General features: G+C 47.9%; 2 protein-coding genes and 1 long non-coding RNA gene across 3 annotated transcripts; all 3 read right to left on the bottom strand.

The window, feature by feature from the left end:
* Nucleotides 1–25,737: 25,737 nt before the first annotated feature.
* LOC130022214 (zinc finger protein OZF-like) lies at nucleotides 25,738–27,333 on the bottom strand. Its single transcript, XM_056112967.1, has one exon. The coding sequence runs from the start codon at nucleotides 27,208–27,210 to the stop codon at nucleotides 25,738–25,740; it is 1,473 nt and encodes a 490-aa protein (XP_055968942.1). The 5' UTR covers nucleotides 27,211–27,333.
* A 37,484-nt stretch (nucleotides 27,334–64,817) lies between these two features.
* LOC130022212 (zinc finger protein 93-like) lies at nucleotides 64,818–107,578 on the bottom strand. Its single transcript, XM_056112966.1, has 2 exons — nucleotides 106,283–107,578; nucleotides 64,818–64,891 (listed from the first exon to the last, which is right to left on the bottom strand). The coding sequence occupies exons 1-2, from the start codon at nucleotides 107,457–107,459 to the stop codon at nucleotides 64,818–64,820; spliced, it is 1,251 nt and encodes a 416-aa protein (XP_055968941.1). The 5' UTR covers nucleotides 107,460–107,578.
* Nucleotides 107,579–107,632: 54 nt separating this feature from the next.
* Nucleotides 107,633–119,490, bottom strand: LOC130022137 (uncharacterized). Its single transcript, XR_008792262.1, has 4 exons — nucleotides 119,394–119,490; nucleotides 112,060–112,143; nucleotides 110,673–110,799; nucleotides 107,633–107,945 (listed from the first exon to the last, which is right to left on the bottom strand). It is a non-coding gene; the product is annotated as an uncharacterized LOC130022137 (long non-coding RNA).
* Nucleotides 119,491–144,179: the final 24,689 nt, after the last annotated feature.

The raw sequence follows: 144,179 nt of genomic DNA, 5'->3' as shown, positions 1-144,179 counted from the left end.
AGTCCCAGGACTCTGAATGTCTCTGCAATGGAAGCTAACACTGTGGTGGCTGGATATACCCCATCAGTTATGTGGGAAAACTGAGTCTTCCTCCTGACTCTGACACTCTCAGATTGGGCAGAGCTATAAGTCAGCGGGGAGGGTGCTGGCCTCATGTCCCAACACCCCATGGGGTCCCCTGATCCCACAGGAGGGACCCCTGAGCGCAGTGCCAGGAGTCAGCCCTTAGCACCAATGAGTGTGAGCTTAAAACACAATTAAAATATAAATTTCAAAAGAAAAGACATTCTTGGGGCTGGAGCAATAGCACAGCGGGTAGGGCGTATGCCTTGCACGCGGCCAACCCAGGTTCGATTCCCAGCATCCCATATGGTCCCCTGAGCACCGCCAGGAGTAACTCCTGAGTGCAGAACCAGGAGTAACCCCTGTGCATCACTGGGAGTGACCCAAAAAGAAAAAAAAGACATTCTTCTCTGTTTAGTTATTTTCATTGTTTCTAAAACTTTCAAAAGGAACTTTTTTCTTCAAGTTCAATTTCTTCCTGGACTTAGTGCTTCCTCTACCCATCCTGTCCTTTTTTCTTTCTTTTTTTTTATTTTGGGGTGATGCTCAGGAGTTACTCCTGGCTCTGTACTCAGAAATCACTACCGGTGGTTCTTGGGGACAGAGGGGATGCAAGGGATTGAACCCGTGTCCACTGTTTGCAAGACAATCACCTTCGTCGCTGTACTGTCTCTCTAGGCCCAACACCACATGGGAGTTTTCTGAGCCCCTCTCAAAGCTATTACTGAGTGCAGTAAACCCAAGTGCTTAGTAAATCCAAAAACGGCCAAAGATGGCAAGACCCCCCCCCCCCCCATTTTTTGAAATTAAAAAAAAAAAGTGTCCCAACAGACAGCACAGCAGGTGGGGCACTTACCTGTGCTGGTCAATCCAGGTTTGATCCCTAACATTCTGGAGGTCCCTAAAGCCAGCCAGGAGTGATCCCTGAGTGCAGATCCCAGGAGCAAACCCCGAATCCTGCTGAAGTCTCCCAAGAAACACTGGAAGTGACCCCGAGCAATGAAATAGAGCAGTGTTTGACGGGGTGAGAGGCCTGAAGAAATTAAGGCCCTTGTGGGAGAGACACTACAGCGGGTATGGCACGTGTGCTTCTCACACTTTTTTTTTCTTTTTGGGTCACACCCAGTGATGCACAGGGGTTACTCCTGGCTCTGCACTCAGGAATGACTCCTGGCAGTGCTTGGAGGACCATATGGGATGCTGGGAATCGAACCCAGGTTGGCTGCATACAAGGCAAATGCCCTACCCGCTGTGCTATCGCTCCAGCCCCACACATATGTTTTTTTTTCTTTTTTGGGGGTCACACCCGGCGATGCTCAGGGGTTACTCCTGGCTCATGCACTCAGGAATCACTCCTGGCGGTGCTCAGGGGACCATATGGGATGCTGGGAATCAAACCTGTGTCGGCCACGTTGGCTGCATGCAAGGCAAATGCCCTACCCGCTGTGCTATCGCTCCAGCCCAACACACATATGGTTTTGATCCCCAGCAGCTAATATGGCCCCAGAGCACAGCTAGGAGTAATTCCTGGAGACAGCCAGGAATAATTCCTGAGCATTGCCAGGTGTAAAACAAACAAACAAACAAACAAACAAACAACAAACAAAATTGAACTTGAGAGCCTGGTATAATAGTATTGGGGGTGAAGCACCAACCAGGTTTAACCCTTGGCACACCTATGGCCCCTGAATACTCCCAGAGTGATCCTTTGGCACAGAGTGTGATTGCAGAGTGTGCCCCCAAAAGAAACACAGCGAACTTATGTGTAGGACAAAATATAAATTGATTTAGCAAAGGAAGGAACTATTTAGAGAGTCCTGAGCAGTAGCAAGATCTGGCAAAATATCAGGACACTCATCAGGACACTCGCTGGTCCAGTGAGCACTGCAGCGTAACAGCAGAGCACAGACCCAGCGGGATCCAGAAGAGTCAACCTGGGTTTGGTCCTCAACACTGAATGAATACGCAAACACGCAGACACACACACACACACACACACACACACACACACACTCCCTGCACCCCACAGTCCATACCGGGGATGAAAAGGAAACACTCAATGTCTAGTGAGCAACTCAAAATCTGTGCGTGGACGTATGTTTCTATAGGACTCTGAACTCATGGTCCAGGGCCACCCCAAATCCCTCTCGAGGCAGGTAAAAGTGACAACCCCCAACCTCTTCCAGCCCCAGAGATCCTTTGTTCTGTCTCCATGGTCTGTCTCCATGGAACTGCACTTAACTTTGTTCTGTCTCCATGGAACTGCACCCATAGTAGCGAGTGAATTAGAATGTGTGACTGAGCTGGTGAGGCTCTGCAGAGCTGGAAGGACAAAATAGGGTGAACACAGGTCCTGTGGCTCAAGTCATTGTAGCTGCCAGGGCTACAAATGGGACCTTCACAGGGGCCCTGATACCTGTCAGGTGTGAATCCAGAGCAGTGAGCAAGAGGAAGACCGAGCACCTCCAGTTACTATTACCCACCCCCTATTACTCCAGGATAGAGTAATAGGACAGTGGGTCAGGTAGGGCTGGTGATCCCCAACCACTACTTATGGTCTCCCAAGTATTGCCAGGTGCAATGCCAGAATGCAGAGCCACAGGTGATCCCAAGAATCGCTGGGTATGGCCCCCCAAAACAAAAAACCCAAGACACCAGCCTTGGACCCCCAGTACCTAACATGGTTACCGAGACTAGCCAGGAGTGATCTTGGAGCACTGAGCTGCGAGTTCTCCTTAAGCACCAATGGGTGTGGCCCCAAAGCCAAATAGAACAAAACAAACAGACACAAAAGTGGTCTCAAACTGCTGAGAGCTGGGCGCTCTGACCAGAAGTCACAGCCCAGAGCTACTTCCTGAAACAACTTGAGACAGTCGGTTCTGGAAGCCTGTGCACTTTTGTCACTTCACTGTGTCATCCGGTCACTCTCCTCATACCTGGCAAGACTGTGTCCGATGGTGAATCACCATCTACTCCTGCTTCTGTTCTTCCTGAGGAGCAGCAGGAGGCTCCATGCAAACCCCTGGAGGAGAAAGCAGAGCCTTGAGCACCAGAGACAACGCAACCCCCAGGGCCCTGACTGGATACACATTCAGACTTACAGACCCACCAGTGTCTGCCAGATATTCCTGTCTCCCCTGGGGATGCAGAAGCGGGTTGGCACCTTTTGGGACAGTAGCACTGGGTTTGGACTAAGGGGAGGAAAGAGCAGCCTTCACTGATCCCCAGATTACTCCCTGGACCCCACAGGAAAGTCCCTACAGGCCCAGTCAGAGGATGACTTCGAGGCCAGGAGCTTCCGCGCATAGATGCCGCCTGAAGGCTGGCAGCTGGGCGCCCCCCCCCACCCCCAACAAGCAACCATAGACCGGAATGTGGCTCTATCATGGGGGCAGCCTTATGTGGATAAACCTTCAGTCACCTTCTTACAGGGTGGATGAGGACATGCACCTGGGTATGTTGTCCCAGGGACTAGGGAAATCTCAGGGATCAGGTGAGCTCAAGGCACATTCCCAGCTCTGTCTCGCTGGACTTGGGTTCCTCTGGGTCCTGATTTACTTTATTTTTATTTTATTTTATTTATTTTTTTTGCTTTTTGGGGTCACACCTGGCGATACTCAGGGGTTACTCCTGGTTCATGCCCTCAGGAACTACTCCTGGCTGTGCTCAGGGGACCATATGGGATGCTGGGGATCGAACCTGGGTCGGCTGCGTGCAAAGCAATCGCCCTACCTGCTGTGCTATCACTCCAGCCCCCTGATTTACTTTAATCCCGAATCAGCATATCTGCATGAGCCTTATCCATTACTCACTCCTGTTGTGCAGGAATGTATTTGAAAACCATGAAAATAATCTGTTGAATAGCGAAATAATCCGAATAACCAGGGCGTTTACTAAGGACAATAATATGAACTGTGTCTGACAGTTGGAACTTCTGGAGTGAGTCTATTTTCTATTCTAAACATTATTATTTTTTTTCTTTTTGGGTCACACCCGGCAATGCACAGGGGTTCCTCCTGGATCTGCACTCAGGAATTACTCCTGGCAGTGCTCAGGGGACCATATGGGATGCTGGGAATCAAAGCCGGGTTGGCTGCATGCAAGGCAAACGCCCTACCTGCTGTGCTATTGCTCCAGCCCTATGTTCTAAACATTCTATCTTGGGGGCCGGGGTGACCTTGCACTCAGCTGATGCAAGTATGATCCTCGGGCATCCTGGCCCTGGCTGCAGTGATTCCTGAGCTCCATGCAAAGACCTGGAGGAGAAGTCAGAGTCGTGAGCACCAGATGGGAGTACAACCCCCAGGGCCCTGACTGGAAGTCCCTGCTTTGGAGCAAAAAAAATGCCCTAACTGGCTGCACCTTCAGATACAGGCAGACACACAAGGGGAGACACTGTCTGATGCTCCTTCCTCTCTGAGGATGCAGAAGTGGTTGGGATCTGGGCTACCCATTGCCCTCAGGGAAGGGAAGGCAAGGCAAGCAGCTGACCTGCTGTCCTCTCTTTCAGACCCCTTGGGTCCACTCTAATAGAAAATATTATAATATTAAACAGAATATGTAAATAATATTAAAGAATATTAAAGAATATTAAACAGCACTGTAGCACTGTCCTCCCGCTATTCATCAATTTGCTTGAGCACGCACCATTGTGAGTAACGTCTCCATTGTGAGACTTGTTACTGTTTTTGGCATATCGAATATGCCACGGGGAGCTTGACAGGCTCTGCCGTGTGGTTGGGATACTCTTGGTAGCTTGTTGGGCTCTCTGAGAGGAACAGAGAAATTGAACCCAGGTCGGCCGCATGCAAAGCAAACGCCCTACCAGCTGTGCTATCACTAGTAGAACAAGTGAAAATTAGGTCCTGGGTGAGAGCAATAGAACACATGGGAGGGAACTTGCCTTGCACGCAGCTGACCCTGGTTTGATCCCTGGCATCCCACAGGGTCCCCCAAGCCCACAAGAAGTGATTCCTGAGCTCAGAGTAGAGTAAGCTGGGAGCACTTGCTTGGTGTGAGCCCAAAATAAAAGCAAAATGAAAAACTGAGTTGAGTACTTAAAAGGAAAAAAAGAATATCTAATTTCACAACTTTGTGGACTTTACCCAGTGTAAAAGTATTTTATCCAGATGTAGCAAGGACCATGGGGTGTTTGCCTGCCAACCAGGTGCAATCCCCATCAGCCCACAAGAACCCCAAGCCTTGAGGGGGGGTGATCAATGAGCAGAGAGAGGAATAACCCAACCATCACTGGGTGTGGCCTCCAACCAAAATTAAATATATTTAGGGGCCAGAGCTATAGTCTGGCAGAATACTGGCCTTGAACACCAGGTTGGAGAGGATGCGGCCAGCTGGAAACCCAGGGGCCTTCCCTGATACCCACTACCTACTGGTCCCCTGAGCACAGAGCAGGGAGCAGCCCTCAAGCATGACCAGGTGTGGCCCCAAATCCCACCCCATCTGCTCCCCGAGCAGTGAGATGGACCAAGGGAAAGGAGCTCAGAGGACTGAGCACCTGCTTTACTAATCCGGGATGCAGCACATTCCCCTGCATCCAGAGACACATGGACAGAGGGGCAGAGTCCCTATAGCAAAGTCTGTAGCAAAAGGGGGAAAAGAAGGCAGAAAAGATACCCCGGGAGCTGGAGAGATAGCACAGCGGGTAGGGCGTTTGCCTTGCACGCAGCCGACCCGGGTTCGATTCCCAGCATCCCATATGGTCCCCTGAGCACCACCAGGAGTAACTCCTGAGTGCAGAGCCAGGAGTAACCCCTGTGCATCGCCAGGTGTGACCCAAAAAGCAAAAAAAAAAAAAAAAAAGAAAAGAAAAGATACCCTATTTCCCCCCCAAACGAAGTTCAAAGGATGCTCATGTGTCAAAACAAATTCTGGAGTGAGACTTCTTTTTTTGGGGTTCGCAGTGGTGGTTGGGGCCACAACAGCATTCAGGGATCCTATGAAATGTTGGGGATTGATGCTGAGTGCTGGGCAAGCACCATACTGTCCTCTTATTCCCTCCCTCCCTCCCTCCCTCCATCCATCCTTCCTTTCTTTCTTTCTTGCTGGGGACTGAACCTGGGTCAGCCTCAAGCAAGACAAACATCCTCCTGGCTATACTACTGCCTCAGCCCCTAGAATTTAAAAACTGTTGCAGCTGGCGTGGGGACCCCAACACTCCACGTGTTTTAGTTTACATCAATGAATTGCCCCTTTTTCCTCCCTCAGAGAAGCTTACAGTGCTCTTACAAGCACCTCTAATCCCCAGAGTTTATCTTTTTTTTTTTTTTTTTTTGCTTTTTGGGTCACGCCCGGCAATGCACAGGGGTTACTCCTGGCTCTGCACTCAGCGGTGCTCAGGGGACCATATGGGATGCTGGGAATCGAACCCAGGTCGGCCGCATGCAAGGCAAACGCCCTACCCACTGTGCTATCACTCCAGCCCCCAGAGTTTATCTTCTATTTTATTTTATTTTTTTGCTTTTTTGGGTCACACCCGGCGATGCACAGGGGTTACTCCTGGCTCTGCACTCAGGAGTTACTCCTGGCGGTGCTCAGGGGACCATATGGGATGCTGGGAATCGAACCCAGGTCGGCCACATGCAAGGCAGACGCCCTACCTGCTGTGCTATCGCTCCAGCCCCAGAGTTTATCTTGTAAACTTTCCTTCTGCATTACCTCTAATTCCATCAGCTACTAAATTTCCCAAGTCAGGCTCACTTACTCATAAAGTCAAAACTTCTGATGACTCTGGACTTTATATCTGTAGTGAATTATTTACTTTTCTCTTTCCTCTATAAGGTTTTCTTATTTTATTTTACTATAGAATAGAACAATATTTTACTATAGAACAATACAGCATTAACAGTCTCCCTGTGTGGGGGCTGGAGCAATAGCAGAGTGAGTAGGGCGTTTGCCTTGCACGCGGTTGACCCGGGTTCAATTCCCAGCATCCCATATGGTCCCCTGAGCACCGCCAGGGGTAATTCTTGAGCGCAGAGCCAGGAGTAACCCCTGTGCATCGCCGGGTGTGACCCAAAAAGAAAAAAAAAACAGTCTTCCAGTGTTTAAGTAAAGGACATTGCTCTATATAGGTAAGGTAAAGGCCCTCCCGTTGATCGTCGATTTGCTCGAGCGGGCCCAGTAACATCTCCATTGGAGACTTTGTTGTTACTGTGTCTGGCATATCGAATACGTCACGGGTGGCTTGCCAGGCTCTCCGAGAGGGGCAGAGGAATCGAACTCGGGTCGGCCATGTTGGCCGCTTGTAAGGCGAACGCCCTACCGCTGTGCTATCGCTCCAGCCCATTGCTCTATATAAAATATGAAAAGGTTATAGTGGAAAGAGAAAAGCAAATGATTCACTACAGATACAAAGTCCAGAGTCCTCCAGAAGGTTTAACTTTATGAGTCAACAAGCCTGACTTGGGGAATTCTATATCTAACAGAAGAGAGGTAAAACACAAAGGAAAGGTTAAAGGTACACTCAGGGGGGGGGGGTTAAAAGTGCTCTTAAGCTTCTTTGGGGGAAGGAAAAGGAGTAATTTGCTGACAAAAGCTTAAAACACTTGGGGTTAATATCCAACATCCCATGCCGCTGGGATGGCTGCAAAGGTCCTTTGTTTTTTGTTTTTGTTTATTTTTTATTTATTTATTTATTTATTTTTTGCTTTTTGGGTCACACCCGGCAGTGCACAGGGGTTCCTCCTGGCTCTGCACTCAGGAATTACCCCTGGCGGTGCTCAGGGGACCATATGGGATGCTGGGAATCGAACCCGGGTTGGCCACGTGCAAGGCAAACGCCCTACCCGCTGTGCTATTGCTCCAGCTCCTGCAAAGGTCCTTTGAACAAGACTGTGCATTCCCCCTCATCATCTCCTTAGCTTCCAATGGAATGGTCCAATAGCTGGAGCAGGGGGACATTTGGGGGAGAATCATAAGCCTCCTAACTCAAACGGCTGTGGCACAAAGGATATGGCACTTGAATTAGCCTTGTGTCACTTGTTGTCCCATTGTTTATTGATTTGCTCGAGCGGGCGCCAGTAACATCTCCATTCGTCCCAGTATCGTGCTAGTGTAGCCCAATGGCAAACTGGAGGCTCTTTCAGGGTCAGGGGAATGAGACCCATTATTGATACTGTTTTGGGCATATTGAATACGTCACAGGTAGCTTGCTAGGCTTAAAGGACCTTTATGCCTGTCTCGGCGATGATGGTCCAGATGGTGGTGGGGGGGTGGAGGGATTATTTCTGCTATACTTTGGCTGTGAAACCGTGGGTCCTGGATAACTGGAGGTAGTAGAAATCACATCATTCTCCCGGACAGAGCTAAAGAAATGTGTGCTGTCGGTCAGGGCAATATAACCCTATGATCCTTACTATAAAACAAAGCTTCAGGGGCTGGAAGGATAGCACAGCAGGTAGGGCGTTTGCCTTGCACGCGGCCAACCCGGGTTCGATTCCCAGCATCCCATATGGTCCTCTGAGCACCGCCAGGGGTAATTCCTGAGCGCAGAGCCAGGAGGAACCCCTGTGCATTGCCGGGTATGACCCAAAAAAGCATAAATAAATAAATAAATAAAACAAAGCTTCAAGGCCAGAGTGATAGTACAGTGGGGGCGGCTGCTTGCCTTGTATGCAGCCTACTAGGGTTTGATCAACAGCATCCCATATGGTTCCCTAAGCACTGCCAGGAATAATTCCTTAATGTAGAGCTAGGAGTAGCCAGCCCCCTAGCACAGTCGGGTGTTGCCCAAACAATTCCCCTCAAATAAATAACATTTAAAAAAAATTTTAAAAGGGGGTCGATAAGACTCTATAGAAGATAGGGTTCTTCCTTGCATGTGGCCAATCCAGGTTCGATCCCCCCCCCCCCCAATGCCATATGGTCTCCAAAGCACTGCTAGGAGTGACTCCTGAGTGCAGAACCAGGAGTCAGTCCTAAGCATCACCTGATGTGGCCTCAGGACAAAACAAAACAGCATCAAAAACAAAACAAAACAGCATCAAAAACAAAACAAAAAATACATGAAATTGAGGCTTGGTGTGATAGTACAGTGGCAAGGCACGCGCTTTGCAAGCTGCTGACCGGGGTGCAATGCTCGGCACCCCCATGGTCCCCTGAGCACTCCCAGGAGTGATCCTTCGGCATTGACCCAGAGGGAATACTGAGTATGACCCCAAATAAAACTCAAAGCAAAACTGAAACACTGAAATAACAGAGTAGTGTAGTAATAGAAGTAAAGTAGTTTTGTTTATTTGGGGGTCACAACCAGCAGTGACAAGGGCTTATTCCTGGCTCTGGGCTGAGGAAATACTCATGGTGGAGCTCAGGAACATGATGGATGATGGGATCGAACCTGGGCCAGCTCTGCGCAAGGCCAAAACCATACAACCATTTGCACTGGCCCAAAGCAAGTTTATTTAGTAAATGGAGGAACTACTTAGAGGAACATGATTGGTAGTACAGTCGGTAGGGTTCTTGTCATGCATGTGGCTGACCCGAGTTTTGATACTGGGCATCCAAAATGGTCACCCAAATCATCAACAGTGTTTGTTCTGAGGTGTCTGTATGCAACGCCGGCACCTCCAGGAACTTTCCAGTATAGTATCCTCATTTCACTGTTGCAGATCTGGCTTCCTCCAAGTGATTACTAGGGCCCATTGGCCCAGAGTGTGAGTGAAGGCTGGTTCCAAAAAAAAAAAAAAGAGGGAACTAGAGAAAAGACTTTTCTCATGGCTGTCAAACTTCCTGACCCATCAGAATTATGCCCCCTGTTGAATACAAGCCGGACTCAGCCCCTGAAAGCCCATACAGGTCATTCTGGGAACAGGCAGCAGCCCTGGCGGCTCTCACTGATGGCCAACAGGTGCTGGTAGGTCTCCAGCATCACATCCCTGTAGAGCTTCACGGCTGCATTGAGAGAGGTCACCACATCCTGAGTCAGGACACACAGGGGAGCAGGAGTGAGGCCATCCCTCCTCGGTCCATGGACCATGAAATGAAACACCCCAATGCCCTAGAGGAGCTCAGGGCCTTCCCCTCTCCCCACTCTTGTCGGGAGGAACCAGCCTCCACCCACACTCCCACACTCTGGGCTGACCGTCCTCAGTGATTACTCGAAGGATGTCAGATTTACTACAATGAAATGAGGACACTATACTAGAAGTTAGTATAATACATACAAGGGCTGGAACGATAGCACAGTGGTAGGGCATTCGCCTTACAAGCGGCCAACATGGTCGACCCGAGTTCGATTCCTCCGCCCCTCTCGGAGAGCCCGGCAAGCTACCGAGAGTATTCGATATGCCAGACACAGTAACAACAAAGTCTCCAATGGAGACGTTACTGGGCCCGCTCGAGCAAATCGACGATCAACGGGAGGGCCTTTACCTTTACCTTATAGTATATACAAACCGCCCTTGCATGCAGTCACCTCAAGGACAAACCCCATGAACACTCCCCCTCTGAACACTGCAGAGCATAACACCTGAGCACAGACCCAGTAGATTCCAAGAAAAGTGACACTGAGCCAGATTGAAATACTAGACACCCTCTTGCCCCATGCCACATCCCCACATCCTCTGTTCAAGGGATGATAAGGGGACACTCAATGCCCAGAGAGCTACTCAAAGATGTGTGTGGACTGTAGGACTCTGAACTCACTACATAGTCCCAAGTCCCTGTTGCAGAGGTAAAAGTGTTTTGACCTCAAATGCCTCTGTGAGCCCCAGAGATCCTTTGCTGTATCTCCCAGGGACTGGTACATGTCCAGAACTGTGGCCACAGCAGTATGAGAACATGAGACTGTGTGACTGAGCAGGTGAGGCTCTCCAGAGCTGGAAGGACAAAATAGAGGAAATGCATGTCCTGGGGCCTGAGTCACTGTAGCTGCCAGGGTGCATATGGGGCCAGTTTAGCCCAGGGGCCCTGATGTCTGTCAGGTGTGAATCTGTAGTACAAAGCCAAGAGGAAGCCCTGAATACCCACCCCCCGCCCCCCCGTGGCACAATTATAAATACAAAAGAAAACAAAGCAGAAGGATGGAGTAGCAGGACAGTGGGTCTCATCTGGAGACAGTGAGTAAGGCTGGTGAACCCAACTGTCCCATATGGTCCACCAAGCACTGACAGGTGCAATGCAAGAGTGCAGAGACAGGAGGAATCCTGAGACTTGCTGGGTGTGGATCCCCCAACACCTCCCAAAACAAAACAAAACAGATCCAAGAAGTCAGCCTTGGACCCCTGATACTTCATAAGATCCCCTAGATCTGACAGGAGTGATCTTTGAGCATTTTTTCTTTCTTTTTTTTTTTTTTTTGCTTTTTGGGTCACACCTGGCGATGCACAGGGGTTACTCCTGGCTCTGCACTCAGAAGTTATTCCTGGCGATGCTCAGGGTACCATATGGGACGCTGGGTATCGAACCCGAGTCGGCCGTGTGCAAGGCAAACGCCCTACCCGCTGTGCTATGACTCTAGCCCCATGATCTTTGAGCATTGAGCTGGGAGTATACATTGAGCACCTCTGGGTATAGCCCCAAAGACAAATACAACAAAACAGACAGACACAAACGGGACCTCCAACAGGAGAGAGTTGGGCACCCCTGCCAGTAGTCTCATTCAGGGCTCCCTCCTGAAACAGTTCAGAGTTGTCCCTGAAAGCCTGTGCACTCCTGTCACTGAATTATGTCATCCTGTCACTCTCCCACCTTCATACAATGTGTTAGATGGTGCGCCATCATTGTCTCCAGCATCTGTTATTCCCAAGGATCATCAGGAGGCTCAGTGCAAAGACCTGGGGGGAAAAGTCAGAACTGTGAGCACCAGAGAGGCGCAGAACCCCCAGGGTCCTGACCGGAAGTCCTACTCTAGAGCCAGAAACAAACTGACCAGCCGTACCCTCATGACGGAGCTCACAGACCCATCTGGGGAAAACACTGCCAGATGCTCCTTCCTCTCCTACTTATGCAAAAGCAGGTTGGGATCGGAACCGCCTGCAGAGACAGGAGCCCTGGGCTCAGTCTACACCTCAGCCCCAGGCCTCAGCCCTGGGATGCCTCGCTAGGCCCCCCAGGAAGGTTCCCATAGCCTCAGCCAGGAGTTGACACTGAGCCCAGTTGCTCAGGGTATCAGCGCCCCCTGCAGGCCAGCATTAAAGTTTTAGGAAAACTTTATTTTCCTCCCTCACGGCGGACAGGGACATTCGATTGGGTGCTCTCTCCTGAGGACCAAGGCCACTTCTGGGCTTAACTGAACAAAAAACACAGCCTCAGCTCCATCCCGCTGGACCCGGGTTGGTCTGGGTGCTGAATCACAACAACCCTGAATCAGCACATCTCCATGAGACTCATCCAGCACTCACTCTTATTGTGCAGGAATATATTTGAAAACCGCACACACACAGTGTGTTATACAGCAAAAATTATCCTACTATCCAGGCCACTGACTAAGGACCATGATGTGTGTCTACCTTTTAAATATAAATATTGGGGCTGGAGAGATAGCACAGCGGGTAGGGCGTTTGCCTTGCATGTGGCCAACCCGGGTTCGATTCCCAGAATCCCATATGCTCTCCTGAGCACCGCCAGGAGTAACTCCTGAGTGCAGAGCCAGGAGTAACCGCTGTGCATCGCCAGGTGTGACCCAAAAAGCAAAAATAAATAAATAAATAAATAAAAATAAATTAAATATAAATATTTTATCTTGGGGGTCAGGGTGATAATACAGCATGTATTATCAGCTTGCAGTTGGCTGACCCAGTTCCTCTAGCCGGGCACCCTACTGTCGCCTGACCTCAGCAGCAGTGATCCCTGAGCTCAGAGTCAGGAGTAAGGCCTGAGCACTGTAGGGTGCTCCCAAAACATACAGCAAAACAAAACAAAAAACAGGAAACTCTATCCAAGCAGAGAAAAAAATCCATGTACAAACACAAATTTTAGTGTCTTAAGAGTCAAACAGTGGGTCTTTAAAACCCCATTTCCCAGCTTTTTTGTTTTGTTTTGTTTTTTTGGGTCACACCCGGCAATGAACAGGGGTCACTCCTGGCTCTGTGCTCAGGAATTACCCCTGGCTGTGCTCAGGGGACCATATGGGATGCTGGGAATCGAACCCGGGTTGGCCGTGTGCAAGGCAAACGCCCTACCTGCTGTGCTATCGCTCCAACCCCATTTCCAGCTTTTTTATGCTGTAGGAGCACATGGTTTCTCCTGAATACCTGTTCTTCTTTCTCTGCTGTCAGATATTTCTTGTGTGTGTGTGTGTGTGTGTGTGTGTGTGTGTGTCTGTCTGTCTGGGCCAAAACCACAAAACCAACAGTGTCAGGAGTATTCCTATCTCTGCAATCAGGGATTAGTCCTAGAACATTTGACCTTTACTGGGATGCAGTGGATCAAACCTGGGTTGGCTGCATGCAGGGCAAGTACCCTACTCGCTGTGCTATGGCTCTCGCCCTTTCGAAATAAATTTCTTCCCAGCAAACCAGGAGTGACCCCTGAGCAACGCTCCCTCTCTGCACAATAAAAACATCTTCCTTCAAGAAAAAGAAAAAAAATAAATCCTTTACCTGCTGTACTCACCCCAAGAGCCAGTATCCAGGGATGGTCCAGTCAGGGAGAGATGAAGAGTAGAGAATTTTTTACAACTGAACATGAAAGAGTAGAAATTCCTAATCTGGAAAAAACACCAATGTTGGGGTCAGACAGACAATAAAGCAGGTAGGATGCTTACCATGCTGACCCCGATCAAGACTCAGCATCCCAGATCCCAGAGCACCGATAGAAATAATTCCTGAGCGCAGAGCCAGGAGTAACCTCTGAGCATCTCGGGGTGTTCTCCCACCCTCCCCCAAAAAACCCCGAAAACAACTAAAAATAACCCCCAAATTAAAACTTCATTGACCAAGACTTCCCACCTGCGCAGACCATGCCTCCGAAAAGGCCCCGCCCCATCACAGCCGCCAATAAAAACGACAGGACGGCAATAGGGTCTCTTGCCTTTAGGGGCATGGACTGTCTATCCTCATGCAAAGTAGTCTTTCTCACTGCACTATCACTAGGGCCCTCAAACTAGTTTCTTTTCTTTTCTTTTCTTTTTTTTTTTTTTTTGGCCCCCGGGTCCGCAGCACATTTCACACTCACTCGAGGGCACCCTCCCACTGTCCAGGGCCAGAGTCAGGGAGGGTCCTTAGACACTCACCTGCACCCATGCCTCTCCTCCCCGGCCTCAGAGCTCCTCCTTCCAGTCTGAGATCACTGAAGGATTCACCCCAGAATACCGTGCCCCCACAGATAGAATCATAGGTCAGTGACAAAGCTTCCGTTGCCATAGTTCCTAACACCCAACAAAGGGGGGTCGCAAGGTGGACCTTGGATGGACCTGGGGCAAGCAGCAAAGCCACTGCAGGATTAAAAAGGGACAGTCCAGGAAGCACAAAAGCACAGTCTTGATGAAAGTCTTATGACTTAAGGAACAGGACTATCAAGAGGAAGAAAAAGCTGAACCTGTCTGAAGACTTAGTCTGGGATTTACGGTAAAAGTCTTGCTTGCCCTCAGGGCCCAGTTTATACTTAATCCAAATAACTGCAAGTATTAATAAGAAGTAAACTTAATTGTTGACTATGTACAACTACAGGGAAAAAAGAAAAGCCATGGAGATGTCCGACAGAATGTTTTCTTGAGTTAAATACCCCAAGAGAATTGCCTCCACTGAAATGCTTTATGACCCTCACGCCCAAATGCCCAAATGTATCTCAACCCCCCTCAGATGTTTTGTAAGTATGCTTTCAGCTCTGCATTAAATGGGCCATTTTGATCATCAATCTGAGGTCCCCTGTCTTTTTGTTCCTCTACTGGGACCCCCACCTGTAGAATCACAGGGACCCCATGGGATGCCGGGAATTGAGCCCATGTTCACTGCTTACAAGAAAATCACCTTCCCTGTTGTCCTATCACGCTATATTAGGACAGTATATTAGGACATTCCCCCCCATTTTTTTAGCCTTTTCTTTTTTTTAAAATTTTTATTAGTGAAACACCATGATGTACAGTTGTAGACTTACAAATTTTTGTGCTTGGGTTTCAATTATACGACTTGCCGGCTTTGCAAAACACACTCACCCCATGGCCAATCTTAGCACCACTGGTCCAGCAAGCACTTCAGAGAGTAACACCTGAGCACAGACTAAGTGGGACACAAAAGAGTGATGGTGGGTGCAGCACAAAACACTAAACACTTCCCACTAACCACTGGACCCCACAACCCATGGCACTAGGGACAAGAAGGGACACTCAATGTCCAGCGAGCGACCCAAAGCTTGGGTGTGTGGACATATGTGCATGTAGGACTCTGAACTCACAGTTTGGCAGAAGCCCCCACATCCAAGCTTCTGCCCCCAAAATAAAGACAAAGTTATCTGCCAAGAGCACAGGTGTGAAATTCAGTAGTATATTCTCCAGGTTTTTGGTTTGTTTTTGTTTTTGGGCCACACCTAGAAGTACTCAGAATTACAGGCCAAGTTTTCAGTGATTATATATGATATGATTCTTCTGGAACGATAGCACAGCGGTAGGGCATTTGCCTTGCACACAGTCAGCCCGGCTGAGCTGGGTTCAATTCCTCTGCCCCTCTCGGAGAGCCTGGCAAGCTACCGAGAGTATCTCACCCACACGGCAAAGCCTGGCAAGCTACCCGTGATGTATTCGCTATGCCAAACACAGCAACAAGTCTCACAATGGAGACGTTACTGGGCCCACTTGAACAAATCGATGAACAACGGGAGGACATACATACATACATACATACATACATACATATATGACTTCTGGGTATGTGATTTTATAAAAGAAAAAGGAAAGGAAAAATTATACATATCTTAAAACAAATCTCAATGGTGAAAGTCCATAATTTTACTCAGAGCCTACAAGTCCTTTTCTACTCCTGACAGCCTCTTGTTGAAAGTATTCCAAAGGCACATATACTGCCTGAGCCCTTATGCTGCTTGAGCCCATGTGGCCGAGCACACATGTGCCCGCATCTCCCCTCTTGAGATGTGTACTTTCATGTTTTCATGTCTAAAGCTGGAGTGTGTGTAGTGGAGAAACTCTCCGCCCTTGGAGAAACCTGGGCTCTCTCTTGAGTGCGTTACTTTTCACTCGCTCTCACTCTCTCCCTCCTTCCCTTCAAAAACCTTCAAATAGGGATTTGAAAAGCTATGAAGAGGGGCTGGAGAGATAGCACAGTGGGTAGGGCATTTGCCTTGCACGCGTCTGACCTGGGTTCAATCCCAGGCATCCCATATAGTCCCCCAAGCACCGCCAGGAGTAATTTCTGAGTGCAGAGCCAGGAATAACCCCTGAGCATCGCTGGGTGTGACCCCCCCCCCCCAAAAAAAAAACCCTTCAAATAAATTCTGTTTTATTTCAGGAAAAAAAAAGTATTCCAGAATGTTCACATCTAAGAACTTCCAATGAAGGTAGGAACAGAGATGCAGGAGAGAGCACACCAGGCTGAAGCAGATGCTGGCCAGATGGAAGCCCTGGTACACATGTCTACTGGTTCCCTGAGCACAGAGCAGGGAGCAGCCCTCAGGCACTGCCAAATGTGGCCTCAAATTCAATTCCTTCTGTTCCCCGAGTAGTGAGATAGACCCAGGGAGAGGAGATGAGAGGGCTGAGTACCTGCTTTACCGGTAGAGGACGCGGCATGGCTCCCCTGCATCCAGAGACACATGGACAGAGGGGCACATCCCTGACTAGCTCCAAATTTGTAGCAAAAAGGGGGGAAAAAGGCAGGAGAGATTCTTCAACTCCCCAAAATTTCAAATAATGTTCATGTGTCAAGAAAAATTCTTGAGGGGCTGGAGAGATAGCACAGCGGGTAGGGCGTTTGCCTTGCATGCGGCCGACCCGGGTTCGATTCCCAGCATCCCATATGGTCCCCTGAGCACCGCCAGGAGTAACTCCTGAGTGCAGAGCCAGGAGGAACCCCTGTGCATCGCCAGGTGTGACCCAAAAAGCAAAAAAAAAAAATTCTAGAGAGACATTTTTGGGGTGATGGAGGTGGAGCCATACCTGATGATGCTGAGGGCATCCGCTATGGCGTGCCAGTGCACAAGACAAACACCCTCCTGGAAGTCCTACTGTACCACTACGGCCCCTATGAGACATTTAAAACCTGTTGCAGCTGATCCCTGGAAACCCCCTTTCTGCAAGTACTCACCCCAATAGCAGGGGGCACCCTTGGTCTTGGAGAGAGTAGTCTTTCAGTAGTTTATTTATTTTTTGCTTTTTGGGTCACACCCGGTGATGCTCAGGGGTTACTCCTGGCTCATGCACTCAGGAATTACTCCTGGTGGTGCTCTGGGGATCATATGGGATGCTGGGAATCGAACCCGGGTCGCCCATGTTGGCTGCGTGCAAGGCAAACGCCCTACCCACTGTGCTATCGCTCCAGCCCCTCTTTCAGTAGTTTAATACTATCTAGACTATACAGCAAGAATGAAATTTTTCAAAATTTGAATCAGTGGGCAAGAACAACTGTACTGCAGGTGTGTGAGAGAAAGTCTCTTCTTCACTGTTGATTTATTGTTCAGCTATGATGATTTGATGTGCGTTATAGTAAGAACATGAAGGTTAGTTAGTTTAGAAGTTTTTATTTATTTAGTTTTGCTTTTTGGGTCATACCTGGTGATGCACAGGGGTTACTCCTGGCTCTACACTCAGGAGTTACTCCTGGCGGTGCTCAAGGGACCATATGGGATACTGGGAATTGAACCCGGGTTGGCCACGTGCAAAGCAAACGCCCTACCCGCTGTGCTATCTCTCCAGCCCCATTTAGAAGTTTATTTTTTAGTTAGCAGAATTATTCCAAAAATATTCTTCCGGGAGCTTTGTTTTATAGTCTCCGAATCTTGGCCATTGATGGGATTACATGGTGCTGGAGGCAGTTTGTGGGTGTGACTGCCAAGCTACTGGAAAATGGGGGGACTGGGTGGAGGAGGCCCAGTCCTGATCTACAGGCTTGGAGATCTCAGCTCTGTGTCCCACATAACTGGGTTCCTTTGCCGGTTCCTTCATGCGTGAGACTGGTCCAAGCGTGTGGAGAGTGGCCTTGATCATGGCTGTGGGTGGGTCCTGGAGGTTTTCAACTGCCGGGATTCTGCTTGGGGAGGGGAGGAAAACTCAACCCACCCCCCCCTCCGAGGGGCCCCAGTGAAAACAGCCTGGCGTGGGGGCAGGGGACCTCTTACAGTCTAGCCCGTTGATGTACCTAACGCAGCACATGTGTTTGGTTTTAACATACTTGCTTGTATTCTCTTATATATATTCTCTGTCCTTCTTGGAGAGCCTGCCAAACTACTAAGAGTATCCCGCCCACACAGCAGAGCCTGGCAAGCTCCCCATGTCGTATTCTATATGCCAACAACAGTAACAATAACAGGTCCCATTCCCTGACCTTGAAAGAGCCTCCAATATGGCAACTTTGGGAAGGACGAGTAAGGAGAGGCTGCTAAAATCTCAGGGCTGGGACGAATGGAGCCCTTACTGGCGCCTGTTTGAGCAAATCGATGAACAACGGGATGACAGTGATACAGTGATACTGAATTTATTGTGTCCGCTCCACTAAGGCCTCAGCTCATCACAGAGTGCAAATAGGAACCATGGGGTAGGGTCCCCCAAAGTGAGGTGATTAAAGATCAATGGTTGATTGCTTTGTGTAATCATTTTTTTTCTGTCTGTAACAATGCTTGCTTTACTGTGCTTTTATAAACTTACTGGGTGCCAGGATATGGGTCTGGCCAGTAAATTTGTAGGTGCTTACAAAAATGAAAGGCATGCCTGGATGCCGGTTTTCCCTGATCAAAAGCCTGTACTTCTGCTGGGAGGCTTTTGCCTAGCAGGACAGCCCGCCAGCTGGTGTGAATACACTCCAAATTTAATTCTCTTTATGTCTTGTTGGTTTCAAATTGTGACCCCACAACATGAGAATCTGACAGTTATGGGAGCCCTGACATCCCAGGTGACAGGATTTCTTTGATATGAAAAATAATCGATTTTCTTTGGGTGTCAGCACCCAGTGAAGCTAAGGGCCCTCTACTCCCAGCATTAGGCTCTGGATTTCCTCCCTGCAGTGCTGAGAGACCATAGATGTGGTGGCAGAATTGGTGCATGGTCCCCAGCTTTCAAGTCACAGTCTTGCTCCCCAACGGCATAACATATTTTGAATGTGTGAATCTTAGCAGCTCACTCGTATCCGGTGACCACGCACAGCAACGCAATTTGAACTGCAGTAAATCCTGAAGCTGCGGTTTGAGTTCTGAAACCAATCACAAAAGCAAAATAAGAATTAGTGCAATGGCACCTGGTTTAATATGTTGAGCAGGTGAAATACATCTCTATGGTTCTCACAGTCCCCACAGGCCCACAGAAAGGGAAGATAGTTTGAGAGGATCATTGAGGAGCTTGGCATTCCCCAAAGTAGCGTTTTGTATTTGACGAGACCCAGCGATATTTGAGGGATCATATGGGATGCTGTGGATCAAACCCTGATCGGTCACGTGTACGGCAAGTGCCCACCCACTGTACTATCACTTCGGCCCCAAATAGCTTAGTTATGGGCTCACTCACTCACTTTTTTTTAATTTTAATTTTTTTTATTTTTTAATTTTTATTAGTGAGACACCATGAGGTACAGTTGTAGACTTACAAATTTTTGTGCTTGGGTTTCAATTATACAATGATCAAATACCCATCCCTCCACCAGTGCCCATTTCCCACCACCTCGGATCCCAGTATCCCTCCCACCCCCCATTCCCCCCAGCCCACCCTGCCTCTGTGGCAGGGCATTCCCTTTTGTTCTCTCTCTCCTTTTGGGTGTTGTGGTTTGCAAAAGAGGCACTGAGTGGCAATCATGCTTGGTTTATAGTCTACTTTCAGCATGCTTCTCCCATCCTGGGAGGATCCTCCCAACACCCTTTATTTGGTGCTCTCTTCTCTATCTGAGCTCCCTTTTCCCCTAGCATGTGTGGCTGGCCTCCAAGTCATGGAGCAAAATTCCTGGTACTAATCTCGGCTATTCTTGGGTGTTAGTCTCCTATTTTGTTACTTTATGTTCCCCAGATGAATGCAATCTATGTCTATCCCTCTCTTTCTGACTCATTTCGCTTAACATGATACTTTCCATGTAGGGCCACTTGTATGTAAATTTCATGACTTCCTCTTTTCTACATACTACTCCATTCTGTAGATGTATCAAAGTTTCTTTAACCAGTCATCTGTTCTTGGGCACTCAGTTTTTTTCCAGATTCTGGCTATTGTAGAGTGCTGCAATGAACAAACAAGTGCAGAAGTCATTTCGACTATACTTTTTTGCCTCTCCAGGATATATTCCCAGGAGTGGTATTGCTGGGTCAAATGGGAGCTCAATTTCTAATTTTTTGAGAATTGTCCATACTATTTTCCAAAAAGGCTGAACCAGTCGGCATTCCCACCAGCAGTGAAGGAGGGTCCCTTTCTCGCCACATTCGCGCCAGCACCGGTTGCTTTTGTTCTTGTGGATGTGGGCCAGTCTCTGTGGTGTGAAATGATATCTCATTGTGGTTTTGATCTGCATCTCCCTGATGATTAATGATGTGGAGCATTTTCTCATGTGCCTTTTAGCCATTCGGATTTCTTCTTTGAGAAAGTTTCTATTCATTTCACTGACCCATTTTTTGATGGGGTACTCACTCACTTAACATAAAGGTGAAAGAATATTCTTTAGTGGGTCAGAGAGACAACAGCAGTTAGCGCATCTTCCTTGCATAAGGGTGACAGGGGCTGATCCATGAGAAGTGCCCAAAGAAATCCCTGAGGATGACCAGAAATAGCCCCAAAACAACACCAGGCTGCCTGGCAAGCTACCGAGAGTATCTCGCCTGCACGGCAGAGCCTGGCAAGCTACCTGTGACGTACTCGATATGCCAAACACAGTAACAACAAGTCTCATGATGGAGACGTTACTGGGCCCGCTCGAGCAAATCAATGAACAATGGGAGGACCGTGATTAGTATACTCAAAGACCATGCTCATGATGTGAGGGCAGAGACAAACCTGGTGACAGAGAGGGTGGGTGGGGTTCAGCTGCTCCTGAAAAGGGTGCCCTGACACTAGTAAGGGAAAGACTGAGAAAGAAGGGTCCCGAATCTCATGGATGAGTAACAGATGAAGAATGAATCAAAATGAAGAAAGCAAAGCACAGGGGAACTAAGGGCAGCTTGAGTGGGGTGCAAAAATCTGGATAAGGGAGCCCCAGGGACTTGGGGTCAGCAGCGCATGAGGGACACACACACTGTCCAGGGCTGGAGACAGGGAAGGACCTCAGCCACTCACCTGCCAAAGTGTTTCCTCCCTGGCCTCAGGGTTCCTCCTGTCAGCCAGGTAATCACAGGTCTGTGTGTGTCGTCACTTCCTTTTTTCCAAGGCCCCTCCAAGGGCCAGGCTTTAGGTGCTGAGAGAATTTTTTTTTTTTTTTGCTTTTTGGGTCACACCCGGCAATGCACAGGGGTGACTCTTGGCTCTGCGCTCAGGAATTACCCCTGGCGGTGCTCAGGGGACCATATGGGATGCTGGGAACCGAACCTAGGTCGGCCGCGTGCAAGTGCCCTACCCGTTGTGCTATTACTCCAGCCCCAAGAGAGAATGTTTTTGACCAACCAGGTGAATCTGTGATGCAACTAGAATCGGTTCAGATAAAGGAGTATCGAGGCTGCTGCTGGAGTGGTTGGTCACACAGTGGGGGCCGTGCGAAGAAGAAGTCCTGATGTGAAACTGCTCACTTAAACCAATGCTTTCACACAGGCGTCCAAAGGAAAAACACCTGCTGGCTGATTCAAGGTAAAACAGACAGGGAGGAAAGCAGGAACAGTTAAAACAGCACGGTACTGGAACAAAGGCAGAGCTGCAGACCAATGGAACAGGGTGGGATATCCCTACACACAACCCCAAATGTATGAACATCTAATCTTTGATAAGGGAGCAAGAAATATGAAGTGGAACAAGGAAAGCCTCTTTAACAAAGGGTGCTGGCATAACTGGACAACCACATGCCAAAAAAAAAAAATGGGCTTAGACCTCGACTTAACACCATGCACAAAAGTCAGATCAAAGTGGATTAAAGAGGGCTGGAGTGATAGCACAGTGGGTAGGGCGTTTGCCTTGCACGCAGCCGACTCGGGTTCGACTCCCAGCATCCCATATGGTCCCCTGGGCACCGCCAGGGGTAATTCCTGAGTGCATGAGCCAGGAGTAACCCCTGTGTATTGCCAGGTGTGACCCAAAAAGAAAAAAAAATTAAAGACCTCAACATCAGACCAGAATCCATAAGGTACATTGAAGACAAGGTCAGCAAAACCCTCCACGATATTGAGGCTAATGGTATCTTCAAAAATGACATGTCACTGACCAACCAAGTGGAAACAGATTAACAAATGGGACAATATTAAACTAAGAAGCTTCCACACTGCAAAAGATACAGTGACCAAAATACAAAGACATCTACAGAATGGGAAAGGATATTCACCCAATACCCATCCGATAAGGGGTTGATATCAAGGATATACAAAGCACTGGTTGAACTCCACAAGAAGAAAACATCCAACCCCATCAAAAAATGGGGTGATGAAATGAACAGAAACTCTGTCAAAGAAGAAATCCAAATGGCTAAAAGGCATATGAGAAAATGTTCATCACTAATTATCAGGGAGATGCAGATAAAAACAATAATGAGATATCATCTCACACCACAGAGACTAGCCCACATCCAAAAGAACAAAAGCAACCGGTGTTGGCACAGATGTGGGGATAAAGGAACTCTCCTTCACTGCTGGTGAGAATGCCGACTGGCTAAGCCCTTTTGGGAAACAGTATGGACGATTCTCAAAAAATTAGAAATTGAGATCCCATTTGACCCAGCAATACCACTCCTGGGAATATATCCTGGAGAGGCAAAAAAGTATAGTCGAAATGACATCTGCACTTGTATATTCATTGTTGCACTGTTCACAATAGCCAAAATCTGGAAAAAACCTGAGTGCCCGAGAACAGATGACTGATTAAAGAAACTTTTGTATATCTGCACAATGGAATATTATGTAGCTGTTAGAAAAGATGAAGTAATGGAATTTGCATACAAGTGGTTCTACATGGAAAGTATCATGCTAAGCGAAATGAGTCCGAAAGAGAGGGACAGACATAGAAAGACTGCATTCATCTGGGGAATATAAAATAACAGAATGGGAGACGAACACCCAAGAATAGCTGAGATAAGTACCAGGAGGTCTGCTCCACGGCTTGGAAGCCGGCAGCAGATGCTGGGGGAAAAGGCAGCTTAGATAGAGAAGGGAACACCAAGTAGAGGGTGTTTGGAGGATTTGCTCGGGATGCGAGATGCATGCTAAAAGCAGACTATAGACCGAACATGGTGGCCACTCAATACTTCTATTGCAAACCACAACACCCTAAAGGAAGAGAGAGCAAAAGGGAATGCCCTGCCACAGACAAGGGGTGGAGAGGGAGGGGATGGGGTAAGGGGGTAGGAGGGCTACTGGGTTCATTGGTAGTGGAGAATGAGCACTGGTGAAGGGATGGGTACTTGATCATTGTATAACTGAAACCCAAGCACGAAAGTTTGTAAGTCTACAACTGTACCTCGTGGTGTTTCACTAGGAAAAAAAGGCAGGTAGGTAGCGGGTAGGGCAGGGAACAATGAGTTTCTTGTGATAGTAATCAATCAAAATGGATGAAAGCAGTGACTCCGAAGCCAGCCCTGGAGATGCAGAGAGGAACTGGCCTAGCAGCAGCCCAGAGAGCTGGACAGACACTGGAACAGGAGCAAAGGCTGGTAAGAACATCAGAGAGCACTGTTCGGTTAACGTGCTATCCCTTGACAACATTCAATCAATCAACTCTCACCTACAAGGAAAATCCCAAGTGGCAGTTTCAGAAACTGGATTTAAATCCCAGAGTATGGGGGATGGAGCGATAGGAGAGCTGGTAGGGCGTTAGCCTTGCATGCGGCAGACCTGGGTCCGATCCCTGGCATCCTGTATGGTCCCCCAAGCACCGCCAGGAGTAACCCCTAAGCATCGCCGGGTGTGTCCCCAAAAGTCCAAAAAAAAAAAATCCCAGAGTATGAAGCAGGAGGATAGTCCAGAAACATGACACTTGCACTGATCTTGGTCGCCTGGAGTTCATCCCTGGTATGTGAAATGGTGGCACAAGCAGCACCAGGAGTAACACCTAATCACTGACAGGTATGCTCCTTCCCCCAAATAATTTCTAGGGTATCACCCAATTCTAAGTTTGTATGCATACATTTAGGAAAGAACATCAAAACATACTGGTCACTTTGTAGCCTTATGTGGACCTTTGGACAATCTAAATCATTTTTATCATTCTGGTGACTTGATGATTGGGATTTAGCTGCTTCCAAATTTAAGTTTTGTTTTCTCCTAATACGACTGAAGTGAGAAGGGTGGGATGCAGGAATATGACCACCCTTTATTGTTCGTCATCACAGCTGAATGGAATTGCCTGCTCGGATGGGGGAGCTTAGGGGCTGTCCCATGATCCCATCATCTAGAAAACATTTGATTCAAGGGACCCCTTCCATAGTTTCAAAGAAGCAGTAAATGTCCTTCTGTGCACAGTAAAGATCATTTCAACTGTCTCCAATCCACCCTACTAAAGGGAATTGCCGGGGGCCATTTTCATTAAATACTTATTGTGAATATTAATCTTCAGTGCACATGCAAATTAATAAAAATATGAATACAGGAGTGTAGAAATGATACAAAAGACAAAGTGCTTGCTTGCACATGGCTTACCTGGATTCCAAGTCCCCTTAAGGATACCTGTGACCACTCAGGTTGGATTCCTGAACCCAGGGCCAACAGTTAAGGCCTGAGCCTGTGGGATGTGGCTCCCCTCCCCAAAGCCAAATACAGGAAGCCTGAAAAATGAAGGTGTGTCCTTTTTTTTCCACTTTCAAAGAATTCACTTCAGCATCGTGGTCGATCTCTGCCATAATTCCCACAAACCAGTGCATTTGGGCCAAACCAGCGAGAAAGTAAATGACAATGACAGTGGTGAGCCTTAACAACTCCGAGCAAGGGGCATTTTTGTATCTGTTTATTTAATCACCTACTTCCAATGCCAAGACCTATTATTTACAAGTAAACATACACGGAAGTCCAAGCACAAGGCAAATGGTGTAGCTGCCCCCCGGTAGATAATTAGCATGTTACTTTCCCTTATAGAACTGACATATCCTGCTGTCATAGGAAGATTGTCCACAGAGGCAGTATTATGTCCTTTTTTTTTTTTTTTTGCTTTTTGGGTCACACCTGGCAATGCACAGGGGTTACTCCTGGCTCTGCACTCAGGAGTTACTCCTGGTGGTGCTCAGGGGACCATATGGGATGCTGGGAATCGAACCTGGGTCGGCCGCGTGCAAGGCAAACACCCTACCCGCTGTGCTATCACTCCAGCCCCAGTATTATGTCCTTCTTGGCTCCACTTTTGTAGTACCCCTGATCCCATTCTCCAAAGAAAAATCGCTGAACTCAGGGGGCCTGTTTTAAACTTAGGGATTGTTATTAGAGATCAAATCATCCAGTATAAATTTTTCTGTTTACTAAGGCTTAATGGGAACATGAAACCTTCCCACATTCCTTACATATATAAGGGTCCTCTACCGTGTGCGTTTTCATGTGCCCTGTAAGGCCTGAGAGCTCAGTGAAGGCCTTCCCACATTCCTTACATATATAAAAAGGCTTTTCTTCAGCATGAATTTTCATATGCATAATAAGGTCTGAATGCAGATTGAAGGCCTTCCCACATTTCTGACACTTATGAGGTTTCTCTTTACTGTGAATTTTCCTGTGCTTACCAAGAGGCCCAGATCGAGAAAAAGCCTTCCCACATTCCTTACAAACATAAGGTTTCTCTCCAGTGTGAATTCTTATATGAATAGTAAGATCTGAGGAATAAATAAAGGACTTCCCACATTCCTTACATATATATGGTTTTTTTCCAGTGTGAATTCTCCTATGTTTAGCAAGTTTTGAGGATGTAGTAAAGGCCTTCCCACACTCCTGACATATATATGGTTTCTCTCCCGTATGAACTCTCATATGCATAGTAAGGTAAGAGCGCAGAATGAAGGCCTTCCCACATGTCTGACACTGATGAGGTTTCTCTCCACCGTGAATTTTCATATGTGCAGTAAGGGAAGCGCGAACAGAGAAGGCCTTCCCACATGTCTGACAACGATGAGGTTTCTCTCCACTGTGAATTTTCATATGTGTTGTAAGGCTTGAGGGTAGAGTAAAGGCCTTTCCACATGTATGACACTGATAAGGCCTCTCTCCACTATGACTTTTAATATGTCTAGTAAGGAGTGAGGGTACGATGAAGGCCTTCCCACATTTCTGACATTTATGAGGCTTCTCTTTACTATGAATTTTCCTGTGCTTGCTAAGTTGCCCGGGTTGAGAAAAGGCCTTCCCACATTCCTTACAAACGTAAGGTTTCTCTCCAGTGTGAATTCTTAAATGACGGGTAAGGTCTGAGGAGTAAACAAAGGCCTTCCCACATTCCTTACAGATACAAGGCTTCTCTCCAGTATGAATTTTCATATGCATGGTAAGGCATGAACGCAGAGTGAAGGCCTTCCAACATGTCTGACACTGATAAGGTTTCTGTCCACTATGACATTTCCTATGCAAAGTAAGGTACCTTGATTGAGAGAAGGCCTTCCCACATTCCTTACAAACATAAGGTTTCTCTCCAGTGTGAATTCTCCTATGTATAATAAGGTATGAGGATCGGTAGAAGGTCTTCCCACATTCTTCACATGCATGTGGTTTGTCTCCTGCAGTTACATGAATATGGTTCCAATGGGGTAACCCTTGACTCAACTTTTGTCCTTGCTGCTGACATTCCAGGAATTTCTGTCCACGGTGGGTTTCTAAAGAAATATCAGGGTGCCGAGAACACGGGAAGGCTCCCCCACAATTCTGACACTTGGATGGGTTCAGTCCATAGTGAATTTGCTTGTGGGCCTGTCGGTCTGAAGGACTCACTATAAACAGTGCTCCTCTCCCACAGTCCATGGGCTGCACCACTGCGGGGGTTTGGGCTTGAGGTCTGTGCAGAATAGACTGCGAGGAGCTTCTTGCAGGGGCGGGCTTCTTTGGAACATGGTCACTCTCTTCCTTCCCATCACCCTCAGAGGACATCCCTCCTGTCTCATCATCTCCACGGGGATGAAGGCAGGATTGCTCATTCCAGACTTTCTCAGTGTGTGCCGGTTCAGAGACATTCCACTGGGGCTGGCTGCTTCCCTGCAGAACAGGAGAGAAGGATTCCAATTATTGTTCTACTGCATCGAGTCTCCGTGTCTAAAACAATTGTGCCGGGCAGTCTCATGTTCTGATTCACTGTCCTGTGGTGTCCTGTGGCCCCTGGTCCATTCGGAACCGGTGAGTGCCCGTCACTCCCATTAGATGAAAAAATGGAGCCATGGTTGATTGGGAATCAGAGGCTGTTTATTCCTATCAGAGAATTAATTATAGAGAAATCATGAAGGCTTAGGAGACAGCAATTACACATAGGGGTGGTGGAATATTAACATAAACAATGCACAGATGTAAAGAAACTTCAGGGGAATTTCCTCTAGGACATGCATCCAAAGACAGAATATCATCTGGGGGCGCCAGCACTGTAGAATCCACTCGATTCCTCCTAAGAGATCTGCCCAAGGGTGGGCTTCATCTAACAGTGTAGTGCTTTCTCCTTTTCTTTGCTGGTAATCCACTTAAACAGTCATATGAAATCTACTTCTTTATGACATTTTTAATCATTTTATATGAACACAGTAAGAGATACAGGCTTTTATCCATACCCTAGGTCAAGCTGACAGGGTGGATTTTCCTGAGAATATCTTGTTATATTTCGCAGACTACACTTTTCAAGCCAGGTTAGTTTTACCTCACTCCAACAGGGTCTCCTTATTGAGTTCCTTTTTTTTTGGGTCAGAGTTTGTTCCATGACTGTGCTCTTAATTTATCACATTTCTTTGGGTGCTTAGGCTGTTCTTTTCTCGAAACTAGGACAGCTTTCAGCTTGCCTCGATCTGTCTAAGCCCTTTGCTGTGACCCGCCTTTTGGGGTGTTAGGAACTAAGGGTAACTGAGGCTTAAGTCAAGTACATATGATAGATGTCCAAGAGGAAACATTTTTCGAAGTCAATTAATTCCCATGTGACAAAAGCATGATGGAATTGGGAGTGCTGGGGAAGCACTGTGTGTGTGTGTGTGTGTGTGTGTGTGTGTGTGTGTGTGTGTGTGTGTGTGTGTGTGTGTGACTCAACTAACCTAAGTTCCCTGTGGGGAAGAAAGGATAAACCAATATGAAACCTCAGAAGCTTAGAACTATACTCCAACACAGGCAGCTGTGCTTTCTGACATTCCCACCACATGAATCCAACACATGCAGGGATTTTCCATGGAAAGACAAAATGTTTCTACAGGGCCGATTTGCAAAACTGACTGATGTGGGGTCATTAAGTTCGATAAATTTTTTTTTTTTTTTTTGCTTTTTGGGTCACACCTGGCGAAGCACAGGGGTCATTCCTGGTTCTGCACTCAGGAATTACCCCTGGCGGTGCTCAGGGGACCATATGGGATACTGGGAATCGAACCTGGGTCGGCCGCGTGCAAGGCAAACGCCCTACCTGCTGTGCTATTACTCCAGCCAGCCCTGAGTTCGGTAAATTTTTTTCATCTCAATGAAGACATATTAAATGAAAGCGACTCCCTCTGCAGAAAACTGAAGCACCAGTTTCCAGAGAAAAGAAGAGACTGAAGTCTGGGTTCAGTTCTAGATGAGAGTAGACTCCTGGATGCATGTGGAAAGGCAACACTGCATCCCACACAGCCGAGATGTACTACAGGGGCCACAAGAGGATTCCTTTTTTGCATCAATGACATTTTTGTTCTTTTTGTTTTCTTGTTTGTATTTATTATGGGGTGGGACACACCAAGGAGATCTGAGGGGCCAATGCTGCTGGAGCTCTGGGGACCATATGCGCTGGAAACCCAGATTCCTATGCTCGGGCAAAGCAAGCGTCCTTTCCAATGCATGATTAGGAGGATCTACAAATCACGACGACCACGACCATCCTGTTGTTCATCGATTGCCTCGAGCAGGCCCCAGTAACGTCTCCTTTGTCCTAGCCCTGAGATTTTTTTTTTAACAGTGCCATATTCAAGGCCCTTTCAGGGTCAGGAGAATGAGACCCATCATTGTTACTGGTATTTGGCATATTGGGTATACCACGGGGAGTTTGCCAGACTCTGCCGTGTGGGCAGGTTACATTCGGTAGCCTGCCAGTTTGTCCAAAGTAGGAATGAGATGATAAGATGTTGCACGCTTCCGGGAGCTGAGTGTGATAATCTCTGGATCCTGGCCGTCATTGGGGTTACACGGCAGTTGGTGGGTGTAACTGTCTAGCTACTGGCAGGTCCAGTCCCAAACCGTGCAGGCTTGGAGATCTCAGCCCCGGGTCCCACACTACAAATCAGTTCCTTGAAATAATCTAATGTTTGTGCTTACTTTCTATCAAGTAACAAACCACAGTATTTCATCAGTGTGAAAAATAGAAATTTCTTAATACATGAGAACACAGTAGGACTAAGGGTTAGAGAGGATTTAATAGCACAGACCTATGTTGGAAAGGAATCACCTTGAATAAATGTGTAGAATGGAAGATCAAACAAATGAAAAAAACAAAAACACCAATCAGGACATGGTTGTCATAGCAATACAGTAAAACAATGTAATTAGAATGTAATTAGGTTCTGGAAAATTAACATCTTAGTTGTGATCTTTCGCATTTTCTACATTTATTTCATTTACGTTTCTTTGAAAAATAAAATATTTTTGTTCTCAGATAAAAAAAGAAAAGAAAAAGAAAAAGAATAGAAATTTCTTTAGTTTTTGAACTTAACTGAATTTATCCCCATTGAGGCTACGGGCCCTTTGCTGCCAGAATTAAGCTCCAACTTCTTCCCAGTCATATCCAGAAACTGAAAAGGTGGTGGCAGGATGGGGCCTGAACCCCCACCTTTCTAATCCTATTCTTGGTCCATGAGCTCTCCAGATGGCATAAAAACACTTATTTTGCATGTGCGAATCTTACCAGTTCACGCTTAGTCGATGTGCCCTTTCCCAAATCAAACTGTGGCAGTGCTACCTCCGGAAGCTGCGGCTGGAGTTCTGAAATCAAACACAATCCACAAGCTAAGAATTAGTCGAATGCAACGTATTCCTGGATAGGCAGAGCAAGTGGAGGACATCTCTATGGTTCTCACATCCCAAACAGGTCCAGAGCAAAGAGATCCATTTAGGGGCTGGAGAGATAGCACAGTGGGTAGGGCGTTTGCCTTGCACGCAGCCAACATGGCCAACACAGGTTCGATTCCCAGCATCCCATATGGTCCCCCGAGCACCGCCAGGAGTGATTCCTGAGTGCATGAACCAGGAGTGACCCCTGAGCATCGCCGGGTGTGACCCAAAATGCAAAAAAAAAAAAAAAAAAAAGAGATCCATTTAGAGGATTGCTCTGAGGAGCTTGGCAATCACACACTAACCTTTGGGGCTTTGTTTTCAGACTGGACCAAGGAACATGAGGGGAATCATATGGGATGCTCGTTATTGAAACCAGGTGAGCTGAGCACGAGGCAAGAGCCCTCCTCACTCTCCTACAGTGCCAGCCCAATCTAGCTTTCTTATGGGCTCAACGATTCACAATTTAATTTTTTCTTTTGCTTTTTGGATCACACACAGCGATGCTCAGGCTCCTGGCCCTGCACCCATGAATTACTCCTGGCAGTGCGTAGGGGAACAGATGGGATGCCAGGGATTGAACCCGGGCGGCTGAGTGCAAGGCAAATGCCCTACCCGCTGTACTATTGCTTCGGCCCCACAAGTCACAATTTGAACAGAAAAGAAAAAAACTTTTTCTTAGTGGGTTGGAGAAAGAACAGTAGTTATTTCATTTGCCTTCTGTGATGCTGATCCCTAAGCACTGACACAAGTAACCCGAGAACCGCCAGGAAAAGCCCTGAGTATTGCTGAGTTCAAAAAACAAAACAAGGGGCTGGAGAGATAGCACGGCGGGTAGGGCATTCGCCTTGCACGCGGCCAACCCGGGTTCGATTCCCAGCATCCCATATGGTCCCCTGAGCACTGCCAGGAGTAACTCCTGAGTGCAGAGCCAGGAGTAACCCCTGTGCATCGCCGAGTGTGACCCAGAAAGAAAAAAAAAACACAAGATTTTTTTATTATGTTTGACAACCACTGATGATCCGAGGGCAAATTTAGCCAGACTGAGAGGACAGAGGGTCACCCGGTGCTCCTGGAAAGGGCACCCGAGGCTGGTAAGGCACAGACCAGGGGTCAAAAGGGCCGTAAATCCCCTGGGCCATTCTACACACCTAATAGATGAAGAAGAACAACAAAGCCAGAAAGCAAAGCACATGGTCATTCTGTGACTGAAAGTCCAAGGGAGTGAATGGCAGAGTGAGCGTTGCACAGATACTTGGTACCAAGAGCCCGAATTCCCGGAAACAGCTGCATGTTTCACACCCACTCAGGACTCCCCAACAATGCCCAACCCCTGAGCCATTGAGAGTCCGGAGACACTTACCTACACACATGCCTCTCCTCCCTGACCTCAGAGCTCCTTCCAGCCAGGAGATCTCCACAGGCTTCACCGGGGAATGTCCTGCCCCTACAGTGAAAGAGGCATGGATTAGTGACAAGAAAAAGGCAACAGGTTAATGGCGTGTTTCCCTACAAAATCTGGCAAATTCCTCAAAAGGCATGAAACAGAATCTCCACTTTTGATATACTGCAGATTGCTGGTTATCAGATACGTAGGACCCAGGTTTCCATTTAAGAGTGAAATAGGAAGGCCTGCAAAATATAGTGACATGCATTTGATCCAAGCACTGTATGTAACTTTGTCAGGACCACACCCAGCGATGCTCAGGGGTTACTCTTGATTTGTACTCAGGAATCCTCCGGGTGGTGTTCAGTGAACATATGGGAAGCCAGTGATTGAACCTGCCTCAACTTCCTGCAAGACAAATGCCCAACACCTCTGTAGTTTTCTCTCTCTCCTGGCACCAAATGGAGTTTCCTTAGCCCCTCTAAGTGATCATCAAGTGCAGTAAACCCATGGGCAGAATCAGCTGATAGGGGACATCCAAGAGGTATCCCAAATCATTTGGACTGTTCAAGAGCAATTGAATTCTATTGCCCAAGTTATATTGCAGAATTGACGAGGTCTGGACCTCCTTACTGTCAAACAGGGCGGCCTTTGTATATTTTTGCAAGAAGAATGCTGCTTCTTCGGCAACCAGAGCAGTGTGGTCGAATAATGAGATCGAATAAGACAGCCCCAAGAAGACCTCGAGGGGCGGAGACGACCCACTGGCTCCTCCCAAGGGTGGTGGGGGATGGGAGAAATATTACCTTATGTGCTTCCCCTGCTTGGTTCCCTTCTTGGTATCCTGATTGTAATATCCCTGGCTCTGTTTTTGTTTTGTTTAATAGAATTATGGCTTTTATAAAAAGGCAGATTGACTCCCTGGCATCAAAACCCATCCAAATTCATTACCATCGATTGGATATTGCTGATCAAGGGCTAGAGGTGCCTGCATGGACCTGTACACTGCTCCTTGTGCAGCTCCTCGCACCCGATCTAGGGCAGCTGCATCTCAGGGCAGTTGTGATGATACTATGGGCACCTCTGGGGGGGCGGAACCCGGCGGTATTTGCCGACGAGGAGCCTTCAAAGGCTGTCCTGAGCTCGTAGAAGCACGCCTATCTTCATAGAGATTGGATCTGAACAACATTCCTCTTCCCACTAAAAGGATCCTTAAGGGGGCTGGAGCAATAGGACAGCGGGTAGGGCGTTTGCCTTGCATGTGGCCGACCCGGGTTTGATTCCCAGCATCCCATATGGTCCCCTGACCCCTGCCAGGGGTGATTCCTGAGTGCAGAGCCAGGAGTAACCCCTATGCATCGCCAGGTGTGACCCAAAAAGCAAAATAAATAAATAAATAAAATGATCCTTAATAGTGACCGGGGGATAGGCCCCTACATCCCCCTCTGGTTAATGCCCTTCTTTCCATGAAGGAGAGTTTGCCTTCTGTGATATGGGTTGAGCTATCTCTGGAGCTGCAAGAACAGGCCTGCTATACTGCCAATACTTAATTGCCTATTAAAAAAAAAATTAAGACTCTCTATAAGATACTTAATTGCCTATTTTATTTCATTCTATTATTTTGCTTTTTGGGTCACACCTGGCGATGCACAGGGGTTACTCCTGGCTCTGCACTCAGGAGTTACTTCTGGCGGTGCTCAGGGGACCATATGGGATGCTGGGAATTGAACCCGGGTCGGCCGTGTGCAAGGCAAACGCCCTACCCGCTGTGCTATCTCTCCAGCCCCTAACTGCCTATTTTAAAAATAAAAAAGGAGGAGATGTCGGGAGCCAAAAGGTCAGTACAGCCTGACCTGCAATTTAGGAACTAATTTCTTCTTGGAAAAATGTTAAAATATTTAAAATACGTTGTGTAAGTTTCTGAGCTACGCCCGAGATAACTGCCCTGAGCCTGCTGTTAGGGCTCACACCCTGATTCACTGAAAATCTGCATGCTTTGTCAATTCCCCATTTTGCCCATTTCCTCATGTAATCAATTATAAAGAGCTAGCTTGGGAGAAATAAATTTGGAGCTTGATCAGAGTGTTGTCTTGCTCCCATTCTTCTGTCTCTCTTTTTCCCACTTGCGCACTCTCTCCTGGTTATCCACGTTGACTAGTCCCGTGGGTCGGGGCACAGAAAGACCTTTGCCTTGGTCACGGTCAATCTAAGTTTGATCCCCACCATCCCATAAAGTTCCCTGATCCAGCCAGGCGTGATCCTTGAGTGCAGAGCCCAGGAGCAAATCCTGATTTGTGCTAAAGTCTCCCAAAAAATATTCAAAGTGATTACAAACACTGAAATAGAACAGAACCTCATGGGTGAGACCCTAAGAAATAAACTTGTATTGAGGAAGATATTACAGTGGGTAGGACACCTGTGCTATGCACAAATATGGGGTTTGATCCCCCGTAGCCCATCTGCTTCCAGAGCACAGCCAGGAGTAATCCTTGAGCATTCCTGGATGAAACCCCAAAGCCAAATCAAAATGAAACAAAGTTCTTGAACTTGACGGCATGGTGAAATTGTACTGAGGGTAACACTCCGACCATTGAAGCTGGCAACTGGGTCCAATCCTCAGCAGCCCCAGGGTCCCTGGGGCACTCTGAGAAATTATCATTTAACACAGAGTCAGGTGGAATGCGGACTTGGCCCCAAAGTAAAACCAAAACAAACACAGTGAACTTGTGTGTAATACAAGAAGCAAACTGATTTAGTGCTGGAGAGATCTACTTAGATGGGCTGGAGCGATAGCACAGCGGGTAGGGCGTTCGCCTTACACGCGGCCAACATGGCCGACTCGAGTTCGATTCCGCCGCCCCTCTAGGAGAGCCCGGCAAGCTACCGAGAGTATTGGATATGCCAGACACAGTAACAACAAAGTCTCCAATGGAGACGTTACTGGGCCCGCTCGAGCAAATCGATGATCAACGGGAGGGCCTTTACCTTTACCTTTACCTTTACCACGGCCCCTGTTGAACACATAGACCCAGCCACACCCCAGGAGTGCAAGGAGGTCTGTGCTGGCAGAGTCTGCCCCATGTGGCTCTCACCTACAACCCGCAGGTGCTGGTAGGTCTCCAGCATCACGTCCCTGTAGAGGTTTCGTTGAGAGGTGTCCAGGGATGTCCACTCTTCCGGGGTGAAGTTCACGGCCACATCGGAGAAGGTCACTTCGTCCTGAGCAGACAGACACAGGGGATGGGAGACAGTGCCAGTCACCACTCTGTTTCCTCAGACATGAGGATGGCACTAGAGGGGCTCAGGACATCTCCCCTCTCCCCTCAGGCAGAACCAGCCTCTATGCACATTCCTGGCTGATGGGCCCAATAAACCAGTCTAAGGCAGTCAGGTCTGCAGCAATGTGAGGGTGCTACACTAGAAGGTTCCTGGAGACTCCAGCCTTACACAGACACCCCATGGCCAAGCCCAGCACCACTGGTCCTGTGAGCACTGCAGAGAGTAAGACCTGAGTACATGACCAGCAGGACCGAAAAGAAGCAACACTAGGTTGGACCAAAACACTAGACATGCCCTCCCCTATGATACATCTCACATTCCTGCTCTAGGGAAGAGAAGGGGAAACTCAACGTCCAGTCAGAAAGTCAAAGTTGGGGTTGGAGAGATAGCACAGCGGGTAGGGCGTTTGCCTTGCACGCGGCCGACCCGGGTTTGATTCCCAGCATCCCATATGGTCCCCTGAGCACTGCCAGGAGTGACTCCTGAGTGCAAAGCCAGGAGTAACCCCTGTGCATCGCCAGGTGTGACCCAAAAAGCAAAAAAAAAAAAAAAAAAAAAAAGTCAAAGCTGTGGGTGGACTTATGTGCCGGTAGGACTCTGAAACCACGGTTCAGGCCTGCCCAAAATCCCTTTAGGAGGAGGTAAAAGTTACTTGATGCCCAGTAACTGTGTCAGCCCCAGAGATCGTCTGATCAGTCTCCCTGGGAATCGCGCAATACTGGAACGACGGCAGCGTTTGAACCTGAGACCGTGGTGGGGCAGGCGAGGCTCTCCAGAGTGGGAAGGATAAAATAGGGGAACCGCAAGTTAAAGGGTCTGCAGTCATTACAGAGTCAGCACACCCTGGGGCCCGTGATGCCCATCAGGTGTGAATCCCAAGCTCTTTCTCTCAGAAGCCTTGAGCACCTCCACTGTGGCAAGAAAAATATGAAAGGAAACAATGCAGAAGGCTGGAGTAACACTACAGTGGGTACGGGAACAGCGGGTAGATCTGTTGATAACCGTGTCCCATATGGTTCCTCAAGCACTGCCAGAGTGGGTAACTCCAAGAATCACAAGGTGTGGCCCCGCCTTCTAACTTCTCCCTCCCCCCCAACAAAAAAAGCAAAAACCCCAAGAAGTCAGCCTTGGATTCCTGTCGTCTGTAAGGTCCTGGAGACCTCTCACTGTCACTGTCCTCCCATTGTTCATCGATTTGCTTGAGCGGGCCCAGTAACATTGTGAGACTTGTCACTGTGTTTGGCATATCGAATACGTCACGGGGAGCTTGCCAGGCTTTGCCGTGTGGGCGAGATACTCTCGGTAGCTTACCGGGTTCCCTGAGAGGGGCAGAGGAACGAACTCGGGTTGGCCATGTTGGCTGCGTGCAAGGCAAACTCCCTACCCGCTGTGCTATCAATCCAGCCCCAGGATTGACAATTGATCACTAACCTGGGAACCCTCCTTGAGAACCAGTAGGTGTTGCCCCAAAGACAAACACAAAAAAACAAATGAACATGGACAAAAGTGGCCTCAGACAGCAGAATCGGGCACTCCAACCAGAGACACACCCCACATCTCCGTCCTGAAAGGACTCCAGACAGTCCACCCTGGAGGCCTGTGCGCTCCTGTCACTATAGCGCTTCATCGAGTCACTCTCCTCCTACCTGGGGACAGCGTGTCAGACGGCGCAACACCATCTTCTCCAGCATATTACTCTTGAGGATCCCCAGCGAGGCTCTGACAAAGACCTGGAGAAGTCAGAGTCGTGAGCACCAGAGAGGAGCAAAACCCATATGATCCTGACCCGGAAGTACCTGCATCAGATCTAGAAACGGTCCGACCAGCCGCACCCGTGCAGAACCAGCTCACAGAAACACCCAGGGGAGACACTGCCAGATGCTCCTTCCTCCTTAGGGGATGGAGAAGCGCTTGAATCTGGTCTGACCATTGCTCTCAGGGAAGGCAAGGCAAGCACTGACCTGTTGTGCTGCCTCTCAGGCCCCTTGGGTCTACTCCAACAGAAAATGTTATAACATCTAAACAGAAATTTCGCAGAACAGATAAAAATTAGTTTCTGGGGCCTGAGTGAAAGCACATCAGGGATGGCACTTGCTTTGCACACAGCTGACTCTGGTTTGATCCCCGCATCCCACAGGGTCCTCCAAGTCCACCAGGAGTGATTCCTGAGCACATAGTCAGAAGTAAGCTAGGAGTACTGCTGGCTGAGACTCAAAAACAAAAACAAACCAATTAAAAAAGTTACTGTTACTCTATACTAACAAAATAAAGCAAAATAAATTGAAAAAAGTTGTGCACTTAGGAAAACCAAGAACATGTAAGTTCACAACTTTCTGGACATTAACCAGTGTAGCGTTGTAGCACTGTCCTCCCATTGTTCATCGATTTGCTCGAGCGGGCCCATAACGTCTCCATTGTGAGACTTGTTGTTACTGTGTTTGGCATATCGAATATGTCACGGGGGGCTTGCCAGGCTTTGACATGCAGGTGAGATACTCTTGGTAGCTTGCTGGGCTCTCCGAGAGGGGCACAGGAATCAAACCAGGTCGGTGGGGTCGGCCGCATGCAAGGCAAACGCCCTATTGCTGGGCTATCGCTCCAGCCCAGTGTAAATTTTTTTTTTTTTTTTGCTTTTTGGGTCACACCCGGCGATGCACAGGGGTTATTCTTGGCTCATGCACTCAGGAATTACTCCTGGCGGTGCTCGGGGGACCATATGGGATGCTGGGAATCGAACCCGGGTCGGCTGCGTGCAAGGCAAACACCCTACCTGCTATGCTATCACTCCAGCCCCGCAGTGTAAAATTTTTTAATGAAAACCACAGCCACGGGCTGGAGCGATAGCACAGCGGCTAGGGCGTTTGCCTTGCACGCGGCTGACCCGGGTTGAATTCCTCCATCCCTCTCGGAGAGCCCGGCAAGCTATATGATATGCCAAACACAGTAACAACAAGTCTCACAATGGAGACGTTACTGGGCCCGCTCGAGCAAATCAATGAACAATGGGAGGACAGTGCTACAGTGCTACCCAGACACAGCACAGAGCAGGGGGCGCTTGCTTGGCACACGCCCGACCCAGTTTCAATCACCATCACCCCACAGGGTCCTCAAGCAGTGCATACAGGGATCAATGAGAACAGAGCTTGGAGTAACCCCTGAGCATTGCCAGGCATGGCCTCCAACAAAAAAAAAAAGTCACCTAATTTAAAGGCTGGACCTTTAGTCTACTAGAGTATTTGCCTTGCAACAGCTGACCTGGGTTCTGTCCCTGGACCCCACTAGGTGAAACAGCAACTACAAGGTATGACCCAAAATTCAACAGAAAAAAAAAGGATAATTTATGCATCAACTCCTCCCAGTCAGTTTTATAGGATACAGGTTTGGGTTTTGGCGACACAAGTGGCAAAACTTTGAGTCTATTCCTGGCGGTATTTGAGGACACTGCGTTGTGCTGGAGATTGTACCATGGCAGGCTGCTTGCAAGGCCAGGGCCTACATTCCTGCACTATCTCTGACCCCAGGAATTAAAATTCTATATAAATCCTGTGAACCTTGTGAAGACACAGACGGGCATAAAGGGGGACAGGGATGAGGTTCAGCTGGTAGAGGCCATGGCAGGGCTGCTGACACCTAGAAGCTCCTGATGTGACCCTGAGCTGGAAGCACAGGCTGCAAATTCAAAGGTCTGAATTTCCACCGGGGGCCTGAGAGACCAGTGGGCAGGGCGCTTCCTATGCATGCAACAGACTCAACTATACACCCTGAACCCCCAAGGAGTGATCCCTGAGCACTGCTGGTTTGGCAGACCTTCCTCTCCACTCCCAACCACACCATTAGAGCAAATAGGATGTTATCTGCCAACAGCAGAGGTGTGAAATTCAGGGATATATTCTCAAGGTTCAGTTCAGATGTTTTTGGTTTCATTTTTAATTTTTTTTTTTGGGTCACACCCGGTGATGCTCAGGGGTTACTCCTGGCTCTTCACTCAGAATCACTCCTGGCAGTGATCAGGGGACCATATGAGGATGCTGGGAATCGAACTCGGGTTGGTCATATGCAAGACAAACATCCTACCTGCTGTGCTATCGCTCCAGCCCCCTTTGGTTTTATTTTTTTAAATAGTGTAGGAGTACTGCTATTCGTTCCAGTTCAGAGGTTTGATTTTGTTTTGCGGCCACACCTAGGCGAGCTCAGAGCTTACAGGCCAGGTTTTCACAGACCATATCATTTTACTCAGTTTTTGGTATGTGACTTTGCATAAGAAAAAGGAGAGGAAAGTCACACTTGGTCTAAAAGCTTCATGGTGATAGTACAGAATTTTGCTCAGAGCACCCAACTCCTTTTTTACCTCCTGACAGACTCTTGTTGAGTATATTCCATCTACATAGACATCTACAAACTTCCAAGGAAGGCAGGAATGAAGAGTACTCCAGGCTGGATTGGATGCCGGCCAGCTGGAAGCCCTGTGGCCTTTCCTGTATCCATTGTTCACTGGTAGCCTGAGCACAGAGCAGCGGGCGGCCCTCAAGCACTGTCAGGTGTGGCCCCAAATCAGCTCCCCGAGTAGTGAGATAGAATCAGGGAGAGGAGCTCAGAGCGCTGAGCAACTGCTTTACCACTGGGGATACGACATGGCTCCCTGCATCCAGAGACCCATGGACAGAGGGGCAGAGTCCCTGACCATCTCAAGTGTGTAGCAAAAAAGAGCAAAACCAACCACAACAACATACAACGACAAAAACAGTCGTAATAACTCCAACCCCACAAAAAGAAGTTCAAGAATGCTCAGGTGTGGACAAATTCTGTAATCCTGGACTGAGACTTCTTCATTGGGTGGGTGGGAGCTGTGTGCTTTGGGCCACCTGTGGTTAGAGCAACCTATAAAATGCAGAGCAACAAAATGCAAGGCAAGTGCATCGCATCACTTTAATTTAACATTCTATCACTCTAATTTCTGTGCCACTTCTGGCAATGTTCAAAGAACCCCATGGGGTGTAGGGATCAAACCCAGTTTTCCCAAATGGAAAGCAAATGCTGTACCAGCTGTCCTATCATTCCAGCCCTTTATTTATTTTCAATTTTTTTTAATTTGAAGGACACAAATGGAGATGACGGCTCAGGGAACTCTATGGGCTAGAGGGGATCAAACCCAGGTCAGCCAAGAGCAAGACAAACGCCCTCCTGGCTGTATCACTGCACAGAACCCTAAAGTGAGACATTTAAAACCTATGGCAGCTGTTCCCTGGAAACCCCCTTTCTGCAAGTACTCACCTGAACAGCAGGGGGCGCCCCTGGTCTGGGAGAGATGGACAGTGGGGTTGGGATGGTTCTCAAAAATTTGGCGGGTGAAGCAGAAATTGTTTTTTTTTTTCTGGGGCAAAATAAAATCATAGAGGGTTAGCAGCGATAGGGCAGTTGATAGGGTGCTTTTCAAAAGGCAGCTAAGTCGGGTTGAATTTTCTAAAGCCCATAGATCCCCCCCAGCACTTCCAAGAATGATGCCTGAGTTCAGATCCAAGAGTAAGCTCTGAGCACTCTGTGCTGTGGCCCAAAAATTACAATTAAAAAATAATAATAATGAGGGGCCGGAGCTATAGCACAGCGGGTAGGGCGTTTGCCTTGCACGCGGCCGACCCGGGTTCGATCCCCGGCATCCCATATGGTCCCTCAAGCACCACCAGGAGTAGTTCCTGAGTGCAAAGCCAGGAGTAACCTCTGAGCATTGCTGGGTGTGACCCAAAAAGCAAAATAATAATAATAATAAATTCAAAATTTGCTGTACAAAGGCACTGGAGATATAGTACAGGTACTCGTCTTGCAAGCGTTAGACTTAGGTTTCATTACCGGCATCTCAAAAGGTTCCTGAGCACTGCAAGGAGTGATGCCTGAGTGCAGAGGCAGGAGAGCAAACCCACCCTGGTGCATCCCCCCCCCCCCCCGCACACACACACCTCCACTGTGTTCTCTAAAAGCTCTGCATCTCCCCAGACCCCCAAGAATCTACTGAATGTGTTAGAACATGTAAAAATAAAAATGCTCCGCCAAATGCTTTTGATCCCAAGCACGTGGAAAATGGGCCTCCGTCCCCCACCATCCGAGGGCAGGAGGCTCGTACACTGGGATGGTGTTTGCCTTGCATGCACCTGACCCAGACTGCATCCCAGTATCCCATAGGATCCCCTGACTATGAACAGGAGAGATCCCTGTCAGAGTCAGGAGTGACCCCAGAAGAGTGCTGGCCCTGTTTCAAAAGATAAGAGTTCTTCTTTTTTTGCTTTTTGGGTCACACCTAGCGATGCACAGGGGTTACTCCTGGCTCTGTACTCAGGAGTTACCCCTGGCGGTGCTCCGGGGACCATATGGGATGCTGGGAATCGAACCCGGGTCGGCCGCGTGCAAGGCAAACGCCCTCCCCGCTGTGCTATCTCTCCAGCCCCAAGAGTTCTTTTTTAAGAAAAGAAAGTGTTTTCCCAAGTCTCTTTGATGAGAAAAATTGAAACTTTAGCCCTATTCTGTAATCAGCGCAAGAAATGAAACGCGGCCAGCAAAGGGTCTGCCGGCTAGACTAGCGGTCCCCCCCCCCCCCCCCCCGCTTACGCAACTTTCTTTCTTTCTTCCTTTTTTTTTCTTTTTGGGTCACACCCGGCAATGCACAGGGGTTACTCCTGGCCCTGCACTCAGGAATGACCGCTGGCGGTGCCCGGGGGACCATCTAGGATGCTGGGAATCGAACCCGGATCACCGCGTGCCAGGCAAACGCTCTCCCCGCTGTGCTATTGCTCCAGCCCCCGCAAGTTTTCTTCAGCAAAAACTACTGTGTTCCCCCAGAAACCAAGTAATAATTAAAGTCTTTCCGCAGGAGCACTTGGTGCGCCCCTGGGTGAGGGACCGAAACCTTCACGGAGCGACTCCGCCCCCCACAAGGCGGAGACCGCGGCCGACGTGGAAAACACCCTGATGCCCCTGGCACCCTCTTCCCCGCGGCTCTCCTGCTCCTCACCCTTGGTAGCAAAGTCGGTGGACATGCACTGCATCCCCGGGGAGGACTAGAAAAAAGAGCCTGGATTCCGTGACGTCACTGCACTTCCGGCCAGGGCGTTAAAGGGCTAGGCTCCCAGTATTCCAGGTCAAGAATGTTAATGTTAAAAAAAAAAAAGTTAATGTTTTGGGGATGGAGCCAGGTAGGGCGTTAGCCAGCATCCCATATGGTCCCTTGAGCAGCGCTGGGAGTAATTCCTGAGTGCAGAGCCAGGAGTAACCCCTGTGCATCGTTGCAGGGTGTGACCCCAGAAGAAAAAAAAAAATTAATGTCCATGTTTTTCCCCTTGATAGGGCTGGATCAGGTGACCCGGACATCTGCGAGTCTCCAGGTCCGGAACAGATGGGAGTGAGGGGCTGGAGAGATGGCATATGGAAGAGAAAGTTTTGATTTTTTCACTAAGGGGAATAAAATTCACAAAGATTCCTTTGTAAACAACTGCCAGGACCATGCCTCAGCTCTGCCCCACCAACTCCCACCACAAAGATTGCACTGAAACCACAGGGCAATAATATTTAGATATTTATAATGTTTTGTGTATATTAATTGATTTTTGGGGGCCATGTCCAATAATGCTGAAGATTTATTCCTGACTCTGCTCAGGGATCACTCAAGACTGGGCACAGCAGGGGCTGGAGCGATAGCACAGCGGGTAGGACGTTTGCTTTGCATGCAGCCAACATGGCCAACACAGGTTCGATTCCCAGCATCCCATATGGTCCCCCGAGCACCGCCAGGAGTGATTCCTGAGTGCATGAGCCAGGAGTAACCCCTGAGCATCACCGGGTGTGACTCAAAAAGAAAAAAAAAAAAGACTGGGCACACTGGGCACAGAGAACTTTCCAGGGTGCTAAGGATGGAGCCTGGGTCAGCTATACTTTCCCGATGGACTATCTCTCTGAGACCCGTGATTGTTTGCATCACCAAACTTCCAGTTCCTGGTGTAGCTTCAACTATTCATGTTCTTATAGTTATAGGAGTGGACTAGAAACTAAGTGAAACATGTGGCCCAGAAAGGGGGTCAGGGATTGGTGATGAGTAGGAAAGTATTATATGTGTAAGCAAGATTCCTCTGTGTGTGTGTGTGTGTGTGTGTGTGTGTGTTCATAGCCACTGGTGTTCTCAAGCTACTCCTATCTCTGTGTTCAACAACTCTTCAGTGCTTGAATCGACAGTGCAGTGAATTTGACTGGGATCTAAAATGGATCAGACACATAAACAGAAGTCCCTTTACCACTGTGCAGCTGAGTAGGCTCATAGTAGTTTGGTCGTAGGCAGAGTATCCAGCGAAAATTAAATTATTCAATATTTGAACCGTGGTCAAGAACAATTGTACAGCAGGTGTGTGAGAGCAAGTCTTTTTTTCAGAAATGTTGATTATTATTTGGCTATGATGATTTGATGTTTGTTATAGTAAGAACATAAAGGTTCGTTAGTTTAGAGTTCACTTTTTTTTTCCCTTTAATTTTTTTTTTTATAGAGTTTACTTTTTAATTCACTGAGTTAGTCCATGAGTATACTGAATTTCTTGTAACTGTCCGACCAGGGCACTAGTTCGTTAGAGAGTGCAAATAGGAACAATGGGTTAGGGTCCCCAAAAGTGAGGTGGTTAAAGATCAATAGTAGATTGCTTTGTGTAATCACTTTTTTTCACTTCTAAAACAATGCTTGGGGCCTGAGCACAGTGGGTAGGGCGTTTGCCTTGCGTGCGGCCGACCCGGGTTCGATCCCCGGCATCCCATATGGTTCCCCAAGCACCGCCAGGAGTAATTCCTGAGTGCAGAGCCAGGAGTAACCCCTGAGCACTGCTGGGTGTGACCCAAAAAGCAAAAAAAAAAAAAAAAAAAAAAAAAAAAAAAAAAAAAAAAAGCTTGCTTCCCTATGCTTACATAAATTTACTGGGTGTCAGGATATGGGCCTGCTGAGTTAAAACTAATTTTGTGGGTGCTTATAAAAATGACAGGTATGCTAGGACATGGTTTTTCCTAATCCAAAGTCTGTGCTAGTGCTGTGAAGTTGCTGCTCTTGCCTGACAGGACAGCCTGCCAGCTGGGGTGAATACACTCCTCTAAATTTTATTTTCATGATGGTTCTGGGGTTCTTTGATCGTGAATGCCCAAAATTCACAAATATTTCCTTGCACACACCAACCAGTACGCCTGAAGAATGGAGGCTTGCCTGTTTTTCTAATTTCAAAGGATTTGCTGCAACATCATGGTTAATCTCTGTCATAAACCCCCGCAAACCAAACCAGGGTCTGTGAACCAAGCCAGAGTTGGAGAAAAGAGACAGTGGTGAGCCTTGACAGCCTGAAGGGAGGAAAGGATTTCGTACCTATTTATTTAGGTCTCATTTAATCACCTTCCTCCTGGCTTCTATCACCAAGACCCATTATTTACAAGTTAACAGACATGTCAAGTCCAAATGCTGGGACAGTGACATGGCTGCACTCGGGTGATAACAAGGAAGTACCTTTCCCTTATGTGCTGACGTCATGGGAATGATTATTATACCAGGATTATTTCCTTCTAACCTCCACATTGGGGCACCCCCCACCTCTTTATACAAACAAACCACGTATTACTGAAGGGGCCTATTCTTACTTGGGGTTTGGGATAAGGACATCAGTCATCCAGTATGAATTAAACATTGTCTCCGAAGTGGAACACAAAGGCCTTCCCACATTCTGAACATTCAAAAGATTTCACACTGGGGGCTGGAGTGATAGCACAGCGGGTAGGGCGTTTGCCTTGCACGTGGCCCGACCGGGTTCAATTCCCAGCATCCCATATGGTCCCCTGAGCATAGCTAGGAGTAATTCCTGAGTGCATGGACCAGGAGTAACCCCTGGGCATTGCTGGGTGTGACCCAAAAAGAAAAAAAAAAAAGATTTCACACTGGCATGCATTTTCATGACTAGTAAGGCATGAGGATTCAATAAAGGCCTTGTCACAGTCCTTACATAGATAAGGCTTCTCTCCAGTGTAAATTCTCAGATGCACAGTAAAGCCTGAATACAGAGGGAAGGCCTTCCCACATGTCTGACATGGATAAGGCTTCTTTCCACTACGAATTTTCATATGCTGAGTAAGTTATGAGGGCAGACTGAAGATCTTCCCACATGTCGGCCATGGATGAGGATTCTCTCCACTATGAATTTACCTGTGCTTTGTAACCTATAGAGTCTGAGAACAGGCCTTCCCACATTCCTTATAAACAAAACGTTTCTCTCCAGTCTGCATTCTCATACGACTAGTAAAGTTTAAGGAATGAATGACGGCCTTCCCACAGTCCTCACTGGCCTTTCTCTGGTATGACTTTTGATATGCACAGTAAGGCATGAGGATTGACTGAATGCCTTTCCACATCCCTTTTATTGATGAGGTTTTTCTCCAGTATGAATTTTCCTGTGTCTAAAAAGGTGTGAGGGGGGCTGGAGAGATAGCACAGCGGGTAGGGCGTTTGCCTTGCACGCGGCTGACCCGGGTTCGATTCCCAGCATCCCATATGGTCCCCTGAGCACCGCCAGGAGTAACTCCTGAGTGCAGAGCCAGGAGGAACCCCTGTGCATCGCCAGGTGTGACCCAAAAAGCAAAAAATAAATAAATAAAAATAAAAAGGTGTGAGGAGAAAGCAAAGGCATTCTCACATTCTTCACACATATATGTTTTATTTTTTCCAGTGTGAATTCCCCTATATTTACAAAGGCTTGAGGACTGAGTGAAGGCCTTTACATGTATCTGGTTTCTCTCTTGTGTGGATATTCATGTGGTCACATTGGGGTGGCACTGACTCAAACTCTGTACTAGGTGCTAACAAAGCTGGGAATTCTGTCCACTGTGGGTTGCTAAGGAAACATCATGGTGCTGAGAACACAGGGAAGCTCCCCCACGTTCCTTACACTTAATGGGTTATGCTCATGGTGACTTTGCTTGTGGGGCTGTCAGTGTGAAGGACTTTCTACAAACAGTGCTCCTCTCCCGCAGTCTATGGGCTGCCCCACTGCGGGGGTTCATGTCCGTGGACTGAGAACAGACTATGAGGAGCTTTTCTCAGGGGAGGGCTTCTTCACAGTGATGTAGCTCTCTCTATTCTGATCACCCTCGGAAGACATCCGGCCTATCTCAGCATCCCCATGGGGCTAAGGTCCCCTGTGCCTACTCGAGACTTTGTTACAGTGCTCCACCTTAAATATCAAATGCCTGGTCCACTGAGTTATCCCGCTTGCATTAATAACATTGATTCCAAATTTATGAATCTTACCAGCTCACTTGGTCTTGGTGACGGAGTTTCTAAATCAAACTGCTGCAATGCCAAATCCTAAAGTTATGATTTGAGTTCTGAAACCAGATACAATATGAAATTTAAGAATTTGTCAAATGAAGCAGTGCGGACTGAGGACATCGCTATAGTTCTCACTCCAAACAGTTCCACAGCAAAGGGACGATCTGATTAGAGGAGCACTATGAGGAGCTTGGCAACCCCACACTAGCTTTAAGGGTTTTTTTCTTTTATTTTTTTTTTTAAACACTAAAGGATGGTAGCAAGAATTCCCTAACTTATACCTTAGTTGATTTATTTATTTATTTATTTTATTTATTCATTTTTGCTTTTTGGGTCACATCCGGCGATGCACAGGGTTCACTCCTGGCTCTGTACTCAGGAGTTACTCCTGGCAATGCTCAGGAGGCCATATGGGATGCTGGGAATCGAACCCGGGTCGGCCGCGTGCAAGGCAAATGCCCTACCCACTGTGCTATCTCTCCAGCCCCGGGTTTTTTTCTTTTACAAGACCCGTGATGTTCTGGGGACAATTTGGGATGTTGGTTATTGAATCGGGTGTACCGCATGCATGGAGAGCAAACACGCCTCTGGACTATCGCTCAGGCCCAAACTAAATGTGTTATGGGCTCACTTATTCACTATTTTTTTGAAAAAAGGCAAAAAATATGTTGCAGGTATATCAACATTGTAGGCTGTGCAGACAAGCTGGTAAGACACAGATGTGGGGACCAAAGATCGTTAATCTTCTGAACTGACAGATGAGGAAAAATAACGACAAAGTCAAGAAAGCAAAGAGCAGGGTCAGTCTGTCACACAGTCCAGGGGAGTGAAGGGCAGCATGAGCGTAGCACAGACTGGGGCACAAGGCCCCGGGTGTCGGTGTCAGCAACGCATTTCACCTGTGCTCAGGGCACCCCCACACTGCGCAGGGCCCGGGCCATACACTCGCCTACACACTCGCCTCTCCTCCCTGGCCTCAGGGCTCCTCCTTCCTGATCACCACAGGCTTCACCCCCCAGAATGCCCTGCCCCCATAGGAACTAATGCCCATCTTAGTGACAAGGAAAAGGCGACAGGTCAACTTCCCTAATAAAACCCTGGAAAATACAGAAGAGGAATGAACAAAATCCATTTTCCATATGTCCAGATTGGTGTTTATCCAAGATATAAGACCCAGGGTTAAGGGGGCTGGAGTGATAGCACAGCGGGTAGGGCGTTTGCCTTGCACGCGGCCAACCCAGGTTCGATTCCCAGCATCCCATATGGTCCCCCGAGCACCGCCAGGAGTAATTCCTGAGTGAAGAGCCAGGAGTAACACCTGTGCATTGCCGGGTGTGACCCAAAAAGAAAAAAAAAAAAGACCCAGGGTTAAGAGATCTATTGACGGATGCTGAGGACTCTCAAGAATCATTAGAAGTGAACCCACAAAGTGAAATAGAGCAGCGTCTGATGGGGTGAGGCCAAAGTAATGAACTTTTTTGGCCCAAGGCGATAGTACAGCAAAAGGGTGTTTGCTTTGCACGTGGCTGAGCTGGATTCAATCCCAGGTATTCCATATGGTCTCCTGAGCACCGCCAGAGGTAATTCCTAAGTACAGAACCAGGAACAATCACTGAGCATAGCCAGGTATGACCCAAAAGGCCAGAAAAAGAAAAAGAAAATGAAACTTTGACCATAGTGACAGTACATACAGTACAACATGCCTGACACACAAATATGGATTTCATCCCTGGAATCCATATGTTTCTGGAGCACTACAGGGAGAAATTCCTAAATATATCACAATCACAAATCACAAATCATCCTGTTATTTGTCGATTGCCTTGAGCAGGCCCCAGTAACATCTCCTTCATCCTAGCCCTGAGATTATATTCAAGGCTCTTTAGGAGAATGAGACCCATCATTGTTACTGGTATTTGGCATATTGGGTACGATACGGGGAGTTTGCCAGACTCTGCCGTGTGGGCAGGCTACATTCGGTAGCCTGCCAGTTTGTCCAAAGTAGGAATGAGATAATAAGATGTCATAATAAGATTCCGGGAGCTGTTTTTATAGTCTCTGAGTCTTGGCCATTGATGGGATTACACGGCGCCAGGGGGCCAGGTGGTGGGTGTGACCCCCGCCTACTGGAATTTGGAGGATCTGGGTGGAGGATGCTCGGCTCCAATCCGAGTAGGCTTGGAGATCTCGGCCCCGGAACCCGCGTGACTTTGTCCCTCTGCCAGTACCTTCACGTGTGCGGAGAGTGGTCTCAGCATGGTGGTGGCTGGTCCTGGAGGTCTTCGGCTGCCGGAGCAGTCTCCTGCCCCCGCACCTGGCTGTCCTCGCCAGGTTGAGCTTTCCTCCCCGCCCCGACCAGGGCTCCTAAATATATATTCAGGAGTAAACTGAGTATTGCCAGGTGTAGTCTTCAAACCAAATAAAAACAAAACAACAAAATAATAAATGATGTTGCAGGCCTCGTGCAGTGGTACAGTGGCTAAGGCACTGGCCTAATATGTTGCTGACCAGGTTTAATCCACAGCAATCCCATGGGCCCCTGAGCACTGCCAGGAGTGATCCTTCAGCACAGAGCCAGGAGGAATGTGGACCATGGCCCCGAATCAAAACCCAAAGCAAGGGACTGGAGCGACAGCACAGAGGGTAGGGCGTTTGCCTTGCACGTGGCCAACCTGAGTTCGATTCCCAGCATCCCATATGGTCCCCTGAGCGCTGCTAGGAGTCATTCCTTGAGTGCAGAGCCAGGAATAACCCCTGTGCATTGCCGGGTGTGACCCAAAAAGCAAAAATTAAAAAAAAAGTCAACAAAACCCAAAGCAAAACCAAAATGAGCACTCTCAAGTGATGTGTTCTGTGTAAACTCAAAACAGGCACAGCAGCAGCAGTGGTCTATCTGTCCCGCCGCCAGCGTTCGGTAGTCTCACCGTGCTTCCCCCGCCCAGGGTAGGTCGATGGCGATGGGCAGGCGAAGGAAGGAAACGAGGGCCAGGCTGGTTGGTCTTAGTTGCAGTTTATTCCAATCCTCTCTCCATCCACACCAGTCTCCCTTCTCTGCCTCTGCCTCTGCTTCTTCCTCCCCTATGCTACTTCATTCTCCTTCTCCATCCCCCTTCATCCTCCTTCTCTGGAGTCTGGATTCTGATTCCTCATCTCCCAGCCCACTCTTACAGTCTAGTTAAATCCCGAAGCATGAGGGGTCGGGGCTTACACATCAAAGAAAATGAACCTTTGACCACAGTGACCGTACGTACAGTACAACATGCCTGACACACAAATATGGATTGTGGGTCACAATCAATAGGGGTAGAATTCTTTCCCTCGGGGCATCCTCTCCTAGGACAGATCCTCATTATTAGATCAATCCACCCTAGAGTGGATTCCCCTGGGTGTGTTTCTCCTCTCCTTGTCCAACAAACATATAAGCATACATAATATAAATCATTTTGTATGGATGCAGTAAGAAATACCTTAAACTTATAGAATTGCCCTCCTAGGGCCATCTCGATCTCAGACTACAGTGCTCAGGCCAGATAGTCTTTCCTACCCCTAGCAGGGTCCTAGTCTCGTCGTTACTTTTGGATCATGACAGCATTTGTCTATGATCAAGGTCTTAACTTATAGTCAAGAATCGTGGCACTTTGGGCTGGCCCATTTTGATGCCAGGGTAGCTCACCGCTTGCCCTGGGTCCATTCAGTCCCTTGTCGGGACCCTGCTTTTGAGGTGTTAGGAACCAAGGGCAATGGAGGCTTAAGTCAAGAAAGCAGATGCCTGGGAGTGAATAATATTCAAAGCCAATTAAATCCTAAGTTACAAAAGCATAATATTAACTGTCTTCCTGTATCTATACAAAACGGACATTGCTTTAGAGTAAACTATTCAAAGACATAAGGAGAGGAGAAAGGCAATATTTCACTCATACATATAAAATCATAGATTTCTGAGGAATCTAACCTTACAAGTTAACAGAGTCTGATTAGGGGGAAAGCTGATTAACTGGTTGGGGAGGAGAGCACAGGGAAGAATTTACAGATAAACACAATGGAATGGAAGTGCCTCAGGAGCACTGTGATGGGTGTAACCAGATAAATCTAAGCTCCTTGTGGAGAAAAGGAGAAAGACAAAGCAATGTCATCCTACAGTGTTCCATGAGAACTACAGAAATTCAGCAGTAGAAGGGAACTATTCAGAGGAATCTGAGCAACAGTCTGGGGACTTTGGCGCTTGCTTAGCGTGTGGCCGACTCGATTCTATCCCCCTGCATCCCATTTGGACCCCAGAGTCCACCAAAGTGTTTCCCTGAGTACAGAGCCAGGAGAAACCCCTGAGTATCTCCAGGTGTGGCTCAGTAACAAAAAAAAAAAAAAAAAGACCAGAAAAAAAGAGGACCAAGAGAAACAGCAGTCCCCACAGCTGTCAAACATCCTGGCCATCAGAATCCCGGTCCTGTCTGAACTCACAGGAGCCCCCGTGGATCTGTCCTGGCATGGTCGGCCCCACAATGCTCTCAGCAACAGCTCGCAGGTGCTGGCAGGTCTCCAGCATCACGTCCCTGTAGAGCTTCCTCTGAGAGGTGTCGGTGCAGGCAGGTCCAATCTTTGGGGGGGTGAAGCTTATGGCCACATCGGGCAACATTCTGAATCAGGTACACGGGGGGGGGGGGGCGGGCAGTATTAAGATTCCGTTGTTACCTCACTCTAGGTAGTGAGGATGGGACCCTCCCCCCCAGGTCCACAGAGGGGCTCAGGGCCAACAGCCTTGGAAGAAACCACATTCCATGTGCAACTCCGGTGGATGGGCCTAGAGATCTTTCTAAGGTAGTTGGATCAGGTAAAATAAATGTGTGGATGCTAAACTAGAAGGTTCTTGGGAGTGCGAGTCTTGTACATAAACACTCCAAGGTCAGTCCTAGCAACATTGTTCCAGTGAGCACTGCAGAGAAGAGCACCTGAGCACAGACTCCACAGAACCCAAAAAGTGATGCTGGGTTGTAGGATAACGCTGTTTTGTCTTTCCTCAGGCAGCTTAGGTTTATCTGGTCACACCCATCAAAGTGCTCCTGAGTCACTCCCATTCTTTTGTTTATTTGTAACCACTTCTCTATGCTCTCTTCCCCAAACAGTTAAACAGCTTTCCCCCAATCAGACTCTGTTAACTTGTAAGGTTAGATTCCTCAGAAATCTATGATTTTATATGTATGAGTGAAATATTGCCTTTCTCCTCTCCTTATGTCTTTTGAATAGTTTACTTTATGCAATGTCTTTTTTGTATAGATACAGAAGGACAGTTAATATTATGCTTTTGTAACTTAGGATTTAATTGGCTTTGAATATTATTCGCTACCGCCACAATTCTTAACTATAAGTTAAGAGCTTGATCATGACAAATGCTGTCATGATCCAAAATAACGACGAGACTAGGACCCTGCTAAGGATAGGAAAGACTAATCTGGCCTGAGCATTGTAGTCTGAGATTGAGATGACCCCAGGAGAGCACTTCTATAAGCTTAATGCATCTCTTACTGTGTCCATACAAAATGATTAATATTATGGGGCTGGAGCGACAGCACAGCAGGTAGGGCATTTGCCTTGCATGCAGCCAACCTGGGTTGATTCCCAGCATCCCATATGGTCCCCTGAGCACCGCCAGGAGTAACTCCTGAGTGCAGAACCAGGAGTAACCCCTGTGCATCGCCGGGTGTGACCCCAAAAGGCAAAAAAAAAAAGATTATTAATATTATGAATGCTTATATGTTTGTTAGACAAGGAGAGCACCCCCTGAGGGGACCCCCTGTGTGGTCTATTGATTGTGACCACACCTATGTGTGATTGTTACCCCAACCCCTCATTCTGGGAGATATAACTAGACTGGGAGAGTGGACTGGGGAGCCTAGGAGAGACAGGAATGAGGAGAAGATTGGAATAAACTGCAACTAAGACCAACCAGCCTGGCTCTTGTTCCTTCCTTCATCTGCCCTTGGCCAACAGCCATCCCGATCCAGGCCACACACAGCGGCTCTAGGGCACTGAATGAGGGCGGTGAGATAGAGCCGCTCAGAGAGCCCGTGAACACACAACCTTCTGCGTGCGTAGTTTTTTACACTGGGTGAGGCCAAAAATACTAAACACACATGCCCTGCACGCCTCAGCCCATGATCACTAGGGACAAGAGCGAGACACTCAACATCCAGTGTGTGACTCAAAGCTGTGCAAGGACACGTGTGCCATAGGACTCTGAACTATGGGTTCAGGGCCGCTCAAAATCCCTCTCAAAGCAGGTAAGTGTCTTGATCCGGAAGACCTCTGCCAGCTCCCTTTGGTCCCCGGGGGTGGCACATGCCTAGAACAGCGCACACAGCAGTGAATGAACATGAGACTGTGACTGAGTAGGCGAGGCTCTCCAGAGCGGAAAGGACAAAACAGGGAAATACATGTCCTAGGGCCCGAGTCACTGTAGCTGCCAGGGTGCACGTATGAGGCCAGCACATCCCAGAGGCCCCTATACCTGTCAGGGTGATCCAGAGCACAGAGCCAAGAGGAAGTTGTGAGCACCTCCCCTGTGGTACAAAAACAAATAAGAAAAGAACCATAGCAGCAGGATGAAGTAACAGGGCAGCGGGTCCAGGGACAGTGGGTAGGACAGGCGATCCCCACTGTCCCCTCTGGTCGCCCAGCATTGCCAGGTGCAATGTTGAGTACAGAGCAAGAAGTGACCCCTGAGAATCACTGGGTGTAATCCTCTCATCAACTCACAAAACAAAACAAAAAAAACATAGCAAACCTAAACAAATCAGTCTCTCTCTCTCCCTCTCTCTCTTTTTTTTTTTTTGGCTTTTTTTTGGGTCACATCCGGCAATGCACAGGGTTTACTCCTGGCTTTGCACTCAGGAATTACTCCTGGCAGTGCTCAGGGGACCATATGGGATGCTGGGAATCAAACCCGGGCAGGCGCATGCAAGGCAAATGCCCTTACCTGCTGTACTATCACTCCAGCCCTGACAAATCAGTCTCTTATTCTAGCACATCAAAGGTGTCCCAAGACCTGACAGGAGAGATCCTTGATCACTGAGCTGCGAGTACTCCTCAAGCATCCTTGGATATGGCTCCCAAACCCCAACACAACAAAACAGATAGACTACTGCATCCTGCACAGCCAACTTGAACTTCGGCCGGAGAGAGGGAATGAGAGTTGAAGACGAGTATGGAGGACTGTATGAAACATACAGCAACTTTATTCCAAAGCTCATTTTTTTTTTTAGCTTTCTGGGTCACACCTGGCAATGCACAGGGGTTCCTCCTGGCTCTGCGCTCAGGAATTACCCCTGGCGGTGCTCAGGGGACCATATGGGATGCTGGGATTCGAACCCGGGTTGGCCACGTGCAAGGCAAACGCCCTCCCTGCTGTGCTATTGCTCCAGCCCCAAAGCTCATTTTCTTTTATAGTGTGTAGTGAACACTCCGTGGGAAAGTCATGGGTTACAAGTTGCGTTAGCTACGTTACCTGTTATTCTGTCTTGCAGCTACGTATGTGGGCAGTTCCTTGAACTCTCTCAGGAATGAGAATATGGCTCCTGGCCTGGCCAAGGCGGATCAGGTGCAACCTTCTCTTCAGTCCCCCTTTACTGGGGTAGCTGCCAGGACATGGCGTTCCCACATGCCCAGTTTCCCCCCTGCTCATTCCCTTCTCAGGGAAAACAAGCAGGGGCTACCAAGGCCAGTGGCCCACAAGGGACAAAAGTGTCCTCAAAGAGCAGAGCATTGGCCACTCTGACCAGTAGCCACATCCCAGGGCTCCTTCTAGAATCAACTGAGACAGATGGCCCTGGAAGTCTGTGCACTCCTGGCACTGCATTCTGTCATCTTGTCACTCTCCTCCTACCTGGGGATGGACTGCAAGATCGTATGCTACCATTTCTCCATCTTCCAACCCTAGGATCAGCAGGAAGCTCTGTCCAAAGACCTGGAGGACAAATACAAGCGGTGAACATCAGAGAGGAGGACAGCCACAGGGCCCTAACTGGACGTCCCTGCTCTGGCGCCAGAAATGTCCTGACTGGCCTCACCCTTTGGCACATGCTCACAGACCCACCCAGGGCAAACACTGCGAGAAGCTCCTTCCTCTCCAGGGGATACAGAAGTGGGTTGGCATCCAGGCTACCACAGCTGAGCTGCTGTCCTATCTCTCAGGCGACTTGGGTCCCCTCTAACTGAAAATACTATACTATCTAAACAGGAATCTAGTGCTCCAGATGAAAATGAGCTCTGGGAGTCAAGAGTGACACATCGGAGAGGACACTTGTGCACGTGGCTGACTCTGGTGTGATCCCCTGCATCTCATAGGGTCTCCTCAATCACCAGGAGTGATTTCTGGGCGAGGATTCAGGAGGAAGCCCGTAGCACTGCTGACTGGTCCCAAAACCAAAACACCAAAATGAAACAGTCAGTTGTGTTCTAATGAGGAAAAAGAACGTCTAATTTCACGACTTTCTTGACTTTACCCAGAGTAAAAGCATATTTGTGATGTCAACAGAGATAGCACAGGGCACAGTCGCCGACCCAACTTCATTCCCCATCACCCCACAGGTTCCCAAGCCATGCACGAAGAGTTCAATGAGCACAAAGCAAGGAGTAATTGTGAGCAATGCCCGGCGTGGCTTCCAACCAACACTACATGAATTTATGGGCTGGAACTACATGCTGGTATGGTCTTGGCCTTGCATGCACCTGACCTGTGACCTGAGTTCAGTCCCAGGCGCTCCACTGGGTACCATAAGCAGCAATCACAAAAACCAAATGAAAAAAAAAAAAAAAGAGAGAGAATTTGTTTTTATGTCAACGCCCTACCTCCAGCCAGTTTTGTAGGACACAGGTTTGGGTTTTGGGGTCACAAGTGGCAGAACTTTGGGATTATTTATGAAGGTGCTTGGGGGACCCTGCACTGTGTCAGAGATTGCCCCATGGCAGGCTGCCCGCAAGGCTAGGGCCTATGATCCAGTCTATCTTTGACCCCAGGCATTCAAATTCTATATAAATTCTGTGAACCTTGTGAGAAGGACACGGACTGGCATGACCATGGGTGTATGTGTGTGTGTGTGTGTGTGTGTGTGTGTGTGAGTGTGAGGGGTGGCCAGAGGTGAGGTCCAGCTAGTAGAGGCCATGGCACGGCTGCTGGTGATTGGCAGCTCCCAGTATGATGCCAGTAGGCAGCACAGGCTGCAATTTCAAAGATCTTCAGGGGCCAGAAACAAAAACCAGTGGGCAGGGCACTTGCCGTGTATGCGGCAGACTCAACTTCACATCCTGAATCCCCAAGGAGTGATTTCTGAGACCTGCTGGGTCTGGCAGAAATTCCCACCTCCCCCCCCACACCCCCCTAACACACAACCAAATAAAAGCAAAGAGGAAGTAGTCTGCCAAAGGCAGAGCTGTGAAATCCAGCAGTATATTCTCAAGAGTTGGTTCTTTAGTTTGTCTTTGTTTTGGGGCTACACTCAGCAGGACTCAGAGCTGACAGGCCAGGCTTTTATACACTGTACAGTTTGACTACTTCGGGAACGTAATTTTGTGTAAGACAGAGGAGGAGAAAAATTACACTTAGTCCCCAAAGAAATCTTCATGGTGAAAGTCTGTAATTTTTCTCTGAGCCTCCAACTCCTTCTTTTCCTCCTGACAGCGTTTCGGTTGAAAGTTTTCCAGAAAGTTCACATCTAAGAACTTACAATTATCTGAGGGGCAGGAGAAAGGACACCAGGCTAGAGCAGATGCCAGCCAGCTGCAAGCCCTGAGGTCCTTCTCTGGTACCCATTGTCCACTGGTACAATGACCAGAGAGCAGGGAGCAGCCCTCAAGCACTGGCAGGTGTGCCCCAAATCCCACCTCATCTGCTCCCCTCGTAGTGAGATAGACCCAGGAGAGGAGCTCAAAGGGCTGAGCACGTGCTTTAAGGTGCGGGACGTGGAATCTCAGAGACACATGGACAGAGGGGCAGAGTCCCTGACCACCTCCAAGTTTGTGGCAAAAAGAGAAAACCAGAAAATAAAAGGCAGGAGAGATATTCACAAAGCTCAAAAAAGAAGTTCAAAGATTCTCACTGTTGGGGCTGGAGCAATAGCACTGTGGGTAGGGCGTTTGCCTTGCACGCAGCCGACCTAGGTTCGATTCCCAGCATCCCGTATGGTCCCCTGAGCACCGCCAGGAGTAATTCCTGAGTGCATGAACCAGGAGTAACTCCTGTGCACCGCCGGGTGTGACCCCCCCAAAAAAAAGCAAAAAAAAAAAAAAAGATTCTCACTGTCAAGACAAATTCGGAGTGAGACTTTTTTTCTGGGGGAGTTTTGTGAACCCAGGTAAGCTGCATGCAAGGCTAGCACCCTACCAACTGTACAATCACTCTAGCTCTTTATATATTTATTTTTAATTTGGGGCGGTGTTTGGCCCGCACTGGAGATGCTCAGGGGACCCATGGAGTGCAGGGGATCAAACCCTGGTTTGCAGCAATATAAACGTCCTCCTCGCTGTAGGACTGCACCAGCCTCTAGAGTGAGACATCATTAACCTAGAGCAGCTGGTCCCTGGAAACCCCCTTTCCGAATGAAGTCATTCCAACAGCAGGGGGCGCACCTGGTCTGGGAGAGACGGTCAGTGGGTAGGGCTGTGCTGAGAAACTTGACAGGTGAAGCAAAAAATCTTTTTGCTGTGGAAAAAAATGACACAGGGTTAGCAGAGATACTACAGTTGATAGGGTGCTTTTCTTCCCAGCAGCTAAGCAACATTCAATTCTCGAGAGCAGGTAGGGGTTCCCTGAACACTGCCAGGAACGATGTTGAGCTCAGATCCTAGACTAAGTCCTGAGCACTGACTGTTGTGAACCAAAATGGGTAGCACTGTCCTCCCGCTGTTCATCGATTTGCTCAAGCGGGCCCAGTAACGTCTCCATTGTGAGACTCCTTGTTACTGGTTTTGGCATATCGAATATGTCACGGGGAGCTTGCCAGGCTTTGCCGTGCAGGTAAGATACTATTGGTAGCTTATCGGCTCTCCAAGAGGGGTGGAGGAATAGAACCTGGGTTGGCTGCGTGCAAGGCAAACGCCCTACCACTGTGCTATCGCTCCAACCAAAATCTAGAATTCAAAAATAATAAATCAGGGGCTGGAGCAATAGCACAGCGGGTAGGGCGTTTGCCTTGCACGCGGCCAACCCAGGTTCGATTCCCAGCATCTCATATGGTCCCCTGAGCACTGCCGGGGTAATTCCTGAGTGCAGAACCAGGAGTAACCCCTGTGCATCGCTGGGAGTAACCCAAAAAACAAAAAAATAAATAAATAAATCAAAATAAATAAATCAAAAATTTTCTGTGCAAAGAGGCTGCAGACATAGAACAGAGGGAGAGGTGATTATCTTGCAAGCAGAAAAACCAGATTTGAGTAGCGGCATCCCATATGGCTCCCTGATCACCACCTGGAAAAACCTGAGTATAGCCAGGTGTGGCCCCCATAAAAAAAAAATAAAACTAAAACTAATAAACTATAAAATAAATCAATAAAGGTGAGGTAGCCAATGGTGACCATTTATTGTGCTATGGGAAGTCTCGGGGCACACACTGGAAGTCTGCAGATTACTTCCTGCTAAGATTGCATACTTGATTGCAGGACCCCCTATGACCCTGGTGCACCGCCCCCTCCGCCACCAGGCTTTGCATTCTCTTACAGCTTCCTGTGGGACCCCCAGAAACTACTGATGAGTGGGGAGCACGTGAAAGTCAAAAAGGTCCACCAAATACTATTGAGCCCCAAGCAAGTGAAATACTATTGAGTCCCAAGCAGGTGAAGACTCTTCCCCACTACCCCCCACAGGGCAGGAGGCTAGTACACTGAGGACATTTGCATTGTATGCTGCTGACAGGGATTGAAACCAGTATCCCTAGGATCCGCGGAGCACGGCCAGGAGGGATCCCTGAGTACAGAGCCAGGAGTTAGCCTTGAACAAAAATTTGTTAAAGAAAGAAAAACCACCACCCATAGATAACTCTGATAAGGGAAAATGACCCTTTAGCCCTGACTTGTAATCAGCCTAAGGAAAGATTCCCTGCCACACCTGTGACCATCCTTGCAAAGGAGCTAATCTTCACACACACACACACACACACACACACACACACACACACACCCCTCCCATTAGATTGGAGCCTGAGGCATATGTGAGCCGATGGCCTGGCATCCCAACACCCTGTGGGGTCCCCAAGTCCTGAACAGGGATCCCTGAGCACAGAGCCAGGAGTCAGCCCTGAGCACCAATGGGTGTGAACATAAAACGCATATAAAAAATAATTTTAAAAGAAAAGACTTCCTCTTGTTTGGTCCCTTATTTTTCTTGTTCCTGAAACTTTCCGAGCGACCTTTACTTTCCAAGCTTGTTTTCTTCCCCAAACGAAGGGGAGAAAACATGCTTCTTTTGACCACCTCGCTTTTCTTTTTTTAAGATTTTGGGGCGATCACTCTTGGCCATGCTTGGGGAACCCTGTGTGGTGGCAGGGATCAAACCCACGTCTGCTGCGTGTAAGGCCAGCGCTCCACCCCCACCCCCGCGTGACTACTGTCACCCCTTATACATCTTTCTAAATAAGTTTTCTTCAGGAAAACCTCCATTTTTTCCTAAAAAACAATGAAATAAGATAAACCTTTCGGCAGGAGCGCTCGGTGCGTCCCAGGTGAGGGGCTGCCACCCCTGGCCACCTTCACAAAGTGACTCCGCAGCTCAAAAGGCGGGTTCAGGGTGTTCAGAGCGACCACTCGGCGGCTGGGAGGAATCCGGGCCTCCAGGACGTACTGTTACCCCTGGGTACCCCAATACCGGCTCCATTCTGACTCCCCCACCTCTAAGTCATTGGCTGCTGACTGGAACTTCAGCCTGCCCAGAAAGTGAAGTCACCATGGGTGGAAGGCAGGGTGGGAAAGATCTGGGTTCCATGATGTCACCTGCATTACCAGTCACAGCCTTAAAGGGCCAGGTTCCAAGTTTCCCTGACCAGGTACTTTCTGGTAAAGAACGAACTTTTTTTTTTCTGTTTCTTGCCTTCAATCAGGTGACCAGGACATCTGGGGGTCGCCAAGTCCAGGACAGATGGACAGCGAAGGGCTGAACAGTTGGCATATGCAGCAGAAAGTCTTTGTTTTCAATCAGGATCATGATCATCCTGTTGTTTGTCGATTGCCTCAAGCAGGCACCAGTAACGTAAATCTCCTAGCCCTGAGATTTTAAAAAATGCCATATTCGGGGCTGGAGCAATAGCACAGAGGGTAGGGCGTTTGCCTTGCACGCGGCAGACCCGGGTTCAATTCCCAGCATCCCATATGGTCCCCTGAGCACCGCCGGGGTAATTCCTGAGCGTAGAGCCAGGAGTAACCCCTGTGCATCGCCGGGTGTGACCCAAAAAGCAAAACAAACAAACAAAAAAACAAAAAGTGCCAAATTCAAGGCTCTTTCAGGGTTAGGAGAATGAGACCCATCATTGTGACTGGTATTTGGCATATTGGGTATGCCACGGGGAGTTTGCCAGACTTTGCCGTGTGGGCAGGTTACATTCGGTAGCCTGCCAGGTTGTCCAAAGTAAGAATGAGATAATGAGATGTTTTTAATAAAGGAATAAAATTCACAAAGATTTTTTTCTTTTTTGCCAATAGTTTCCAGGACCAAGCCTCAGAACCATCTTGTCTTTCCCATTATTCCCAAGGATCAGCATTAGATCAGTATCCAAACAAAGACCTGGAGGAGATGTCAGAGCCGAGAAAGGACAAACCTCTAGCCCTGACCTGGGAAGTCTCTGTATTGGACCTGGAAATGTCCTGATGGCAGGTACCCTCGGGCACCAGGTCACAGCCCCACCAGGAGGGAAACACTGCCAGATGCTCCTTCCTTCCTACTGCAGGGATGCATGGCAGGCTGGAATTCAGGCTGTCTCTCAGGACAGCAGCTCTGGGCTCTGTCTACAGGGGAGGAAACTGTAGCCCTGAGACCCGGGACTCCTCCCTGGGCCCCAGGAAGGTCCTTACCGGGCCCAGCCAGGGGCTGATTCCTATACCAGGAGCTCCTTTGATTAAGCACCCCCTTGAGCTTCAAGGCTGCCCAGAGTGACCACAGCCCCCAAAGTGGGGGCAGCCACTCAGTGGGGACAAACCTTTAGCCTCGTTCTGCTCACACAATTATCGTGTGTGTGTGTGTGTTTCGATTTGGGGGCCACAACAGGCAGTGCTCAGGGATTATTCCAAGCTTGGAACTGAGGGATCACCCCCAGTGTGGCCTGGGGGATCGTTGGAATTCCAGGAATTGAACCTGGATTGGCCTTGTGCAAGGTAAGTGCCCTCCCCGCAATACTACCACTCCAGCTCTTTCTAAATAAATTTCTTTCCAACACATCAGGATTGATTCCTTAACAAATATCTCATCCCCCCCCCCAAAAAAAAGAACCAACTATCTTGCTTTAAAAAGAACCCCTTAACACGCAATATTCACCCCTCCATCTGGGGTTCTCCTAGTCAGGGTCAGGGAGTTGATGAAGAATGAAGGGATGCTTTTCAACTTGACTTGAGGGAGCAGAAATACTCAGGAAAAAAGATACCAAAGTGGGGCCGGTTAGATAGTTAAGCGTATACAGTGCTTGGGGCTGGAGTGATAGCACAGCGAGTAGGGAGTTTGTCTTGCACGAGGCCAGCCTGGGTTTGATTCCCAGCATCCCATATGGTCCCGAGCACCGCCAGGGGTAATTCCTGAGTGCAGAGCCAGGAATAACCCCTGGGTACCATCAGGTGTGACCCAAAAAGCAAAAAAAAAAAAAAAAAAAAAAAAAAAGAGTACACAGTGCTTGGGGCTGGAGCAATAGCACAGTGGGTAGGGTGTTTGCCTTACACGTGGCCAACCCGGGTTTGATTCCCAGCATCCCATATGATCCCCGAGCACTGCAAGGAGTAATTCCTGAGTGCAGAACCAGCAGTAAACCTTGAACACTGCTGGGTGTGACCCAAAAAGCAAAAACAACAAAAAAAAACAAACAAAAAACTACCCCCCCCCCAAAAAAAAAGAGCATATGGTGCTTCCCTTACTGATAAAGATTAATCCGAGGCATCCCCTATGAAACCACGATCACTGATGGAAATTATTTCTGAGGATACAGCTAGAGCCTGGAGCAACCTCTAAGCACCTATGCCACCCACCCCTCAAAAAAAAAAATCCAAAATAGTCAGGAAAGTAAATATTCATTTACAAACCCTAGCCACATGCCAGGACCACGTTCCCAGGATGACCTGCCTCCTTGCAGCAGCCAATGAAAAGGACAGGTGTCGACAGGGTCTCTTGCCTTTGGGGGACTGAGTAGCTACCCCTCAAAGTGACCTGGCGGTTCTACATACACGTCTACACCAAAAGCTGCAGGACTGAGCCAGCGCAGCCCCATGTTGGGTGGGTGGGGATGTTGAAGACCCCTTCCCCTGGCACGTCTCACATCCCCAGGGCCCACAGCCCGCACTGTCGTGCTCAGCTCTGTGCCCAGGCGACACTGACCCATTGTAGAGTTGGAGGCAAAGCTGCCCCCAAGGATCATGCACTCAGACCCTCGATCCCTGTGCCCGCTCAATCCCCTCACTACATATACCAAAGCTCCAACATCCTCCTAAATCCTCTGGAGCAAGTCAGATCCCGGGAACCGCCTGGACGCTGGGGGTGAGAGAGAGAACCACGAGAGCACCCCACAAGAAGGCATGGCCCTGTCGGTCACAGTACCGAGACTGGAAACAACAGGTGCTCCTGCCACAAGTTGGACTTCAGTGTCCCCCTTCCAAGGTGTGGTATCACTCTATCCTTCACACACGTGCCCAAAGGTGGCTTAATCCACTTGACATCATCAGGAAGGAAAAGTGACCTTGAAGACTCCCGTCTGTGACATCATCCCATTCACCAAGGAGCCTTAAAGTGCCAGGTCACATGGTTCAGGGCAGTGAGGTATGGAGAAGTCCCCTGATCCTATACTGGTCAAGCATTGAGTCAATGCTCTCTCTCTCTCTCTCTCTCTCTCTCTCTCACACACACACACACACACACACACACATCAGGAAAAACAAAAGCAGGTTGATTCAAGGTAAAACAGGCAAGTAGGTTGTGAATGAGTCATGGGATAATGGGTTTCTCCGAGAAGTCATCAATCAAGATGAGGATGAAAGCAGTGACTCTGAAGCCAGCCCTGAAGATGCAGAGAGGAAATGGCCTAGCAGCCCCCCAGAGAGCTGGAGAGACACTGGATAGGACCAAAGGCTGATAAGAACATCAGAGAGCACCGAACAGTGAACGCTGTACCCCTTGAAAACATGTGAGCAGAGAACTCTCATCTACAAGGAAACCCCAGGACGCAGTTTTAGAAACACGTTTTCTAAACTACTGTGGCTTAATGCTTGTTCTGAACATGGTTTCCCTGAGTTCCATTTCTGGCATCCAGAACAACACCAAGATAAACTCCTAAGAGCTGCCAACTATGGTATGAATTATTTAAAACATACTTCAATAAATAAATCCCATGGATGGACCAACCCTAACAATGGAGGTGCATAGGAGCTAACGAAGCACCAAACTATACCGGATCATTTTATAGACTCGGTCATTTGGACAGATTAAAAATGGTTTTAGTCGTTGTGGTGTCTAGGAGAGTTGAAATTTTACCGCTTCAAAATGCAAAAGTTTTGGGGCTGGAGAGATAGCACAGCGGGTAGGGCGTTTGCCTTGCACGCGGCCGACCCGGGTTTTATTCCCAGCATCCCATATCGTCCCCTGAGCACTGTCAGGAGTAACTCCTGAGTGCAGAGCCAGGAGTAACTCCTGTGCATTGCCAAGTGTGACCCAAAAGAAAAAAAAAATGCAAAAGTTTTGTCTTCTTTATTCCTGATATAACTGAAATGAGGAGGGTGGAATTCAGGAATGTGTCCACCCTTTATAATTAGCCATTACTGCTGATGTTATTGCTTGCTGAGATGAGAGTTTGGGGGCTCTCCTACGTTCCCACCATTTGTAAAACATTTTGTTAAAGGGGCCCTTTCCATCCTTTAATAGAACCATCAGAAATCTTTCTATGCAAAGTCAAGCTGATTTCAATTCTCTCCAATCCACCCTAGTAAAGAACAATGGCAGGGCCATTTTTTTTTAATTCTTTTCAGAAATATTTATCTTCAATGCTTAGGTAGCACTGTCCTCCCATTGGTCATCGATTTGCTTGAGCGGGCACCAGTAACGTCTCCATTGTGAGACTTGTTGTTACTGTTTTTGGCATATCGAATACATCACGGGGAACTTGCCAGGCTCTGCCATGTGGGCAGGATACTCTCGGTAGCTTGCCAGGCTCTCCAAGAGGGACGGAAGAATCAAACCCGGGTCAGCTGCGTGCAAGGAAAACGCCCTACCCGCTGTGCTATATCACTCCAGCCCCAATGCTTAGGTCAATCTAATAAGCATCTGAATACAAGAGTGCAGAGCTGAGACAGTGGATAGAGACACTGGATAGGACCAGTGCAGTCAATGCAAACCACTTGACTGCACAATGCTGATCTGGATTCCAAGCCCCAGTCCCCATAAGGATACCTGTGTCCTCCCTCGAAGGTATTCATGAGCTCAGAGACAAGAGTACTGCCTGAGCAAAGCAGGTGTGGCTCAAAACATAACAGAGGAAGGCCTGAAGAATGGAGGTTGGCTTGTTTTTCCAATTCCAAAGGATTCACTGCAACATCCTGGTTGATCTCTACAATAAACCCCGCAAACCAGGGCCTCTGAGTCAAGCCAGAGTCTGAGCAAAAAATGACACAGTGACATTCCGATTAAGGGGTGGTTTTTGTACCCATTTACTTCGTTCTTTTTTTTTTTTTTTGCTTTTTGGGTCACACCCGGCAATGCACAGGGGTTACTCCTGGCTTTGTGCTCAGGAGTTACTCCTGGCGGTGCTCAGGGGACCATATGGGATGCTGGGAATCGAACCTGGGTTGGCCGCGTGCAAGGCAAATGCCCCACCCGCTGTGCCACCGCTCCAGCCCCATTTTACTTAGTTCTTATTTAATTAATTTCCACCTGGATTCCATCACCAAGACCCATTATTTACAAGTTAACATACACATGAAGTCCAAATGCTGGAACACTGACGTAGGTAAAGGTAATGATTACCATGCCAAGACATATGTAATCATCAGCAACTACCTTTCCGTTACAGTACAGGTCACTGGAAACTAATGAGATTGCAGCGGGGGTATTTCTTTCTCAACTGCACCTTTGCAACCCCTGATCAACCTTGTCCAAGCAAAACTTTTATTTTTCTGAAGGGGGTTTGTTCTGACCTTAGGGATTATTATTATTAGGGGATGGAGTCAACCAGTATGAATTTTACTATGTTTCCTAAGACTGGAGAGAAATATGAACGCCTTCCCAAATTCTTTACATACTTAAAAGTTCTCGCCACTGTGTATTTTCTTTTTTTTTTTCTTTTTGGGTCACACTCAGCAATACACAGGGGTTACTCCTGGTTCATGCATTCAGGAATTACTCCTGGCCATGCTCAGGGGACCATATGGGATGCTGGGAATCGAACCCAGGTCGGGCTGCGTGCAAGGCAAACGCCCTCCCCGCTGTACTATCACTCCAGTCCCGCCACTGTGTATTTTCATATGACTACTAAGGCCTGGTGCCCTCTCTGAGGCTCGAACTCAGGACCTTCAGATTATGAGACTGAATTGGAGTCGAGCTTCTTCCACCCAGATCCTCCAAATTCCAGTAGGCGGGGGTCACACCCCCCACCTGGCCCCCTGGCGCCGTGTAATCCCATCAGCGGCCAAGACTCAGAGACTATAAAATCCAGATCCCGGAACCGCGCGGCCGCATTCGCCGCCGCGCGACATCTTAACAGAACTTTTTTTTTTTTTTATGACATCTTATTGTCTTATTCCTACTTTGGACAAACTTGCAGGCTATCGAATGTAGCCTGCCCACAGGGCAGAGTCTGGCAAACTCCCCGTGGCATACCAAATATGCCAAATACCAGTAACAATGATGGGTCTCATTCTCCTAAATAGCCTTGAATATAATCTCAGGGCTAGGATGAAAGAGACGTTACTGGGGCCTGCTCGAGGCAATCGACGAATAACAGGATGATGAAATGAAATGAAATGAACTAAGGCCTGAGTTCCTGGTGAAGGCCTTCCCACATTCCTTACAAACGTAAGGCTTCTCTCCAGTATGAGTATTCATATGCCCATTAAGAGTTGCCAAAACAGTGAAAACCTTTCCACATGCCTTACATTTATAAGGTTTCTCTCCAGTGTGAATTTTCCTACGTACAGTAAGCACAGAGGGTGTGCTAAAGGCCTTCCCACACTCCTGATATACGCAAGGCTTCTCTCCAATATTAGTCTTCATATGATTATTAAGGCCTGATGATTGAGTGAAGGCCTTTCCACATGCCTTACATTTATAAGGTTTCTCTCCAGTGTGAATTTTCCTATGTACAGTAAGCACAGAGGGTGTGCTAAAGGCCTTCCCACACTCCTGATATACGCAAGGCTTCTCTCCAATATTAGTCTTCATATGATTATTAAGGCCTGATGATTGAGTGAAGGCCTTTCCACATACCTTACATTTATAAGGCTTCTCTCCAGTGTGAATTCTCCTGTGTACACTAAGTTCCGAGGATGTGCCAAAGGCCTTTCCATACTCCTGACATACAAAAGGCTTCTCTCCTGAATGAATTCTTCTATGTACAGTGAGCACCGAGGATATGCGAAAGGCCTTCCCACACTCCTGGCACACATAAGGCTTCTCTCCAGTATGAATGTTCCTGTGATACAAAAGTCTTGAAGGATAATCAAAGGCCTTTCCACATTCCTTGCAGATGTAAGGTTTCTCTCCAGTGTGGTTTTCCTTGTGCTTACAAAAGCTTGAGCAATGAGCAAAGGCTTTTCCATAGTCCTGACGTGAATACGGTTTCTCTCCAAAATGACTCATCCTGTGATGAGAAAGGTTTGAGTCACAAGAGGAGACCTTCGCGCAGTCCTGACACGAGTAAGTTTTCATTCCTGTATGAATTTCCCTGTGGACACTAAGCTGTGAGGACAGAGGAAAGGCTTGTCCACATTCCTGATATGCATGAGGTTTCTCTGCAGTATGAACTCTCCTATGTATAATATGTTTTGAGAGGGAAGTTAAAGCCTTCCCACAGTGTATCCACATAAATGGTTTCTCTCCGGTTTGGATCTTTGAACTGTCACCCTCAGATGACACCTGATTCAAAGTTTCTTCTTCCTCTTGACAATCCTGGGGATTCTGTCCACTGTGGGCTTCTAAGGGAACATCTCGGTGCCGAGAACACGGGAAGGCTCCAGCACATTCTTTAGTCTTGGACGGGGTCAGCCCATGGTGACTTTGCTTGTGGGCCTGTCGGCGTGAGGGACTCACCATCAATGGTTCTCCTCTCCCACAGTCCTGGGGCTGCCCACTTTGGGGAGTTTGTGTCCAAAAACTGAGGACAACAGACTGTGAGTTTTTCCCACCAGAGAGCATCTTCAGCATGAGGTGGTTCTCTCCATTCTGACCAACCACAGAAGACATCCTGCCTGTCTTCGCATTCCCATGGGGCTGAGGGCAGGACTGCTCACTTGAGACATTGTCACAGAGTGTAGGATCAGAGACATTCCAATGGAACTGGCTGCTTCCCTATAGAACGTAGAGGAGGATTCCAATTACTGTTCCATTCTTTAAGAGTCTCCCTGTCAAAAGGAACCGTGGCCTGCAGGTTCGTTTCTAACATTTCCACCATAAGGAATGCAATTCCTGGCACGTGGATGGCTTTTCCATGGAATGACCCAAAATTTCTACATGGAGGATGCATTAGAATTGAAGGATGCGCAGTCATTGATTTGTTTAAATTTTTTTTTCAACTGAATGAACAGATAAATAAAACGGACATAAGGCCATCTGTAGAACACTGAAATAGTTTCAAGTAAAATAAAATATACCCAAGTCTGGGTCTGGTTATAGCTCAATATGGAGCCCATGATGCATGTATTAAGGCCAGGCTGGAACCCTACCAAGCCAAGATGGACCAAGGGATTCACTGAAAACATCTCACCACAAGCAAATCCTCTCTAGGATTAATGAGGTTTATTTATTTTTTGTTCTTTTTTGTTTTGTAGTTTGTTGGATAACACTGGATTGTCTTTGCTGTTCCTGAAGAGAGCTTAAGGGCTATTGAGCCACTCTTACAACAGAGCTACTGAGGCACAACTAATAGTCCTATATTGCTTTTCTCTTTCCTTTATGTCATTTGTAGGGTTCATTTAGCAATGTCCTTTTTGTATAGACACAGGAAGACAATCGATGCTATGCTATGTAACATGAGAGTCAATTGAGTCCAAAATAATATTCACTCCTGGGCATCTGTATTTACTTGACCTAAACCTCAGTTGCCCTAAGTTCCTAGCACTCCAAGCACAGGGTCCAGATGAGGGACTGATGAACCTAGGGCAAGCTGTGAGCTATCCTGGCATCGAAATAGGTCAGGCCAACCACCATAATACTTACCATAAGTTTAGAGCATGGTCATGGACAAACTCTGTCATGACCCAAAAGAGGTAACTGAGTAAGGACCCTGCTGGGGTTAGGAAGACTAATGTGGCCTGAGGGCTGTGGTCTGGAATATATACTAAGATGTCCCCAGGAAGAACCAAACTTTAAGCTTGATATATCTCTTCCTGTGCTCATACAAAATGACATTGCTAGAAATTTTAGAAGTAAATGTACTACCACTATTTAAGTGGATTAGTAGCTGAGGAAAGAAGAAAGAAACACACTCTGGATGGAATCCTGCCCTTGACTGGATCTCCTAGTAATCTGGAGTGATCTCCTTAGATGAGATTTCTGGAGGAGTGGCCTTTGTCGATTTGTTAATGTTCAACCCCACCTTTGTATCCACACCCTACATGATTTCTTTATGAACTATGCTCTAAGGGGCTGGGGAGGTCAGGTCAGATGGTTAGGTCGCCATGGATAGAGAGTTGGGAGAAGTCAGAATACTATGAGGTTAAGAGGTTGCCGAGGTCACCATGGTCACAGGGTTAGAAGAAGTCAGAAGAAGAGATCAGAGACTGAAGAAGACAATGGCAGCAGACTAGAGGGCAGGAAGACAGAGAGAGGGAGACAGAACATAACAGCACAGACAGAAGACAGAGGACTTAAGAGAAGAGCACAGGGGCTGGAGTGATAGCACAGCGGGTAGGGCATTTGCTTTGCACGCGGCCGACCTGGGTTCGATTCCCAGCATCCCATATGGGTTCCTGAGCACCGCCAGGAGTAATTCCTGAGTCCCTGAGCCAGGAGTAACTCCTGTGCAATGCCATGTATGACCCGAAAAGCAAAAAGAAAAAAAAGAGAGCACAATGCTAAGGTTAGAAGTAAAAGACAGAAGTTAGAAAAGGACAGACTTTCGAGACTGGAGAGGATAGACTGAGACCTTGGAGAGGAGAGACTGAGACCAGAAACGAAGACCAGAGGAGAGATGACTGAGACGAGAGTCAGCGACTAGAAAGACAGACAGAAAAGAGCATAATGGCACACACAGAAGCAGAGCACAAAGGAAGAAGATAAAAAAAAGAGAGCACAGAGGGGCTGGAGAGATAGCACAGCGGGGAGGGCGTTTGCCTTGCATGCGGCTGACCCGGGTTCGATTCCCAGCATCCCATAGGGTCCCCTGAGCACTGCCAGGAGTAACTCGTGAGTGTAGAGCCAGGAGTAACCCCTGTGCATCGCCAGGTGTGACCCAAAAAGCAAAAAATAAAAATAAAAAAATAAAAATAAATAAAAAAAGAGCACAGAAATGAAGAGAAGATAACAAGAAGACAAGGAGGAAAACTGAGACTTTGGAGACCTTGAGGTCTGCGAGAGACAAGGATGATGGAACTCTGATGACAGAGACTACAGCCACAACGACAGCTATGACTGTGCCGTAAAGGGAGAGATGGAACGATGCCTGAGAGTCTACCCATCACCCAGCCTTCTGGTTCCTGGGGAGGCCACCCTTGGTCCAACGAACACCACCTCCACGTCCTGCCTGAGCCTGGCCTGTGCACAGGCCTGCTTCGCAACAGCCCACAGCTTCTTAATTCTCATGTATTGTATTGCGTGTTGAGTTGAGTTGTGAGAAAACGCAACAGTAGTTTGCATATCTTTTGAGGTGGGCCACACCATGCAGTGCTAGGGATCACTGATGCCGAGTCCCATGGGATCAACTGGGGTGCTGGAGTTGAAGCCCAGGTTTCCATCCTTGTAGAAAGCAAGTTCGTTTCCAAAGTACTATCACTCGTGGCAACAAAAAATTTCTTTAAAACAATTAACTCCTGTGCTTACTTTCAATCCAATGAAAAAATCACTTTTTCTTCGAAATTAAGGATAGTAAGAATTGGGCTGGAATGCTAGTACAGTTGGGAGAGCATTTCCATTGCATGTGGCTTGATCAGTTTGATCCCTGGCATCCCATATGGTACCCTGCGCACTACCAGGAGTCAGTCCTGAGTGATGAGCCAGAAGTAGCCTATCCACATCACCATCACGATCACGATCACGACCATCCTGTTATTCGTCGATTGCCTCGAGCAGGCCCCAGTAACGTCTCCTTCGTCCTAACCCTGAGATTTTTAAAAAAGTGCCATATTCAAGGCTCTTTCAGAGTTAGGAGAATGAGACCCATCATTGTTACTGGTATTTGGCATATTGGGTACACCACGGGGAGTTTGCCAGACTCTGCCGTGTGGGCAGGTTACATTCGGTAGCTTGCCAGTTTGTCCAAAGTAGGAATGAGATGATAAGATGTCGCATGGCCGCAAATGCGGCCGCGCTTCCAGGACCTGGGTTTTAAAGTCTCTGAGTCTTGGCCATTGATGGGATTACATGGTGCCAGGGGGCCAGTTGGTGGGTGTGACATCATCATGTGTGAAGAAAAACCCAAGAAAATAAAAATAATAATAATAGGTATATCTTTAGATTTTAAAATGACTGATTTTAGCACCCAGTGAGCCTACGAATCCTCTACTCCCAGCATTAGGCTGCAAAGCTCCTCCCTGCAGTGGACAGAACTCCATCTTTCAAGTCACATTCTTGTTCCAATGAACTCTCCTGTTGACACAATTATTTATATTCAACGTGCGAATCTTACCAACTCACTCGTATCCGGTGACCCAAATCCCAAATCAAATTGCTGCAGTGAAAATCCCTGAAGCTGTGATTTAACATCTGAAATCAAACACAATAGACAATGGAAGAATTAGTAATAGAACAGAGTTGAATGAGGTCCATTGTGGGGAATGCTGGGAGCCGCTTGGGAATCCACAAAAGGGCTTTTTGGGGTTTGTTTTTTAACTAGACCTGGTGATATCTGTGGACCATGTGGGATGCTAGGAATTCAACCTGGATCTGGCATGTGCAAGGCAAATACCTTCCCTGCTGTACTATCTCTCTCTCAAATCAGCTTTGTTATAGGCTCATGTATTCACTATTTAAACAGAAAAGCAACTGACATTTCTTAGTGCATTAGAGAAAACAGCAGATCGAGCATTTGTCTTGCATGAAGCTGACAGGGTCTGTTCCCTGAGTACCAGCAAAAGTAATCTCTGAGAACTGCCAGAAATAAATACTGAAAAATCACAGGCCCAAAGCCCAAAAAAAAAAAAAAAAAAAAGCTAATATACTGAAAAAAGCATGCTAATAATCTAAGGGCAAAAATAAGCATGAAAAAGAGGATAGAGGAGTAGCCAGCTGCTCCTGAAAGGAAAACCATCATTGGAGGCTGTATGATGGAATGGTGAAGTACAGACTTGTGGCCTAGGGCCGTGAATCCCATGAATATTCTACATGCCTGACAGATAGGGAATAATGAAGACAAAGCTAAGAAAGAAAAGCATAGGATAGGGGCTGGAGCAATAGCACAGCCGGTAGGGCGTTTGCCTTGCACGCAGCCAACATAGCCGATACAGGTTAGATTCCCAGCATCCCATATGGTCCCCCGAGCACCGCCAGGAGCAATTCCTGAATGCATGAGCCAGGAGTAACCCCTGAGCATCGCCAGGTGTGACCCAAAAAGAAAAAAAAAAAAAAAAAAAAAAAAAAAAAAAAAAAAAAGCACAGGATCATTCCATGACAGACAGTTCGTGAAGTTAAGGGCAGCATGAGAGCAGCACAGGAGCCCGAGGCCCTCCGGGACAGCAGCAGGTTTCACACGTGCTCAGGGCACCCCCACACTGCCCAGGGCCCGAGCCAGGAAAGGTTCTCAGACACTCACCCACACACACGCCTCTCCTCCCCGGCCTCAGGTCTCCTCCTTCCAGCCATGAGATCACCGCAGGCTTCACCCTGGAAAGCCCTGTCCCCACAGAGACAGGGTATTAATTAGTGACAAGGAAAAGGCAACTGGGGCTGGAGTGATATACAGCGGGAAGGGCGTTTGCCTTGCATGCGACTGACCCGGGTTCAATTCCCAGCATCCCATATGCTCCCCTGAGCACTGCCAGGAGTAATTCCTCAGTGCATGAGCCAGAAGTAACCTCTGTGCATCGCTGGGTGTGACCCAAAAAGAAAAAAAAAAAAGGCAACAACCCAACCTCATGTGTCCATAACAAAATCAGGCAAATTCCTGAAAAGGTTTGAACAGAAACTCCACTTGTGATATGCCCCAAATTGGTAATTATCAACCATATAAGCCCCAGGTTTTAATTTCAGTCTGAAATTGAGTCATGTTGAAGCCCCCCCCAAGAAGCACTGGAAGTGACTCCAAGCACTGAAATACAACAGCACCTGATGGGGTAAGGGGTAAGGCCCTAAAAAAGAAATGAACTAGTTGCTCAGTGATAGTATAGCAGGGCGGGCACCTGGTGACATACACAGATGTGTTTGATCCCTGGCAACCATACTGCCCAGGAACATTGCCAGGAGGAATTCCTAAATATATAGCCAAGAGTAATCCCTGACCACTGCTGGCTGGGTGTAGGCCCCTAACCAAATAAAAACTGAACCCCCCCCAAAAAAAAGTAGGGCTGGAGTGATAGCACAGTGGGTAGGGCATTTGCCTTGAATGTGGCCGACCCGGGTTCGATTCCCAGCATCCCATATGGTCCCCTGCGCACTGCCAGGGGTGATTCCTGAGTGCAAAGACAGGAGGAACTCCTGTGCATCGCCGGGTGTGACCCAAAAAGCCCCCCCCCCCCAAAAAAAAGAAGTAGTTGTAGGCCTGGTACAGTACAACAGCAGGTAAGGCACGAGCCTTGTAGGTGTTGATCCGGTTTAGATCACAGCACCTTCATGGGTCAGAAGTAAACCTTCAGCTCAGAGCCAGGAGCAATGTGGACTGTGGCCCTGAATAGAAACCCAAAGAAAAAACCAAAACAAACACAAGTCAAGAGAAGGGTAGTACAAGAAATCTATTTTTAGCAAGGAAGAAACTATTTAGAGGAACCCTAGTGATAGTATAGCACAAGGGGCGCTTTGCCATACTCATGACTGACCTGGGTAGATCCCCTGCATCCCAGGAGGAAGCCTGACAACTGCCAACTATGGCCAAATAACAAACACAGAAAAAAAGGAACATGTGAAACAGTTATCTGCATCCTGACAATAATCCTGGCCCAACAGAATCACAGCCCCAGGGGAACCCAAAACCCAGTCCTGCCCCCAGGTGCCAATGCAGATCCTTCAGGGCACAGTTGGCCCCGTGCTGCACTCACCAATGGCTTGCAGGTGCTGGTGGGTCTCCAGCATCACATCCCTGTAGAGCTTCCTCTGATCAGCATCCAAGCACATGCACTCCTCTGGGGAGAAGCTCACGGCCACATCGGGAAAGTAACTGTGTCCTGAGCCAACACACAGCAGGGCAGGAGTCAGGGCTCATCTCCAGCCCATCCCCAGGCTGTGAGGATGCGATATCTCACGGCCCTAACAAGATTTAGGGCCTTTCCCTCGGGAGGAACCAGCCTCGATTTCTTTCTCTCCATGACCCTCCTGGCTGACATGGAGAAATGATTCCAGGCATCACTCTAAGGCAGTCAGATCTGGTAAAATGTGAGGACGCTATAGTAGAAGATTTCTGGAGGCTCCAGTCTTGCATACAGCCACCCCAAGGCCAATGCCAAACCACTGGTCCAGTGACCACTGCAGAGAGTAACAACTGAGCACTGAACTAGCAGGACCCAAAAGGCAAAGCTGGTCTGGCCCGAAAAATGACACACACACACAACCAGCAACCCCACATCCCCTGTTTTAGGGATGAGAAAGGGACACTCGATGAGCAGACAGTGATTCAAAGCTGTGTGAGGACATATGTGCCTATAGGAATCAGAAATCAAGTCTTAGGGCCGCCCCAAATCCCTGTCAAACCAGATAAAAGTGTACTTTCTGGTTGGCCTTTTTTGATTATCACGTAGTGACGATCAGCTGTTGCTCCTGGCTCTGCACTCCGGATTTACGACTGGTGGTGCTCGGGGAACCATATGGGATGATGGTGATGGACCCAGGACCAGATTTGAGGCAAATGCTCTACCGCTGTAATTCCATCAGCGGCCAAGACTCAGAGACTATAAAAACCAGATCCCGGAAGAGAAGAGTGCAGTCTTCTGCCCCCGCGCCTGACTGTCCTCGCTCGCCAGGACCCCTTGGAGGGGAACGGGTTGAGCTTTCCTCCCCGCCCCGACCAGGGCTCCGGCAGCCAAAGACCTGCAGGACCAGCCACCACCATGCTGAGACCACTCTCCGCACACATGAAGGTACTGGCAGAGGGACAAAGTCACACGGGTTCCGGGGCCGAGATCTCCAAGCCTACTCGGATTTGGGCCGAGTATCCTCCACCCAGATCCTCCAAATTCCAGTAGGCGGGGGTCACACCCACCAACTGGCCCCCTGGCGCCGTGTAATCCCATCAATGGCCAAGACTCAGAGACTATAAAAACCAGATCCCAGAAGAGAAGAGTGCAGTCGCGGCTGCGCGACATCTTATTATGACATCTTATTATCTCATTCCTACTTTGGACAAACTGGCAGGTTACCGAATGTAGCCTGCCCACAGGGCAGAGTCTGGCAAACTCCCCGTGGCGTACCCAATATGCCAAATACCAGTAACAATGATGGGTCTCATTCTCCTAAAGAGCCTTGAATATAATCTCAGGGCTAGGATGAAGGAGATGTTACTGGGGCCTGCTCGAGGCAATTGACGAATAACAGGATGATTTGTGAATTGTGATTTTTTGCTCTACCGCTGTACTAGCTCTCTGGCCCCATGTAAAAGTGTCCTGACTTCCAACCTCTCTGCTGGTCCCAGAGATCCTTTGCTCTGTCTTTCTGGGACAGGCTCATGCCTGAAACTGTGCACACAGCAGCATGGCACTGTGTGGCTGAGCAGATGACACTCTCCTGAGTGGGAAAGAAACAACAGAGGAGACACATATCCTGATGCCCAGGTCATTTTAGCTGCCAGGTCACATGATGGGGCCATGTGGGCCTGGGGGTCCCAATGACCGTCAGAGGTGAATCCAGAGCACAGAGCCAAGAGGAAGCCCTGAGCACCTTCACTGTGGGATGACAACGAATACAACAGAAAACAAAGCAGCAGATGGAGTTACAGTATAGGAGGTGCAAGGACAGTGGGTAGCATTGTAGTACTGTCCTCCCATTGTTCACCGATTTGTTCGAGCGGGCACCAGTAACGTCTCCATTGTGAGACTTGTTACTGTTTTTGGCATATTAAATAAGCCATGGGGAGCTTGCCAGGCTCTGCTGGGATACTCTCGGAAGCTTGCCGGGCTCTCCGAGAGGGACAGAGGAATCGAACCCGGGTCAGCTGCATGCAAGGCAAACGCCCTACCAGCTGTGCTATTGCTCCAGCCCAATGGACAGTGGGTAGGACTTTCAATCCCCGCTGTTCCATCTGGTCCCCCTAGCACTGCCAAGTGCAATGTGAAGTGCAGAGCCAGAAGTAACCCTGGAGGATCACTAGGTGTGACTCTCCTAACCTCACAAAACAAAAGAAACTGAAGAAGTCAACCTTGCATCCACGGCACCTGATAGGGTCACCGAGACCTGACAGGAGTGACTCTTGAGCACTGAGTTTGGAGAAAACACTGAGCACCACTGGGTGTGGCTAAACCCAAATACAACAAAACAAACAAACAAGGACAAAGTGGCCTCAAATAGCAGAGAGTCTGGCACTCAGGCCAGGAACTACATCCCAGGGCTCCTTCTGAAACTCAAGAGACAGAAGGCCCTGGAAGTCTGTGCGTGCCTGTCACTGCATCATGTCACCACATCGCTCTCCTCCCACCTGGGGATAGTGTGTCAGATGGCGTGTCATCATCGTCTACAGTTTCTGTAATTCTCGAGGATCAGCAGGAGACTCCGTGGAAACACCTGGAAGAGAAGTCAGAGCCTTGAGCACCAGAGAGGAGCACAACCCATGGCTTTAACCAGAAGTCCCAGCACTGGAGCCGGGAAGGCCCTGACCAGAGTCACCCTCAGGTCTCAGTTCACAGACCCACCCAAGACAGACAGTGCCAGATGCTTCTTCCTCTTCGGGGGACACAGAAGTGGATTAGGATCCTGTTGGGGACTAGCCTTGGTAGCACCCTGCTTGTTTTCCCTGAGAAAGGAATGAGCAGGAGAAAAACTGGGCATGTGGGAGCACCATGGCCTGGCGGCTGACCCTGTTAAGGTGGGTTGAAGGGGAGGCTGCACCTGATCTGCCCTGGCCGGGCCAGGAGCCATATTCTCATTCCTGAGAGAGTTCAAGGAACTGCCCACATATGCAGCTGCAAAGCAGAATAACATAACATTAAGTCACTCAACTTGTAACCCTTGGCTTTCCCACAGAGTGTTCATTGCATACGATAAAAGAAAATAAGCTTTGGAATAAAGTCGCTGTATATTTCATACAGTCCTCCCTACCCTGTCTTCAGTTCTCATTCCCTCTCTCCAGCTGAAGTTCAAGTTGGCTGCGCAGGACGCAGCCAGTGGCACCCAAACACAGGGACCGGAGCACGAGGGAGTCAACGAAGAGCCCCCAACAAAAAATGACGCGTTGTAAGTAATTTAAAAAGTTTGGGAGGGGGCTGGAGAGATAGCACAGCCGGTAGGGCGTTTGCCTTGCACGCGGCCAACCCGGGTTCGATTCCCAGCATCCCATATGGTCCCCTGAGCACCGCCAGGAGTAACTCCTGAGTGCAGAGCCAGGAGTAACCCCTGTGCATTGCCGGGTGTGATTAAAAAAAAAAAAAGTTTTGGAGTATTGTGTAAAATTGATAGTTGGGAGTAAAAATGGGGCAAGCTTCAAGACACCAGCAGCTGTTTGCACAAACTTTGCACATGATGTTTAGAGCAAAAGGCTTAAAAATGCAAGAGAAACAGAAGCATTTCTTGAGCATGTGAAAAGTTTGTCCTGGTTTCCTAAGGAAGGTATCTTGAATGAGACAACGTGGAGTCAGGTAGGGCATGAGCTTCGGCAATACTTTTTCTTTTTTTTTTTTTCTTTTTGGGTCACACCCGGCGATGCTCAGGGGTTACTCCTGGCTCTGCACTCAGGAATAACTCCTGACAGTGCCTGGGGGACCATATGGGATGCTGGGAATCGAACCTGGGTCGGCCACATGCAAGGCAAATGCCCTACCCGCTGTGCTATCACTCCAGCCCCAAGCGTCAGCAATATGATAATAATTGTGGTTCAGCTGATACCCCGGTACATGCTTTTGCCTGTTAGAGACTTATAATGACTAATACTTACTTCAATGCTGTTCTGGAGCTAAAGGTGCAAGAAAACGCATTCCCAAGTCCTAGTCCCGTATCTTCTGCTCCTTCTCTTTCTGCAGATATGTCTAGCCCTGTGACCAATCCCCTCTGTAATTTTTCCTTAAATTTTTATTAGTGAAACACCATGAGGTACAGTTATAGACTTAACAAACTTTTGTGCTTGGGTTTCAGTTATACAATAATCGAGTACCCATCTCTCCACCAGTGCCCATTCTCCACCACCAATGATCCCAGTAGCCCTCCCACCCTTCCATCCCCCCCTATCCAACCCCACTTCTGTGGTAGGGCATCCCCTTTTGTTCTCTCTCTCCTTTTGCCCCTCTGTAATTTCTTATAAGTCGGGACAAACTGAGCCTATGTGTGAAGCGATAGAACAGTGGGAGGAGGAAGGAGAGCAGTTGCATGAGCCAGAAGCTCCCAGGAGATCTCCCAGTGCTGACTCTGGGAATGTTAGTCCCCAGTTATGGAAACAATTGAAAAAACTTGGTCTACAGGTGACTAGTCACCCTATAGAAAGCTATGAAGAGGGGCTGGAGAGATAGCACAGCGGGTAGGGCGTTTGCCTTGCACGCAGCGGACCCGGGTTCGTTTCCCAGCATCCCATATGGTCCCCTGAGCATCGCCAGGAGTAATTCTTTTTTTTTTTTTTTTACGATAAACTATTTTATTTTTATTTGTTAGTTTGGGGAGTCACACCTGGCAGTACTCAGGGAACCATAGGGAATGATGGAACTGAAACCTGGTCAGCTGCATGAAAGGGAAGAGCCTTACTCACTGTCCTTCTTCTCCAGCCACTAAGAAATATTTTAGAGAAAAAAAAATAGCACAATATTCTCTATGAAAAATTCAGATAAAGTAAAATAAGCTTACAATTGCTTGCAGCTAAGTATGTTAACTTTTTTGTATTTAACACTGAATTGTAATTGATTTCTACATCTAGAGATCAATTACATTTTTTTTCTCTAGCCAAATGCTAAGATTTCTGTTATTTTATTGAGCTGCTACAGTTCAACTGCTATTTAAATCATCGTTTTATCATTGCAGAGCTGCTATATCAATCCCTCAACCACTGTCATATGGTTCTTTCCTAAGTTGTTTTTATAGAAAGAAAAAATTAAGCCAATGAAAAGAACTTCATTTCTCCCAAAGAGAAGCTCAAAGTAGGAAAAAGGGAAATACAGCTTTTAAAGAAGCTAATCAGGGGCTGAAGTGATAGCACAACGGGTAGGGCATTTGCCTTGCACGCAGCCAACCCGAGTTCGATTCCCGGCATACCATATGGTCCTCTGAGCACCGCCAGGGGTAATTCCTGAGTGCAGAGCCAGGAGGAACCCCTGTGCATCACCAGGTGTGACCCAAAAAGCAAAAATAAATAAATAAATAAATAAAGAAGCTAATCATTCCTCTTAGTTATTTCTTCGACGTCCTTGAAGGCGTTCCAAGCCGCTCTCTTCCTCCTGCGCAGCTCGGGTGCCAGGTCATTTGTCATGTTGACTTCTTGACCTAGGTACACATAGCTGTTGCATTCGGAGATGGTCGTTCCGTTAAGAGCGAATGGGGCATCAGGAACGAGGCTGTTTCTCATAAACATTGTCTTCGTAAGATTCAGCTGTAGTCCTACCTTTCCACACTCACGGTCAAAGTTGGCCAGCATTTGTGCCGCTTGGCTGATGTTTGGTGTTATTAAAACAGTGTCATCAGCAAAGCGGAGGTGGTGTAGTTGCCGACCATCTATCTTCACTCCCATTCCTTCCCATTCCAGTCGTCGCATGATGTTCTCGAGGGTGGCACTGAAGAGTTTCGGTGAAATGGTATCACTCTGCCGAACCCCTCTCTTGACATCAACGATCACTTCCTAGAGGACGAAGAGGACGAAGAACCTCCAGCTCCGGGCACATCTCTTTGATTTCACTGTTCTTCCTGCATTAACATATGCCTCAGAGACCTGGGCCCTACGCATACAGGATGAGAATGCTATACAGGTCTCCCAAAGAAGAACAGAAAGAGCTATGCTTGGAATATCACGTTTCACTCAAATGAGAGAAAGAATCCGGAGTTCTGACATCTGTCGACGATCAAGAATCAGGGACGCTGCCTCATTTGCCAAGGTGTCAAAAATCAGATGGGCTGGTCACGTAATGAGATTTAAAGACGACCACTGGACTAGAGCTGTTACCGACTGGATTCCACGGGATGTCAAAAGACCGCATGGCCGCCCACCTACCAGATGGTCAGACTTCTTCATCAAGATCATGAACGATCGGTTTGAGGCTCTTCATGTTCCCAGAGCGAACAGATGCCATTGGGCTACACTAGCACGCGACAGGGACAAATGGAGACGATACTGGCGCCCGCTCGAGCAAATCGACGACTAACGGGAAGTGAAGTGATTAAGAGATTAAGTGAATCATTCCAATTCTAAGTACAGATTTCTCAAAATTTCATCCCAATTGGTATGAGAGCAAACTGTGGGAATTAAGACCTCTACATGTAACATATATGGATAGATAGATGTATCTCTCTCTGTTTTTTCTATTCACCTAAATCTGTCTATATAAAAATAAAGCAATTCAGCAATAAAAAGGCAAGGAATAGCAGGAGGAGAAGGCAGCTGGAATACAGAAGGGATCACTAAGAAAATGTTGGTTGGAAGGATTGGTCGGGAAGGGTGTGCTGAAAGTAGATAAAGGATCAAATGTGATGGCCTCTCAGTATCTGTGTTGCAAACCCTGATGCCCAAAAGGAGAGAGTATGGGGGAAATTATCTGCAAGGGAGGCATGGGAAGGGTGGGAAAGGGAGGATATACTGGGGAGATTGGTGGTGGGATGTGCACTGGTGGAGGATTGGATGTTAGAACATTAAGTAAAGTAAAGGCCCTCCCGTTGATCATCGATTTGCTCAAGCGGGCCCAGTAACATCTCCATTGGAGACTTTGTTGTTACTGTGTTTGGCATATCGAATACATCACGGGTGGCTTGCCAGGCTCTGCCGTGCGGGCGAGATACTCTCGGTAGCTTGCCGGGCTCTCCGAGAGGGGCGGAGGAATCGAACTCGGGTCGGCCATGTTGGCTGCGTGCAAGGCAAACACCCTACCGCTGTGCTATCGCTCCAGCCCCTCTCTTGCATTTTTAAGCCTTTTGCTCTAAACATCATCTGCAAAGTTTGCTCAAACAGCTGCTGGTGACTAGAACATTATATGATTGTAACTCAAACATGAAAGCCTGTAACTGTACCTCACTGTGATTCAATTAGAAAATAAAATTAAAAAGAAAATAGAGGGGCTGGAGAGATAGCACAGCAGGTAGGGCGTTTGCCTTGCACGTGGCTGACGCAGGTTCGATTCCCAGCATCCCATATGGTCCCCTGAGCACCGCCAGGAGTAACTCCTGAGTGCAGAGCCAGGAGAAACCCCTGTGCATCGCCAGGTGTGATCCAAAAAGGAAAAAAAAAAAAAGCTATGAAAACTACTCAGCCTTTAATTGCTGACAAGCATGCCAATCTTTCCCCTTATCAAAAAGCCATTGCACTGGCAAAAGGACAGGGTGAGGATGTGACTGGTTTCTCTATTTTTCCTGTCCGTCTTAATCAGCAAAGTGGTCAGACACATAAGCTTCTTGCTTTCAAGGAGATAGCACTGTCCTCCTGTTGTACATCGATTTGCTTGAGCGGGCCCAGTAACGTCTCTATTGTGACACTTGTTACTGTGTTTGGCATATCGAATACATCACGGGGAGCTTGCCAGGCTTTGCCGTGCGGGCGAGATACTTTCGGTAGCTTGCTGGGCTCTCTGAGAAGGGCGGAGGAATTGAACCTGGGCTGACCAGGTCGGCCGCGTGCAAGGCAAACACCTTACCCACTGTGATAAAAGAGTTAAAACTGGCATGCTCTCACTATGGTCCGACTGTACCTTATACCTTAACTGTCATGGAAAATTTAACAGAAGACAATTTGTGCCCTAATGATTGGAAGCAATTAGAGTCCCTGCCTAGTTAAAAACAAGAGCTTTGTGAAACAGTGCAAAAAAAAAAAATTAGTTCGGGTGTTTTCTTATGCTATTTAAAAGTTTGGTGTGGGGTTGGAGCAATAGCACAGCAGGTAGGGCGTTTGCCTTGCATGCGGCCAACCCGGGTTCGATTCCCAGCATCCCATAAGGTCCCCTGAGCACCGCCAGGGGTAATTCCTGAGTGCAGAGCCAGGAGTAACTCCTAGGCACCATCAGGTGTGACCCCAAAAAGCAAGTAAATAAATAAATAAATTAAAAAAAATAATAAAAGATATGGTTTTTTTTTTTTGGAACTTGTTAGACCAGGTTTAAACAAAAATTTCTCATCACAATGTTGAATCTACAGAGAAATTAAAATTTTCAATTTAAAATTTATTGGAAAGGGGCTGGAGCAATAGCACGGCTGGTAGGGCGTTTGCCTTGCACGCAGCCAACATGGCCGACACAGGTTCGATTCCCAGCACCCCATATGGTCCCCTGAGCACCGCCAGGAGCAATTCTTGAGTGCATGAGCCAGGAGTAACCCCTAAGCATCGCCGGGTGTGACCCAAAAAGAAAAAAAAAATTATTGGAAAAACATTAATGGTTGTTAACAGTTAAAATTCTTTTGAGGTTCAGAATCTGTATTATCTAGAAAAGGTAAAGGTAAAGGTAAAGGCCCTCCCGTTGATCGTCGATTTGCTCGAGCGGGCCCAGTCTCCATTGGAGACTTTGTTGTTACTGTGTCTGGCATATCAAATACTCTCGGTAGCTTGCCGGGCTCTCCGAGAGGGGCGGAGGAATCGAACTCGGGTCGGCCATGTTGGCCGCTTGTAAGGCGAATGCCCTACCCGCTGTGCTATTAGAGCCTGAAACTAAAGTGAAATAAGAGCTTAGAGAATGCAAAGCCTTATCTCACAAGCCTCAGCGAATCTTGATGAAAAATTAGGCCGTTTTTACAAACAGAGGTACAGAAGTCATTAAAGCAAAGTTTCCTCATGTTTTCGTAAAAACTGGGTCCGAGTTTTTTTTATGCTGCTATATCAATACATGTATATTTGTTTGCATCTGCACGGAATTGTTAAAATGAGAATTGAAAAAATTGTGGTATCTAAAAACAGGTTCAAAGAGTAATGGTTTGGTTCAAAACATGAGTTTCTAGAATTATAAAACTGGTTGCAAGACTTATCCTGACAGTGTTTTATTTGATCTCTGAGACTTTTGGTAACTAAAATTTCTAGAGCTATTTAGCAAAGAGTTATAATGGGTTAATCTTAGCTGTTAGGGCTGGAGCGATAGCACAGCGGTAGGGCGTTTGCCTTACACACAGCTGGTCTGGCTGAGCTGGGTTCGATTCCTCCGCCCCTCTCGGAGAGCCTGGCAAGCTCCCCGTGACATATTCGATATGCCAAACACAGTAACAAGTCTCAAAATGGACATATTACTGGGCCCGCTCGAGCAAATTGATAAAAACAGGAGAACAATGCTAATCTTGCATTGCTAATCTTGGCTGTCAGCCTGAAGCCACAGCATTGTGCCTTATAATAAATAAGAAGTCAAATGGTGTTTCAAACATTGGAGTCATGGGCTTTAGCTTTTTTGTCCTTTTCTGGAGAAATTGATAATCATTATCCTGCTGATGAACTGCTACAGTTTTCTTTGCAAACTCAATATATTTTTTCTAAAATAGTTGTAAATGTTCCTTTAAATAATGCTTTTAACTGTTTTTACCGATGGTTCCTCAAATGGCTTTGCTGCCTACACTGTGGGTGAAGAAACTACAGTCTTCCCCATTACCTTGAGAGCTGCTCAGATTTCAGAACTTCATGCAGTTTTAGCTGTCATTAAAAATTTTAACCAGAGGGGCTGGAGCAATAGCACAGCGGGTAGGGCGTTTGCCTTGCACGCGGCCGACCCAGGTTCGATTCCCAGCATCCCATATGGTCCCCCGAGCACCGCCAGGAGTGATTCCTGAGTGCAGAGCCAGGAGTAACCCCTGAGCATCGGCTGGGTGTGACCCAAAAAGAAAAAAAATTTTAACCAGAGGTTGAATATATATATATATTGATAACCAATATGTTGCAAAAATTAAAAAGAAAAAGGGGGGAGATGGTGGTGAATTACAGACTCAAGACACACAACCTGTTAAGTTGTGCCCTCCTAACCTTAAATATTCTTAATTTGGATCAAGGTGGCCTGTCGCCACTAGACAAATTTTGGAAACATGTTCCTGGACAGTGCCAGACACCGGAAGTCCTTTGGAAGAACCCAGTGACCAATCAATGGCATGGCCCCGATTCCTTGCTAACCTGGGCAGGAGGCATGTTTGAGTATTTTCCGGATCCCAACATGAAGCGAGATGGATACCAGAGATATTTGTCAGGCCGGTGGAGAAGAAAAAGGAAACGGCCTATGAGAAGGCTGACAAGGCGCATGAACAGGATGACCCTGAGTCCAGCAACTGCCCTGAAGCCGAGTCAACTGACTGTACAAGTGTCTGTTGCGACCCTGGTGAAGGGGGCCATGGTGCAGCTTCATAAAGCAGGAACCACCCCGACACCTCTTTCCTTTTTCCCAAGAATAAGGCTCTGGAGATTGTTAAAGTAAATGGGGAATTGTATTGGACCTTCATTTCCGATCCTCCTGTTCTTCAAGTGGCTACCTGGGGTGGGGACGAGGTTCTGATTTATACTCATGCTACCAAAATTGTAGGAGGCTATTCAGCCTCTCATTTTTCTTGGACAAAGAGATCCACAAAGAGCTTAGGTTTATCGGGTCACACCCACCAAAGTCATAAAAAAGTCATCTTTTTATGACATCTTATTATCTCATTCCTACTTTGGACAAACTTGCAGGCTATTGAATGTAGCCTGCCCACAGGGCAGAGTCTGGCAAACTCCTCGTGGCGTACCAAATATGCCAAATACCAGTAACAATGATGGGTCTCATTCTCCTAAAGAGCCTTGAATATAATCTCAGGGCTAGGATGAAAGAGACGTTACTGGGGCCTGCTCGAGGCAATCAATGAATAACCCACCAAAGTGCTCCCATTCTTTTGTTTATTTGTAACTACTTCTCTCTGCTCTCTTCCCACAGTTAATCAGCTTATTTCCCTAATCAGTTTCTGTTAACTCATAAGGTCAGATCTTTCTAGGACCGTCACTGTCTCTGTCCTCTCCTTGTTCATCCATTTGCTCGAGTGGGCCCGGTAACATCTCCATCGTGAGACTTGTTGTTACTGTGTTTGGCATATCGAATATGTCATGGGTAGCTTGCCATGCTCTGCCGTGCGGGCGAGATACTCTCGGTAGCTTGCTGGGCTCTCCGAGAGGGGCGGAGGAATCGAACTCGGATCGGCCGGGTCAGCTGCACACAAGGCAAACACCCTACTCCTGCGCTCCTTATATTGTAAGTCAATATTGCCTTTCTCCTCTCCTTGTGTCTTTTGAACAGTTTACTTTAAAGCAATGTCCTTTTGTATAAACACAAGAAGACAATTAATATTATGCTTTTGTAACAGGGCTGGAGCATAGCACAGCGGTAGGGCGTTTGCCTTGCACGCAGCTGACCCGGTAGACCGGGGTTCGATTCCTCTGCCCCTCTCAGAGAGCCCGGCAAGCTACCGAGAGTATCTCACCCGCACGGCAAAGCCTGGCAAGCTACACGTGATGTATTTGATACGCCAAACACAGTAACAAGTCTCACAATGGAGACGTTACTGGGCCGCTTGAACAAACTGATGAACAATGGGAGGACAGTGCTTTGTAACATAGGATTTAATTGGCATCGAATATTATTCATTCCCGGGCATCTGCTTTCTCAACTTAAGCCTCAGTTGCCCTCACTTCCTAGCGCCCCCAAAAGCAGGGTCCCGACGAGGGACTGGATGGAACCAGGGCAAGCAGGGTAAGCTATGTGCTACCCTGGCATTTAGATGGGCTGGCCAAAGCGCCACAATTCTTAACTATAAGTTAAGAACTTGATCATGACAAATGCTGTCACGATCCAAAGTAACGACGAGAGTAGGACTCTGCTAAGAATAGGAAAGACTAATCTGGCCTGAGCACTGCAGTCTGAGCTCGAGATGACCCCAGGAGAGCAATTCTATAAGCTTAATACCTCTCTTACTGTGTCCATACAAAATGATTAATAGTATGAATGATTATATGTTTGTTGGACAAGGAGAGGAGAAACACACCCATGGGATTCCACCTTAGGGTGGGTGGTACTGCAGAAAGAGAATCTGTCCTAGAAGCAGCATCCCCTGATGGGAAGAAGTTTAACCCTATTGATTGTGACCACACCTATGTGTAAGCCCAGCCCCTCATGGTTCTGGGGATTTGATGAGATTGTAAGAGTGTACTGAGGGGGGAGAAGATCACGTGTGAGATCCAGAGCCAGAGCCAGGAAAGAGGGATTCCAGATTGGGGCCCAGGAGAGGAGACAGGAGTGAACAGGGATGAGAATGGAATAAACATGACAATAAGCATTTGATCAATTAACCAGTTTGGCCCTCGCTTCCTCCGCCATCTGCCCCATGGCCCAGGCCGCCCCGGCTGGGGGGGCAGCATAGGCCCCTCAGAACCTGAGAGGCCAGGGGAAGAGCCGTCGGGGCCACCCCCTGGCCGCCCTCCGAGGTTTTTACAGTTGGGGACTACAATTTCCGTCAATACCATGCATATTCTTATTACTGGTGTGATGTTCCAGAACTCTTCCACCCAGAATGACAACTAGCAGCTTTGGCCAAGACCCTTGCTTCCCCAGAGTGAACTTCCTACCCAGGAACGTGGATGCCCACCTGGCCACATTGCTGAGCCCAGAATGCCACCCTGTTTACCTCTGAGAACATGACATAGATTCCCTGGCACCAGCAGAGCAGAGACTATAGGTGTGGTCATTTCTGGATGACTGACTCCCCTTGGGGAGTGCTTAACGAGGGACTACAACAGAACATTTGGAAACTGGCCTTGGCCATGACTAAGGACAACTCCTTGTGGTCTCACAATAAATTCATGACAATAAAGAGAACTTTGAACTGGAGGGTGACAGTGATGTAAATGTTCAGGTGTCTGTAAATGAGATTCACCGTCGCTTTGGGGGATCTTTAAAGGCCTGTGTCCCTTTTCCTTGGGGAATAATGATTGGTAAGGTAAATATCAGTAGAGCAGATCATGGATGGAATATTGCCTGTCAAAATTGTACCTTGACTAATTGTATTATGGGCACAGGGCCTGAGAATCAAGTTCTGCTTGTCTATCAACCAGCTTTTCTGTTTATCCCCACTAATGCATCTGAGCATTGGGCAGATGAGAGTGGAGTGCAATTATGGAAGGACATTACTAAGGCATTAAGTAGGGAGAAGAGATTTGTTGGCTTGTTAATTGCAAGTATGCTTGTTTTAATTACAGTTATTGTCTCAGCTACCACTGTGGGAGTTGCTTTGGCCAGAGAAGTACAAACTGCCCATGTTGTCAATCCTCTTAATAGAAACGTTAGTGTAAAGCTTTTGGTATAAAAGAAACCATAGATAGAAAGATTGAGAAAAGATTGAACACGTTATGGGATATGCTTGCATTGAAACTTATAGGACATGAAGTGCTTGCATTGAAAGTTAAAACAAGCCTCAAGGGGTGGAGAGAGAGCACAGCGGGTAGGGTGTTTGCCTTGCACACGACCAACCCAGATTCAATTCCCAGCATCCCATATGGTCCCCTGAGCACTGCCAGGAGTAACTCCTGAGTACAGAGCCAGGAGTAACCCCTGTGCATCGCCAGGTGTGACCCAAAAAGCAAAAAAAAAAATTAAAAAATAAAAATTCCTGTGCAAGGGGCTAGAACAATAGTACAGCGGGTAGAACGTTTGCCTTGCATGTGGCCGACCCAGATTCAATTCCCAGCATCCCATATGGTCCCCTGAGCAGCGCCAGGAGTAATTCCTGAGTGCAGAGCCAGGAGTAACCCCTGTGCATTGCCAGGTGTGACCCAAAAAGCAAACAAACAAACAAACAAAAAAAAACAAGCCTCAAATGTCATAAGAGTTTTCAATGGATTTGTGTCACCCACAAAAAAAATATAATGATACTCGGGACCCTTGGGAAAAAATTAAGAAACGTGTTTTAGGTATTTGGCATTATGCAAATACTAGCCTTGACTTATTGCAATCGCATCAGGAAATTGTTGATTTACAAAACTCTCCGCCGTTGAACGAAGCAGATCTGTTAACCGAGCTAATGCAGGCTCTTGTGAAATTTACTTTTCCAAACTGGACAATGCATTCTTCGATAGGCTTGAGAAGTGCTGTTATTTTTCTTTGTATTGTTCTCATTATTGTGCCCTGCTTACTTAAGAGAGTGACTGAGAATATCAGACAATTTTGGTATAATATGAATAACTTTGCAGGTGCGCACCAGGCAGTGCATTCAGCTTGGATAAAACAGAAAAGGGGGAGATATTGGGGACTGGCCTTGGTAGCTGCGGCTTTTCCCTGAGAAGGGAATGAGCAGGAGAAAAACTAGGCGTGTGGGAGCGCCATGCCCTGGCAGCTGACCCTGTAAAGGGGGGCCGAAGGGAAGGCTGCACCTGATCTGCCTTGGCCCAGCCAGGATCCATATTCTCATTCCTGAGAGAGTTCACGGAACCGCCCACATACGCAGCTGCAAAGCAGAATAACAGATAATGTAGCTCATGACGATCATGACATCCTGTTGTTCGTTCATTGCCTCAAGCAGGCCCCAGTAACGTCTCCTTCGTCCAAGCCCTGAGATTTTTTTAAAAGTGCCATATTCAAGGCTCTTTCAGGGTTAGGAGAATGAGACCCATCATTGTTACTGGTATCTGGCATATTGGGTACGCCATGGGGAGTCTGCCAGACTTTGCTGTGTGGGCAGGTTACATTATTCCAAAGTAATCGTGAGATAATAAGATGTCGCGCGGCCGCGAATGTAGCTCACTCATCTTGTAATCCTTGACATTCCCACGGAGTGTCCACTACATACTATAAAAGAAAATGAGCTTTGGAATATAGTTGCTGTATGTTTCATACAGTCCTCCCTATCCCGTCGTCAGCTCTCATTCCCTCTCCACCCGAAGTTCAAGTTGGTTGTGCGGGACACAGTAGGATCCCAGATGACCTTCTCTCTCAGGGAAGGCAAAGCAAGCAGCTCACCCGCTGTCCTGTTTCTCAGGGCTTTTAGGTCCATTCTAACTGAAAATTTTATTATATGAGAACCGACAAATCTAGCTGAATGGATAAAAATTCGGTCCCAGAGCCAGAGTAATTAGAACACAGGGAATGGAGGTCACTGGGCTTGCAGCTACCCTGATTTGACCTTTTGCATGCACACGGTCTCCAGAGCCCACCAACAGTGATTCCTGAGTGCTGAGTCAGAAGTAAGCCCAGACTACCGGTGGTTGTGGTCCCAAAACAAAAGGACACACTCCACAAATGTGAGTTGTGTACTCAGTAGAAAAAAGAACATCTACTATCACAACTTTCCGGAATTGACACAGAGTAAAAGCTTTTTTATGATGGTCACAGAGTATGGGGCGCCAACCTGACACATACTTCAGACAAGTTTCAATCCTCATCAGCCCAAAGGGTCCCCACGTCTTGCATGGGATGATCAATGAACAGAGCCAGAAGTAACCCTATAGCATTGCTGGGAGTGGCCGACACCGAAAATGAAGCAATAAAGTTAGGACCCAGAGCAACAGTCTCTGGGGTATTGGCCTCACACAAGGCTGACCTGGGTCAGTCCCTGGCACCAATTGGGTATTTGAAGCAGCAACCACAGGGTATGACCCAGAAACCAAAAGATAAAAAAGAAGAACTTGTTTATTAGTCAAACTCCACCAGAAAGCTTTGTAAGACACAGGTTTTGGTTTTGGGGACAGCAGTGAAAGAATTTTGGGCAGTGTTTGGGGACTCTGCTTTCCCGGGATTGGACTGTGGCTGCTTCCAAGGCCAGCGTGTATACTCCTGGTCTATCTCTGACCCCTGGAATTCAAATTCTATATAAATCCTGTGAACACAGTGATAAGCACACAGACTGGCATACCAGGGAGGCTGGGACAAGGCCTAGCTAGTAGAGGCCATGGCAGGGCTGGTGACACCTGGCAGCTCCTGGAGAGATCCTGAGCAAAAAACACAGGCTGCAATTTCGAAGGTATGCAGGGGCCAGAAAGAGAGACCAGTGGGCAGGGCACTTGCCATGCATGCAGCAGATTCAACTTCACATTCTGAAACCCTAAGGAGTGATCCCTGAGCACTGCTGAATTGGAGATCTTCACACCCCTCCCCTCCAATAGAGGCAAAGAGGAAGTCGTCTGCCAACGGAACAGCAGAGGTGTAAAATCCATCAATATATCTTAAGGGTCAGTTCTTTGGTTTGTTTGTGTTTGGGTGCCATGCCCTGTGATGCTCAGAACTTACAGTCAGGTTTTCACAGACTATGCCATTTTACTCATTTGGTTATGTGAGTTTACGTAAGAAAAATAGGGGGAAAAGTGCATTTGTCTCAAAAGAAATCTAAACGATGAAAGTCTATAATTTTGCTCAGGGGCTCCAATCCTTCATTTCCTCCTGACAGTCTCTTGTTGAAAGTATTCCAGAATGTTCACATCTAAGACCTTCCAAAGAAGGTATGAACAGAGGGGCAGGAGAGAACATACCAGACCACGCCGGCCACACAGAAACTCAGGGGCCCTCACTGGTACCAACTGTCCACTGGTACTGTGAGCAGAGCAGGGTGCAGCCCTCAAGCACTGCCAGGTTTGTCCCCAAATCCCACCTCATCTGCTCCCCGAGTAGTGAGACAGACCCAGGGAGAGGAGCTCAGAGGGCCGAGCACCTGCTTTACTGGTGGGGGACATGGCACGGCTCCCCTGCATCCAGACACACATGGCTAGAGGGGCAGAGTCCCTGACCAGCTCCCAGTTTGTAACAAAAAGGGGAAAACATGGGCTAGAGCAATAGCACAGCGGGTAGGGCATTTGCCTTGCACGCGGCCGACCCGGGTTCGGTTCCCAGCATCCCATATGGTCCCCCAAGCACCGCCAGGAGTAAATCCTGAGTGCAGAGCCAGGAGTAACCCCTGTGCACTGCCGGGTGTGACCCAAAAAGCAAAAAAAAAAAAAAAGGGGGGGGGGGGAAACCAAAAAATGAGGCAGGAGAAAAGCCCACAGCAACTAAAAACAAGTCTGGGAGACACCCGGCAGTGCTCAGGGAACCCTTTGGGGTGCTGGGGAACGAACCGCTCAGCTCATGCAAGTCAAGTGCCCTGTCCGCTCTCCTATTGCTCCGGCCTTGTCTGTCTTTATTATCTTTTATGATATTTGGACCACACCTTCCGATGCACAGACAATCCTATGGGGCACGGGGGCAGTGAACACAGGTCTGTCCTGAGCAAGAACAACGTTGTCCTGGCTGTACTAAGGCTCCCACCCCTAGAGTGAGACATTGAAAACCTAGTACATGTCCCTGCAAACCCCATTTCTAACAATTACTAACCCGAACAGAAGGGGGAGCCTCTGGTCCAGGAGAATGAGGCAATCCACAATGAGGGAATGCTCTGAAACTTGATGAGTGAAGCTCAAATTCTTTTTCTGGGGAAAAAAAATAAAAATCATACGGAGTTAGCAGAGACAGTAAATGGATAGGGTGCTGTTCATTCAAGCAGCTGAGCTGGGGTTAATACGCAGGAGCACATAAGTTTGCCCACCCCAGCACTGCCAGGAGCCATGCCTGAGTTAAGATTCAAGAGTGATTACAATAGCCAGAACCTGGAAAAAACCTGAGTGCCCGAGAACAGATGACTGGTTGAAGAAGCTTTGGTACATCTACACAATGAAGTACTATGCAGCTGTTAGAAAAGATGAAGTCATGAATTTTACATACAAGTGGTACCACATGGAAAGTAAGGTAAAGGTAAAGGCCCTCCCGTTGATCGTCGATTTGCTCAAGCGGGCCCAGTAACGTCTCCATTGGAGACTTTGTTGTTACTGTGTCTGGCATATCGAATACTCTCGGTAGCTTGCCGGGCTCTCCGAGAGGGGCAGAGGAATCGAACTCGGGTCGGCCATGTTGGCCGCTTGTAAAGCGAACGCCCTACCCGCTGTGCTATCGCTCCAGTATCATGCTAAAAGTGAAATGAGTCAGAAAGAGAGGGATAGACATAGATTGCATTCATCTGGGGGACATAAAGTAACAAAATAGGAGATTAATACCCAAGAATAGCCGAGATCAGTACCAGGAGGATTACTCCATGGCTTAGAGGCCAGCCAGGGAAAAGGCAGCTCAGATAGAGAAGGGAGCACCAAATAAAGGGTGTTTGGAGGATCCTCCCAGGAGGGGAGATGCATGTTGAAAGTAGACTATGGACTTGGCAAGATTGCCACTCAATGCCTCTTTTGTAGACCATAACACCCAAGAGGAGAGAACAAAAGGGAATGCCCTGCCACAGAGGCAGAGTAGGATGGGGGGGGACGGGGGGTGGGAGGGATACTGGGATTATTGGTGGTGGAAAATGGGCACTGGTGGAGGGATGGGTATTTGATCATTGTATAATCGAAACCCAAGCACAAAATTTGTAAATCTACAACTGTACCTCATGGTATTTCACTAATAAAAAAAAAATCCAAGAGTGAGCCCTGAGCCCTTGCCAGCTGTGCTACAATTAATAATAAATAAATAAATAAAAATACAGTGGGTGAGGTTCTTGTCTTGCACAGGACTAACCCAGGTTTGATTGCCGGCATCCCATGTTTCACTGAGCACCACCAGGAGTGATACCTGAGTGCAGAGGTAGAAATAACCCCTGAACATTGCCAAGTGTTCCCTTCCCCAGAAAAAAAAAAAAACACTAAAAGTTATTTAAACGAAATAACCATGACCAATGGTTATCCTAGATTCCATTATGGTACAGCTTGGAGTACATCCTGGAAGTGACCAGGGTACTTCCTGCTACATTTGCACACTTGGTTGCATGAACCCCTCTGGTCCAACACAGCCCAGATGTCACACCCGCTCCTGCCACAGTCTCTTATAGCTCCGCATCTCCCAGAAACCCAAAAATCTACTGCAGGAGCCTGGAACCTGGGAAAATCAAACGGTCAGCCAAATACTTCTGAGTCCCAAGCAAGTGAAGAGGGTAGTACACTGGGAGAGCATCTGCCTTGCATGAGGCTGACCAGGACAGAGCCTTGGCATTACACACGATCATGAGTACTGCTAGGAGAGATACCCTAGTTCAGAGCCAGGAGTGACCCCTGAACACTGCTGGATGTCGATCAAAAAATAATGAAACAGGGGCTGGAGAGATAGCACAGCGGGTAGGGCATTTGCCTTGCACACGGCCAACCCAGGTTCGATTCCCAGCATCCCATATGGTCCCCTGAGCACCGCCAGGAGTAATCCCTGAGTGCATGAGCCAGGAGCAGGAGTAACCCCTGTGCATCGCCGGGTGTGACCCAAAGAGCAAAAAAAAAAAAAAAAAAAAAAAAAAACCCGCCAAAAAAAAGAAACAAAACATTGTTTTTTAATTAAAAAAAAAAATCGACTCCCCCCACTTTCTCCTTTAACCCTAACTCCATAACTACCCTGATGAATGAAAGTGGGCCAGCAAAGGACCGGCCTGGGAACATTCCTGGGGCGATCTCCGGCCTCAGCTCAGCCTTGTGACCGCCCGGGCGGGCTCCGAGTGTCCCTGCAGGGAACTAACGGTGAGGTGGCCAGCGCATGCCCCATCGATTTGCACAGAAACTGAGTCTTCCTCTTGCTCTCACTTTCTCTTTGGTTAGGGGCCAGAGCGATGGGTCATCTGGGCCTAAGGTCGACACCCCATGGGATCCCCCGGCGCCCCCGGAGGGGTCCCGGAGCACAGAGCCAGGAATCAGCCCTGAGCATCCCTGGCCGCGGTCAGCACCCTCCCGGACACCGGGCTAGCGTCCCCCCTTCTGCATCTTTCGAAATAAATTGTCTTCATTCAAAACTCCCTAGTTTCCCTAAAGTACAATGAATGAATGAATGAATGAATGAATGAATGAGATAGGATAAACTCAGAGCTCCGTGCGTCCCGGGTTCAAGGCGGCGACCGCGGAGGTTCAGGGAGCCCAGAGCGACCCCTCGGCGGCGGGCGAGAAGACCGATCTGCCGGGAGCCCCCCAGTCCGCCCTGGGGACCCCCCTCCCCGACCCTACCCAACTCCTCACGGTCCGCAGCGACGGCGGCGGCTGCCTGGAAATCGGCGGCTGCCTGGAAATCGCGCCAACCGCAAAGACCCCAGGAGAAGACCGGGGCTCTATGACGTCACCTACATCTACGGTGTCAGAGTTTTAAAGGGCCAGACTCCAAATGTTTCTAACTAGCTACTTTCTGGCCAGGATAGTTTTTTTTTTTTCCTTTTTTCCGTTACTGGTCATGGATCAGGTCAGCAGGACATCTGGGGAGGTCGCCAGGTATTGGATAGATGGAGAGTGAACACATGCCATATGGATCAAAAGTTGTTGTTGTTTTTTTTTGGGGGGTCACACCCGGCAATGCACAGGGGTTATTCCTGGCTCTGCATTCAGGAATTACTCCTGGCAGCGCTCAGGGGACCCTATGGGATGCTGGGAATCGAACTCAGGTCGGCCGCGTGCAAGGCAAACGCCCTACCCGCTGTGCTATTGCTCCAGCCCCTGGATCAAAAGTTTCGATGTTTTCACTAAGGGGATAAAATCTAGATATCCTTGCAAACACCCACCAGCACAGCGCCCCAACCCTGACCCCCAACCAACACCACCAAAAAATAATGCTCAAAAATCACTGGGCATTAATATTAAGATATCATAATGTTTTGTGTTGATTGATTTGGTTTTTTTTTTGGGGGGGGTGGGAGAGGTACATTCTGTAGTGCTAATGACTGATGCCTGACCGCACTGGATCACTCCACACTGGGTTCAGGGAACCCTCTGGGGTTTTAACCATGGAACCTGGGTAAGCTACCTCCCCCCAGCTGGACTGTCCTAGCCCTGATTTTCGTTTACATTGCACCCACCTTCCAATTGCTGGAGTAGCTTCAAGGGTTCATGAATTCTGTGATACGAGTGAGCTAGAAACTAAGTGAATCATCACATGCCCAGAATGCGGCTCTTGGGTGACCCAGAATGAAGCTCAGGAATTGGTGAACAGGTATTGTATGTACAAACAATATTCCTGTATATGTATTTGTGTGTGTTCTCAAGCTACTCCTAGCTCTGTGCCCAGCAACTCTTCAAACAGTGCTCAAGTTCAACAATGCAATGAACTCAACTGGGATCTAAAATGGATCAGCCGCATGAATAAAAGTCCCGTTCCTGCTCTGTAGCTGACTAGTCACTTTGTAGCTTAGTAGTGGATGAATTATGCAGCAAAAATTAAATTCTTCAAAACGTGAAACCGTGATCAAGAAAAATTGTACAGTGGATGCAGGAGAAAGTCTCTTTTTCAGACATGTTGAGCTATTGTTCAGCTATGATTTTTTTTGTTATAGGAAAATATCCCGCACGGCAGAGCCTGGCAAGCTACCCATGGCATATTCAATATGCCCAAAACAGTAACAATAACATATCTCATTCCCCTGACCCTGAAAGAGCCTCCAATCGTTGAGAAAGACGAGTAAGTCGAGGCTGCTAAAATCTCAGGGCTGGGATGAATGGAAACATTACTGGAGCTCACTTGAGTAAACTGATGAACAACGGGATGATACAGTAATAAAGTGAGAGTAAAATATGAAATTTAGTCCGTTTATTTTTATTTATTTATTTTTTGCTTTTTGGGTCACACCTGGCGATGCACAGGGGTTACTCCTGGCTCTGCACTCAGGAGTTACTACTCCTGGCAGTGCTCAGGGGACCACATGGAATGCTGGGAATCGAACCCGCGTCGGCTGCGTGCAAGGCAAACACCCTACCCGCTGTGCTATCTCTCCAGCCCCTAGTTCATTTATTTTTTAAATTTAGTTAGTTTAGAAGTTTACTTTTCAGTTAGTGGAGTTATTTGATAACTGTATATGTAATTTCTTGTAACCCCTTCACAAGGGTATCTATTAGTCACAGAGTAAAATAGAATAATGGCTTAGGGTCCACAAGAGTGATATTGTTAATGATCAATATTTGATTCCTTTGTGTAATCACTTTTTCTCTCCTCTATATCAATGCTTGCTTCACTATACCTACATAAATTTACTGGGTGCCCAGTGAGTTAAACTAATTTTGTGGTGCTCATGAAAATGACAGGTACAGCAGGGTGTGTTTTTTCCTAACTAAAAAGCCTGTGCTTCTGCTGGGAGGCGGCTGCTCTTGCCCAGCAGGACAGCCCGCCAGCTGGTGTGAATACACTCCTCCAAATTTTATTTGATGTCTCCATGTCTCCTTTGGTCATGGCCCCCAAAACTTTGGGGCTCATGTGGGATTTGATGGTGGACCCCAACACAACAGGTCCCTGGGGAACAGCCACAGAGATTCTTCAAAGGAATACTTTGTTCAGACCTTTGCCCAGTAGCCCAGGGTGTCAGCCAAACCGATGCCCCCAAATCTCTTAGATTTGGCTCTCAGGAGTCCTCTGTTCCTCACCAGGGAGTCACTGACTGATCTTCTCACTGGGCCTGTAAGTCGCTGTCCAGGACTGTGTGGAAGACCGGACACAGCGCTACTGCCCTGAGCAGGCCGGGACATGACATGTTGAGATGTACCACAAGGGTCATTTCAAAGATCTCAGCACAAGTGCAATAATCTCAGGATCAGTGAGTTTTTTGTTCTTTTTTTTTTTTTTGGTATTTATTTTCGGAGTGGTCACACCAAGCAGTGCTCGGGGATGAGTCCTGGGGGGGGGGAGGGGGCACTGGGAATCATATGGGGTGTTGAGGTTGGAGTCCAGGTTTCCACTTGATATAAAACAAGTGCCCTTCCCACTGTGCTAGCAGTAGGGCCCACAAACCAGTTCTTTGACACAATTAACACTTGTACTTTCTATGGAAGGCAAACTCACAGTGTTTCATTAGTATAAAAATAATAGAATATTTTTTTTAGGTTGCAAATGGACTAATTTCAGTACCCAGGGAGACTAAGACCCTCCACTCCCAGCATTAGGCTCTGAATTTCCTCCTGAGCTGTCGAGAGAACATTTGTCGGGGATGGAGCCTGGACCCCACCTTTCAAGTCCCTCTCTTTTTTTTGTTCTTTCATTCTTTTTAATTTTATTTATTGAATCACCCTGAGAGCAGTTACAAAGCTTTCGGGTCTAAGTCTCGGACATACAATGAAACACCCATACCTTCACCAGTGCCCATTCTCCACCACCAAAAACCCCAGTATACCCCCATCTCACACCCTCCCCAGAGACTTAGGAGCAAATCTGGAAACCCAGTGGCTTTTGGCAGAAATCCCTCCAGATTTGAGTGTTAAAAGTTCGGAATTTCAAAATCAACATGGCCCTACTGCAGCCAGGACATCATATGTTATTCATAACCAGCAATAGAACACAAATTGTCTACTGTTGCCTACAAGCCTCTCTTATAAGTCCATACAAAAATAACTAGTATTGATAGAGTTACTGGACTGAGGAAAGGAGAAAAACACCTTAGGAGGTATTTTGCCTGGGGGTAGTCAGGAAGGGTTTTGGAATACCTTTTAGGTAGTGTTCCCTTTGAACTTGGTGGGCCCTCAGGACGACACAGGTTCGATTCCCAGCATCCCATATGGTCCTCCGAGCACCGCCAGGAGTGATTCCTGAGTGCATGAGCCAGGAGTAACCCCTGAGCATTGCCGGGTGTGACCCAAAAAGAAAAAAAAAAAAGAAAAAAAAAATCAAATATCGTATTTTACCAGCACTACTCAAAACAACATTGTGGGTAGCCTGCTAAGCGAAGAGATGAAATGAGGTAGGTGCTCTGCTCCTTGACTTTAAGAAGCACATATTCCTACGTATTCTTTTTTTTTTCCTTTTTGGGTCACACCTGACGATGCTCAGGGTTTCCTCCTGGCTCTGCACTCAGAAATGACTCCTGCTGCTGCTCAGGGGACCATCTGGGATGCCAGGGATCGAACCTGGGTTGGCCACGTGCAAGAAAAATGCCCTACCCTCTGTACTATCACTATGGCCCCTGAAGGAGATATTCTTGACTGGGGGGGGGGGGGGGGGAAAGTAAAGAAAGTTGGAGAAAGAGACAGTAAGGTGGGTAGGAAACTTACACACTGTCAACCTGGATCAATCCCTGGAGTCCCTTAGAGTCCACGAAGTCCCCGCATGCAGAAAATCCTGAGCACAGAGCCAGGAGGAAGCCCTGAGCATTACTGATGTGGTACAGAAATCAAAACAAAAAATATGATAATAAAAAATGAGTTTCGGGGCTGGAGCGATAGCACAGCGGGTAGGGCGTTTGCCTTGCATTCAGCTAACCCGGGTTCGATTCCCAGAATCCCATATGATCCCCTGAGCACCGCCAGGAGTGATTCCTGAGTGCAGAGCCAGGAGTAATCCCTGTGCATAGCCGGGTGTGACCCAAAAGGCAAAAAAAAAAAAAAAAAAAAAAAAAAGAGTTTCATTCTGAAACCCCACCCACCTGTAGGGTGGCTGCACCCATAATGGCAACCAATGAAAGAACAATCAATAACTAGGTCTCCTGCTTTAGGGGTGGGGCCCTGCCCATCAAAGTTTGCAGGTTCTCCCCCTGTGATGTCTAGGCCAAAGTCTCCAGGTCATGGACCAGCGCAACCTGGTTGGGAGGGTCGGGACCACCAAGCCCCCCATCCTCAGCAGAACCTACAAACCCAAGGCCTGAATTATTTAAAAAAAAAAAAAACTTTACCCGTAATACTCACCCCAATAGCCTGGGTCGCCTTATCAGGGAGAGAGAAGAGCGGGATGCTTTGCAACTTGATGTGAGAGAGCAGAAATTCCTGATGTACAAAAAAACCAAATTACACACAGAGTCCTCAGGACAGTCTAGCTTCCCCTACCCCATGGGATCGGGTCTTTTAGGTCATGACGGCTTGTAACAAGATTTTTATGATTTCTGGACTGTTCCATATTGAAGACAGGGTAGCTTTGCTGCTGGCCCCTGGCCCATCCAGAGATTCTTGATGGGATTCAGCTTTCTGGGGTGCTAGAAACTATGGCAACTGAAGGCTGAGTCAAGTAATTATGACCCAGTAATTATGTAGATATATTTCAGAGTCGATTAACTCCCAAATATTAAGAGTGTAGCATTAACAGTTTTTCTGTTTTGAATCAAAGAACACTGCTCTATAGTAATAAACTATGGATTATATAGGTTATAGGGGAAAGAGAAATGCAAATAAATCACTACAGATACAAAGTCCAGGGTCTTTATGAGTTAAGATAAACTCAGGGGATTAGGAGTGCTCATAAGAGCACTATTAACTTCTCTGGGGGGAGAAAAAGTGGCACTTAGGGTTAATTCCAAACACTCATGTGTAAAGTCAAATTTCTAGAGTGAAACATTTAAAGTGGGTCTTTAAGCCCCCCTTCCTTGTTTTTTCCTATGCTGCAGAAATCTCTGTTTTCTCCTGAATACTATTACTCTTTCATGGCTCTCACATCGTGTGTGTGTGTGTGAGAGAGAGAGAGAGAGAGTGTGTGTGTGTGTGCACGCATGCACGTGCACGCATGTGTTAGGGTTTTGGACCACAATTGGCAGTGCTCAGGGGTTACTGCATCTCTGGGATCAGGGCTCAGTCCTAGTGGGGCTCAGGGACGAGATAGAATTCCAGATGTAGATTGAACCTGGGTTGGCTGCTTGCAAGGTAAACACCCTACTTGCTGTAGTATTGCTCTGGCCCTTTCTAAATGAATTATTTCCACCACATCAGGAGTGACCCTGAGTGAAGCTTCCCCAACAGCACCAGCCACTCCGGAAATCAACTATTTCTCATGGAAAAAAAAAAAAAAAACACCCTTGGGGCTGGAGCAATAGCACAGCGGGGAGGGCGTTTGCCTTGCACGCAGCCAACCCGGGTTCGATTCCCAGCATCCCATATGGTCCCCTGAGCACCGCCAGGGGTGATTCCTGAGTGTAGAGCCAGGAGTAACCCCTGAGCATCGCTGGGTATGACCCAAAAAGACCCCCCCCCCCAAAAAAAACCCACCCTTTAGCCCCAGTACTCACCACAACAGCTGGGGGTCGTCTGGTCAGGGAGAGGTGCTTTGCAACTTAGACCTGAAGAAGAAGAATTTCTTGACCTAGAAAAAAAAAAACACAAAACTTGGGACCAGAGAGAGTAAAGCAGGTAGGGAACTTGCCTGCATGCACATGCAAGCCAACCCAGATCAATCTCTGGCATCCCATACAGTCCCCGAGCACCACCAGTAGGAATTCCAGCAGACTCAGAGCTTATAGGCCAGGCTTCCCCAGACTCTATGATTTTACTCCCTTGGGTATGTGATTTTGTGTAGAAATGGAGAAACCACTGTATTTTTTTTTCATTGTCAGTGATTTTATTTATTTATTTATTTGAAATTTTTTAATAGTGAGGGACTGGAGAGATAGCAGAGCAGGTAGGGCGTTTGCCTTATACGCGGCTGACCCGGGTTTGATTCCCAGCATCCCATATGGTCCCCTGAGCACTGCCAGGAGTAACTCCTGAGTGCAGAGCCAGGAGTAACCCCTGTGCACCGCCAGGTGTGACCCAAAAAGCGAAAAAAAAAAATTTTATAGTGAGACATCATGAGGTACAGTTGCAGACATTTTTGTGCTTGGGTTTCAATTATACAATGATCAAATACCCATCCCTCCACCAGTGCCCATTTCCCACCACCACGGGTCCCAGTATCCCTCCCACCCCCCCATCCCGCCCAGGGAGAGTAAAGTAAAAGTAAAGGCCCTCCCGTTGATCGTCGATTTGCTCGAGCGGGCCCAGTAACGTCTCCATTGGAGACTTTGTTGTTACTGTGTCTGGCATATCGAATACTCTCGGTAGCTTGCCGGGCTCTCCGAGAGGGGCGGAGGAATCGAACTCGGGTCGGCCATGTTGGCCGCTTGTAAGGCGAACGCCCTACCCACTGTGCTATCGCTCCAGCCCAGGGAGAAACCACTTTAAATGAGCAACTCCGGTGCATGGGTCCAGAGATCACTCTAAGGCAGTTGGATCAGGTAAAATGTGAGGATGCTATACTAGAAGGTTCCTGGGTGTGCGAGTCTTGCACACAAACACCCCAGGGTCAGTTCCAGCACCACTTTTCCAGTGAGCACTGCAGAGAGGAACACCTGATCACAGACTCAGCAGGACCCACAAAGTGATGCTGGGTGAGACCAGAAATAATAAACGCACACGGCCTGCAAGCCACAGCCTGTAATCACTAGGGACGAGAACCGGACACTCAATGTCCACTGAGTGACTTGAAGCTGTGCCACAGGACTCTGAAGTAAGGGTTCAGGGCCGCCCTAAATCCCTCTCACAAGCAGGGAAGTGTCTCCATCTGGAAGACCTTTGCTGGTCCCAGAGATCCTTTACTCCACCTCCCTGGGACCAGTGCATGCCCGGAACTGCACACACAGCAGAGAGTGAATGTGAGACTGTGTGACTGAGCAGGTGAGGCTCTCCATATGGGAGGGCTGGGGCATGCACCGCAAGTGTGCAGGTTACACCCTGCTAAGATTGCACTCTTGGTTGCAGGACCCCCTGTGGCCCAACACAGCCCTGATGCACCACCTCTTCCGCCACCAGGCTCTGCATTCTCTTACAGCTCCCTCAGGGACCCCCAGAACCAAACCTACTGATGAGTGGGGAGAGTGTGAAAATCAAAAAGCTCTGCCTAATATTACTGAGCCCCAAGCAAGTGAAGAATTTCCCCTGCTACCCCTCACAGGGCAGGAGGCAAGTACATTGAGAGGACACTTGCCTTGTATGCTGCTGACCCGGATTGAAGCCAACATCCCATAAGATCCCCTGAGCACTGCCAGGAGAGATCTCTGAGTGCAGGGCCAGGAGTTAGCCCTGAATAAAAATTGTTTTAAAAAGAAAAATAAACAAGGGAAAATGACCCTTGAGTCCTGACTGGGAATCAGTCTAAGGAATGAAAGGCGGCCAGCAACAGGTTGGGGTGGGGACAGTCCCCACATGATCCCCTGCCCCCATCCCTGTGACCATCTTGCAAAGGAGTTAATCTTGAGGCACTCCTGCACACACCCCATTGAATTTCCCAGGAAACCGAGGTTCCCTCTAGCTCTGACACTTTCTCTTTGGTTGTGAGACTGACAGGTTGGCCTGGAGGGCGCTGGCCAGGCATCCCAACACCCCCTAGGGCCCCTGAGCCCTGAACATGGATCCCTGAGCGCAGAGCCAGGAGTCAGCCCTGAGCACCACCAGGTGCAGCCCTAAAACACATATAAGAATTATTTAAAAAGAAAACACTTTCTCTAGTTTGTTCTGGTTTAAAAAAAAAAGTTTTCGTTGTTTCTAAAACTCTCCAAGCAACCTTTACTCTTTTTTTTTTTTTAATTTTTATTAGTGAAACACCATGAGGTACAGTTGTAGACTTACAAATTTTTGTGCCTGGGTTTCAGTTATACAATGATCGAATACCCATCCCTCCACCAGTGCCCATTCTCCACCACCACCAGTCCCAGTATCCCTCCCACCCCCCATCCCCCCCAATCCCCCCTACCACTGTGGCAGGGCATTCCCCTCTGTTCTCTCCTTTTGAGTGCTGTGGTTTGCAAAAGAGACATTGAGTGGCAATCTTGTTCGGTCTTTAGTCTACTCTCATCACGCATTTCCCATCCTGAGAGGAACCTCCCAACACCCTTATTTGGTGCTCCCTTCTCTATCTGAATTGCCTTTTCCCCTAGCGTGTGCAGCTGTCCTCAAAGCCATGGAGTAATCCTCCTGGTACTTATCTCGGCTATTCTTGCAACCTTTACTCTTAAGCTAAGCTAGTGTTCTTCCCCAGACCCACGCTTTTCTGTCCACTCCGGTTTTTTTTTTTTTTTTTAGATTTTGGGACGATCACTCCTGGCTGTCTGGCTGTGCTCAGGGAACCCTGTGTGGTCATGGGGACCGAACCCAGGTCTGCTGCGTGCAAGGCCAGCGCCCTCCCTCCTCAAGAGACTAGCGTCCCTCCTCATGCATCTTTCTAAATAAGTTTTCTTCAGGAAAATCTCCCTTGTTTCCTAAAAATCAATTAATAAATAAGATAAACCTTTCAGTGGTAGCGCTCGGTGCGTCCCAGGTGAGGGGCTGCCACCCCCTGGCCACCTTCATGAAGCGACTCTGCCATTCACAAGGGGGAAGATAGCGAGGTTCAGGGCGCTCAGAGCGATCAACTCTGCAGCTGGCGAGGAAATCAGCCTTCCAGGACCCCGTTTCTCCTGGGAACCCCAATACCTGCTCCTTCCCGGCTCCTCACCTTCTGCAAAAATATTTGCTGACTGGAACTTCTGCCCAGAAATCGAAGCCACCGTGGGTGGAGGGAGGGGTGGAAAAGACCTGAGTTGTGTGTTGTCAGCTGCATTGCCAGTCACAGCTTTAATGGGCCAGGCTCCAAGTATTCCTGACCAGGTACTTGATGGCAAGGAATGAATTTTTTTTTTTTCTGTTTCTTGCCTTCAATCAAGTGACCAGGAAATCTGGGGTCACCAGGTCCAGGATAAAGAGTGAGGGACTAAACAGATGGCATATGGAACAGAAAGTCTTTATATATATATATTTTTTTTCCTTTTTGGGTACACCCGGCGATGCTCAGGGGTTACTCCTGGCTCATGCACTCAGGAATTGCTCCTGGCGGTGCTCAGGGGACCATATGGGGTGCTGGGAATCGAACCTGTGTTGGTCATGTTGGCTGCGTGCAAGGCAAACGCCCTACCCGCTGTGCTCTCACTCCAGCCCCAAAAGTCTTTATATTTTTATTAAAGAAATAAAATTCACAAAGTATTTTTTTGCAAACAGACTCCAGGAAAAAGCCTCAGCACCATCTGGTCCTGCCCTTTATTCCCGAGTGTCAGCATTAGACTCCAAAGACCTGGAGAAGTCAGAGCTGTGAGCCGAGAAAGGACAAACCTCTAGGCCTCGCCTGGGAAGTCCCTGCATTGGACTGGGATGTTCTGATGGCAGGCACCCTTGGGCAGCAGGTCACAGCCCCATTGGGGAGACAATACCAGACAGACGCTCTTTCCTCTCCTGGAGATGCATAGCAGGCTGCAATTCAGGCTGTCTGTCAGGACAGGAGCACTGGGCTCTGTCTATGGGGAAGAAAACTGTAGCCTTGAGACCTGTACTCCTCCCTGGGCCCCACAGAAAGGTCCTTATGGGCCCAGCCAGGAACTGACTCCTAGGCCAGGAGCTCCTTTGTTTAAGCACCTCCTGAGCTTCAAGGCTGATCACAGCCACCAGAGTGGGGGCAACCACAAGGACTCAGCATGGACAAACTTTTAGCCTTGTTTTACTCACACAAGTATCAGGTCTCTGAGTGTGTGTTCCAATTTGGGGGCAACAACAGGCAGTGCTCAGGGCTTATTCCAAGCTTGGCACTGAGGGATTAATCCTAGTGTGGCTTGAGGGACCGTTAGAATTCTAGAATTGAACTTGGACAGGCCTTGTGCAAGGTAAGTGCCCTCCATGCAATACTACCACTCACATCAGGATTGATCCGTTAACAAATATCTCACCGCCCCCCCCTCCCGCCAAAAATACCCCCAACTATCTTGCTTTAAAAAAAAAAAAACCCACAGAGGCAGGGTGGGGGTGGTGGGAGGGATACTGGGACCATTGGTGGCAGAAAATGGGCACTGGTGGAGGGATGGTTACTCGACCATTGTATGACTGAAACGCAAGCATGAAAGCTTGTAAGTCTGTAATGGTACCTCACGGTGATTCACTAATAAAAAATTTTTAAATAAAAAAAATAATAACAACCCCTTTACACGCAATATTCACCCCTACATCTGGGGCTTGCCTTGTCAGGGAGTTGATGAAGAATGGAGGGATGCTTTTCAACTTGATTTGAGGGTACCGAAATTCTTTATCAGGAAAAAGATACCAAAGTGGGGCCGGTTAGTTAAGAATATACGGTGCTGGAGCTGGAGCAATAGCACAGCGGGTAGGGCATTTGCCTTGCACGCGGCCAACCTGGGTTCAAATCCCAGCATCCCATATGGTCCCCTGAGCACCGCCAGGGGTAATTCCTGAGTGCAGAGCCAGGAGTAACCCCTGAGCATAGCCGGGTGTGACCCAAAAAGCAAAAAAAAAAAAAAAAAATACGGTGTTTCCCTTACTGACAATGATCAATCCTCGGCATCCCATATGAAACCACGAGCACTGATGGAAATAATTTCTGAGGGTAGAGCCTGGCTGAAAAGCTGCCCCAAAAGTGATCTGGCAGTTCCACGTAAGCATGTCTACACCAAAAACTGCAGGACAAGGCCCAAGGCAGCCCCGTGTTGGGAGGGTGGGTGACATTGAAGACTCTCTCCGTTGGCAAATCCCACACCCCCAAGGCCTGCAGCACGACCCCCTCCTCCACCGCCCCTTCAGCTCCGCACACAGGAGTTGGAGGCCGCAACCCCTGTGCCTCGTGATATCCTCCCACTGTATCCACCAAAGCTCCACATCTTCCTAAAGCCTTCAGAAAAAGTCGGACTCCAGGAACTGCCTGGACGTTGAGGGCAGAGAAGAGAGAAACAACCAGAGCATCCCACAATAGTCACAGTATGGAGACTGGAAGCGATAGGTGCTCACATCCTGCCACAAATAGGACTTCAGTGGCCCCCTTCCACAGCGGGGTATCACTTTGTCCTTTACACACGTGTCCATAGGCGGCCTGATCCATTTGACATCATCAGGGAGGAAAAGTGAACCTGGAAGACTCCCATCTGTGATGTCATCCTATTCACCAAGGAGCCTTAAAGTGCCAGTTTCCACTGCAGACAAACCATTATGCCGGCCGAGGTTAACGTGCAGCAAGGAGGATGGGCATGAATAAAGGAGACGAGAGGCAACTGCTGGAGTGGCTGGTCACACAGTTCAGGGTAGCCAGGTATGGAGAAGTCCCCAGATCCTGTACTGGTCAAACATTGAGACAATGCTCTCACACACACACACGTCCATGAGGAAAAACATAAGCAGGTTGATTCAAGGTAAAACAGGCAAGTAGGTTGTGAGTTTCTCCAGAAGTAATCAATCAAGACTGAGTGAAAGCGGTGACTCTGAAGTCAGCCCTAGAGATGCAGAGAGGAACTGGCCAAGCACCAGCCCAGAGCTGGAGAGACACTGGACAGGACTATAAAGCCTGGTAAGAACATCAGAGAGTGAACACAGTGAACACCCTACCGCTTGAAAACACGCAAGCAGAGAACTCTCACCTACAAGGAAACCCCGGGATGCAGTTTTAGAAACACGTTTCCAACCCAGAGTATGGGGCCAGAGGTTAGTACTATGGCTTAATGCTTATGTTGAATATGGTTTCCCTGACTCCCATCCCTGGCATCCAGAACAACATCGGGACAAACTCCTAAGAGCTGCCAAGTATGGCATGAATTATTTAAAAAAATACTTCAATAAATGAATCCCATGTATGTACCAACCCTAAGAATGGAGGCGCATAAAAGTGAAAAAGTAAGTAAAAATGAGATACTGACATTTCCGATTGAGGGGTGGCTTCTGTACCCGTTTATTTAGTTTTAATCAATTTTCACCTGCATTCCATCACCAAGACCCATTATTTACAAGTTAATACACACGTCAAGTTCAAAAACTGGGACGCTGGCGTAAGTAATGGTAATCATTACCATGTCAAGTCATGTGTAATCACCGGCAACTACCTTTTCCTTATAGTACTGAGGTCACTGGAAACTTTGTCACATGCTACCAGGGGGATTTCTTTCTCAACTGCACTTCTGCAACCCCCGATCAATCTTGTTCAAAAAAACTCATTTTTTTGGAAGGGTATTTGTTCTGACCTTAGGGATTGTTATTAGGGGATGGAGTCATCCAGTATGAATTTTACTATGTTTCCGAAGGCTTGAGAGGAATATGAAGGACTTCCCACTCTTCACACACTTAAAAAGTTCTCGCCACTGTGTATTTTCATATGCCTACTAAGGCCTGAGTTCCAGGTGAAGGCCTTCCCACATTCCTTACAGACATAAGGCTTCTCTCCTGTATGAATATTCATATGGTTTTTAAGGACTGAGAAATGAGTGAAGGCCTTTCCGCATGCCTTACATTTATAAGGTTTCTCTCCAGTGTGGATTCTCCTATGTATAGTAAGCATTGAGGATGTGTGAAAGGTCCTCCCACACTCCTGACACACAAAAGGCTTCTCTCCCGAATGAGTTCTCCTATGCACAGTGAGCGCCGAGGATGCGCTAAAGGCCTTCCCACACTCCTGACACACATAATGCTTCTCTCCGGTGTGAGTATTCATATGACTTTTAAAGGATGACAAATAAGTGAAGGCCTTTCCACATGCTTTACATTTGTAAGGTTTCTCTCCAGTGTGAATTCTCCTATGTACAGTAATCACTGAGGATGTGCTAAAGGTCTTCCCACACTCCTGACATGCATAAGGCTTCTCTCCAGTATGAGTATTCATATGACTATTAAGGGATGACAAATGACTGAAGGCCTTTCCACACACCTTACATTTATAAGGTCTCTCTCCAGTGTGAATTCTCCTGTGAATAGTAAGCATTGAAGTTCTGCGAAAGGCCTTCCCACACTCCTGACACACAAAAGGCTTCTCTCCCGAATGAATTCTTGCATGTATAGTGAGCATTGCAGTTGTGCTAAATGCCTTCCCACATACCTGACATATACAATCCTTCTCTCCAGTATGAATTTTCATGTGATATGAAAGTCTTGAGGGATAATCAAAGGCCTTCCCACACTCCTTACATATGTACCGTTTCTCTCCAGTGTGATTTCCCTTGTGTTTAAAAAGGTTTGAGCAATAAGCAAAGGCTTTCCCATAGTCCTGACATGAAAACGCTTTCTCTCCAGAATGACTCTTCCTGTGACGAGAAAGGTTTGAGTCGCAAGTGAAGGCCTTCCCACAGTCCTGACACGAGCAAGTTTTCATTCCTGTATGAATTTCCCTGTGGATACTAAATTGTGAGGACAGAGGAAAGGCTTGTCCACATTCTTCATATGCATGAAGTTTCTCTGCAGTATGAACTGTCCTATGTATAATACCTTTAGAGGGGGAAGTGAAAGCCTCCCCACAGTGTATCCACATAAATGGTTTCTCTCCGGTTTGGATCTTCGAACTATCACCCTCGGATGCCACCTGATTCAAAGTTTCTTCTTCCTCTTGACAATCTTGGGGATTTTGTCCACTGTAGGTTTCTAAGGGAACATCCCGCTGCCAAGAACAAGGGAAGACTTCTGCACATTCTGTAGTCTTGGATGGGGTCAGTTCATGGTGACTTTGCTTGTGGGCCTGTCGGTGTGAGGGATTCACCATAAACGGTGCTCCTCTCCCACAGTCCCGGGGCTGACCCCTTGGGGGGGTTTGTGTCCAAAAACCGAGTACAACAGACTGTGAGGAGCTTTTCCCAGGGGAGGGCTTCTTCAGAATGAGGTCATTCTCTCCATCTTGATCACCAACGGAAGACATCCCGCCTGTCTTCGCATCCCCATGGGGCTGAGGGCAGGATTGCTCACTTGAGACATTGTCACAGAGCTCAGGATCAGACACATTCCAACGGAGCTGGCTGCTTCCCTGTAGAATGCAGAGGAGGATTCCAATTACTGTTCCATTCCTTAAGAGTCTCCCTGTCAAAAGAAACTGCGGCCTGCAGGTTCGTTTCTAACATTTCTACAAGGAACGCAATTCCTGACACAAGGATGGCTTTTCCATGGAATGACACAATATTGCTACATGGAGGATGTACAGAATTGAGGATGCGCAGTCATTAATTTGTTTAATTTTTTTTCAACTGAATGAGCAGATAAATAAAATGGACATAAGGCTGCAGAACACTGAAGTAGTTTCAAGTTAAATAAAATAAACCAAACGCGTGCGTTAAGGCAAGGTTGCAACCTTACCAAGCCAAGATGGACCATGGGGTTCACTGAAAACATCTCACCACAAGCAAATCCTTTCTGGGATTAATGAGTTTTTTTCTCTTTTTTCTTTTGTATTTTTTTGGATAACACTGAATTGTCTTTGCTGTTCCTGAAGGGAGCTTAGGGTCTATTGAGTCATTCCCACAAGAGCTACTGAGGCACAACTAAGAATCCTATATTGCTGTTCTCTTTCCTTTATGGCATTTGTATGGTTTATTTAGCAATGTCCTTTTGGTATAGACACAGACAATTGATGCCATGCATGTAACATGGGAGGGAGTCAACTGATTCCAAATATTTACTCCTGGGCACCCTTATTTACTTAGGCCTCACTTGCCTGACAAGAGAATAATGGACCCAGAGCAAGCTGTGAGCTAACCTGGCACTGAAACTGGCCAGGCCAACTGCCATAATACTTACTATAAGTTTAGAGCATGGTCATGGGCAAACTGTCATGACCCAAAAGAGGTTACTGAATAAGGATCCTGCTGGGGTCAGGAAGTCTAACCTGGCCTGAAGACTGTGGTCTAGAATATATAGTGAGACGACTCCAGAAAGAACCAAACTTTAAGCTTGATGTCTCTTACTGTGCTCATACAAAATGACACTGCTAGAAATATTACAAGTAAATTTACTACAACTATTTAATTGGATTACTAGCTGAGGAAAGAAGAAAACAACACACTCTGGATGGAATCCTGCCCTTGAGTGGATCTCCTAGTAATCCTGAGTGATCTCCTTAGATGAGATTTCTGGAGGATCGGCCTTACCTCTCTTTGTTGATTTGTTAATGTTCAACCCTACCTTTGTATCCCCACCCTACATAATTTCTATATGAACTATGCTCGAAGGAGCTGCGGAGGTCAGGTCAGATGGTTAGGTTGCCATGGTTAGAAGGTTGGGCGAAGTCAGAAGATTACGAGGTTAAGGGGTCGCTGAGGTCGCCCTGGTCACCTGGGTTAGAAGAAATCAGGACAGAAGACAGAGGACTTAAGAGAAGATCACAATGCCAAAGTTAGAAGTAGAAGACGAAAGTCAGAAAAGGACAGACCACCAACACTGAAGAGGAGAGACTGAGACCGGAAACAGCGAACAGAGAGACTACTGAGACATGAGAGTCAGAGACTAGAGAGACAGGCAGAAAAGAGCACAACGGCACACATAGAAGCAGAGCACAAAGGAAGAAGATAAAAAGCGCACAGCAATGAAGAGGAAACAAGACGAGGAGGAAAACTGAGACTTGGGAGACTTTGAGGTACGCGAAAAAACTAGGATGATGGAACTCTGATGACCGAGACTACGGCCCTAACTACAACTAGGACTGTGTTGTAAACAAGAGATTGAATGACGCCGGTGAATCTGCGCCTGTCCTCCCACTTCCTGGAGGGCAACTCCATGTCCTACCCATGCCCAGCTTGCGTGCAGGCCTGCCTTCGCAACAGCCCACCATTTCTCATTTCTTAAGTATTGTACTGTGTGCTGAGTTGAGTTGTGAGGAAACTCAACAGCAGTCTGTACTTCTTGTGAGGTGGGCCGCACCAAGTGGAGCCAGGGATCACTGATGGTGAGTCCCATGGGTCCAGTTGGGGTGCTGGAAACGGAGCAGGTGTCCATCCTTGTGGAAAGCAAGTCTATTTCCAAAGCACTAACACTGGTGGCAAGGAAAACACTCTTTTAAATAATTAACCTTGTGCTTACTTTCAATCCAGTGAAAATCAATATTTTTCAAAATTAAAGACAGTAGGAATTGGGGGCTAGAACGCTGGTATAGTGGGGAGAGCATTTCCATTGCATTTGGCGGTATTGTTTTGATCCCTGGTTTCCCACATGGTACCCTGAGCACTACCAGGAGTCGTGAGTGATGAGCCAGAAGTAGCCTATCTGCATCGCTGTGTGTGAATGAAAAAGCATGAAATAATAAAAAATAGTAATAGGTATATCTTTAGATTTTAAAATGACTAATTTTAGTACCCAGTGAGACTACGGACCCTCAACTCCCAGCATTAGGCTGCAGTCCCTGCAGTGGCCAGAACTCCACCTTTCAAGACATGTTCTTGTTCCAATGAACCGAAGTAAATTGATTTAGCAATGGAAGGAATTATTTACAGGAACCTGAGTGATAGTACAGCATGTGGAGCGCTTTGCCATGCTCATGACTGACCCAGATAAATCCCCTGCATCCCACGAGGAAGCCTGCCAACTGCCAACTGCGGCCAAATAACAAAAACAAGAGAAACGAACATGTGAGACAGTTAACTGCACCGCGGTCAATAATCTGGCCCCTCAGAATCAAGGCCATTGGGGAATACACAGCTCAGGCCTACCCCCAGGTGCCAATGCAGAATTGTCCTGGCACAGTCGGCTCGCATGCTGCTCTCACCGACGGCCCGCAGGTGCTGGTAGGTCTCCAGCATCACGTCCCTGTAGAGCTTCCGTTGAGAGGAGTCCAGGTATGTCCACTCTTCTGGGGTGAAGTTCACGGACACATCGGAGAAGGTCAGAGCGCCCTGAGCGGATACACACATGGGGTCAGGAGTCAGGGCCTGGCCCCCCTGTTTTCTGGACCATGAGGACGGTACCATAGGGGCTCAGGACATCTCCCCTCTCCCATCAGGAGGAACCAGCCTCCATGCACATTCCTGGTTGATGGTCCCAAGAAACCCAGTCAAAGCCAACCAGGTCTGCAGCAATGTGAGGGTGCTACACTAGAAGGTTCCTGGAGGCGCCAGCCTTACACAGACATCCCATGGCCAACCCAGCGACAGTAAGACCTGAGCATATTTCCAGTAGCATCGAAAAAGAGCTACACCAGGGTGGACCAAAACACTAGACACCCCTCCCCCATGATACATCCCACATCCCTGTTCTAGGAACGAGAAGGGGACACTCAATGTCCAGTCAGCAATTCAAAGCTGTGGTGGGCATATGTGCTGGTAGAATTCTGAACTCACGGTTCAGGGCTAGGTCAAACCCTCTAGGAGGAGGTAAAAGTTACTTGACCCACAATAACTCAGTTGGCCCCAGACATCTTCTGATCTGTCTCCCTAGGAACGGCACATGCGCACAACAGCATTTGAACCTGAAGTTATGTGACGGTTATGGGAATCACAAGTGATGGGATCTGGAGTCATTAGAGTCAGCACACATTGGGCCAAGTACTCCCTGGGGCCCCTGATGCCCATCAGGTTGAATCCTGAGCTCTCTCTTGGAAGCCATGAGCACCTCCACTGTGGCAAAAGAAAAATCGAAAGGAAACAAGGTAGAAGGCTGGAGTAACAGCACAGCAGGAACAGAAACAGCGGGTTGGTCGGGCAAGAACCATGTCCCATATGGTCCCCAAAGCACTGCAGGTGCAATGCCAGAGTGGGTAACTTAATTCTAAAAATCACAAGGTGTGGCCCTGCCCCCTAACCAAAGCCCCCAACAAAAAAAGGTAAAAAACCCAAGAAGTCAGTCTTGGACTCCTGTTGTCTGTAAGGTCACGGAGACCTGTGGAGGCTGACAATTGACCATTAAACTGAGAGCCCTCCTTGAGAGCCACTGGGTATTGCCAGAAAGCCAAACACACACACACACACACACACACACACACACACACACACACACACACAAATTAAAATGGACAAAAGTGGCCTCAAACAGCAGAACTGTGCACCCAATCAGAGCCACATCCCACATCCCCTTCCCGAAACAATCCCCAGACAGTGCACCCTGGATGCCTGTGCTCTCCTGTCACCTAGCACCTCATCATGTCATTCTCCTCCTACCTGGGGACAGCGTGTCAGACGATGCAACTCCATCTTCTCCAGCCTGTTATTCTCAAGGATCCCCGCCGAGCCTTTGACAAAGACCTGGAGAAGTCAGAGCCGTGAGCACCGGAGAGGAGCACAACCTGCATGACCCTGACCAGAAGTCCCTGCACTGGATCCAGAGATGGTCTGACTGGCTGCACCCTTGGGCACCAGCTCACAGGACCACCCAGAGGAGACACTGTCAGATGCTCCTTCCTCTCTAGGGGGTGCAGAAATGGATTCAAATCCAGGCTGCACATCGCTCCCGGGAAAGGCAAGGCAAGTAGTGGACCTGCTGTCCTGTGTCTCAGTCCCCCTGGGTCCACTCTAACAGAAAATCTTGTAACATCTTCAACAAAAATATAGCAGAACAGATAAAAATTAGTTTCTGGGGCCTTGGTGAAAACACATAAGATATGTCACTTGCTTTGCACGCAGCTGACTCTGCTTTGATTTCTGCATCCCATAGGGTCCCCAAGTCCACCAGGAGTGATTCCTGACCTCAAAGGCAGAAGTAAGCTAGGAGCACTGCTGACCGAGCCTCATAAACAAAAAAACCAATTAAAGTGTTGCGGTAGGGCGTTCGCCTTACACGCGGCCAACATAGCCAACCCGAGTTCGATTCCTCCGCCCCTCTCGGAGAGCCCAGCAAGCTACCGAGAGTATTCGATATGCCAGACACAGTAACAACAAAGTCTCCAATGGGGACGTTACTGGGCCCGCTCGAGCAAATCGACGATCAACGGGAGGGCCTTTACCTTTACCTTTACCTTTACTGTGTACTAACAATGTAAAATAAGCTGAAAAAAAAAAAAAACCGTGTACTGGGGCTGGAGCGATAGCACAGTGGGTAGGGTGTTTGCCTTGCATGCAGCTGACCCGCGTTCAATTCCCAGCATTCCATATGGTCCCCTGAGCACTGCCAGGGGTAATTCCTGAGCACATAGCTGAGGAGTAACCCCTGAGCATCACCAGGTGTGACCCGCAAAGCAAAATAAATAAATAAATAAATAGGTTTAAAAAAATCGTGTACTTAGGAGAACCAAGAACATCTAATTTCATAACTTTCTGGACATTAGCCAGTGTAAAAGTTTTTAAATGATATCCACAGACACAGCACAGAGCAGGGGGCGCTTGCTTGGCACATGCTCGACCCAGGTTCAACTGCAATCACCCTACAGGGTCCTCAAGCAGTGCATAGAGGGATCAGTGAGCACAGAGCTTGGAGTAACACCTGAGCATCACTAGGCAGGGCATCTAAACAAAAACAAGTCACTATTTTTTAAAGCCGGACCTATAGTCTGCTAGGGTATTTGCCTTGCAACGGCTGACCTGGGTTCTGTCCCTGGCACCCCACTAGGTACCAGAAGCAGCAACTACAAGGTATGGCCTAAAATTCAACATAAAAAAAAAAAAACATTTTATGCTTCAACTCCTCCTAGTCAGTTTTACAGGGCACAGGTCTGGAGCCATAAGTGGCAGAACTTTGGGCCTATTCCTAGCGGTACTGTGTTGTGCCAGAGATTGTACTGTGGCAGGCTGCTTGCAAGGCCAGGGCCTGCACTCCCGCACTATCTCTGACCTGAGGAATTCTAATTCTATATAAATCCTGTGAACCTTGTGAGAAGGACACAGACGGGCATGAAGGGGAGCAGGGACGAGGCTCAGCTGGCAGAGGCCATTGCAGGGCTGCTGACACCTAGAAGCTCCCAATATGACCCTGAGCTGGAAGCACAGGCTGCAAATCCAAAGGTTTTTATTGCCAGTAGGGGCCAGAAAGAGAGACCAGTGGGGAGGGCACTTCCCATAAATGCAACAGACTCAACTATATACTCTGAATCCCCAAGGAATGATCCCTGAGCACTGCTGGTTTGGCAGACCCCCATCTCCGCTCCCAACCACACACCCAGTTAAAACAAAGAGGAAGTTGGGCTGGAGAGATAGTACAGCCGGTAGGGCGTTTGCCTTGCAAGCGGCCGACACGGGTTCGATTCCCAGCATCCCATATGGTCCCTGAGCACCGCCAAGAGTAACTCCTGAGTACAGAGCCAGGAGGAACCCCTGTGCATCGCCGGGTGTGACCCCCCCCCAAAAAAAACCCAAAACAAAGAGGAAGTTATCTGCCAACAGCAGAGGTGTGAAATCCAGTGATAGATTCTCAAGGTTCAATTTTGTTTTGTGGCCACACCCAGCAGAGCTCTGAGCTTATAGGCCAACTTCTCGCAGACTATATGATTTTACTCATTTTTTGGTATGTGACTTTGCATAAGAAAAAGAAGAGGAGGGGCCAGAGTGATAATACAACAGGTTGGGCATTTGCCTTGCAAGCGACTGACCTGGATTTGATCCCTGGCATCCCATATGGTCCCCCAAGCAATGTCAGGAGTGACCGCTGAGCATTGCTGAGTGTGATCCAAAAAGGGGAAGAAAAAAAAAAGCACTTGGTCTAAAAGCTTCATGGTGATAGCACAGAATTTTGTTTAGAGTTTCCAACTCCTTCTTTTTCTCCTGACAGACTATTATTGGGTATATTCCAAAATATTTATATCTATAAACTTCCAATGAAGGTAGGAACGAGAGCAGACCAGACTCAACTGGACGCCAGCCACCTAGAAGCCCGAGGGCCTTCCCTGGTACCCATTGTCCACTGGTAGCCTGAGCATATAGTTGGGACCGGCCCTCGAGCACTGTTAGGTGTGGCCCCAAATCCCACCCCATGTGCTCCCCGAGTAGTGAGATAGACCCAGGGAGTTGAGCTCAGAGGGCTGAGCAACTGCTTTACTGGTTGGGATACAGCAAGGCACCCTTGCATGCAGAGACACAAGGACAGAGGTGCAGTCCCTGACCACCTCAAGTTGGTAGCAAAAAGGGCAAAACCAACAAGAAACAACAACATCTGTAGCATTGTAGCAATGTCCTCCTGTTCATCCATTTGCTCGAGTGAGCCCAGTAACGTCTCCATTGTGAGACTTGTTGTTACTGTGTTTGGCATATCGAATACATCACGAGGAGCTTGCCAGGCTTTGCCGTGTGGGCGCGATACTCTTGGTAGCTTGCCCGGCTCTCTGAGAGGGGCAGAGGAATCAAACTCGGGTCGGCTGAGTCAGCTGGTTGCAAGGCAAAAACGCCCTACCCACTATACTATGGCCTAGTGGTCTAAGGCGCCAGACTCAAACAACAAGAACAACAACAAAAAAGTCATGATAACTCAAACTGCCCAAAAAGAATTTCAAAGAATGCTCAGGTGTCAAGACAAATTCTGGAATTCTGGAGTGAGACTTTTTTAGGGGGGTGGGGGGGGAGGAGGAGGGACAGACTGTGGTTTGGGCCACACACGCTCACAGCTGTGTAAACACAAAGGGGCATGGTGGCACTCTATCTCTCTCTCAAGCTGCTTCCCCCACCCCAGGGAGGTTGATGGTGATAGGCAGGGGAAGGAAGGAACCCAGGACCAGGCTGGCTGGTGTCAATTGCTGTTTATTCCAATCTCCTTTTCTGTAGGATGACACTGGTTTGTCCTTCCTCCCTTGCCACAAGGAGCTTAGGTTTATCAGGTTACTCCCATCACAGTGCTCCAGAGTCACTCCCTTCCTTTGCTTATCTGTAACCACTTCTCTATGCTCTCTTCCCCAACCAGTTAATCAGCTTTTTCCCCTTATCAGACTCTGTTAATTTGTAAGGTCAGATCCTTCTAGGGATCCTCTCCTTGTATCTTTTGAATAGTTTACTTTAAAACAATGTCCTTGGGGCTGGAGTGATAGCACAGCGGGTGTTGCCTTGCATGTAGGGGACCCGGGACCCAGCATCCCATCTGGTCCCCTGAGCACCGCCAGGAGTAACTCCTGAGTGCAGAGCCAGGAGTAACCCCTGTGCATCGCCAGGTGTGACCCAAAAAGCCAAAAAAAATAAAAATTAAAAAAAAAACTTAAAAAAAAAATCACATACCCAAAAGAGAAATATATATAATCACTGAAAACTTAGCCTGGAATCTCTGAGCACCTCTGGTGTGCCCCGCCCCCTCCCCCCAAAAACCCAAAGAGCTGACCCTGGAGAATATATGACTGAATTTCTCACCTGTGCTCTTGACAGATAACTTTCTCTTTGTCTTCATTTTTGGAGCAAGGGCATTGGATGTGGGGGCTTTTACCAAACTGTGAGTTTAGAGTCCTACAGGCACATATGTCCACGTTCAGCTTTGGGTCACCCGCTGAACATTGAATGTCCCCTTCTTGTCCCTAGTGTCATAGGGACACTATTTTTTGTCATAGGGACAAAAAAATAAAAATAAAAATAAAAAAAACAATGTTCTTTTGTATACATACAGGAAGACATTATTATGCTTTTGTAACTTACAATTTAATTGGTTTTGAGTATTATTCACTCCCGGGCATCTGCTTTCTCGATTTAAGCCTCAGTTGCCCTTAGTTCCTAGCACCCCAAAAGCAGGGTCCCAATGAGGGACTGAATGGACCCAGGGCAAGCTGTGAGCTACCCTGGCATCGAACTGGGCCAGGCCAAAGTGCCACGATTCATAACTGTAAGTAAAGAGCTTGATCATGGACAAATACTGTCATGATCCAACAGTAAGGACGAGACTAGGACCCTGTTAGGGATAGGAAAGACTAATCTGACCTGAGCACTGTAGCCTGAGATCGAGAGCAATTCTATAAGCTTAATGCATCTCTTACTGTGTCCATACAAAATGATTATTATGAATGCTTAGATGTTGTTGGACAAGGAGAGGAGAAACACATCCATGGGCTTCTGCTCTAGAGTGGGTTGTCCTGCTGAAAGCATAGGTTCTAGAAGCATCCCCTGAAGGGAGAACTTTAATCCTATTGACTGTGACCACACCTATGTGTAAGCCCCAACCCCTCATGGTTTTAGGATTTAACTAGACTGTAAGAGTGGGCTGGGGGATCCAGATCCCAGTGCCAGAAGGAGAATGAAGAGGGACTGAGGAGGAAGGAGCATGGGGGAGGAAGAAAGAGGAGTGGAATAAACCTCAACTGACACCAACCAATTTGGCCCTTGTTCCTTCCTTCGCCTGCCCATCACCATCACCTCCCCCAAACACGGGTGGTGGGAGAGACAGACCGCTGCTGTCACACTTCTCATTCGCTTCTGTCTCCTCTTGCTTCACGCCCCCCATGCTACTTCATTCTCCCTCTCAATCCCCCTTCATTCTCCTTCACCTCCTGGCTCTGGAACCCCCTCTCCTTCTGGCTCTGGAATCCCTTTCTCCCTCCAGCCTAGTTAAATCCCCCAGCATGAGGGGTTGGGGTAACATCATACAATCCGCGGATGTAAGGTCCTTCCTTTAGGGGCAGCTACTTCCAGGACAGATTCTTGTCCAGCAAGATGACTTGGCCTAAAGGCGATATGGGTGTGTCTCTCCTCTCCTTAGTCCAACAAACATATAAACATTCATAACATATACACAATCATTTTGCATGGATACAGTAAGAGAAACGTTAAGCTTATAGAATCGCTTTTCTGGGGTCATCTTGATCTCAGACTACAGTGCTCAGGCCAGATTAGTCTTCCCTATCCCTAGCAGGGTCCTAGTCTCGTCATTACTTTTTTTTTTCTTTGTTTTTTTATTTTTGGGTCACACCCAGCAATGCTCAGGGGTTACTCCTGGTTCATGCACTCAGGAACTACTCCTGGCCGTGCTCAGGGGACCATATGGCCGTGCTGGGGATCGAACCAGGGTGGGGCCATGTGCAAGGCAAATGCCCTACCCGCTGTGCTATCACTCCAGCCCCTTGTCATTACTTTTGGATCATGACAGCATTGGTCCATGATCAAGCTCTTATAGTTATGAATCGTGGCGCTTTGGCCTGGCCCATTTCGATGCCAGGGTATCTCACAGCTTGCCCTGGGTCCATTCAGTCCTTTGTTGGGACCCTGCTTTTGGGGTGCTAGGAACTAAGGGCAACTGAGGCTTAAATTGAGAAAGCATGCCACTCAATGCCTCTTTTGCAGACCACAACACCCAAAAGGAGAGAGAGAACAAAAGGGAATGCCCTGCCACAGAGGCAAGGGGGGATGGGGAGGATGGGGGTGGGAGGGATATTATCCATGGTGGTGGAAAATGGGCACTGGTGGAGGGATGGGTATTTGATCATTGTATAATCAAAACCCAAGCACAAAAAATTGTGCATCTACAACTGTACCTCATGGTGTTTCACTAATAAAAATTAAAAAAAAAAAAAAGAAGTAGGATCCACATGGGTAACCTTACCTGTATTTTTTGTGCAAGTATAATGTTCCAAACTCTTTCCTATACCCTGATGTCAAGTAAATGTATCTTTTTTCAAATAAAGATCTTAATAGTTTCCACAAAAAAAAAAATTGAGAAAGCAGATGCACGGGAGTAAATAATACTCCAAGCCAACTAAATCCCAAGTTACAAAAGCATATTAATGTCTTCCCTGTGTCTATTCAAAAAGGACATCATTTTAGAGTAAACTATTCAAAAGACATAAGGAGAGGAGAAAGGCAATATTTCACTCATGCATATAAATTCAAAGATTTCTGAGGAATCTGACCTTACAAGTTAACAGAGTCTGATTAGGGGGAAAAGCTGATTAACTGGTTGGGGAGGAGACCACAGAGAAGAGTTTACAGATAAACACAATGGAATGGAAGTGCCTCAGGAGCACTGTGATAACCCTGAGCCTCCAGTGGCAAGGGAAACAGGACATACCAATATAATCCTAAAATGTTTAGAGCTACATTTCAATAAACACAGAGAAATGAAGGTGCTTCAGGAGATGTGATGGGTATCACCCGAAAAACCTAAGCTCTCTATAGCAAGGGACAAAGGACAACCAATGTTATCCTACACAGAGCAACCGATAAAATATGATAAAAGTTTTCTGAATTTGGGGCTGGAGTGATAGCACATCGGGCAGGGTGTTTGCCTTGCATGCAGCCAACCCGGGTTCGATTCCCAGCATCCCATATGGTCGTCCCCCCCCACCAAAAAAAAAATTTCCTGATTTCTGTGGCACCTCTGGCAATCCTCAGATAACCCTATGAGTTGCGGGGACTGAACCCAGTTCTGCCAAATGGAAAACAAAGGCCCTTCCTGCTGAACCTCCACCCCTTTATTTGTTTTTATGATTTGAGGAACAGAGATGATAGCTCTGGGGAGCCTATGGGCTGGCGGGTATCAAACGCAGGACAGCCAAGAGCAAGACAAAAAGGCCCTCTTGGCTGTACCACTACACAGACCCCTAGAGTGAGACATGTAAAACCTATGGCAGCTGGTCCCTAGAAACCCCCTTTCTGCAAATACTCACCAGAATAGCACAGAGCGCCCCTGGCCTGGGGAGAGATGGACAGTGAGGATGGGATGGTGCTCAAAAACTTGGTAGGTGAAGCAGAAATTTTTCTTCTGGGGTAAAACAAAATGATAGAGGGTTAGCAGAAATAGTATAGGTGATAGGGTACTTTTCATTCAAGCAGCTAAGTCGGGTTCAATTTTTAAAAGTCCATAGGCGGGGCTGGAGAGATAGCACAGCTGGTAGGGCGTTTGCCTTGCACATGGCCCGACCCGGGTTCGATTCCCAGCATCCCATTGGGTCCCCTGAGTGCTGCTAGGAGTAATTCCTGAGTGCAGAGCCAGGAATAACCCTTGTGCATTGCCAGGTGTGACCCAAAAAGCAAAAAAATAAAAAAAATAAATAAAAATAAAAACGAGCTTCTCTGGGAGTACCAAGTAAAGGGTGTTGGGAGGATCCTCCCAGGATGGGAGAAGCATGCTGAAAGTAGACTATAGATTAAACATGATTGCCACTCAATGCCTCTTTTGCAAACCACAACACCCAAAAGGAGAAAGAGAACAGAGGGGAATGCCCTGTCACAGAGGCAGGGTGGGATGGTGGGTGGGAGGGATACTGGGATCCGTGGTGATGGAAAATGGGCACTGGTAGAGGGATGGGCGTTTGATCATTGCAAAATTGAAACCCAAGCACAAAATCTGTAAGTCTACAACTGTACCCCATGGTGTCTCGCTAATAAAAATTAAAAAATAATAATAATAAAAAAAGAGGTTCTCTGTGCAAACTCCTTCTCTTGCAGGACCACGTGCCTCCCTCTGCCCAGCCCGATCTTTTATGGGGGGGTGGGGTTGGGGGCCGCGGGGCGATGCTCAGGGCTCCCCCACTGGTGTGATCGATCCGTGGACCAAGAGGGACCCCGGGGGATGGAACCCGGGCTGCGGCGTGCAAGGCCAGCGCCCACCCACCCTAGTTAGTTAGACTTGAGTCGTGCGTGTCGCGCACCCCACCCACCCACCCCGCGCGCCCCTCCCCCCCCCCCCCCCGCTGACGCATCTAAGTAAATAAATAAATAAATTCTCTTTAGCAGAAACTTCCTCGTCTCCCCAGAAACCGATGAATTCAAAAGTCTTTCCGCAGAGGAGCGCTCACGGGCCGCCACCCCCCCACCCCGACCACCTTCACCGAGCGACCCCCGCCACCCGCAAGGCGGAAACCGCGGAGGTCGGGGCGCTCGGAGCGACCGATCGGCGGCCGGCGACGAAGAAAAAAAAACCAAAAAACCCTGTTTCCCCTTTTTCTCACCTCCTTCCCTGCCGCTCTCCTGGTCCTCACCTCGCAGCAATGGCGGCGGAAAAGCATTTCAGCCCCGAACGTAGAAGATGCCTAGGAAAAAAAAAAAAAAGAGCCTGGATTCCGTGACGTCACCGCACTTCCGGTCAGGACTTTAAAGGGCCAGGCTCCTAATCGTCCAGGTCAGGAATAGGAATGTCTTTTTTTTTTCCTCTTTGGCTGGTGTTGGATCAGGTGACCCCGGGACAATCTCCGGGTGGCCAGGTCCTGGAGAGATGGGAGAGAGGGGCTAATTTAGAGACGGTCTATGTAAATGATGTTTGGATTATCTGGAAAGTTAACCTGATGAGAATTTTTTTTCCCCCCCATTTAAAATGGTTTATTAGGGGGCTGGAGTGATAGCACAGCGGGGTCGATTCCCAGCATCCCATATGGTCCCCTGAGCACCGCCAGGGTTAATTCCTGAGTGCAGAGGCAGGAGGAACCCCTTGTGCATCGCGGGGTGTGACCCAAAAAGCAAAATAAATAAATAAAATTTAAAAAAATAAAATTGTGTATTAGACAAACATACCATAAAAGACCTTTTGGGGACAGTTGGCAAAATTTAATGGCGAGCTAAGTATGGGATGGCATTAAGACGTTGTAATTCAGTTACAGTAATGTTATTTTAGTAGTGCATTCTTATTTTTGTAAAAATGTACATTGTAAACACTTAGAGAAGAAATGTAATGATGGGTGTAATTTATTTCACAATAGCTCAGCAAATTAAAAAAATTATAATGTGAAAAATAAAGCTATCAATTCCCCCCTCCCCCCCAAAAAAGACGGCATATAGTGGAGAAAGTTTTTTTTTTTTCACTAAGGGAATAAAAAATTTACAAAAATTCCTTTGAAAACAATTGTCAGGACCGTGCCTCAGCTCTGCCCCACTCACCTCCCACCCCACCCCCCAAAAATTGCGCAGAAATCACAGGGCGATAATATTCAGATATTCATCATGGTTTGTGTTTATTGATTCCTTTGGGGGCCCCTATCCAGAAGTGCTGAAGATTTATTCCTGACTCTGTGCTCAAGGATCACTCCAGACTAGGCTCAGTGATGCTATGGATGGAACCTGGGTCAGCTACTTCCCCGATGGATATCTCTCTGAGCCCCTGAGATAGCTTAGTGATTGTTTACAACGCACGGAATTTCCAGATTGCTATTTACGCTCTCATAGTTACAGGAGTGGACTAGAAACTAAATGAATCTCGTGCCCCAGAAAGGGGCTCAGGGATTGGTGATGAGTGGGAAAGTATTATACATGTGAGCAATATTCCTTCGTCTGCGTTCACAGCCATGGGTGCTTTCAAGCTACTCCTATCACCGTGTTCAACAACTCTTCAGTCCTGCAGTCAACATGCAGTGATCTAATATTGATCAGACACATGAACAGAAGCCCCTTCACCACCGTACAGTTGAGTAGACTTTGAGTAGTTTGATAGTTTTAGTAGTTTGATAGCACTGTAGCACTGTCCTCTTGTTCATCTTGTTTGCTTGAGTGGACCCAATAACGCCTCCATTGTGAGACTTTGTTGTTACTGTGTTTGGCATATCGAATATGTCACGGGTAGCTTGCCAGACTTTGCCATGCGGGTGAGGTACTCTCGATAGCTTGCCGGGCTCTCCGAGGGGGTGGAGGAATCGAACTCGGGTTGGCTGGCTGGGCCGCGTGCAAGGCAAATGCCCTACCGGCTGTGCTATCGTTCCAGTCCAGTACATAGAGTATCCAGTGAAAATTAAATTGTTCAATATCTGAACCGTGGGCAAGAACATTTATACAGCAGGTGTGTGAGAGAAAGTATCTTTCAGAAATGTTGACTATTATTTGGCTATAATGATTTGAAGTCTGTTATAGTAAGAATATAAAGGTAGGTTGGTTTAGAGTTCACTTTTTAGTTCTCTGAGTTATTCCATGAGTATACTGAATTTCTTGTAACTGTTTGACCAGGGCACTAGTTCGTCAGAGAGTGCAAATAGGAACAATGGGTTAGGGTCCCCAAAAGTGAGGTGGTTAAAGATCAATAGTTGATTGCTTTGTGCAATCACTTTTTCTCACTTCCATAACAATGCTTGCTTCACTGTGCTTACATAAATTTACGGGGTGCAGGATATGGGTGTGCTGAGTTAAAACTAATTTTGTGGGTGCTTATAAAAATGACAGGTATGCCAGGACACATTTTTTTCTAATCAAAAGCCTGTGCTACTTGTTTGTTCATTGCAGCACTCTTTACAATAGCCAGAATCTGAAAAAAACCTGAGTGCCTGAGAACAGATGACTGGTTAAAGAAACTTTGGTACATCTACACAATGGAGTACTATGTAGCCGTTAGAAAAGATGAAGTCATGAAATTTACATACAAGTGGTACTACATGAAAAGTATCATGCTAAGCAAAATGAGTCAGAAAGAGAGGGACAGACATAGAAAGATTGCATTCATCTGGGGAACATAAAGTAACAAAATAGGAGACTAACATCCAAGAATAGCCGAGATAAGTACCAGGCGGTTTACTCCATGGCTTGGAGGCCAGCCGCACATGCTAGGGGAAAAGGCAGCTCAGATAAAGAAGGGAGCACCAAATAAAGGGTGTTGGGAGGATCCATCCAAGATGGGAGAAGCATGCTGAAAGTAGACTATAGACTGAACGTGATTGCCACTCAGTGCCTCTGTTGCAAACCACAGCACCCAAAAGGAGAGAGAACAAAAGGGAATGCCCTGCCACAGAGGCAGGGTGGGATGGGGGGGATGGGGGGAATGGGGGGTGGGAGGGATACTGGGATCTATGGTAGTGGAAAATGGGCACTGGTGGAGGGATGGGTGTTTAATCATTGTATAACTGAAACCCAAGCACAAAAATTTTTAAGTCTATAACTGTACCTCATGGTGTTTCACTAATAAAAATTAAATAAAAAAAGAGGTGCATATGCTGCCCGAGTCCATGTGCTGCTTGTGCCCACGTGGCCGAGCACATGTAATGCCCAAGCACATGTGTTGCCCGCATCTCCCCTCTTGAGATGTGTACTTTCATGCTTTTGTGTCTAATGCTAGGTTGTGTCTAGGGGCTCTCTCCACCCTTGGAGAAGCCCGTGTTCTCTCTTGAGTACGTTACTCTCTCTCTCTTCCCCGCCCCCCCCCCCCGCACCTAAAAATCCTCCAAATAAAATCTATTTGTTTCAAAAAAAAAAAAAGAAACTGGGGACATTGGTGATGGGAAATGTATACTGTGAAGGAATAGGTGTTGCAATACTGCACGACTGAAACCCAATCATGAACAACTTTGTAAATGTTGTTTTTCATGGTGATTAAATTAAAAAATATTTTTAAAAAGAAAAAAAAAAGCCTGTGTTAGTGCTGTGAAGCTGCTGCTCTTGCCTGACAGGACAACCTGCCAGCTGGTGTGAATACACTCCTCTAAAGTTTTTTTTCATAATCATAAGATATTTTATTTATTTAAAATATATATTTTTTGCGTTTTGGGTCACACCTGGCGATGCACAGGGGTTCCTCCTGGCTCATGCACTCAGGAATTACTCCTGGGGGGTGCTCGGGGGACCATATGGGATGTTGGGAATTGAACCCGGGTCAGTCACATGCAAGGCAAAAGCCCTACCTGCTGTGCTATCGCTCCAGCCCCTAAATATATTTATTTCATGTTGGGTCTTTTGATCATCACCCCACAACTTTTGGGGGCTTGACTGGGATTTGAGGGCACTCCAGGTCCCTGGGGATGGCCACAGAGGTTCTTCAAAGAACCATTTTGCCTTTGCTTTGTTCAAGCCTTTGCTGGTTGCCAAGGGTATCAGCAGAACTGCTACCCAAAAATCTCTTAGATTTGGCTCTCAGGAGTCCTCTAGTCCTCACGGGAGAGTCACTGACAACCTTCTTTCTGGGCCTGTAAGTCACTGTCTGGTACTGTGTGGAAGGCTGGACGTAGCCCTACTGCCCCAAACAGGCCCAGGCACAACTCATTGAGACGGGCCACAGGGCCCATCTCAGCACAATCATATTATTCCCAGGATCAATGAGCTTTTTTTTCTTATGTGTTTTCTTGTTTGTATTTATTTGGGGAGAGGATACGCCAAGCAGTGTTCAGGGATGACTCCTGGTGGGGCTCTGGGGATGTTAGGGATGGAGCCCAGGTTTCCATTCCCTGCAAATCAAGTGCCCTTCCCACTGTACTATCATTAAGACTCACAAACCAGTTCTTCTTCTTCTTCTTTTTTTTTTTTTTTTTGCCTTTTGGGTCACACCCAGCAATGCTCAGGGGTTATTCCTGGCTCTGCACTCAGGAATTACTCCTGGCGGTGCTTGGGGGACCATATGGAATGCCGGGGATCGAACCCAGGTTGGCCGCGTGCAAGGCAAACGCCCTGCCCGCTGTGCTATCGCTCCGGCCCCAAACCAATTCTTTTAAACAATCACCACTTGTGCTTGCTATCTATAGAAGGAAAAATCACAGTATTTCACTGGTGTGAAAAATAAGAGAAATAAGAGAATTTCGTTGTGCTGGATATTATCCCTTAGTATTTTAGGCTTCATCAGTGAATTCCCCCTCCCAAAAGCTTACAGTGCTCTTGTGAGCACCCCTAATCCCGACTTTATCTTTAACCTTTCCTTTGTGCTTTACCTCTCATTGTTACATTCCCGAAGTCAGTTGGTTTTGTATCTGCCAAAACTTCTGGTGATTCTCAACTTTGTATTTGAATTACTTGCTTTTCTATTTCTATTTTCTATAGCCTTTTTATATTTTACTACAGAGCAATGTTCTTTGCTGAAACACAGAAAGACTGGTAATGCTATGCTCCTAATATTTGGGAGTTGACTGACTCTAAAATATACTTACTTGGGGCTGGAGTGATAGCACAGCGGGTAGGGCTTTTGCCTTGCATGCAGCCTGACCCAGGTTCAATTCCCAGCATCCCATATGGTCCCCTGAGCACCGCCAGGAGTAATTCCTGAGTGCAGAAACCAGGAGTAACCCCTGTGCATCGCTGGGTGTGACCCAAAAAGCAAAACAAATAAATTAATAAAATAAAATAAAATACACTTACTTGACTCAGGCTTTGTTGCCATAGTTTCTAACACCCCACAAAAGGAGGTCCTAATGTGGGAATGGGATGGACCCAGAGAGAGCAGCAAAGCTACCCTGGCATCAAAATGTGGCAATCTAAACGGGCACTGGTGGAGGGATGGGTATTTGAGCATTGTATAATCGAAACCCAAGCACAAAAAATTGTAAATCTACAACTGTACCTCATGGTGTTTCACTAATAATAAAAAAAAATGTGGCAATCTAGAAAGCTTACAAGGATGGCATTGATGCAAGCTGTTATGACTTAAGAGACAGGATCTCATGGGGAAAGACAAGCTGAAATTACCTGAGGACCTAGATTGGTATTTACAGTAAAGCCCAGCAGGCTTGCCCTCAGAGCCTGGAGAACTAAATTTTGGAATCCATATCTTTTACTGTGTTTATCCACATAATTGAAAGTATTAGTAAGAAAGTTACTGGTGCCCGCTCGAGCAAATCGTTGGACAATGGGAGGAAAGTGCCACAGTGCTTAGTAAAAAATAAATTTTGGGGGCTGGAGTGATAGCACAGAGGGTTGGGTTGCCTTGCACGCAGCCCGACCCGGGTTCGATTCCCAGCATCCCATATGGTCCCCCAAGCATGGCCAGGAGTAATTCCTGAGTGCATGAACCAGGAATGTCTCCTGTGCATCGCTGTAAATAAATTAATAAATAAATAAACAAAAGTAAATAAATGAATAAATAAATAAACTTTATTGTTTACTATGTGCTATCTCTCCAGACTCTCCAACAGAGTCTGGCAAACTCCCCGTGGTGTACCCAATATGCCAAATACCAGTAACAATGATGGGTCTCATTCTCCTAACCCTGAAAGAGCCTTGAATATGGCACCTTTTAAAAAATCTCAGGGCTGGGACGAAGGAGACGTTACTGGGGCCTGCTCAAGGCAATCGACGAACAACAGGATGGTCATGATCGTGATCGTTTACTATGTACAGAAGGAAAAGAGAAAAGCAATATAGATGTCTCTGAGAGACAGAGCATCTCCTTGAGTTAATCCCTCCGAGAGAATTGCCTCTAAACAAAATGCTTTACCTCTGTAAATGATCAGTCACACCTACCTGCAGTCCTATACCCCAAAATTTATCACGGACCAGCAGCCACATCTCCTTCCTAAAGCTCCCAGAGAGATGGCCCTGGAAGCCTGCGCTCCCCTGTCAATGCATGGTGTAATCATGTCACTCTCCTATACCTGGGGACAGTGTATAGGAGACACCAACATCTCTAGACTCTGTAATTCCAAGGATCTGCAAGAGCATCTGTGCAAAGACCTGGAGGAGAAGTCAGAATTGTGAGCACCAGATGGGAGCACACCTCCCAGGGTCCTGACTGGAAGTCCCTGCTTTTGAGCAAGAACTGCCCTGACCAGCTGAACCCTCAGGTACAGGAAGACACACAAAGGGAAACACTGCCAGATACTCCTTTCTCTCCGGGGATGCAGAAGCGGGTTGGGATCCGGGCTGCCCATTGCTCTCAAGGCAAGCAGCTGACCTGCTGCCCTCTCCCTCAGACCCCATGGGTCCACTCTAACAGAAAACGTTATAATATTAAACAGAAGTCTAGTAGAACAAATAAAAATTAGTTCCTGGGCTGAGAGTAAGAGAATACACAGAAGGGCACTTGCCTTGCACGCAGCTGACCCTGGTTTGATCCCTGGCATCCTATAGGGCTCCCCAAACCCACCAGGAGTGATTCCTAAGCTCAGAGTAGGGTAAACTGGGAGCATTGCTGGGTGTGACCCTAAAGCAGAAGCACACAAATAAAAAATTGAGTTGAGTACTAAAAAGGAAAAAAGAGCATCTAATTTCACAACTTTCTGGACTTTACTCAGAGTAAAAACATTTTTTTTTCTTTTTGGGTCACACCCGGCGATGCTCAGGGGTTACTCCTGGCTCATGCACTCAGGAATTACTCCTGGCGGTGCTCGGGGGACCATATGGGATGCTGGGAATCAAACCTGGGTCGGCCATGTTGGCTGTGTGCAAGGCAAACGCCCTACCCGCTGTGCTATCACTCCAGCCCCGAGTAAAAACATTTTATCCAGAGATAGCAAGAACCATGGGATGTTTGCCTGGCATACAGCCAATCAGGTTCAATCCCCATCAGCCCACAGGACCATAAGAATAAGAGAGTAATCAATGAGCAGAGTCAGGAGTAACCTGACCATCACTGGGTGTGGCCTCCAACCAAAAATTAAATATATCTAGGGGCCAGAGCTATAGTCTGGTAGGATATTGGCCTTGCACACCAAGCTGGAGAGGATGCAGCCCGCCTGGAAACCCAGGGGCCTTCCCTGATACCCACTATCCACTGGTCACCTGAGCACAGAGTAGGGAGCAGCCCTCAAGAATGGCCAGGTGTGACCCCAAATCCCACCCCATCTGCTCCCCGAGCAGTGAGATGGACCCAGAGAGAGGAGCTCAGAGGGTTGAGCACCTGCTTTACCGGTGGAGGACACGGCATGGCTCCCCTGCATCCAGACATATGGACAGAGGGGCAGAGTCCCTGACCAGGTCTAAGTCTGTAGCAAAAGAAGAAAACAAACAAAAGGCAGGAGAGATACCCCATCACCCCCCCCCCCCCCAAGAAGTTCAAATAATGTGCATGTGTCAAAACATATTCTAGAATGAGACTTCTTTTTTTTTTTTTTGCTTTTTGGGTCACACCCGGCGATGCACTGAAGTTACTCCTGGTTCATGCACTCAGGAATTACTCCTGGCGGTGCTCGGGGGGCCATATGGGAAGCTGGGAATCGAACCCATGTCGGCCGCGTGCAAGGCAAACGCCCTACCCGCTGTGCTATTGCTCCAGACGGGAGACTTCTTTTTTATGGGGTGGGGGGAGGCAGGGGAGTGGTTGGGACCACAGTTAGCAGCGTTCAGGGGACCCTATGAAATGCTGGGGACTGAGGCCGAGTGCTAGGAAAGCACCAGACTGTCCTCTCCCTCCCTCCCTCCCTCCCTTTCTTTGTTTCTTGGGATTGAACCTGAATCATCCACAAGCAAGACAAAATCCTCTTGGCTATACTACTGTGCCAGCAGCTGGTGTGGGGTCCCTGACACCCCAAGTTTTTAGTTTACATCAATGAATTTCCCTTTTTCCCTCCCCCAGAGAATCTTACAGTGCTTTTTATTTATTTATTTATTTATTTATTTATTTTTATTAGCGAAACACCATGAGGTACACTTGTAGATTTACAAGTTGTTGTGCTTGGGTTTCAGTTATACAATGATCGAGTACCCATCCCACCACCAGTGCCCATTTTCCACCCCCACCAATCCCAGTATCCCTCCCACCCCCCCATCCCCCATCCCACCCTGCCTCAGTGTCAGGGCACTCCCTTTTGTTCTATCTCTCCTTTTGGGTGCTGTGGTCTGCAGAAGAGACATTGGGTGGCAATCATGTTCTGTCCATAGACTGCTTTCAGCAGACATCTCCCATCCCAGGCAGATCTTCCCAGCACCCTTCATTTGGTGCTCCCTTCTCTATCTGAGCTGCCTTTCCCCCTAGAGTGTGCGGCTGGCCTCTAAGCCATGGAGTGAACAACCTGGTATTTATCACAGCTGTTCTTGGGTGTTAGTCTCTTATTTTGTTACTTTATGTTCCCCAGATGAATGCAGTCTTTCTATGTCTGTCCCTCTCTTTCTGACTCATTTCGCTTAGCATGATATTTTCCATGTAGTACCACTTGGATGTAAATGTCATGACTTCATTTTTTCTAACTGCTACATAGTACTCCATTGTGTAGATGTACCAAAGTTTCTTTATTACAGTGCTTTTATGAGCTCCCAAATCCCCAGAGTTTATCGTTTACCTTTCCTTGTGCATTACCTTAATTTCATTAGCTACTAAATTTCCCAAGCCAGGCCCAGTTACTCATGAAGTCAAAATGTCTGATGACTCTGAACTTTATATCTGTGGCGAATTATTTACTTTTCTTTTTCCTCTATAATGTTTTCATATTTTATTTTACCAAAGAATAGAATAATATTTTACTACAGAACAATAGAGCACTAACAGTCTTCCTGTGTTTAAGTAAAGGACATTGTTCTCTATAAAATCTGAAAAGGTTACAGCGGAAAGAGAAAAGCAAATGATTCACTACAGATACAAAGCCCAGAGTCACGCCGAATCTCTTACCCCCACACCAGGCTGTCTTCACCAGGGTTCCTCGGAGTGGGGCGGGTTGAGTTTCCCTCCCCGCCCCAAGCAGAACCCTGGAAGCCAAAAACCTCCAGAACCCAGCCACAGTCATGCTTAAGGCCACTCTCCACATGCTTGGATGAGCCTCACCCATGAAGGAACCGGCAGAGGATCCCAGGTATGCGGGACCTGTGGCTGAGATCTCCAAGCCCGCTCGGGTTGAGACTGGGCCTCTTCCTCCAACCAGATCCCTCTTTCCAGTAGCTTGGAAATCATACCCACAAACTGCTCCCAGGCGCCATGTAATCTCATCAATAGCCAAAATCTAAAGACTATAAAACAAAGCTCCTGGAAGAGAGCGATGCAGTATTTCCTGGAGCAGGTGGCTGCATTTGTGGCCACGTGACCTCTTAAACTCTAGCCCACTGATGTACCAAAAGTAGCACACATTTGTTTGATTTTAACATACTTGCTTGTGTTCTCTTATATATAGGCTTAAGTGTCCCTAGAATGAACTACAGCCACCTTCACACACTTCCTTATTATTGTGGTGGGAAGATGCTCGCTGGCATGGTGGGTGTTTGAATATTATCTGTAATGAACTATTGTTGGACTCACTGTATCACTGTCATCCCGTTGATGGTCGAATGACTCGAGCAGGTGCCAGTAACGTCTCTATTCCTCACAGCCCTGAGATTTTAGCAGCCTCTTCTTCCTCATCTTTTCCCAAGGATTGGAGGCTCTTTCAGGGTCAGGAGAATGAGACCTATTGTCGTTACTGTATTTGGCATATGAAATAGGCCACGGGGAGCTTGCCAGGCTCTGCCCGTGCAGGCAGGATACTCTCGGTAGCTTTACCGGGTTCTCCGAGAGAAATTATTGTTCAACTACTTTATGAAAATAAAATGTATAAAAATCGTAATAAAATAGAAGTCCAGAGGGGGTATGGTGCCGCCAGCAGGTCAATCTGTACCTGTGAGGCGAGTGCATCAGCAGCCTCATGGCGCCTTCAGACTTCCAGATACCCCAAAATTGCTGCTGTGCCTTTGGCCAGACCCCAAAAACTTGGGGCAAAGTTTACCAAGAAAGTAAATGGCCAAAAGTTAGGTATGTGGGAAACACACCCACAAACCACCTCCGGCTCAGCTATATAATTGGAGGCAAGGCCTCTTTGGTTCCTGATTGAACTGCTTAATGGCCATGATCCGAGAGACTCAGAAACGAATCTCAGAACCCAGTGGCTTTAGGTAGAAATGCGTCTGGTCTCTGCAGTAGGCTACCGGTGCTGGGCCAACCCAGGTGGGAATAGGTTTCATGCCTTGGCCTACTCCCCTGGCGGCCCAGTGGCCGCCATCCATCTGAGGCCACTGGATAGTCACATTTGAGCCCCCAGTGACGAGACACACAGGGCCTGACGGGATGAGGGTGGAGCCGGGCTTGTCCTCCCCACCCCAACGAGACCCCAAGTCATCACCCACGAATGGCCTCTCTGGCTCCTGATCAAGCTGCTTAACGGCCATGATCCCAGAGACTCAGAAACAAATCTCAAAACCCAGTGGCGTTTGGCAGAAATGCATCCGGACTCCACAGTACGTTACTGTCGCCGGGCCACCCCAGGGAGGAAAGGGTGTTGTCCCTCTGCCTGCTCCCTCTTGGCGACTTGGTGGCTGTCATCCTCCAGAGGCCATTGGACAGTCAGGCTTGGGCCCACAGTGACGAAACTTGTTGGGTCTCATGGGATGGGGTGGGGGAGGTGGAGCCGGGCCTGTCCTCCCCACCCTAACGAGACCCCAAGTCATCACCCACAAACGGCCTCTCTGGCTCCTCATCAAGCTGCTCAACGGCCTTGATCCCAGAGACTCAGAAACAGATCTCGAAACCCAGCGGCTTTTGTCAGAAATGTGTCTGGACTCTGCAGTAGGTTACTGTCACCGGGCCACCCCAGGGGGGAATGGGTGCTGTCCCTCCGCCTGCTCCCTCTTGGCGACTTGGTGGCTGTCATCCTCCAGAGGCCGTTGGACAGTCAGGCGTGGGTCCGCAGTGACGAAACTTGTTGGGTCTCACGGGATGGGGGGGGGGAGGTTGAGCCGGGCCTGTCTTCCCCACCCCAATGAGACCCCAAGTCATCACCCACGAACGGCCTCTTTGGCTCCTCATCAAGCTGCTCAATGGCCATGATCCCAGAGACTCAGGAGCAGATCTCTAAACCCAGTGGCTTTTGGCAGAAATCCCTCCAGATTTAAGTGTTAAAATTTCAGAACTTCAAAACCACATGGCCCTACTGCAGCCACACGACATCATATGTTAGTCATAACCAGCAATAGAGCACAAATTGTCTATTGTTGCCTTTTCAGCAGATCTGAGTGTTGGGGTAAAATCTTAAATAATGGTGGGTCTGGTGTCGAAATAGTGAATGTGATCAAAGTAGAGAGAGAGTAATGTAGAAATCATCTGCCCCACAGGCAGGGGGAGGGTGTGGGATGGGGGTATACTGGGATTTTTGGTGGTGGAGAATGGGCACTGGTGAAGGTACGGGTGTTTCATTGTATGACTGAGACTTAGACCTGAAAGCTTTGTAACTGCTCTCACGGTGATTCAATAAATAAGGTAAAGGTAAGGTAAGGTAAAGGCCCTCCCGTTGATCGTCGATTTGCTCGAGCGGGCCCAGTAACGTCTCCATTGGAGACTTTGTTGTTACTGTGTCTGGCATATCGAATACTCTCGGTAGCTTGCCGGGCTCTCCGAGAGGGGCGGAGGAATCGAACTCGGGTCGGCCATGTTGGCCACTTGTAAGGTGAACGCCCTACCCGCTGTGCTATCGCTCAATAAATAAAATTATAAAAAATGGAAAAAGAAAAAAAAAGTAAGGTGGAGTTCATGCACAATTCAATTAGCTAATCAGTGGCTGAATAAATAGCAGTACTCCTACAAAAAAAGAAGAAAAAAAATAGAAGTCCAGAGTCCCCAGGAGATTTAACTTTATGAGTAACCAAGCCTGACTTGGGGAATATCCTATCTCACAGAGGAGAAGCCCAGAGTCACGTTGAATCTCAACGTTGAAGCACAAAGGAAAGGTTAAAGGTAAACTCAGGGGATCAGAAGTGGTTTTAAGCTTCTCTGAGGGGAGGAAAAGGGGCAATTGGCTGACGAGGCTTAGAACACTTGGGGTTAATATCCAACATCCCAGGTTGCTGGGATGGCCACAGAAGTCCTTTGAACCAGACTGTGCATTGCCCTTCATCATCTCCTTAGCTTCCAACAGCGCAGGAACAGGGGGACATTTGGGGGGAAATCATAAGCCTTATAACCCAAATGGCCATGGCACAAAGGATAAGGCATTTGAATTAGCCTTTAAGGGACTTTTATGTCTATCTCAGTGATGATGACCCTGATGGTGGTGGGGGAAGGGGGCATTATTTCTTCTTCTTCTTCTTCTTCTTCTTCTTCTTCTTCTTCTTCTTCTTCTTCTTCTTCTTTTTTGCTTTTTGGGTCACACTTGGCCATGCACAGGGGTTATTCCTGGCTCACACTCAGGAATTACTCCTGGCGGTGCTCAGGGGACCATATGGAATGCTGGTAATCGAACCCGGGTCGGCCACTTGGAAGGCAAACGCCTTACCTACTGTGCTATTGCTCCAGCCCCAAGGGGGCATTATTTCTGCTCTGCTTGGAGCTGTGAAACCGTGGGTCCTGGATAACTAGAGGTGGTAGAGATCATGTCATTCTCCCAGACGGAGCTAAAGAAATGTGCGCTGTCAGTCAGGGCAATCTAACCCTATGATCCTCACTATGAAATAAAGCTGTGAGACCGGAGTGATAGTACAGCGGGACAGGGGCTTGCCTTGTATGCAGTCCACCTGGGTTTGATCACAAACTTCCCATATGGTCCCCTGAGCACTGCCAGGGCTAATCCCTGAGAGTAGAGCTAGGAGTAACCCCTTAGCACAGTCGTGTGTGGCCCAAACAGCGCCCTCAAATAAAATGACATTTAAAAAAAATAAAAAGGGGGGGCACAGCGGATAGGGCGTTTGCCTTGTATGCGGCCGACCTGAGTTCGATTCCCAGCATCCCATATGGTCCCCTGAGCACCGCCAGGAGTAATTCCTGAGTGCAGAGCCAGGAATAACGCCTGTGCATTGCCGGGTGTGACCCAAAAAGCAAAAAAAAAAAAAAAAAAAAAAAAATTAAAAAGGGTCTGGAGACACTCTGTAGCAGGTAGGGTGCTGCCTTGCACGTGGCCAATCCAGGTCCGATCTCCCACATGGTTTCCAAAACATTGCTAGGAATGATTCCTGAACGCAGAACCAGGAGTCAGTCCTGAGCATCATGTGATGTGGCCTCAGAACTTCAGCACCAAAAACAAAACCAAAAACACGTGAAGTTAGATACACACACGAATCTGGGAACTGAGCAATTTGCTGCAGAGATGCCTCCAGATTTTGCAATTGGCCACTTTTGCTGGGCCACTCCAGATGGGAGCAGGTACTGTCCTGACGCCTGCCCCCTAGGAATCCCGATGGCCACCATCTTCCAGAACTCAACGAAAGCTCAAGGTACACGGTGAAAGTGACAAGAAATGCCAGATCTCACGGGACAGGGGAGGACCTGGTCCTTCTCCTCCCCCTCACCCCCACCCCAATGGGACTCTGAGATGATGGCCACAGATGGCCACTGGCTACTTAAGCTCCCACACGGCTGTGATCCAGAGACACACACAAGAATCTCAGAACTGAGCAGATATCTCTACAGACATCTCTCCAGACCCTGATTATTAAAATTTTAGAATTCCTAGAGAATGTATCACTACATTCATACATGCTACATTCATACATAGAGAGCACGGCCACGCGACATTATATTTTATCCATGCAATCAATATTTTATTCATACAATCAATACCAAAAGAATTGTCTAGTTTAAAAAATCTTTGAGGGAGGCCAGGGGGGCCCCGACGGCTCTTCCCCTAGCCGCCCACGTTCGGGGTGGGTCCAAGCCGCTCCTCCAGCCAGGGTGGCCCGGGCCAAGGGGCAGACAGTGGACGAACCGAGGACCAAGTCGGTTGATTGATCAGTTGCCATTTATTCCATTCTCCCCACGTGCCTGCCTCAGTCTCTCTGAGCCTCCCGTTGTAGTCTCACGATGCCTCTCATTCCCGTCTCCTCCTGTCTCTGCTGCTCCTCTTCTCTCAGTGCTCCATCTTCATCTCACCGCCCTGCTCTCTCTCTCTTTCTCTCTTTCTCTCACCAACTCTCTTGCCTCTCCCACACCCAGCACTCTGGGCTGATACTGCTCCCAGTCAGGTGGCCAAATCATTATAAGAAAGCCCTCCCCGAGGGCCCACCAAGTTCAAAGGGAACACCACCTAAAAGGTATTCCAGGGGGCTGGAGCGATAGCACAGCAGGTAGGGTGTTTGCCTTGCACGCAGCCAACCCAGGTTCGAATCCCAGCATCCCATAGGGTCTCCTGAGCACCGCCAGGGGTGATTCCTGAGTGCAGAGCCAGGAGTAACCCCTGTGCATCGCTGGGTGTGACCCAAAAAGAAAAAAAAAAGGTATTCCAAAGCTCTTCCTGACTGCCCATACCTCCTAAGGAGTTTTTCTCCTTTTCTCAGTCCAGTAACTCTATCAACATCTCAATACTAGTTATTTTTGTATGGACACAGTAAAAGATACCATTGAGGCTTGTAGGGCAGCTCTCCTGGGAACGTCTTTTTTTTTTTTTTTTTTTTTTTTTTACTTTCTGGGTCACACCTGGCGATGCACAGGGGTTACTCCTGGCTCTGCACTCAGGAGTTACTCCTGGCGGTGCTCAGGGGACCATATGGGATGCTGGGAATCGAACATGAGTTGGCCGCATGCAAGGCAAATGCCCTACCCTCTGTGCTATCTCTCCAGCCCTCTCCTGGGAACATCTTGCCACAGACTCAGACTATAGCTGTCAGGCCATATTAATCATTCCTAACCCTAGCGGGGTCCAAATCTAGTTATTACTCTTTGGATCATGACAGCATTTGTCCATGGCCAAGCTCTTAACTTATAGTTAAGCATTACAGCACTTTGGCCGGCCCATCTTGATGCCAGGGTAGCACATAGCTTACTGCTTGCCCTGGTTCCATCCAGTCCCTCTACAGGACCCAGTTTTTGGGAGCACTAAGGAAGTAAAGGCAGCTGAGGCTTAGGTGAGAGAACAGATGCCCAGGAGAAAAATATCACTGAGAGTCACATTACAAAAGCATGTCTTCTTGTGTCCATACAAAAAGGACCTTGCTCTGAATAAACTACGCAAAGAACTCAGGGAGAAGAGAAAAACAATATTTACAAGTCAACAGAGCACAAAGAAAGAAGTTACACATAGACACATAGGAATGGGAGCACTGTGATGGGAGCAACCCAATAAACCTAAACTACCTGAGGCTATGCAGGAAGGACCAAAACAGTGTTATCCTACAGTCTAGCAGTGCCTTTCTGGCAGGTTTAAGTGGTGGTAGGACATAAAAAAAGTAAAGAGAGAGTATTATGTAAATTATCTGCCACACAGGCAGGGGAAAGGGTAGACTGAGGGTTGGGGGGGTACTGGGGATTTTGGTGGTGGAAAATGTGCACTGGTGAAGGGATAGGTGTTTGATGATTGTATGATCGAAGCTCAAACATGAAAAGTTTGTGAAAAAAAAATACATGAAGTCGAGGCCTGGTGCGATAGTATAGTGGCAAAAGCACTCATTTTGCAAGCTGCTGACCAGGGTCAATGTCCGGCACCCCCATGGTCCCCCAAGCACTGCCAGCAGTGATCCTTCGGCAGTGACCCAGAGGGAATACTGAGCATGAACCCAAATAAAACCCAAAGCAGGGACTGGAGAGATAGCACAGCGGGTAGGGCGTTTGCCTTGCACTCAGCCGACCCGGGTTCGATTCCCAGCATCCCATATGGTCCCCTGAGCACTGCCAGGAGTGATTTCTGAGTGCAGAGCCAGGAGTAACCCCTGTGCATCGCCGGGTGTGACCCAAAAAGAAAAAAAAGAAACCAAAACCCAAAGCAAAAGTGAAACACTGAAATAATAGAAGTAATAGTGTAGTAACAGAAGTATATTGTTTGTTTTGGGGTCACGACCAGCAATGACAAGGGCTTCTTCCTGGCTCTGGGCTCAGGGACAAGTATGTACAAGGGCTATGTCATACAAACTATACTACTGCACTGGACCAAAGCAAATTTATTTAGTAAATGAAGAAACTACTTAGCTGAACATGAGTGGTGGTACAGCATGTAGGTTACTTGTCATGCATGTGGCTGACCTGGGTTTGATATGGGCATCCAATATGGTCCCTTATGCGCACCAAGAGTGATTCCTGAATGCAGAGTCAAGAGGACCCATGAGCATCAATGGTGTTTGTGTTCTCTGAGGTGACTGTATGCAAGCCGGCACCTCAAGGAACCTTCTAGTATAGCGTCCTCATTTCATTGTAGCAGATCTGGCTTCCTGCAAGTGATTACTGGGGCCCATCTGTGCAATGTGTGTGTGGAGGCTGGTTCAAAAAAAAAAAAACAACCCAGGAGGGTGTAAGATAACAAAGAGCTTAGGTTTATCGGGTCACACCCATCCCAGTGCTCCTGAGTCACTCCCATTCTTTTGTTTATTTGTAACTACTTCTCTAAGCTCCCTTCCCCAAACAGGTAATCAGTTTATTCCCCTAATCAGATTCTGTTCATTTGTAAGGTCAGATCTTTCTAGGACACTGAACTTGTATTATAAGTTAATATTGCCTTTCTCCTCCCCTTATGTCTTTTGAATAGTTTACTTTAAGGCAATGTCCTTTTGTATCGACACAAGAAGACAATTAATATTATGCTCTTGTAATTTGGGATTTAATTGGCTTCAAATATGATTCATTCCCGGGCATCTGCTTTCTCAATTTAAGCCTCAATTGCCCTCACTTCCTAGCGCCCCCAAAAGCAGGGTCCCGACGAGGGACTGGATGGAACCGGGACAAGCGGTAAGCTATGTGTTACGCTGGCATTAAGATGGGCCTGGCCAAAGCGCCACAATCCTTAACTATAAGTTAGAGCTTGATCATGGACAAATGCTGTCATGATCCAAATGTAACGATGAGACTAGGACCCTGCTAGGGATAGGAAAGACTAATCTGGCCTGAGCACTGTAGTCTGAGATTGAGATGACCCCAGGAGAGCAATTCTATAAGTTTAATGCATCTCTTACTGTGTCCATACAAAATGATTAATATTATGAATGTTTAGATGTTTGTTGGACAAGGAGAGCTGAAACACACCCATGGGATTCCACCCTTGGGTGGGTGGTCCTGCTGAAATAGAATCTGTTCTAGAAGCAGCATCCCCTGAGAGAAAGAACTTTAATCCTATTGTGACCACACCTATGTGTAAGCCCAGCCCCTCAAGGTTTAGGGATTTAACTAGACTGTAAGAGTGGGCTACAATTCAATCAGCCTAAACAACGGCTCAGTAAATAGCAGTACTCCTACATTAAATAATAATAATAATAATAATAATAATAATAATAATAAAAAGAGTGGGCTAGGGGGAAGATCAGGATCAAGATCCAGAGCCAGGAAAGAGGGGTTCCAGATCGGCCCAGGAGAGAAGGAGAGAGAGAGACAGGAGTTAATGGGGATGAGAATGAAATAAAAGGCATCTTGATCAATCAACCAGCTTGGCCTTCATTTCCTCCGCTGTCTGCCCCAGGGCCCGGGCTGTCCTGACTGGGGGGGGGGGGGGTGGCCCAGGCCCTCCAGAACCTGGGCGGCCAGGGGAAGAGCCGTTGGGGCCACGCCCTGGCCGCCCTCGGAGTTTTTTTACAGGAGGGAGGTAGATAAAGGCTATGCTCATGGCTGTCAAACTTCCTGACCCATCAGAATCATTTTAACACAAACCCGGCCCAGCCCCTGGAAGCCCATGCAGATACATCCAGGCATGGGCAGCAGTCCTGGGGGCTCTTATTGATAGCCCAAATGTGCTGGTAAGTCTCCAGCATCACGTCCCTGTAGAGCTTCACGGCTGCACTGAGAGAGGTCACCACATCCTGAGCCAGGACACACAGTGGGGCGGGAGGCCATCACACCTCTTTTCATGCAGCATAAGATGGGACACCCCAGTGCCCTAGAGGATCTCAGGGCCTTCCTCTCTCCCTACTCCCGTTGGGAGGAACAAGCCTCCACCCACACCTCCCCCCCCACACACTCTGGACTTAAGACCTCCGTGATTACTCAAAGGAAGCCGATCTACTACAATGAAATGAGAACACTGTTGGGATGGGGGGATGGGGGGTGGGAGGGATACTGGGACTGGTGGTGGTGGAGAATGGGTACTGGTGGAGGGATGGGTATTCGATCATTGTATAACAAATCCAAGCACAAAAATTTGTAAGTCTACAACTGTACCTCATGGTGTTTCACAAATAAAAATTTAAGGAAAAAAAAAAAAAGAAGAAATGAGAACACTATACTAGAAGTTTCCTGAAGGTGCCGGCCTTGCATGTAGTCACCTCAAGGACAAACCCCATGAACACTCATCCAGTGAACACTGCAGAGTGTAACACACCTGAGCACAGACCCAGAAGAACCCAAGAAAAGTGATACTGAGCCGGGTCAAAATACTAGACACCCCCTCTCCCCATGCCACATCCCCACCTCCCCTGTTCTAGGGATGATAAGGGGACACTCGATGTCCAGAGAATGACTCAGAGCTGTGTGTGAACTGTAGGACTCTGCACTCACTACAGAGCCCCAAGTCCCTGTTGCAGAGGTAAAAGTGTCTTGACCTCAAATGCCTCTGTGAGCTTCAGAGATCCTTTGTTGCGTCTCCCAGGGACTGGTGCATGTCCAGAACTATGGGCATAGCAATGTGAGAACATGAGACTGTGTGACTGAGCAGGCGAGGCTCTCCAAGCGGGAAGGACAAAATAGAGGAAATGCATGTCCTGGGGCCCGAGTCACTGTAGCTGCCAGGGTGCATATGGGACCAGTTCACCCCAGGGACCCTGATGCCTGTCAGGTGTAAATACGGAGCACAGAGTCAAGAGGACTCCCTGAGCACGTCCAATATGGCACAATTATAAATACAAAAGAAAACAAAGCAGCAGGATTAACAGGGACAGCGGGGTCCGGGTCCAGAGACAGTGGGTAGGGCCGGTGAATCCCACCATCCCATATGGTCCTCTGCAATGCCGGAGTGCAGAGCCAGGAGGAATCCTGAGAATTTCTGGGTGGGTCCCCCCATCACTTCCCAAAACAAAACAAAACAGATCCAAAAAGTCTATCTTGGACCCTGACACCTCATAAGGTTCCCTAGACCTGGCAGTAGTGATCGTTGAGCACTGAGCTGGGATTATACGTTGAGCACCTCTGGGTGTGTCCCCAGAGACAAACACAGCAAAATAAACAGACACAAACACACAAACGTGGCTTCAAACAGGAGAGAGTTGGGCACCCCTGCCAGTAGCCACATTCAGGGCTCCCTCCTGAAACAATTCGGAGTTGTCCCTGAAAACCTGTGAGCTCCTGTCACTGCATCATGTCATTGTGTCACTCCTCCCACCTGCAGGGAGTCTGTTAGATAGCGCGTCACCATCATCTCCAGCATCTGTTATTCCCAAGGATCAGCAGGAGGCTCAGTGCAAAAGTCTGGGGGGAAAAGTCCAAGCGTGAACACCAGAGAGGTGTACAACCCCCAGGGTCCTGACCGGAAGTCCCTGCACTGGAGCCGGATACACACTGACCAGCCGTACCTTCAGGAACCAGCTCACAGGCCCACCGGGGGAAGACACTGCCAGATGTTCCTTCCTCTCCTACTTCTGCAAAAGTAGGATGCTTGTGGAGACAGGCACCAGGCTCAGTCTATGCCTCAACCCCGGGACTCCTCGCTGGACCCCACAGGAGGGACCCCACAGGCTCAACCAGGAGCTGACTCTGAGCCCAGTTGCTCAGGGCATCAGCGCCCCCTGCAGGCCGGCATCAAGGCGACACCAGCACTGAAAGAGGTTCTGTCATGGGAGTAGCCACAGGCACTCAGCATGGACAAAACTTCATTCTCCCTCCTGCAGGGCGTACAGGGACATGCGACTGGGTGCTCTCTCCTGAGGACCAAGGTTACTCTTGGGCCCAGCTGAGCAAAAAACACAGCCCAAACTCTATCCTGCTGGAACCGGGTGCTGAATCACAACAAACCGGAATCAGCACATTTCTCTGCTGTCAGATATTTCCTGTGTGTTTATGTTTGTGTGCGTCTCCGGGCCAGAACCAACAGTGTCAGGAGTGTTCCTAGCTCTGCACTCAGGGATCAGTTCTGGAAGGTTTGAGGTTTACTGGGATGCAACGGATCAAACCTGGGTTGGTTTGCAAGGCAAGCACCCTACTCGCTGTACTATGGCTCTGGCCTGTTTGAAGTAAATTTCTTCCCAGCAAACCAGGAGTAACCCCTGAGCAAAGCTACCTCTCCCCACAATAAAAACATCTTCCTTCAAGAAAAAGAAAACATTAACCCTTGACCTCCAGTACTCATACCAAGAGCCAGTATCTAGGGATCTCCCAGTCAGGGAGAGATGAAGTGTAAAGGATTTTCTGCAATTGAACATGAGGGAGTAGAAATTCCTAATCTGGAAAAAACACCAATGTTGGGGGTCAAACAGACAGTAGAGGGGCTGGAGCAATAGCACAGGGGGTAGGGCGTTTGTCTTGTATGCGGCCGACCCGGGTTCGATTCCCAGCATCCCATATGGTCCCCTGAGCACCGCCAGGAGTAACTCCTGAGTGCAGAACCAGGAGTAAGCCCTGTGCATGGCCAGGTGTGACCCAAAAAGAAAACAAAAAACAAAAACACAACAGACAGTAAAGCAGGTAGGATGCTTGCCCAGCTGACCCCGATCAAGCTTCAGTATCCCAGATCCCAGAGCACTACCAGGAATAATTCCTGAGCGCAGAGGCAGGAGTAAGCTCAGAGCATTTCGGGGTGTGTTCTCTCCCCCCACCTCACCCCCAAAAACAACTAAAAATCACCCCAAAATTAAAACTTCATTTGTCAAAACCTCCCACCTGCGCAGACCATGCCTCTGAAAAGGCCCCGCCTCAAACAGGAGCAAATGAAATTGATTGACAGCAACAAGTTCTCTTGCCTATAGGGGTTGCGGCCCTGCCCCTGAACACGAATCTACAGATTCAACAACGTCTATATCAAGGCTAAAGGCTTCACGGCAGCACCCAGTGAAGTTCCATGTTGGGAGTATCAACCAGCCAAACACCCCGCTCTCGGCAGTTCCGCAGCCTTTAAGGCCCACACTCAGCCCCGTGCCCACCCGTCTCTACTCCATCTCAGAGCTGCTGGCAATTGTGGCCGCAGGGGCCCCCCAGGATCATGCACTCACACCCACAACCCCCACTGCGTTCCAGTACAGCCCCACTGAAGCCCTCCAAAGCTCCGTGTCCCCCTAAAACCTCCACCATGCCTCAGGAAATGCCTAGATATTGGGGGACCAGTGAAAAACAAGCAGGAAAGTGCCCCCCAAGCTGGCACGGACCTGCCTCTCACAGTGTGGAAATGGGGAGGTACAGGGCGCTCACAGGAGGCCGCTCAAGTCCTGCCACAAAATCGACCTTCAGAGTCCCCTTTTCATGCTGGGCTGCCACTTTATCCTTTATTCGTGCGACTAAAGGGGGCATGAGCCATTGACCTTCTCCCTGACGAAAAATGCACTAAGAAGGCCCCTGTATGTAATGTGATTTTTTTTTTTTGCTTTTTGGGTCACACCCAGCAATGCACAGGGGTTACTCCTGGCTTGGGGTAACTCAGGAATTACCCCTGGCAGTGCACAGGGGACCATATGGGATGCTGGGACCTGGGTAGGCCATGTGTAAGGCAAACGCCCTACCTGCTGTGCTATTGCTCCAGCCCCAAGTGATTTTTTTTTTAACCCAATAAACAGTCACAGGGGGCTGGAGCAATAGCACAGTGGGTAAGGCGTTTGCACCACCAGGGGTAATTTCTGAGTGCATCGCTGGGTGTGACCCAAAAAGCAAAATAAACACATAAATAAATAATAAAATAATAAATAAATGAACAGTCACAAGTGGAAGTAACTCCCCCTGCAGAAAGCTGACACACCATTCCAAGAAAAAATAAAATAGACTCGAGCCAGGGTTTGATTCAAGCTCAGTGTGGAGCACCTGATGCATGTATTAAAGGCAACACTGCATTTTACAGTTCTCACAATCCAAACAGGCCCACAGCAAACAGAAGATCAGTTTGCTTGTCAGTACTTGTCAGTACTTGGGGACCATATGGGATGCTGAGAATCGAACTGATGTCAGTAGGCCCCACGGGTAACTTATTTGAAGTAGGGAGGAGAAAGTGGGTCACTTTCTCCCCAACCGCCTCTGCCACCCGGGACCCACAGCAAACAGAAGATCTGATTAGAGGATCACTGTGAGCAGCATGGTAATCCACACAGATATTCAGATTTTGCTTTTTGACCAGACCCAGTGATGTTCGGGACAGACATGGGATGCAGGTTATTGAACTGAGTCAGCCGAGTGCACGGTAAGCACAGTCCCCACTGTACTATTACTGAGCCCAAAACTAGCTTTGTTATGGGCTCACTCATTCACTATTTACAGAAAAAGGGAAAAGATATCTTGCAAGAACCCCAACACTGTAGGTGGTGCAGCCAAGCTGGTAAGGCACAGAACTGGGGGACCAAGGGCTGTGAATCTTTTTTAGCTTTTTGGGTCACACCCAGCAATGCACAGGGGTTACTCCTGGGTCTGCACTCAGGAATAACTCTTGTCAGTACTTGGGGGACCATATGGGATGCTGAGAATCGAACTGATGTCAGTGGGCCCCTCGGGTAACTTATTTGAAGTAGGAAGGAGAAAGACGGTCACTTTCTCCCCAACTGCCTCTGCCACCCGGAACCCAGGGTTACTGGGTCCTTGTCTCGCCTCGCAGAAAGGAATTTCAGGAGTAGACAAGCAGAGAAATAAATAGATTTTATTTGGAGGATTTTTAAGGTGTGGAGGGGGAGAGAGTGAGAGAGTAACGTACTCAAGAGAGAACACAGGCTTCTCCAAGGGCGGAGAGAGAGCCCCTACACATAACCTAACAATCACGATCACATCATCCTGTTGTTCGTTGATTGCCTCGAGCAGGCACCAGTAACGTCTCCTTCGAACTAGCCCTGAGATTTTAAAAAGTGCCATATTCAAGGCTCTTTCAGGGTTA

Source organism: Sorex fumeus, unplaced genomic scaffold, assembly GCF_029834395.1.
Source record: "Sorex fumeus unplaced genomic scaffold, SorFum_2.1 ptg000019l, whole genome shotgun sequence".
In the NCBI taxonomy this organism is placed as follows: domain Eukaryota; kingdom Metazoa; phylum Chordata; class Mammalia; order Eulipotyphla; family Soricidae; genus Sorex; species Sorex fumeus.
Note: the sequence above shows the minus strand (reverse complement) of the source record. Positions and strands in the feature narration are given on the sequence as shown.

Coding starts and splice junctions, on each gene's coding strand:
- LOC130022214 (XM_056112967.1), bottom strand. CDS start 27,210: ATGGACTGTGGGAGAGGAGCACTGTTTATAGTGAGTCCTTCAGACCGA.
- LOC130022212 (XM_056112966.1), bottom strand. CDS start 107,459: ATGTGGATACACTGTGGGGAGGCTTTCACTTCCCCCTCTAAAGGTATT. Junction 64,892..106,282: donor CAGTGGCGAGAACTTTTTAA/GTGTGTGAAGAG, acceptor AGAACTTTTAAG/TATGTAAAGAATTTGGGAAG.